At 41.9% G+C, this 135,057-nt stretch overlaps 18 protein-coding genes and 1 non-coding gene across 25 annotated transcripts in view; 13 read left to right on the plus strand and 6 right to left on the minus strand.

Annotated features, from left to right (window-relative positions):
* LOC139629518 (zinc finger protein 721-like) overlaps window positions 1-4,538 on the plus strand; it is a 9,740-nt gene extending 5,202 nt beyond the window's left edge. The window contains exons 8-14 of the mRNA XM_071492181.1: window positions 231-270; window positions 585-787; window positions 917-1,009; window positions 1,816-1,911; window positions 2,089-2,199; window positions 2,291-2,420; window positions 2,521-4,538. Coding sequence (XP_071348282.1) covers window positions 231-270; window positions 585-787; window positions 917-1,009; window positions 1,816-1,911; window positions 2,089-2,199; window positions 2,291-2,420; window positions 2,521-4,397 — 2,550 coding nt within the window. The 3' untranslated portion in view covers window positions 4,398-4,538. The remainder of the gene's footprint in view (window positions 1-230; window positions 271-584; window positions 788-916; window positions 1,010-1,815; window positions 1,912-2,088; window positions 2,200-2,290; window positions 2,421-2,520) is intronic.
* A 2,833-nt stretch (window positions 4,539-7,371) lies between these two features.
* Window positions 7,372-33,369, plus strand: col6a1 (collagen, type VI, alpha 1). The gene is made up of 35 exons (XM_071490848.1): window positions 7,372-7,670; window positions 8,405-8,534; window positions 9,111-9,311; window positions 9,412-9,571; window positions 11,263-11,376; window positions 11,501-11,521; window positions 12,396-12,416; window positions 12,519-12,563; window positions 12,678-12,731; window positions 12,860-12,904; window positions 13,542-13,568; window positions 13,671-13,697; window positions 13,816-13,860; window positions 13,967-14,020; window positions 14,572-14,634; window positions 14,718-14,780; window positions 14,866-14,919; window positions 15,014-15,049; window positions 15,143-15,205; window positions 15,477-15,539; window positions 18,271-18,333; window positions 19,302-19,364; window positions 19,510-19,560; window positions 19,649-19,684; window positions 19,870-19,932; window positions 25,980-26,045; window positions 27,970-28,005; window positions 28,359-28,395; window positions 28,607-28,615; window positions 28,702-28,835; window positions 29,179-29,285; window positions 30,282-30,468; window positions 30,569-30,740; window positions 30,884-30,913; window positions 31,071-33,369. Exons 1-35 carry the CDS (start codon window positions 7,586-7,588, stop codon window positions 31,673-31,675), a joined length of 3,030 nt encoding a protein of 1,009 aa, XP_071346949.1. The 5' UTR covers window positions 7,372-7,585; the 3' UTR covers window positions 31,676-33,369.
* A 5,632-nt stretch (window positions 33,370-39,001) lies between these two features.
* On the plus strand, window positions 39,002-53,011 carry col6a2 (collagen, type VI, alpha 2). 2 transcript variants are annotated; one of them, XM_071491238.1, is made up of 32 exons: window positions 39,002-39,200; window positions 41,030-41,121; window positions 41,285-41,385; window positions 41,527-41,670; window positions 43,150-43,512; window positions 43,599-43,619; window positions 43,718-43,783; window positions 43,880-43,978; window positions 44,093-44,119; window positions 44,284-44,310; window positions 44,423-44,467; window positions 44,627-44,680; window positions 44,767-44,829; window positions 44,920-44,982; window positions 45,075-45,128; window positions 45,215-45,250; window positions 45,343-45,405; window positions 45,552-45,614; window positions 45,733-45,795; window positions 45,868-45,930; window positions 46,031-46,081; window positions 46,167-46,265; window positions 46,355-46,417; window positions 46,585-46,620; window positions 46,722-46,767; window positions 46,858-47,010; window positions 47,144-47,238; window positions 48,272-48,453; window positions 48,564-48,742; window positions 48,847-48,885; window positions 50,970-51,304; window positions 51,962-53,011. In XM_071491238.1, exons 2-32 carry the CDS (start codon window positions 41,046-41,048, stop codon window positions 52,226-52,228), a joined length of 3,036 nt encoding a protein of 1,011 aa, XP_071347339.1. In that variant the 5' UTR covers window positions 39,002-39,200; window positions 41,030-41,045; the 3' UTR covers window positions 52,229-53,011. The 2 variants fall into 2 exon arrangements, with proteins under 2 accessions (XP_071347339.1, XP_071347340.1); XM_071491239.1 differs by lacking the exons at window positions 50,970-51,304; window positions 51,962-53,011 and adding an exon at window positions 49,542-50,772 and having other exon boundaries at window positions 39,005-39,200.
* Window positions 53,012-53,774: 763 nt separating this feature from the next.
* On the plus strand, window positions 53,775-58,094 carry LOC139629526 (D-serine dehydratase). Its single transcript, XM_071492192.1, has 10 exons — window positions 53,775-53,906; window positions 54,778-54,933; window positions 55,036-55,165; window positions 55,520-55,670; window positions 55,752-55,932; window positions 56,761-56,879; window positions 56,996-57,122; window positions 57,327-57,389; window positions 57,470-57,575; window positions 57,670-58,094. Exons 2-10 carry the CDS (start codon window positions 54,788-54,790, stop codon window positions 57,757-57,759), a joined length of 1,113 nt encoding a protein of 370 aa, XP_071348293.1. The 5' UTR covers window positions 53,775-53,906; window positions 54,778-54,787; the 3' UTR covers window positions 57,760-58,094.
* Window positions 58,095-58,920: 826 nt separating this feature from the next.
* Window positions 58,921-64,022, plus strand: orc2 (origin recognition complex, subunit 2). The gene is made up of 16 exons (XM_071490731.1): window positions 58,921-59,064; window positions 59,708-59,779; window positions 59,880-60,038; window positions 60,649-60,735; window positions 60,875-60,964; window positions 61,056-61,087; window positions 61,194-61,251; window positions 61,342-61,658; window positions 61,751-61,860; window positions 61,968-62,100; window positions 62,207-62,303; window positions 62,373-62,519; window positions 62,606-62,777; window positions 63,282-63,343; window positions 63,452-63,570; window positions 63,662-64,022. Exons 1-16 carry the CDS (start codon window positions 58,971-58,973, stop codon window positions 63,743-63,745), a joined length of 1,833 nt encoding a protein of 610 aa, XP_071346832.1. The 5' UTR covers window positions 58,921-58,970; the 3' UTR covers window positions 63,746-64,022.
* Window positions 64,020-66,223, minus strand: cfap410 (cilia and flagella associated protein 410). The gene is made up of 7 exons (XM_071490734.1): window positions 65,996-66,223; window positions 65,838-65,856; window positions 65,659-65,705; window positions 65,318-65,547; window positions 64,820-64,970; window positions 64,595-64,694; window positions 64,020-64,500 (listed from the first exon to the last, which is right to left on the minus strand). Exons 1-7 carry the CDS (start codon window positions 66,070-66,072, stop codon window positions 64,336-64,338), a joined length of 789 nt encoding a protein of 262 aa, XP_071346835.1. The 5' UTR covers window positions 66,073-66,223; the 3' UTR covers window positions 64,020-64,335.
* Window positions 66,224-66,364: 141 nt separating this feature from the next.
* On the plus strand, window positions 66,365-68,812 carry rpl37a (ribosomal protein L37a). Its single transcript, XM_071490736.1, has 4 exons — window positions 66,365-66,504; window positions 67,247-67,375; window positions 67,596-67,678; window positions 68,649-68,812. The coding sequence occupies exons 1-4, from the start codon at window positions 66,502-66,504 to the stop codon at window positions 68,710-68,712; spliced, it is 279 nt and encodes a 92-aa protein (XP_071346837.1). The 5' UTR covers window positions 66,365-66,501; the 3' UTR covers window positions 68,713-68,812.
* A 1,248-nt stretch (window positions 68,813-70,060) lies between these two features.
* Window positions 70,061-74,452, plus strand: pecr (peroxisomal trans-2-enoyl-CoA reductase). The gene is made up of 8 exons (XM_071490733.1): window positions 70,061-70,273; window positions 71,131-71,264; window positions 71,372-71,537; window positions 71,616-71,697; window positions 71,791-71,887; window positions 71,978-72,088; window positions 73,460-73,571; window positions 73,664-74,452. The coding sequence occupies exons 1-8, from the start codon at window positions 70,162-70,164 to the stop codon at window positions 73,744-73,746; spliced, it is 897 nt and encodes a 298-aa protein (XP_071346834.1). The 5' UTR covers window positions 70,061-70,161; the 3' UTR covers window positions 73,747-74,452.
* Window positions 74,453-74,625: 173 nt separating this feature from the next.
* ndufb3 (NADH:ubiquinone oxidoreductase subunit B3) lies at window positions 74,626-77,460 on the plus strand. Its single transcript, XM_071490737.1, has 3 exons — window positions 74,626-74,773; window positions 77,003-77,131; window positions 77,222-77,460. Exons 2-3 carry the CDS (start codon window positions 77,004-77,006, stop codon window positions 77,370-77,372), a joined length of 279 nt encoding a protein of 92 aa, XP_071346838.1. The 5' UTR covers window positions 74,626-74,773; window position 77,003; the 3' UTR covers window positions 77,373-77,460.
* On the minus strand, window positions 77,416-81,632 carry LOC139628732 (UDP-glucuronosyltransferase 1A1-like). The gene is made up of 9 exons (XM_071490732.1): window positions 80,906-81,632; window positions 79,852-79,915; window positions 79,622-79,770; window positions 79,132-79,259; window positions 78,788-78,881; window positions 78,504-78,629; window positions 78,317-78,404; window positions 78,010-78,229; window positions 77,416-77,897 (listed from the first exon to the last, which is right to left on the minus strand). The coding sequence occupies exons 1-9, from the start codon at window positions 81,443-81,445 to the stop codon at window positions 77,627-77,629; spliced, it is 1,680 nt and encodes a 559-aa protein (XP_071346833.1). The 5' UTR covers window positions 81,446-81,632; the 3' UTR covers window positions 77,416-77,626.
* Window positions 81,633-83,634: 2,002 nt separating this feature from the next.
* LOC139629267 (uncharacterized) lies at window positions 83,635-87,640 on the plus strand. 3 transcript variants are annotated; one of them, XM_071491797.1, is made up of 6 exons: window positions 83,635-83,755; window positions 84,487-84,567; window positions 84,699-85,180; window positions 86,219-86,294; window positions 86,386-86,514; window positions 86,611-87,640. In XM_071491797.1, exons 3-6 carry the CDS (start codon window positions 84,733-84,735, stop codon window positions 87,017-87,019), a joined length of 1,062 nt encoding a protein of 353 aa, XP_071347898.1. In that variant the 5' UTR covers window positions 83,635-83,755; window positions 84,487-84,567; window positions 84,699-84,732; the 3' UTR covers window positions 87,020-87,640. The 3 variants fall into 3 exon arrangements, with proteins under 3 accessions (XP_071347898.1, XP_071347897.1, XP_071347899.1); XM_071491796.1 differs by having other exon boundaries at window positions 83,740-83,887; XM_071491798.1 differs by lacking the exon at window positions 83,635-83,755 and adding an exon at window positions 83,772-84,403.
* A 2,527-nt stretch (window positions 87,641-90,167) lies between these two features.
* Window positions 90,168-91,969, plus strand: LOC139629268 (C-X-C chemokine receptor type 4-like). The gene is made up of 4 exons (XM_071491800.1): window positions 90,168-90,315; window positions 90,430-90,641; window positions 90,750-91,033; window positions 91,141-91,969. Exons 1-4 carry the CDS (start codon window positions 90,301-90,303, stop codon window positions 91,734-91,736), a joined length of 1,107 nt encoding a protein of 368 aa, XP_071347901.1. The 5' UTR covers window positions 90,168-90,300; the 3' UTR covers window positions 91,737-91,969.
* Window positions 91,970-97,412: 5,443 nt separating this feature from the next.
* mcm6 (minichromosome maintenance complex component 6) lies at window positions 97,413-103,066 on the plus strand. Its single transcript, XM_071492618.1, has 18 exons — window positions 97,413-97,622; window positions 97,816-97,962; window positions 98,163-98,273; window positions 98,450-98,537; window positions 98,698-98,859; window positions 98,956-99,121; window positions 99,239-99,387; window positions 99,479-99,629; window positions 99,718-99,859; window positions 100,138-100,279; window positions 100,359-100,466; window positions 100,684-100,839; window positions 101,015-101,143; window positions 101,232-101,396; window positions 101,684-101,807; window positions 101,955-102,158; window positions 102,272-102,411; window positions 102,524-103,066. The coding sequence occupies exons 1-18, from the start codon at window positions 97,525-97,527 to the stop codon at window positions 102,629-102,631; spliced, it is 2,490 nt and encodes an 829-aa protein (XP_071348719.1). The 5' UTR covers window positions 97,413-97,524; the 3' UTR covers window positions 102,632-103,066.
* A 41-nt stretch (window positions 103,067-103,107) lies between these two features.
* LOC139629789 (uncharacterized) lies at window positions 103,108-105,505 on the plus strand. Its single transcript, XM_071492628.1, has 3 exons — window positions 103,108-103,221; window positions 103,463-103,709; window positions 105,027-105,505. Exons 1-3 carry the CDS (start codon window positions 103,179-103,181, stop codon window positions 105,196-105,198), a joined length of 462 nt encoding a protein of 153 aa, XP_071348729.1. The 5' UTR covers window positions 103,108-103,178; the 3' UTR covers window positions 105,199-105,505.
* A 57-nt stretch (window positions 105,506-105,562) lies between these two features.
* Window positions 105,563-117,835, minus strand: tmbim1a (transmembrane BAX inhibitor motif containing 1a). Its single transcript, XM_071492626.1, has 12 exons — window positions 117,519-117,835; window positions 113,518-113,835; window positions 112,715-112,782; window positions 112,366-112,430; window positions 112,225-112,278; window positions 112,069-112,119; window positions 109,214-109,253; window positions 108,592-108,629; window positions 108,413-108,500; window positions 108,072-108,167; window positions 107,938-107,991; window positions 105,563-107,809 (listed from the first exon to the last, which is right to left on the minus strand). The coding sequence occupies exons 2-12, from the start codon at window positions 113,828-113,830 to the stop codon at window positions 107,660-107,662; spliced, it is 1,017 nt and encodes a 338-aa protein (XP_071348727.1). The 5' UTR covers window positions 113,831-113,835; window positions 117,519-117,835; the 3' UTR covers window positions 105,563-107,659.
* A 1,335-nt stretch (window positions 117,836-119,170) lies between these two features.
* Window positions 119,171-125,747, minus strand: casp8 (caspase 8, apoptosis-related cysteine peptidase). 2 transcript variants are annotated; one of them, XM_071492620.1, is made up of 12 exons: window positions 125,571-125,747; window positions 124,719-124,870; window positions 124,217-124,389; window positions 123,993-124,098; window positions 123,362-123,491; window positions 123,190-123,245; window positions 123,034-123,106; window positions 122,781-122,845; window positions 122,568-122,682; window positions 122,250-122,377; window positions 120,648-121,042; window positions 119,171-119,908 (listed from the first exon to the last, which is right to left on the minus strand). In XM_071492620.1, exons 2-12 carry the CDS (start codon window positions 124,824-124,826, stop codon window positions 119,773-119,775), a joined length of 1,485 nt encoding a protein of 494 aa, XP_071348721.1. In that variant the 5' UTR covers window positions 124,827-124,870; window positions 125,571-125,747; the 3' UTR covers window positions 119,171-119,772. The 2 variants fall into 2 exon arrangements, with proteins under 2 accessions (XP_071348721.1, XP_071348720.1); XM_071492619.1 differs by having other exon boundaries at window positions 124,719-124,867; window positions 125,571-125,744.
* Window positions 125,748-125,830: 83 nt separating this feature from the next.
* catip (ciliogenesis associated TTC17 interacting protein) lies at window positions 125,831-129,681 on the minus strand. 2 transcript variants are annotated; one of them, XM_071492624.1, is made up of 9 exons: window positions 129,389-129,681; window positions 128,963-129,148; window positions 128,791-128,846; window positions 128,565-128,651; window positions 128,029-128,196; window positions 127,809-127,933; window positions 126,809-126,885; window positions 126,658-126,725; window positions 125,831-126,532 (listed from the first exon to the last, which is right to left on the minus strand). In XM_071492624.1, the coding sequence occupies exons 1-9, from the start codon at window positions 129,504-129,506 to the stop codon at window positions 126,344-126,346; spliced, it is 1,074 nt and encodes a 357-aa protein (XP_071348725.1). In that variant the 5' UTR covers window positions 129,507-129,681; the 3' UTR covers window positions 125,831-126,343. The 2 variants fall into 2 exon arrangements, with proteins under 2 accessions (XP_071348725.1, XP_071348724.1); XM_071492623.1 differs by having other exon boundaries at window positions 126,201-126,532; window positions 128,963-129,166; window positions 129,389-129,639.
* Window positions 129,682-129,989: 308 nt separating this feature from the next.
* LOC139629785 (caspase-8-like) lies at window positions 129,990-133,068 on the minus strand. 2 transcript variants are annotated; one of them, XM_071492621.1, is made up of 6 exons: window positions 132,936-133,068; window positions 132,047-132,387; window positions 131,858-131,892; window positions 131,466-131,571; window positions 130,821-131,367; window positions 129,990-130,678 (listed from the first exon to the last, which is right to left on the minus strand). In XM_071492621.1, exons 2-6 carry the CDS (start codon window positions 132,378-132,380, stop codon window positions 130,552-130,554), a joined length of 1,149 nt encoding a protein of 382 aa, XP_071348722.1. In that variant the 5' UTR covers window positions 132,381-132,387; window positions 132,936-133,068; the 3' UTR covers window positions 129,990-130,551. The 2 variants fall into 2 exon arrangements, with proteins under 2 accessions (XP_071348722.1, XP_071348723.1); XM_071492622.1 differs by lacking the exon at window positions 132,936-133,068 and adding an exon at window positions 132,719-132,851 and having other exon boundaries at window positions 130,419-130,678.
* Window positions 133,069-133,352: 284 nt separating this feature from the next.
* trnae-cuc (transfer RNA glutamic acid (anticodon CUC)) lies at window positions 133,353-133,424 on the plus strand. The gene has a single exon. It is a non-coding gene; the product is annotated as a tRNA-Glu (tRNA).
* Window positions 133,425-135,057: the final 1,633 nt, after the last annotated feature.

Genomic DNA, 135,057 nt, shown 5'->3' on the forward strand with positions numbered 1-135,057 from the left:
TAGAAATAGATTCTCTACGGTCGAAGTGGTTTTTAAAATTTATCAAACGCAACACAGCTGCTGGGTCTTTTTTTAACTGACAGCAGCTTGATTTGAAATAGACTAGCGTTATGCTAACAGTTAGCTGTTTGCTAACGTCCACGTCCCAGCGGTAACCTAGCTACTCGCTATGCCTCCTGCGCCTTTCGCAGTGTGCATCAGACTAACAACACTGAATGTGTTTGTCTAAGCATCTGAGGAAGGTCCCAGCGATTCTAGTCCAGTACATGAGTGTGTATTGTGGGAAGCCTAGTGCTCCAGATAACGAACATAGACTGCTGTATTTCACACTGTAGCTAGTGCATCATTGGAGTGGACTGCGTACCAGAGTAAAGTGAACAGACAGTGCTGACTTCCGTGGCTGGACTGGCTGCACAGAGAGACGCTGTATTGAAAATTAAAGGCACTTCTGGTCTCCCTGGAGTCTTTTCCACTATCTCCTTAAAATATAATTGAACCCCGGGACTATATAACAGCAGTTACAGTGCACACTGTTCCAATATGGCTTTTACTTTTGTTTGACCCAATCTAAACTCTCTTTGAAGAATTCAGTGTCCCCCTGTCCTCTCTGGCACTCCTGGTCCCACCACTACGACTGATGTCAGCGGTGATGTGGGAAGTGGTACGGCAGCGGAACATAAAGCACTATGGGAAATTGGAGGAGTTTGTGTCCATGGTAACAGATGCAGTTCCTGAACTGATGAGTAAAAGAGAGGGGAGGCTGCTCTCACTGGGCCTCAGAGCAAGGGTAAGTAATTGGAAATATTTTTTGTGTATAAAAACTATTTTGTATCTAAATGAGACTTAAAACACCCAGTGTTAGAAAATATTGTTGTGGAAACAGTGGTACTAAAAATAATAAATACATTTTCTACAGACAACTCTTGAACTGTTGCGCTCTGAACATCCTGAAGATCTCAAGGCTGTTGAGACCCATCTTAACCGAATCCAATCTTCTTGCATTGAGGAGGTGAGTGATAAATGTTTTTATATTATCTTTTTTTTTTTTTTTGACAAACAGAAAGTGACATAGATAACATTGTGATCACAAAACAGAGGAAGACCAGTGTTTCCCACAGACCAGGTAGCAATATGTGGCGTTCCACTGACACACGGCATATGCGCGCTTGTCTGTGTGTGTGTGTGCGTGTGTGCATGTGTCTGTGTGTGTGTGTGCGTGTGTCCGTGTCCGAGAATGACAGAAAGAGCGCTATGCGGAGATGAATGAATGGAACGATATTACGTTGAGAGCATAGACCAGAGGGAAAACAACAACAACGGAAAAGAAAAAAAACCAGAATCATTCTGTGGCGGTTGGTCTATGTATGGGAAACACTGAAGACATTAGTGGTGTGTGATAAATGCTGTTAATGATCGGTTGAAGAACTGAAATGATTCATTGACAATCAATAACTTGATTAGCAGAAAACTATTTTGGTAATAAAGAAATTGTTTGAATACATGTTTTTGCAAAATTGCCAATATATTATCAGGATAAACTAATCAGATTTTAGGATATTTAGCCTATTTATTTATTTATTATTGCTTTTTTTTGTCTGAAGTGACAGTAAGTTGGATTTCAATTACATTTTCAAAACAAACAATATGAAGACATCACCTCAGGCTCTGGGGAATTGTTCTGTGCATTTTATAACATTGAAAAAAAACCCACTTATTTGATTAAGAAAATAATCACCAAATTTATCAATAATAGAACATGAAGGTTAGCTACAGTCCTACCTGGTCCTAAATTCTCACTGGTGTCTTGTTTTCCAGACAAATGATCCTGTAATTGAAGCACCAGAGGCAAACTTTATGAAGCTGGTACAAGGCCTCATTGAGGATACTGATGGCAGAGAACATTTCCTCAAGGTAAGACTGATATTAAACAGAATTTATATGGTGTAGTGAAACATTCAATTTGCTAAATTTCAAATCTTAGAAGTCAGTGTTTTTTGTATTTTACACATCAAATTTGTGAAAAAAAGTAATGTAGATATTTCCTATCTGGTCATAAGGAGTCAAGCTGTCTTTTCTTTCATCTGACAGAATGTGTTTCCTGTGGAGTATGGTCCTGACTTTGACACAGCACTGGAGACTTTAGTTTGTGAATTCTTCACAAGACTTGAGGAGCTGCTGCCAATACCAGATTTCAAACAGGTAGAGAAAGGTTTGCTAAGCAAGGAGAAAACTGTCAAAAAGTAAGAGCACTTTGAACCTGAAATCTTTTTATCTTTTTTCTCTGATATAGACAGCTTCTTGGATCAGTGCTGCCCCCTCTGTCCTAGAGGAGTACATGCAGTGTGTCTCAAACGGAGAAGACCTTAAATTTCTTCTCCAAAGCAAACAGTGCCATGGGAAACTGGCAAAAAGTAGTGTTGGTACGTGCACAATTTACATTTAGTATAAACTAATCAACCAATAGAGTATCAGCTGAAGAAGTGAGAGACTGTTAATTTTCTTTTCATATTTTCCACACAGCTCCATTTCAGTCAGACGATCTTCTCATTCCCTCTTTGTCTCTCCCGCCATCGCTGGAAGTGGCCATCGCTTCCCACCCGAGTGCTTGTGATGATGAAAATAATGACGTTCCTCAGATTGTTATGTTCGATGAGGAACTGTCCACAAATCCTTCCACCTCAGCTGACTTTCCTGAATCACCCAAAAGGACTGACATCTCGTCATCTCCACGGAGGAGGCAGCAGTCAGGATTGCATAAATGCCCCGAGTGCGACAAATGCTTCAAGCATCACTCTGTCCTCATCGAGCACCAGAGAGTTCACACTGGGCTGCAGCCGTACAACTGCTCTGAGTGTGGGAGGGCTTTCAGAACAGCCACTCTGCTCGCCGGTCACAGGCTGCGCAAATGCAAAAATGCTGCATATCTGTGTATTAAATGTGGGAACAGTTTTCCAACCTCACTGGACAAATTCAGACACCACTGCCCAAAACGTGGCCGTAATTACGACTGTGGGCACTGTGGAAAGAGTTTTCAAAAGTCAAGCAGCTTGAAGGAACACCTGCTAACTCATGTTCAAAGCCGCCTTTTCAAATGCAGCCACTGTGGGGTTGGTTTTTCAGGAATTGGTGACCTGAAGTATCATCAGCAGGTGGATCATGATAAGCCGTACCAGTGTAAGCAATGTGGAAAGAGCTTTATCTCCTCCAAGTGTCTGACCAAACATCAACAACGGCATCAAGAGGTTGGTGAAATGGAGACAGCCAAATTAATGAGTGGAGGTAAACACAGAAAAAGTGGCTCGGCTCATCGGTCATCTTCATCATCTATCTCGTCCAGGAAGAGCTCTATCAAAGCAGTCTACCCTCGTGGACGAGTCACCCACAACTGTCCGCTGTGCGGAAGGAGCTTTAAATATCGCTTTGAATTTCTCGAACATCAGAGGTTCCACACTGCAGTGAAGCCTTACAAGTGCTCTCAGTGCGGCAAAGCCTTCCGCACAGAGGCTCACCTCTCCGGGCACAGGAAGAGAAAGTGTAAAAATGCTGCCCACATTTGCACCAAGTGTGGGTGTCAGTTCAGGTCTCTACATGAACGCGTCAGACACCAGTGTGTGCAGCTGCTGACAAAATACGAGTGTTCTCATTGTGGAAAGACCTTCAAGATGGCCCACCTGCTCAGAAACCATCAGATGAGTGAACATCAGCTTCCCTACAGCCCCAACCATCGCTTCAGGTGCAGATACTGCGACGAGACTTTCCCTGGGATCAGTGAACTGAAGTACCATCAGAGAGTTGACCATGAGAAACCCTATCAGTGCCAGGAATGTGGCAAGTGTTTCTTGTCTGAAAAATGCCTAGCCAATCACGAGCTGCGCCACAATGACGACAGACCCGAGAGCTGCCTGGTCTGCGGCCGCGGCTTCAGAAACCGCTACGACTTGAAGCAGCACATGCGCACTCACACAGGAGAGCGACCGTACCAGTGCACTCACTGTTCACAGTGTTTCTCCACAGCAGGAGGACTGAGGAGCCACACCAGGGTTCACACGGGCGAGAAGCCGCACGTTTGCCCAGATTGTGGGAAGGCTTTCTCCCAGATGGGCGCAATGCGTACCCACAGGCTCACCCACACAGGAGAAAGGCCGTTCAAGTGCACGGTGTGCGGCAAAGGCTTTACAATGGCACACAAGGTAACAGTTCACATGCGCGTTCATACTGGAGAGCGGCCATACGTGTGCTCTCAGTGTGGAAAAGCCTTCTCAGATGGAAGTGTGCTGAAGCAGCACATGTTGAACCACTCAGGAGTGAGACCATACCACTGCCAGATCTGTCCCAAGACCTACACCTGTCTGAACCACCTGAGGCGGCACCTGAAAAGCCACTCTAACTTGAACTGAGTCAGACGTGAAGGCAAACAAGAGCAGAATCTAATCACATTTCACAGATATACTAAACACTGCCTTTCACAGAGTGGCTGCTACTAAAATTGCAATGTACTAACTCAACCAAGCAATACATGAAGGAATATAGTATGATTCTGTATGGTCACTGCTAAAAATGGGGTAAAAGGTTTCATTTACTCTTCATTGTAAAATAAATGTAATCATGGCATCCATTTTTCAAGGACTATGACAACCAGCACAAAGAAATGACTCTTCTCTCTCATTCCTCACCAGGTTATTCCTTCAGTGTTTTTTTTTTTTCTTACATCAGTTTCTCATGCATGAATACATGTGGATGTGAAATATCACTTGGTTGAGATGCTGTGTGTTCAGAACAGAAGCTGTAATATTGGTGAAAACATATTTTTGGAAAGGCTTTAAAAGTAACAGAGGTGAAGATTTTTGATTTTTGAAAGACAAATGCATTGAGTGCAAAGTTAAAATGATGACACCTGACATCACTTTATTCCTGTAGGCCTTTTATATCCCCACTGTGGTTTGCAAGGTTTGTGAATTTCAGATTAAATGACCTTGTTACACCTTGTGCATGTTGGTTGACTTTATTTAATTAAGAAAAACACTGCAATAAAGAATATTTATCCTTCTGGGGAAAAAAGTGTGGACAGAATTGGAAGTTATACTTGCTCTCAGAACGGCAGGTTTCACTAGATGGCAGTAGGTGACCATGAACTGTTCCTCCCTTGATCCTCTTGCATTATCAGGCCATGTTGGCCTTTTATGACTGTTAGATTTGAAAGTAATAGGATCTCTGAAGTGAAGCTTCATATACTACATTACTGGTTTTGTTTGTTTTTGAAGGAAGTAATCAGGTGCAGCAGACTGGAGCATAATAGAGAAAAAAAGAAACAATTCAAAAGATCTTAAGGGACTCTAGAGATTGATGAGGGAAGAGGAAGTTAATCAGGTCCATTTCCTGCCATTAACTGGTTACTGGAATCTTGATTAGGCTGCAATTTTCCTAATGTTTTGACCAGTGCCTCTCAGTATCTGAAGTGGTGTAAACCATGACAAGGAGCATTCCTCACTTAAAAAACTGTTTGGATGGGGCCTCTGTTGCCCAGTTTACTGTACAGTGCAGTTAGATCTGGACCAGCAGTGTTACCAGAACCTTTTATGTTAACGTGGACCTCGAGCCAATAAAGTCTTGAGTCGTACCATAGCAAGACACATTGCGATTAATCTCTTCCATCTGTGCTGTGCTGGCTTTAATGTTTTCCCTGGAAAAGAGAAGCTGTCTTTTTTTTTTCAGCCTTCATTTCTCCCTTGTTTCATGCTTGTGTTTCATCTCATCCGTGGTCTCCTATGCAAAATAACTTCGAATCAGATTCTCTGAAACAAACCCACATCTTTGCCATTCGCAGCCCCAAAGTACAGCCTCAAAGATGGATGTGGTGGCGTGTTAAATGTTGCAAGATGCAAAAAATAAAATAAAACAATAAACCACAAATTGTAATGATCTTCAGACCAGAGACACTGGCTGTACTCAGCAGTATTCCTTCCTTCTCTCTGACTCAGAAGTGCTGCTAATCTTCTCCAATCCTGCGGAAACTCGTGCTGTGTCCTGTCTGCCAACAGGCTGTGCCCAGGACATTATGCAGAACCTCTCTGCTTTAGGAAGTATGTTACTGCATTTATCTGCTTGTAATGGAGCTTTATCTCTGCCTGTTTAGGACATGCCCTGTCTTTGTTTTCTCAGGCTGAGCGATAATGACCTCTCATGATCTAAATCCCACCCGCCAGCTTCACGACTTAAAAAAAAAAAAAGGTGCACAACAGATTCTTTCATTTGAACCAAATTGTTTTCACAGTAAAATTGTTACTATGAAAATTGAAAACACTCCCAAATGCTTTGCTAATGAATTCCTCGAGACTTTTATGGAGTAACATATTTCTGATGAAGGCATCACAATACATGCATCCCAATTCTATACACTCATACAGCTGCCAGCAATCCAACAGATTTACTGTGAGAGTTTGCTAATAAACACAGATCATTACCAGATGTCCCCCCCCACCCCCCTCCCACCCCCTCATCACTCCGTCTTTCCTTTCCTCCCCTTCTCCACTCAAATTTTTCTCCATGCAACAGTGATCTCAGTGGAAAGTCTGAGTCCAGGCCTTTCCCCTGCAGTCCCACACACATATGCATGTCCACAGCAACCTTGGAGCATCCACCCCCATCAACACTTTGCCAAATGAGCACTCCATGCCTACACCTCCCTGCCTCCTTCCATGGAAGCGTCACACTGAACCCCCCAAAACTTTCCAAAGCCCCCTCCAAGATTTGCACACAAAGAGGCAGTAGGTGGCACTGTGTCTCTTCCTGCTTCTGAGGAAAAAGAACCCCCCCCCCCCCCGTCCCTCACCACCTCTGGCTTTTATGTTCAGGTCAGGTCTGGACGCAGCAGTGAGCCAGATGCATTCAAATTCCGCCCACCCCCGACTTCCACAGAAAGGAGAGAAAAAATACAAAAATCCTCCCAATATGTGCGTCAGCTGCTTTTGATTAAGCTTGATGAAATTACCCCAGTGTGCATCTATTCAGGGTTTCATGTCCTGATTTTTCCACATGACATATGTGGGAAGGAGGAGTGAATTTATAAGAAAGCAAGGATTTCTGATGATACATGTTCTTAAACGTTACAACATAGTGAAAATCAGTTTCCACTTGCACTTGCTTTGGTGCAAAAACAAAACAAAACACAAGACACAAAACGCGTGTGCATGTTGGAGCCTTCAGTACAGTCAGCCGGCTGCGTGTCCGTGTCCCTGTGGACCCCTTTTAAGGAAGCAGACTTATCTCGCAAACTGTGTAAACTTTTAGTCCGTGCGCGCTCCGGTCTAATTTCCCTCGTCACCATCCCAGAGAAAGCGAGTGAACTCCTCCTCCTCCTCCTTCTCCTCTTCCTCCTCTTCCTCCTCCCTCCGTGCGCTCTGGTCCTCCTCTGCGCGCTCTGGGGTTCGTCTCGGAAAACTGCGGCGGGGCGCTGGATCTCCAAAAGTTCGCCGAATTGGTTTAGAGGTATCGGGCTTGGGGGGCCGGAGAGGTTCGGTGTTTGTTCGTGTGGGGACTGGGGTGCAGTATTTTTTTGAGTTTTTAGGGGTTTTTTTGCAGTTTAATCATGGAGACTGTCAGAAGTCTCCTTGCGCTGCTCTGCGTTGTCCTGACCGGAGCACAGGCGCAGGTCCAAAGACACAGGTTTGCGGGTAAGTTCGCTAAAAAGAATATGTCGCATTTTCTTTAAGAAAATGTTCTAGTTTCTGGTTTTTATAGCATTGCGTTGCATGTAAAGTGTTCTTTCTGTGCTTGAATGTACTGGTGTGATGTTGGCTGCAAGAGCTAGTCCAGATGTTCATTGTCTTTGGGTTGCATACTTCTGAAGGTTGACTCGCCTTACAAATCAGCAGCAGAGACACAAGAGCAGCTGGGAGTAAGACCAGAGGATGATGGTAGCCTAGCCCATCTCGAGTAGGCCCTTGTTTGGTCTCACAGTACTGGGCCTTAATAGTAGATTTAGGGTGTAATGCAAAGGAGGATCTGCTGTGGATGCCAGAATGATGAATGTGGAAAAGAACCAAAGCAGGTGATGATGTTGAAGGCGTGTCTACCTGCCAAGGTGACCTGTAAGAGTTATAGTATAACTTTAGTTTATATGCAGACAGTGAGTGCATGGGCTCAGACAGACAAAGTCCTGCACCTGTCATAAATCTACCTGTGTAAAGATGGATTAGGCGGCAACCCCATGACATCCAGTGTGATGCAGGGGGCTCCATGCAGCATCATGTTGGCCTGCAGGCCTCCAGCTCTGCAGCAGTGATCCCCCTGCTGATGTCACTTCAATTGATGGATGGATTTGAATGCATTTTGGATTTCCTGGTTCTTGAGGATGTGGATGATACATTTGCTGACGGCCATCTTTGTTTGTTTCCTGTGTGAGCAGAGTGTCCTGTTGATCTTTACTTCGTACTGGATACATCTGAGAGTGTCGCCCTCAGACAGAAACCTCCCAACTTTTATATTGACCAGATCAAAGAATTCACCAAGCGCTTCATAGATGAACTTAGGGACATGTAAGACACACACACACACACACACACACATACATACACAGGTATCTAAAATGATGGAAGAAGTATTAGGAAGTTTAAAATTCTTTACATCCAAAAGTAGCATTAGCACATTGGCTCAATACATTACATTTCATGACATCCATTATAAAGGTCCTGAATTCAAAATATTATGTAAAGATTGACTTTACACCTCCAGTGCTATAGCTTCTCATGTTTCTGCAGTGATGTTCAGGTGTACTCCAGGACACTGTGACATCACTGTTGGGTGTGGCTACAGGTGCAGCACAGCAAACCTCTGACCACACCCATCACTGATGCTGGCTGTGGGTATTTCAACCAGCAATGCCAGTCAAACATTATTTTCCTGCATGGTGTAAAGTTAAGTAAAACTACAGAGGTATTATCAGCAAGATGTTAAAGTATCAAAGGTACAAGTACTCCTCATGCTGCAGACTGTACAGTATTTGAGTAAAAGTACTTAGTTACATTCCACCATTGTCAATCTGCACCATGTTGCATAGTAATGTTGAGTTGCTGAGATGATTGTTACTCTACTGATCACCTCTATGTACCAAGGCGCCACCAATGTGACCGCATCCTGACGTGGAACTCAGGAGCGCTGCACTACAGTGACGAAGTCATCATTGTGCGAGAGCTGAGCGACATGAGCACTGACCGCCAGGCCCTGAAGGACGACATCGATACCATCAAATACATCGGCAAGGGCACATACACTGACTGTGCCATCAAAAGTGGCCTTGCTGAGCTGCTCATTGGGTAATGACAACACATACACACATAGAGTATACACTTTAGCAGACCAAGTGAGCAATGACTTTATTTCCAAGTGTGTGTTTGTGCGTCTGCCTGCATGCAGGGGGTCCCACTACCATGAGAACAAGTACATCGTGGTTGTAACTGATGGTCATCCCATTACTGGTTACAAAGAGCCATGTGGAGGAGTGCAGGAAGCTGCTAATGAAGCCAAGCAACATGGAGTCAAAGTGTTTGCTGTCGCCATCTCACCTGACCAGGAGGTACATTAACATAACCGTACCTTAACCACCACAACTAAATGCATAATTACCCCAAAATTAAAAGATTAAATGTTTCATAATATGAGTAATGGGGTCCTTCAATTTTATGTTAAAATAGTTTGGATTATTTTCCACACAGATTTCTGCATTTCTTTCTTTCTGTGTTCAGCTGAGTAAAGCTGATGTGCCATACATTTAAATCAGAATTTAAATAACAGTTAATGGGTTGTTTGGCCTCTGCCAATCAAATCCAATCAAACCACACCCACACAGTCCTGATGAAGTTGCTTACCTGTGTTGGTGTATGAAACTCTATTTTATCCATGGCTGCTGACACATGAAACCAAGGTGTTAGGGCCTTTTAAGATGTCCTTATTGTCTGTACAATGAAAAAGTGACTGGTCTCTGTCCATACTGGCAACTCAAATGTAAAACATGGGGGACAAAATCCACCGTTTTAGGCTTAAGCTTAAAGGATATGTTTCACTGACTCTAGTGGAAATGACATGAAGTAAAATTAAGTAAAGTAATTTAAAGTGAAGCAGCATCAAGTAAAGTGAAATCAAGAGAAGTACAGTGAAGTGAAGTGAATGAAGTGAAGTCTAGTGAAGTGAAGTACAGTTAAGTGAAGTGAAGTGAAGTGAAGTGAATGAAGTGAAGTCTAGTGAAGTGAAGTACAGTTAAGTGAAGTCCAGTGAATTGAAGTAAAGTACGGGTAAGTGAAGTGAATGAAGTGAAGTGAAGTACAGTGAAGTGAATTGAAATACAGTGAAGTGAAGTTAAGTGAAGTGAATGAAGGGAAGTGAATAAAGTGAAGTAAAGTACAGTTAAGTGAAGTGAATGAAGTGAAGTGAAGTGAAGTGAAGTGAAGTGAAGTACAGTGAAGTGAAGTTAAGAGAAGTGAATGAAGTGAAGTACAGTTAAGTGAAGTGAATGAAGGGAAGTGAATAAAGTGAAGTAAAGTACAGCGAAGTGAAGTAAAGTACAGCGAAGTGAAGTGAAGTACGGTGAAGTGAATAAAGTGAAGTAAAGTACAGCGAAGTGAAGTAAAGTACAGCGAAGTGAAGTGAAGTACGGTGAAGTGAAGTACAGTGAAGTGGAGCTATATATCTATTCTTACTCTCAAGGTCTAAAACTCAACGTAGTCCTCAGGCAAATAGAGCAGTGTGTGTATCAGTGAGTGTGTACAGATACACACAGATGTATAGACAAATCCACTGACTCCAACTGCATCATGTTCATTCTGGATCTTAATGGACAAAGTTGTGTTTAAAGCGCAGACTGTAAACAGTTACACAGTTTATGCAGTATCTACATTTCCAAATGTTATTGAGAGACAACATTTTGCAGACCATACAGTGTATAAAACATTTATTGTCAGATGTTTATGTTTGATTTCTACCAAGAGCCAAGATTCATTCTTCACACTGTCTGAACTCTGTGGCCTGATGCCTGGAGTCAGACAAAAAAGGACAGGTGACCTAAATTTCAGAGAGATGTGAAGAAGGCTAATAGATTCATTTACTGAGTAATGGAGTTAACAAGGATATTGTGGGAAATTAGGGCCACATTAACTGAAGCTAAGTAGAATAAAGCTTTTAGAGACACATGCTGTTGCTTACTAGAGACCGTAATGTAGGTGCAACTTTCATGCCTGGGGGTGAGGATGTTTGTAATTTGTGTCTCTCCAGGACACCAGGCTGTCACTCATTGCCACAGACCAGACCTACAGACAGAACTTTACAGCCGCAGACGACTCCAGGTCCACGAAGATCGGGACCATTCGAACCATCATTGATATGATCGTATGTATCCTGTTTTCTTCTCTCCTCTCCTCTCCTCTTCTCTCCTCTCCTCTTCTTGTGACTCTATAAACAGAATTGAAATTTGGATTTTAAATTAACCTGTGTTTTCTTTCCTTCCTTTCAGACAAACGAGACAAAGGATGTGGTATGTTTTTTTCATATATGTTTTTAAGGAAATCTTTTTTGCATTTGTTAGCTTACTACAATAAATTTAAAGTAGAAAGTCTACAGCTATTGTGTGCACATTAGTTTATCACAGGCTTGGATTTCCTCTCATTTAGAGCTTAGCAACATGGCAAAAAAATGTCAACAATAACTTTAAGCTTTTTGGCAGTTTGTATCTTGATAGTTATGATTCTGCCTGATTTGTTTTGACTGAAGGACTATTGATTATTGATAGTGATTATTCAATTCTTTAGCTGAAACCTCCCAACAGTAGAATTGTGATGGAGGTTAAATTAATAAATTAATTAAAATAATAGAGCTGTGTTGTATCCTGGATAAATGTAAAAGCTTAGAAATGTTTTCAAATCAGATTTCTGTTTATTACTTTGTGGCTACTAGAGCTGTTTATCGCTTGCTGCTGGCTCAGTCTTGTAACTGGCCATCTGTGCTGCCATGTAAACTCTGCTAAACTCAAACTCAGGAAACATGGTGGAGTCACACAGGAGCACCACAGGAAGCTCAAATGAGCACATAAAAAGCAAATTAAGATTGCTGTGATATTCAGGATTCTGGCTACTTTTCTATCTCTGACAAAATCACTGCAGTTATATGTTAAACATTTGACCTGTTGTCCAGCCCTGCTGTCCTCTGACAGTTAGATATGGTGATGTTAAGTTCACACCAGACTCCAGTGAACATTATTATTTAAGTATTTCACTTTGAGATCAGAACAGAAATCACAGGGTCATGCCATGTCTCCTACTCTTCGATAATCAGTAAGGTCATATACAGTGACATAAAGATATTTTTCCTGCTTTAAGGTGTTCATAATTTTTCTATTCTTTTTTTTCTAGTGTTGCTCTTTCGACTGCAATGTAAGTATGCCGTTTCTTACATCCCCAACAATTCACCTGCTGTCTGGATTTCATGTTTTGAGCAAGTGTTTCATTGGTTGTGTTTTGTTGTTTTGCTTGCAGGCTCCAGGAGGGCCCAAAGGACCAGAAGGAGACCTTGGCGGAAAGGTGTGACTATAATACGAATGCATCCTCTGTCAGAAACCCATTGCAGCCAGTGCATTCAGTTTCACTGGGAAACAAATAATCTAATGAACTTGTGTTTGTTATTCCTGTCTACAGGGAGAAACAGGTAGACCAGGAATGCCCGGAGAGAAAGGAGATATTGGTGACGTGGTAGGTGTTCCACAATCATCCTCATCCACAAGGGACATACACACACACGCATGCAAAAAGACACAACAATCCTTGTATCTAACATGGAGCACAACCTAATAATAATGAATTCTTTTGCTGTGTTACAGGGTAACATTGGAGATCCTGGTCCCGTTGGTTACAGTGGAATGAAGGTAGAGTGAACTTCTACCTCTAACAAGTGTCTATGTTTTTTACTCTAGAGAATAGATTTCCTAGTTTCCAATCACTGGATGCTACAGAGATTTAGCAGTATCAACAATGATGATGCATACAAAAGCTGTGAGTAATGGATGATACAACACGGTAGCATTGTGCCAGTGGCATTTAATGGAGCTACCTAACCAAGCCAAGTGAATGGGTTTACAGTGTGTTTCAGTGACGTGTAATGAGTTACATCTTATTGGCACACGTGTACGGACATTTTTTTCCAGTGTTTTGCATATTGTTCATATCGTAGTCTTAAGATCAAAGTAAGATTCTCCATATTGTTTGTTTCAACATTAGCAGTTGCCATTTCTATATGATGGCTTCCTTGTTACCAGCCAAGTATTTAAAACAGATTTTTATCCTGTGCCACAAACTTGAAATAATAATGTATGCCCCTATCCAATTTTTTGGTTCACATAAATATTTATGACCTAGAAACAAAGTGGTGTAAAACTGACAAGGACACTGTCTAGTCCCTCTGACTGTATTTACAGTCGGTCATGTCAGACTTTACTCACCTTATGACGACCACCCTACTGCATATCCTGATGATAATAATGATGTGTGTATTTCTGTTTCCAGGGAGACCGTGGTGGAAGAGGAGAAAAGGTATGAAAAGATCACACAAATACAAATTGTATACTTTTAAATGGACTCAGTACAGGTTGTTTATAATTCATGACTGACTGATGTTGTCCTTGTTTCCTGCAGGGTGAAAGAGGACACAAAGGCTACAAGGTGAGCTCTTCCTGATGCTCTCTTACCTGTGGTCGCTTTGAAATCGAATGGTTCGTTTCCTGCTCTGCCACATTTATTCTCATTTATTCTAACGTCTGTATCTGATTTTCCTTCTCAGGGAGACAAAGGTCAAAGGGGAAATGATGGAATTGATGGACGCAAGGTGAGTTACAGACCCCAACATCCAATCAGTGCAGTTCTGGTTATCTGGCTGTCTTCATTTTACTGAGGTTTATGGTCCTACATGTTTCTGTGGTTTTCCTCATTAGGGTGAAGCTGGTTTCCCTGGTCTTCCTGGCTGTAAAGGATCTCCTGGATCAGATGTGAGTTGTATGTCTAGTTGTATGTGTAGAATAATCCCACTGTTATGGTCTTCAGACCACATGAATCACAACCAAGTGCAAACCAGTCATTAGATGTTAACACACAATGACAGTGACATCAGGTTTAAGGACTGCGGATGCACAGTCATTCAGACATGCAGGTATCAGGACACACTCTCTGTATCTTTCTATTTTTGCATCTTGATTTCTCTCTCGAACACAGTAACACACTCACACAAACCACTTCCGTATCTGCCCAAGGTTCAGCTTCATTGTTTACAGATTAGCCCTTTGCATGTTTAGGAATGTTGCTGTCAGTGCGGCCCTGACCGGTATCACACCCTGCGTCTGGAGCCCTGGAGGCAGGCTGACTGAGGCCATTAGCTCTTTAATCACCGATTCGTTTACATTCTCTGCTGTCAGATTGTTTGAATGAACAAACACACATGCGCACATGAGCATACATGCACAGCGGCCTTCTAGATTGAGTCTTGTGGCTTCAGCTGCTTTTGATCATGTACTGAAACTGTCTCTGTGCTTTATGTTTCCAGGGGCTGCAGGGAGAGCCCGGACCAAAGGGAGACCCTGGTCCTTATGGACAGAAAGGAGTTAAAGTAAGATTTTGGAAATACTTGTGCTGTCAAAGATTGTCAGATGGTCTTTTTGTGGTGTGTGAATAGACATTTTGTATCTTCAGGGAGATCCTGGAAGAGACGGTGAAACAGGAAGGCCTGGAAACTATGGACCTCTGGGACCTCAGGTAAATCAATGCAAAGAGAGACACAGGAGGATGACAAACGACAGAGCAAGAAATATGACTCATATAAATATCTGTGTCACGACAGGGTGATCGGGGCCCTCGTGGTGCTGATGGCGACAAAGGAGAGCGTGGTGACGATGTAAGTAACAATTCTGCTGGACGATATTAAAGTTATCAACTTTGTGACCTTTAATGGCCCATCTAATATCCCGCTATGTGTGTGTGTGTTTCAGGGCCCACCTGGAGCGGATGGACCTCGCGGCGAAGGGGTAAATAAATGAGACTTATATTGACTTTAAATGACTGTGTTTACGCTTTTGAGCTCCCAAAGTATGAATTAATATCTTTACAACCTCTTGTAGGGACAAATTGGAGAGAAGGGCGAGCAAGGTTCCCGTGGAAACAGAGGTCCAAGAGGAGAACCAGTAAGTGATGATAAGGATGATGATGTGGTGGAATGAAGAATAGATCCCCAGTCCCTCAGGGGCTGTCTGATTTCAGCTTCTCCTCCTAAGAAGTTCATGGGAAATGCAGTTTGGCCCTTCTATTGAGTCAACTGTGACCACACTGACCTTAATGGAAGCCATACTTATTATTATAGTGTCAGTCCCGTGTACCCCAAGTGATCTAACGTTGTTTAAAACTTGGCTCTGTCTCCATTAGCTCGCCTTAAACGTTTCTTCTTTTGCTTGTCAGGGGGAGCCAGGACCCCGTGGAGAGCAGGGGAGGGAGGGCTCAGCTGGCCCCAACGGAGACCCTGTAAGACACACACACTCAAATATAAACACACACAGACTAGGAAATAGGCACAAACAGGAGCTACGTGCACTGATTGTTAGCCTGTTGTTTCAGGAGGCGGCACAGCCCCAAAAACGAACCACCCACTTTTCTCTCTGGCAGCATCCTTTTTTTTCCAGTTGCATGCTTCCTTGTGTGCGTGCACGTGTGAGCACTCACATACATATTTCATGTTGAGGGGGAGTACATTGACAGAAGCTTAAACAGAGGCAAATCTGGCTGGTGCCCCAGAGTGCTGCCCACTCCTGTATGCTCCATCTCCCCTCTCTCATTCTCAGTTTTTACTCCTCCTGGGAACATCAACACTCACTCTTTCCCCTCTGACTCAGTCCTTCTCTCCGTCTGCTTGAGCCAAAGCCTCAGTATGGTTTTCTTAATAAGGCACCAGGCAGTGTAATAATAATAATACGTTACAAGCGTTAGTTGTGGTAACCTCCGTGAAGTCAGAAGTTTCAATGGCTCTTTTGTGCTTTCGGCTGAATGACTGGTGAGGAACTGAACTGTAGAAAACATGGAATAACTGACATGTTAGGCCTACCTCATACACTCAGGAAAAACTGTAGCCTCACATGCATTTATATACTGTACATCATTTGCACTCACTAAACACTGTCAAGCTACATTTTAAGGTATTACATAGCACTTAATTCTAATACATTAGCAATATGCAAATGTTAACTTTAATCTAAGGAAGCACTGTGACCTTTGGGGAGATATTCTTTTCTTCTGCCAAACACAGAGTCAGACCAGAAGAACAATATTAAGTTGAGCTCTGTTCATCCAGGACATAGATAGTTCTGGTTGTGATTTAGCCTGCGCTCAAAGGCAGGAAACAGAGGAACATTAAGTCTCAAACAGAAGTGAAAAACATGCCTTCCTAGAGCTGCAAAAGGTTCCTGTGTACGTATCCATCAATGCATTCAAGTGCTTTGCTGTAAAGACAGGACAGAGGTGCCGCATACAGCAGCCGGGCCCAGCTGTTGCAGGGATATGGCAGCTATTCAAATGCTAACTCCTATCAACTACTGCTTTTTGTTTTCTATCACTATAAATTATGTGTTAAATGCATAGTATACAATGTCAGACACCACAGACAGAGGGAGCGTTTCTTTTTTGCACTTTTGCCAGAGCTAACTTCAACTCTTCCACTTCCGCTGTTTTTGCTTCCAGTCTTTGTGCGAGGCCAGGCTATATAACTACAAAGGGCAGATAAAGATGATATTAAGATATTATCATATTTTTATTTGGCTTAATCTAAACAAACAAGTGGTTTGTCTACAATGTTGGGCTGTTGCATTGACACGTTAAACTGTGTGACCTGAAAGAGTCTTTGCAATTTGCTAATTGGAAGCTTTAGCATGATACTAGTGGCGGTGCTGAGGATGTTGTTCAGGACATTTAAATTATATTTACCTCATCCTGACAACTTTTTTACTTAATCAGCATATGACACTTTAGCTGGTAGATTGTTATACACACATAAAAATAATTACATTTTGGAAATAATGCATTATTGGAGCACTTCAGATTGATCTATCATCAAATCTAATCAGTTAATGCTAACACTTCAGTTTAATGTAACAATGAAAGACTCAAATGCACAACTCAGAATGAGGCGAAGTTCTCCAAAAATGAAAGGGACTTTACTTGAGCAAAAGTCATACACTAAAGGCAAAGCTGGGGCTGTAACTGTTGTCACAAAGGATTTTCATTTAGAAAAGTCAACAAAATAGAATTGCGAATGGTCTGTGTTTCCATTAAGTGATGTTATGCGAATAAAGCTGGGTTTTCTCCTCTCGCGATATTGTTCCAATTAAACGTGACAACAGATTTCCAGCTCTCTGCCTCTTCGTTGGAACTGCCCATCTGAATATAGCAATCACCACAACTTGAATGTGAAAAAAAATCCTTATGTGGGTGTTTTTTTCAAAATTAACATGTTTCCATTGCTTGTTTGTAACATTGCAATTTCAAACTGTGCCTTAAGTGGGATAATAGAAATGGACCTAATGAGACACAGGCGCAGCTCATTAGGGCGGGGCAGACAGTCACAGTGGCGGGGGAACACATGAGAGCAGGAAATGAATCTGAAATGAGTTGGTGAAGTCAAAATAAAACAGGATGTGCATAAGGCATGGTAAAAACAAAACTGAAAACATAAGTTGTCAAGTTCCCAGAGCTCAGCAGTTACTTTGATTTGTACAATGTACTCAAACAAATTGAAATGATGGACAAAGATATGAAAAAAATTTAATTGAATAAACTTTTCCTTTAAAGAGCAACTTAACAGCAGATTATCATATTTTACTGATCTCCAGAAGTTTAACTTCTCACCTGGCTGCAGTGATGTAGAAGTGTACTCCAGGGTGGGTCAGTACATAGTGACATCACCTGCAGTTGTGGTGACTTCAGACCACACCCACCTGTGAGGCTAGGTGTGGTCAGAGGTGAAACTGACGTGATGCTTTTAACCAGAGAGGGAAGTGAATCACTGCTTTTCAGCCATGTGTCAAGTGACTCTTTAAGATGGAAACTTTCAGGTTAGCTTGTGGTCTTAGTCATCGAATTTTGAAAGACAGTAGAATTTGAGTGAAAAAAAGAATTTTGACATCTTTATGAGGAGAAGCGATTCATGGAGAAACCTTCAAAAATGAGCCAAATGTAGGTAATTAACAGTGTTGTTGTTTTCCAGGGTGAGCCTGGCAGGGCCGGGTCTCCTGGCTACAGAGGAGATGAAGGCCCACCTGGACCAGAGGTGAGTCCAACAGGACACACACACACACACACACACACACACAGTTAGTGATAAGCTCCTACTTAAACACACAATTGTCTTCCAAAGTCAGTCCAGATTTTAATTATTTTAGATGTAATTATTGGTCTAACATTTGTTCACTTGTTTCAAGTGGCAAAGCTGAAACTTTGAAAAAATCACTGCTTCTGTGCACCGATCAGGATTTAGCGACATTTAAATCAGAAGTTAATGACAGTGTCTTGTCACTGTTAATCAAACAGTCCTAATTAAGCAGATTAGCTAAGTGTTAGAGTATTATTCATTCATTCATTCATTATCCACACTGCTTATTCTTATAGGCCACAGGGGAGCTGAAGCCAATCCCAGCTGACCACTCTTCATAAAGAATACTTTCTTACTTATCTTATTCAGTCATGAATGTTTAATATCATAGGACAGAAATAAGCTTTCAAACCGAGGTATTGAGTTTTTTGTGTGCTAAAGGTTTGAAACTGTGTTTTCAGAGGCTTTACGATAATAAAGCCTAAAACAAAAGAGCTCCAACATGGCAATGAAACCACTGATTTAGCTTGATAATCCATATAAATGTGTAGTTTACTGCATCAGCTACAATCAAAAAACTGCTATTATCTTTACCATGTATATTACAACTGTTAACAATCATTGCTACAAGACCTTTAAAGCGTTCGAACACACATCTCATGATCTCGGTAATCGGCCAGCCAGGGCCTGTAACAGATTACTGACTGTTGCGTAAGCAGTTAAAAGTCAGTCTGCTGCATGAAGACTGTAATTTAGAGTTTTTATTCACACTCGTACACATGTATGCACACACACACACACACACACACACACACACACACAAACACACACACACACACACATAAAGTGTCTTGACAACATCCAAGCAAACACATGTCATGTTATATTCATCTGTTTCTCATGTAATCATTCCTTTTGTCTACCAGGGACCCAAGGGACCCAGAGGAATCAAAGGAGCTCCAGGAGACAGAGGCCAGATGGGGGAGAGGGTGAGTATGGGAGACAGAGAGGGGGACACAGGGGGAGAGACAGATGTGCGCCATCCATCATAAACCCTGCCATGAGGTTTGAATATGTGTGTACGTGTGTGTGTGTGTGTGTGAGTTTTCAAGTGTCTCTCTTTCTTCATTTCAGGGAGAGGATGGTGTCCAAGGAAATGGCACTATAGGCTGTCACGGTTTCCAGGTATGTGGTCACATCTGTACGTCGTGTGTGTGTAACATAATTCACTACCTTTGAATGTTTAGATTCTGAACATTTACATCTCTTTTAGGGTTATCCTGGGCCCCGTGGAGACCCTGGTGAGCCGGTAGGTCATCTTTCAAACTTCCTTGAACTTGAGAATCAGGCCGTTGCTGTACTTTTATTAGCAATCAGTTATATGGGCCTAGTTAGTTCTTTACATTTCACATAAATGTTAACATCAGCACTGAATGTAAGTATCCCTGTTTGAAATTCACTAAAATCTCCTAACATTTGCTTTGTGACCTTCAGGGAGGCAAGGGAACCCCTGGACCCAAAGGAGATGACGGAGAGCCCGGAGACCCAGGCCCTGATGTGAGTCTGCCTTTGACTTGTCTCCTTTTTGGAGTTGCTCTTCACTCTTGATCTCATTTTATCGTTCCTCAATCCCTCCTTGGCAGAGAGTGCTGACAGGATGTGAATCACATGTCTCACTTTGTCAGCACATTTACATATTTCTTTTTTATTGGTTTAACACTTATAGTAATACATAACAAAATGTTCCTTCTTTTAATTTCTGTCTTTCATTTTGTTTTTCTGTGTTAGCCCCTTATACACTTCATCGCTCTTTTTTTTTAACTCTTTTTATACTCTGTCCTTCTTGCTCTCTCTCCTTCTGCTCTGCAGCTGGGAATGCTTTCTTAAGTAAGTGTGTGTGTGTGTGTGTGTGTGTGTGTGTGTGTGTGTGTGTTGCTAGGGAAGATGGCTGTGATGTGATGCAGCTGTGTATATGTCGTTGTTAAGGATACCAGGAAATGAGCAGAAACGATGAAGGGACTACATTACTCTTTTGGGGGTGTGTGTGTGTGTGTGTGTGTGTGTGTGTGTGTGTGTGTGAGTGTGAGTGTGAGTGTGGACTGTACATGTACGTGATCATCCATGTCCATATAGTATGCCAGTTTTAACACTTTAACTCCCGGCTCAACTTGGTCATGTTTACATTAAAATCACTGCATTTCCAAGGTTCATGTTTCATGGCATAAACATTTCCGCACATGTTTGAGCTTCTCTCTCATCTGTGCATCAGAGCACCATGACCTCTTTTCTTCAAGAGGAGTCACACTTTGTAAGCTTTGGATTTACAGCGTCAGATCAGTTTACCGCTCATCAGGACGTGGTGGTACTGAAGCACAGCACAGGATTAGATGCAGAAGTATAATTCACTCAGTCGCCCCAATTTTTACTCTTTCCAATCATTGCTTGTCCTTGACAGCAGCAAACAGGAAACATTTTATAACCTCTATAACTGATTCTATAGCTGTGTAGATGAGTGGCTTCATTACAAGGGGCCATATCATTGACTGAAAACAGGACAAGTCTGTTTAGAAGACACAGGGTCACATCTTACACCTGAAGCAAAGCACAACGCAGGTGTCTTTGCCATTTTTACACCAACACAGTTGTCATTTTTCCTTCCCAGCATCCATGTTCATTAATAGCAAATACACTTGTGCCCACCTGAGCGCCTATGGGCGTGTTGGTCTTAAAACGAGGTGTGGTCAGGCGCATTGTTGAAGCATTGCTGTCTTGAGACTATGGAAAGCTTTTGCGCGACTGACCAACTACAACCCTATCTCAAGTCAGTGGTGGAGTGTTTCACTGTAATTTCTTAATGCACATTGCCATGAGAGTAACGTGTGTCTACATAGGTGGATGCACAGAGCACATACACTCTGCCTGTTACACGCAGTGTTCCCCATTCAGCAAAGACCAAATTTATCTCACTACACTTCATAAGAGTCATGACGATTGCTTCACTGTGTGCAGCGCATTGTTTCGCTCAGCCCTTTCTTGCCCCTCAGGGCGCTCAGAGCTGCTGTGTGTATGCACCGCGACTGGGCTCACTGATCAGTCCCAATATGTAAATGACAACAAATAGAGTCTGATTCTGTGTGAAACACTGCACCATTATAATCTGCAATCTGACAAGGTGCACTTGGCTTCTAAAGGGAATGGGAGATGGCGCTCAGATTTATTGCATGTTACACTCAAAACGCTCCCATGATTAATTAAGAGCACATGCATGTTTTCATTCATGTATCTGTCCACGTGCTTTAGACCGTGCGCTCGAGACTGTTTAAATAGAGCCCACAGTTGTGGAATCATCACATCTTCTTGATTTCAAACTTGTAAAAGCTACCTGTTTGTTACTCTGCTGACTTTTTTTAAGACTACAAACTTGTGGTGAGATTTGGAAAGTGATTAGCAGGAATGTGAAGTAAATGGACCAAAACATATCAAAGAAATCACATGGTCATAGACAAAGCCAGAGCCAGTGCTATGCTAAGCTAACTGTATTTAACACACAGATGGGGAATGGTATCAATCTTCTCATCTAACTCGCAAAAAAATAAACAAGCAAATAGCCTAAAATGTCATTAGTCTTTCCTCTGCTGCTGTTTCACTGGTCAGTGACTGCGTTCTTTACACAGATACATAACAAGATGCCATATTTAATGTATCTCAGTGGAAAAACTGAATCCATTGTATTCCACTTATCCCTAGAGGCCTTCATTCATCTCTTTGTTCCTTGTTATGTCTTTTTCTCAGAACAGTCACTTGTTTGTCTCCACAAGTTTTACTCTCAGCCGTTCACAGTTTTGGACAGGACAGTGGAATCTGTTTGACCTGAAATCATGAGACATGAAACTGAATTATAACATTTTCAGAGAATCTAAGGCCACTGGGTTCATTGTGATTTTTGAACAACTGGATCTGTAAATTGTTTAAATATTTTCACACTGTATGGACACGTACTTTGTTGCCTGGCCTTTCTCTGGCCAGAGGGGACAGGAGGGGATACACATGGGTGTGTCAGAGAAGATAAAGGTGGAAACGTTTGACTTTCAGCTAACGTGCCTTGAAATGATAATATACACATGTTAGAGAAGGTACGACAATCAGTCACATGTGTCGTCAAATATGACGCCATAAACTCATGGTCACGACATGTGTTTGTGTGTATGGGTAATATAAGTTCTTTACATCAGAGTGTTTGAAGTTGAGAATGTGCAGTAATTGGAAACGTGTGTGTTTCCTTATTCAAGGCTGACAGCAACCATGTATGTGTGTGTATGTGTGTTAAAAGCCAGGTGCTGGCAGTACCGTCTCTCTCTCCCTCTCCCTCTCTCTTTCATATCTGTCCACTGGAGGTACGTGGTTGTGCAGCAGAGGTACAGATCTGCTCGTTTGAGTCGGCTTCCAACTCAGATCAAAGAGCAGAAAAGATTTATTGTGATGATTTGTGACTTTACAGTGCCAGCCTGCCCTCTTGTCCACACTACATCTTATTTCTGTCTGGCACAATGATCTGTAAATAAGTATTTACATGACTACCAATCAGACTGTGTCTGAAGCAGAGAATTAAAGGTTCAAGTTTGTCTAATAATAATCTTTAGGATTTGAGGACACTGAGTCACCTTTGTGTTTTTTGTCCATTCTTACTGAAGACAATACAGGCAGCTCTTCCAAAAATAAGCCTGTATACATGGTTCAATATTGTACATGACTGAATTCCTTCTTTAAAACAGACACTACCCTTTAATCTTCATGAGTTTATGAACCATTTCAAAAGTCATATCTGGGGCATAACATAATCTTGCATGGTATTCACCCTCAGTTTCTTTCAATTTTTCATTAATTTAAAATTCTCTGAAGCTGCCAACAGCCTTCCTCAAACCAAACCGTCCTCATTTCTTTAAAGTGTGTAACAGCATCTGTGGGAACATGCAAGTTAAAGATGAGATGATTTTCCTAAATTGACTTACAGTGTTAAGCTCTTTATTCTCCACACTTCTGCAGTCTCCCAGTGCAGCAGCTGCAGGGGCTTTAGCTGCTCTCTCTCCCTGCAGCTGCGCTGGTGTGGCAGATAGCTGGATAGAGACCCCCATATCTGGTCGCAATTAAGATTTGAAATGGATTTAGAGGCTTTTCTCAGAATGACTACATGTTGGCAATGGTTTTATAACCCCTTCTAAAATGATATACTGACATATAGTAAAATATTGATTAACATGTACAAGTAAAAGAGCAAGTAAACAAGTTCTGTTCTGTTCTGGAGATTTTTTAGACTTTAAGATCAATTAAAAGAAATAAATGAGCAAAGTAATCTGCAAAGTTACTGGTGCAGTCACCAAATTAATGTTAAGTAAAAAAAAAATAATAATAAAAAAATTCTTTTCTTTTGATACTTTTGTGCAAAGTGCATCTTTGCTAGTTTTAGATATAGACTATATACAGAAATGGACCTAGACTCTGGGTCTGAAAAGTGAAGCCAGTGCTGAGGAGCCTTAAACCTGCACTCTATGTAATGACCATCAGGGGGCGACTCCACTGGTTGCAAAAAGAAGTCTGATTGTATTGAAGTCTATGGGAAAATGACCCTACTTCTCACTTGATTTTTTTACCACAGTAAACATTTTCCTAACGAGTTTATGGTCTCAGTCGCTAGTTTCAAGTCTTCTTCAATACAACATGATGTTAATTTCTTGAATTATGGTCCCATTTAGAGGAAAATAGACAATAAAGCAGGGTATGCATTAGGGCAGGGCTACATGGTGACCTGGCTGACAATCAGGATAGAGTACAGAGCAGGTCAGACCCACCCCTCACTCATTCTTCTGGTTTCAAAAAACCAAGATGGTGAAGACCAAATTACAAACTCAAGGCTTCAAAGCAGCAGTTCACAAAGCACTGGGTGACATCTCAGTGGGTTGCCACTTGGTTTTAGACCCGCGCAGTTGATATTTTCCTGTACAGCACCGACATTGTTTAAATAGCAAAAGTAAATGCGCCCATCTGGACGCCCATGGGTGTGTTGGTTTTAAAATGAGATGTGGGCAGGAACATTGTTTATGCATATAATTGCGCAATCAACCAACAAAAGCCTATTCTGAAGTCAATGGCACAGTATTTCATTGTTATTTTAAGGGCATATCCTATCATAGTTGTAGGCTATAACTCGATATAACTGCATGGAGATGCCAACACAGTCGTCTACCACTTACCATTTTTTAAATTTATTATTCAAATTTCAACTGAGGGTGCAGAAGTACGCTTTCACATTGTGCATTAGCATATCTGTTTCCTCTGCAGTGAAGTGTTCTTTCTTATCACCTGGCTTATCTGCCGTTTTAATATCAATCTGCCACGGTGCAGGCTCACCGGGCTTTGAAAGGGAATGGAAGATGGCACCTGATTGATTTATTGCATGTTACACCAGAAACACACCCATGATTACAAACCTCTTTGAACCGTGTACCTGGTGCTGTGACCTTTTTTTCTGCTCTTTAAGTAACTAAAGTGGATTTTGACATGCCCTGAATAAACTCTCTCCATGAGCTTTTGAGCATGTGATTAGATCGTTTAAAATGTGGCCCATGGTCACTGTCACGTTCTTTCCAATAGCACTATCTCAAGGCTCCATATCAGGACCATTACTTTTCTAACTGTAGATGATATTTGCATCCCGTGTGAATTAGATATAAATATTTAAATTTTTAGTCAGATGCATTCATCCAGACGAGACTACTGTGATGTGTTATTCTCAGTGCAGCATTACAAAAGTTAAATCTATCCTAAAGTACAGCAATAAGTCTTATTAGAATATCAATATCTAAATATTTGAATACAATTAAGTTTTCACCTAAGAAGCTTCTTATTCCTGTCGTATGTCATTCCTGCTGCTTAGTACATAGAAACCTTTTGTCGATTAGCATTACCTTATTTGGCAGAACATTTCAGTCTTTATATTTGTTTATTTTCAGATAAAAAATCTTGTTCATCCACAATAAATGAGTAATCTCTAAGATTTAAATGCCATACTTCACTGGAATGAGCCATCATGACCAAATATAGGAAAAAACACTATTTTTTTCCCATTGAAGTTCATTGGATCAATCACTTCAAAACAGATACTTCCCATATTTTTAATTAATTATTGCAGTAATCAATCCATTTCTTGATATTAATTTTAACCACGAGCCATATTTAGTTTGAATGATTGAACACCCTAAACCTAAAAGTTGCATTGCACACAGAAAATGTTTAATACTGTATGTAATGTCATTGAAAAGATTTTAGTTTATGTGCAAATACACTCACATGCACATGATCTTAAAGATGAGAAGAGGAACATGCAGCTGAGACGTCCCCTGCAGTCATATGAAGGCTTCCTAGTTTGTATAACACACCTGCAGGAAACAAACTGTGACTGATGTTTACATCAGTCACACACTCATCATGGATAGGATATATCCATCCTGTCGTATCAAAAAGTGTATATGCATTGAAAAAATAAAAAGAAGAATCTATATACAGCTGTGGGCCTTTCTCTTAATCTGCATGTATTTTTTCTTTTCCAGAACAATGAACCAGGGCTTCCAGGACCTAAAGGGGCCAAAGGTCACAGAGGACCTGAGGGCAGACCGGTAAGAATACCATAGAGTCAGTGCATGTGTGTGTGTGCTTGTGCTTGTGTCGTAGGTTTATCTCCAGATGTATGCAAGTTGAGACACTGGAGGGGCCTGTTGTCCACATGCTCTCAATACCTACAGTGGGAAGTGGGCATGGTTTGAAATTATGCTGAAGCTAAAATCCTAAATTCAGCCTAGCTAAATTGAAAAATATTTTTTTATTTACATATATATAAAGCCACTGATTTCAGTCTTAACAAAGTGAGTGGGATTTCATCAAATGTCCCTGCCACAGCAGAAGAAACAGGAATCCCACACAATCATGTCATTGTTTAGGATTTGGATTAATGTTAACAATAATAATATTGCAATATTCTATATTTTTGTTATTGTTAACACATCCAATGATAAACACCATCTGTCAATAACTTCCTGCTTCCCCAACCTGTCTGTAGCACTCAGCCCCAAACCCATTTGTTACTGCAGAAGACGTAAATCTCTAAAAACAGATCACAAATATATGTTTTCACTCTTAAGAATCAGTCAGTAATTTCCTAACACACCTGGGCTCTGTAGCTTTTATTAAATGTGACTCAAACAGGAGTAAATAGTGTACTTGTTGGGAACTCTTTTCATCTGCAGATTAATACACATCCAGTGATTTCATGAGTATTGACATCACCTGAATGGTCAATAGAATAACAGTAACACAGTATCCTGTGTTTATGTTAATGAAGGAACATGTTATTCACTTCCATGTTGTGACTCACTGATGTGATTTTAATGGATTTTGGACAAAAACAGAGATTTGTGTCAAGGAGGAATCAGCTTTAACAGGCTTTGGTTTCACAGGCACTCCTCATTAGTAGGATGTTGGTTTTGATCTTTTCTTGGGGGATTTATTGAGAATAAGAAATGTAAAGAAAATCACCAAACTCACACTTACAAAACAAACCTTCAACGCTGTGTTTTTCCCTACCTGTGGGTGGAGTTCGCCACTGATCCCACAGACATCCAGTAACTGAGCTAAACTTGATTAATCTCACCACTCAACATAAAACCAAACCACATGCTAAGACATAAAAAATGGCATCCTTTAGTTTTTTTTTTTGTTTGGCTCGCTGTGAAGTAGGAAAGATAGTGTAATTTCCCATCTCTTTCACCAATTGGCAAGAAGTTTGTGGTACTGGACCATGTGAAAAAATCAACAAAGATTGGATCTATATATAAAACTGTGTATGAAGGCATGTTCTCTGGGGCAAACAATCAGTTCCCAAACTCTACCCAAGCACACTTTCCCATCTTTCTTATTCCTCTTCCACTTCCTCCTCCTCCTCCCTCCCCTCCCCTCCCCTCCCCTCCCCTCTTCTTTCTGCCTCTCTGCTGACTTGTGTCCATGCTGCATATTTCTTCATGAACAGTTTGCATCATGCGATTCTCGGGTCAGTTTCTCTTGTCTGCAATTAACAGCTGCCTGTCTCTCTCTGTCTCTCTCTCTCCCTCGTGCAGGCTACGCTGGCGTCTTTGTCACAGAAAAGAATGCTCTTAAACTGAGTTTAATGTCTGTTAAAACAAAACAGATGGTTTTTCCCGCAGCTGAGCAAAAAAACAAAGTGCTGTGGCGATGAACTTTTGGAAGATTCACATGTTGTTGCAAAAAGATAGCAGCGCACACAAATGTGTGGGTGTGGATGTGGGTTCTGTGACTGAGGGATTCTGGTTTGCAGTCAAGGGAGTAATGATTTTCCAAAGAGTCACCATTTTTTTTATTCCAGTTAAAATAAAAAGACTCTTCCAGGAGTCTCTGTCATCTTGAAGTCAGACCAGATAAACCTTTGTCTGGCCAGTTTTTAAACAGATAAACATACACATCTATCAGGGGGATGAATCACTCAGTCTTCCTATCTTTTTTGCTCACATTCACTCTCTTTCCATCCAGGGACCTCCTGGGCCTCCCGGACCACCAGGAACTGATGTGAGTACACAAAAATTTGAATCAGTCTATTTAATCTGAACCCTTGGCCTCATTTTAACCCCGGGGCAGCACAGCAAAGCACCACAGGCTTAATTTTCTCTTCAGGCTGTGCTAGTTTTCAACCTGAAACTGATACAGTATGTTCAGTCAAAAGCCACACATCCAATTTCCTGAACAAACAACCCATAGCCGTTCATCGAAACGGTCTCCTAAGTAAAATAGGACCATTCTCACATTTTCTTTGTGTTTTCGGAGCAGCTTGAAACAGTCTAGGACCTGGTTATGTGTTATATTTAAAAGTTATGTAATGTGATTTAACAGTACTGTAACATGGACTCCGCCTCTCTCTACAGGAATGTGAAATCCTGGATATCATCATGAAGCTCTGCTGTAAGTCATACACTGAAATGAAGCCACACTACCGCACTCTAAGTTAAACACTTTGCCCTTTTTGACTCAGAGCCTGATTAGCCAAACATGCAATCAAAGCCTGAAGAATGTGAGGGCTGCACAGGTTATGTTGTGTTTCGACTTTTTTCTGCACAGCCAATTAACTTTGATTTGTGTTTTTTTTCTCCATCCTTTTCTAATCACTTGGCAGCCTGTTGTGGTAAGTTTGTCCCCAATCTTAAACACAGTCATCATCATGATTGTTGGCCAGTGTGATTTAGTTTATATGTATTTGTGTGTCCTCAGAGTGTAAGTGCGCCCCTCTGGACCTGGCGTTCATTGTGGACAGCTCAGAGAGTATCGGCTCCACAAACTTTGCTCTTGCCAAAGACTTTATCATCACAGTCATAGACAGACTGATCAAAGACCAGCAAGTGAAGGTAACGTCCTTCTCTGAATTTATCCTGTGTCTTGGCATTTGACTGAGCTGTATGTGTGTTCATTCAAACGAATACCAGCAATGTTGTGAAAACTGTTTTTCAGAGATGTTAGGAACTCCCTGCCTTGAGAACAGACCTCAAAATAGAAAGTGTGAATGAAATATATTCTCTCTGGTTTTGCAGCTTGCTCATATGTCTCTCCAGTGACTCTCCTCTTCCACTTTGGATATAATTAGTCAGGATGGGTGGGACGCACAAATGTTGACAGAAGAAAACACATGCTTTTAGACACAACACACACAGACCAAAACACGCAGTCACCATGCAATGCTTTTCTTTCCAGTTTGCAGGTAATGAGTCCAGAGTGAGTGTAGTCCAGTACAGTGGAGCGCAAGCCCAAGAAGTTGTCCAACTGGGCATCAACACTGACAGTCTCACTGAATTTAAACAGTGAGTTCACATGCATGCGATCACAATCCCTCCTGCCTTAATGCTTTTTCTGTGGCTCCTTCTTTAAATGTTTTGTCTAATGATTCATAATGATTCAGTTTCACCACTGCTGCTGCGGTTTGAGTTTAGTGTTTCAGCAGGAAACTACACACACTTTGCCTCAACTTTGCATAGCGGCAGACAGTATTTGGACTCAGTTCAGAACTTGCCCCTCCCTCAGCAAAAGTCAGGAAGGAAGACGATACAGTTGGCTTATCTCTATCAGTTAATTACTTAATTACACATTTATTTACTTTATTTATAAATAGAGAATTAAACATTTTAAATAAAAAAGATAGTCTGTTGTCTGTCTTGCCAGAAGTGACATGAGATCATCACCTATATGATAACCACAGAGCTGGAGCCAGTTAGCTTAGCTTAGCATAAAGACTGGAAGCAGGGGCAGCTAACTTGGCTCTCCTTAAAGTTCAAAAGTAGACTATACGCCAACTAAAACTTCTAAAAAATATATATATATTAAGTTGTTGTTTCTAATTTGTTTAATCCATACAAACAAAAGGGGGCTTTTAGGTGTGTTACCTTGAAGGTGAGCTGTTTCCCCATTTGGTACACAAGGCTAATCACCTTCCAGCCTTAGCTCCATATGTAGTGCAATGCATGGACATGGGGATGGTATTCATTCTCTTGGAAAGTAAGCAGATATCATCCTAACATGTTGAACAATTGCTTTAAAGAGCTTTTCACTTTTATTTCATTCAATCTAAGTGAAGCCACGTAATTTTGAAAACACAGCTACTCTGCAAACTTAATTGTGTAGCAGACCTGTGTAATGTTATATTATGTACAATAGAAATTATTTCACTCCTCTTACTTCATTATTGACAAGGAAGCAAACAAGTCTATTGTGTATGTCTGAGTGATTTCTTAAACATCATGACTTTTCTTTAGAAGCCATGTATTTTTTGTGTCATCAAATCTCAATGTGTCTGTGCACAGGTTAGTGAGAGACCTGAACTGGCTGGCTGAGGCCACATACACAGGCGAGGCCCTTGATTTTGCTCTGAACAACACAATCAAGATGATGAGGAAAGAGAACCGAGTCGTTCTCGTTCTCACCGATGGCCGCTCTGATATCTCCAGGGACAAGGTTCCCCTCAACGTACTCTGTGGTCAAGACATCAGGGTGAGTTTAATGCACCTGTACAGATAATGTAAATGTAAATAAATGTTTGCGCCACACCTGAAGTAGCAGCTAACCTAAGAACCTGTTTCCTCATCTCCAGGTGGGTGGTTTAGGAGTGAAGGACTACTCAGGCCGTCAGCCCAACCGGGAGCAGCTTGGAGATGTGGTGTGTAAGAGTGACCCCAAACCAGGCTTTTCATTCGTCCTGGAGAACTTTGCTGAGCTGCTTGATGACACCTTCCTGCAGAACCTCACATCCAGAATCTGTCAAGGTGAACACACACACTCACACACACACACACACACACATAGGCTACCTGCACACAAACACACATCCTTGTGCAGTTTTCATCAACTGAATATTTTGTACCAACACCAAATGAACTGACTGAACCCCTGTTGTTTTCTCTTCCAGATAAGAGATGCCCTGACTACAAATGTCCCAGTAAGTATGTTTTACAAGTTATGTAAATTGAAAATGTATAAATATTTTTTTTATCTGTGTTGCACCTTGCTACATCTCTACTCTGACATTTACAGAACCACTGGAAACAGCTACTGATCTGATGTATTGTGCCTGTGTGTGTGTGCGTGTGTTGCAGTCACTTTCACTGAAAGTGCTGATATCTTGATCATGATGGACAGCTCGGCCAGTGTGGGCCAGAAGAACTTCGAGACAAGCAAGACCTTTGTCCGCCGCCTGGCCGACCGTTTCCTGACTGCAAAGAGGAACGGGGGTGCTTCTGTCAGAGTGGGTGTGGCTCAGTACAGCCGAGAAGCCCGCATGGAGCAGCCGCTGACCACCAATTTGACCCTGCTGTCTTATCAAGTTGAAGAGGCAGCCTTCCAAAATGACGGTACCAACGTGTTACAGGCCATGGAATTTGCCGTCAGGAATTTACGTGGCCGTGGAGACACATCAGGAGGCAACAAGAAGCTGGTGCTGTTCTCTGACGGTAGGTCTCAGGCCGTCACCAAGCCCGTGCTGGAGAAACGTGTGCGCGAGGTGGCAGACGCAGGGGTGGACCTCTTTGTCATCGCCGTTGGCAACCAGGTCAATGAGGCGCACCTGCACACGCTGGTGAGCAGGGGGCGGCAAGACGACATCACCTACGCCCAGCGCCACCTGTTCCGCGTCCCAGACTACCCCTCTCTGCTCCGCGGGGTCTTCTCCCAGACCGTCTCCCGCAGGGTGTCCATGCGCTAAGTGCAGGGCCACAAACAACAGGACCAACACGCTTTAGATTTTTAGTCCCATTATGAATATTCAGTCTCACTCATTTACCGTACACTGTGTTTGAGTACTTTTTTTTTTTAAAAAAAGAAATGACAAGTGATTGTGTGGCAAACAAATGGAAGTGTCGTCTTTTTTTTTCTACATTTAATTTACCAGGCAAGAGATTAAGAACAATTTGATGACATTTTTAATTTTTTTTAATTGTTTCTATAAACAAAAGAAAATTTAATGAAATGTCCATGGAACATTTTTACCCTGAGCTGAACTTCCAAGGTAGACCATGTCAGGCTGTGTACAAATCCACCTTCTATACTCTTGGATCTTTAGCCCATAAACCAAATGATGGTACCATTTTAGATATTTAGAGGTTGTAGCGACAATAAACAATTGGAAGGAATTGCTGGGAGGCAAAGCTCAGGGTGAAAATGTCCCATTTCAAAAGGAGGCAGTTCAGTCCTGGAGTGCCATCAGAAATGGCAACATGTAAACTTATTTCTAAGTTTCAGTTGCACTGGGCTGATTCCTACTCAGGTATTCTGCATTCCTGTATCACTATCAGCTTTGCCTTATCTCAAATAACTGGTGCGAGTTAAAATGGCTCATTGAGGCTATACTCTTGTCTCTCCAAGACTGCAGCTCCTGCCATTTGAAGGTTTGCGTTTCCATTGTGGAGTTATTTTATGTAGCTCTTACCACTCTTTCAAGTGGTGCCGGATGTACAGTATCACAATTTTACGTAATAAGAACACAAGTGAACCAACCAGAGCTGTGAACTGAAACTTACAGATACAAATTCTTTGGCAAGTGCTTGCTGTACATAAACGACTGTTAACCTGGAAGGCGGGCTCATGATTGGCCAGTCAGCTTTAGTTTATAAATTTTGCTTTATTAAGCATTTGGAAAAAAATAATCTGAAAAGTCATACCATGTTCCCACCCTGGTGAAAACTTACACCCGTCATCACTTGAAAGCTCTGTTAGGTCACCAAACAGGAAACAGGAAGTGACATCAAGCAGACAAAACCCATCAGCATTTCAACCTGGTACGAATGAGGACACTTCAGCTGGACACAACATGTGTGAGTCTGTCTGAGTGTGGACATATGTGTATGTGTGTGTGTGTGTGTATGTGTGAGCACCTCTGTGTGTACATGCCTTACATGTATATGTGTAATGGTGAGGTCATTTTTTACATGTAGCTTTGGGCAATTGTTGTTCAGGGGTCATTGGTTCAAATGACAGAAACCTGTTCTTTATTGTCTGTGCAGCACAGAGGCCTCTGCCAAACACACACACACACAGACACACACAAACACCTTGGTACTTCATCAGTGAGGTAGGAAAACATCTGTCATGGTTGAAGGCTGGAAAAGAAACTTAATGGGACTCATGCTGCAAGCCCCTCACACCCATACACACACACACACACACACACACACAGAAAACGCACACACACCTTTTAGATCCCCTCATCTGTAAATTCCAGTCCTTCAGTTTCGTTGTTATCAGTGGCCCAGAGTCACTGTACAGTTGTTATTATCTGTGGTGCTATTAGTCTCAGTGTATCAGCCTCTAGCCATGATGTTAAAGAAGATATTTTTACCTGAGGACACACAACCTCAGGACTGTTGTAAGAGCTCCTCCAATAAAGGTTGCTACACCAAACTGTCTCAGCTCACTTTTGTTCACCCTCACACACATTTAACACACACACAGAGACAGACAGACTGACAGATGGACTTGAAATCTGTGTTTTATGGCTCACTTTGCATTTTACTGTGTACATGCATAAATATGGTTCCTTCTTTGACAGAGGTTCGACTCTCTATGAAATTTAAACACAGGATGTTTAGCCATGATTCGCATCTGAGAGTTATAATATGAAATTTTTCCACATTAAAATGTCTAAAAATCACTCGACCTTTGTTATATATTTTTTAATTATGCTCTTACATTATCCCAAATGTTTCCAGCAATTCTCAAACTAGAGAAATAGTGATTTTAATCATGGTAATGGTCCGTTTCATTTGGACGCTTTTCAATTATGCTATGTTGACTTTTATCCTGTTTTAATCCACATGCATCTGAATGCACTTTTTACAATATATTTTAATCAGATGAAGGATCTTAATCATCTTTTTAAACATCTGGATCAGAAGTTATCAGAGAAAACAGCCAGGCAGCAAATGGCAGCTCAAGTCCATCCACTCTAAGATGCCCTGTGTCCACCAAAGCGTGTCAGTGAATCACTGATTTTTAAAGAGATACTGCTTTATTTGTTGTTTATTTTAATCCCCTGGTCCGTTTATTGTGGAGAGGAGGACACCTCTGCTGATCAGCTGCTGGTAGAGAGATGAGGAATGACATGCAGTAAAGAGTCCCGACCTGGATTTTCCTGCTTGGTGGATTAGCGGCTACGTGGCGTGTGTCCTAATCACACGGGTATTGGATCACCCTGCTATCAGATTTGATCCCCTGGTCCATTTGTTAGGGACAGGATGACTTCTCTGTGGATAATTCAGTTGCCTGTAAAAACATCCTGAATGTCTGGTTCAGAAATTAACAAAGAAACCAAGGTGAGGAGTCTCGAAACACTTACTTTAAATTAACTTTAAACTTTTAATGGTTATAATCAATGGGTCTGTTTATTGTGGAGAGGAGGAAACCTTTGTAGATAATTCAGCTTCATTGTCAGTCCTGAACAACTGACACTGAAGAAATCCAAACCAAGAGATTCTTAGGGCAAACAGTCAATATTTTGGCACTATTAAACAGTACCACAGTGATGAGTCCTAAAAGTCACTAATTGGGATTACAGAGGTTGTTGGGGGACATTAAACATCATCACGCTGAATACAAAAATTGATTCACGAGTCCACTTTGACAGCTTTGTTGTGTTACTCACGCTTTTGTAAACTATATAATTTTGTAAAAAATAAAAGGCCTTTGTAAAAGAGGTAAGAGCTAAATCAAACTACAATTTGGAGGTTTAGTAGTAGTGACGTTGAAGTCATGTGACCCTGGTGTAGTTTTTATAGCTGGAAATTGAGTTTAGGCTTCAACTACAAGTTTAGACTGTGTCATGTATTTATGGATGAACAATGGGCCTAATATCAGCTAGTTTCTAACTTTTGCCCTCAGTTTCAGTTTAGCTAATTAATATTAACTAGCTGATGAAACACTCTTTCACCTCCGACACTGATTTGGTGTTTAATTACCAAATGAAATGTCGTATATTATCTGACTTTGGCAAAAACGACAATATAGGATTAGTTGTAGAGATATGTTTTGACAAAAATATGCAGTAGTGTTTATTATTTCATCTTATTAGTGTGTGTGTGTGTGTGTGTGTGTGTGTGTGTGTGTGTGTGGCTGTGGTAGTTTAGTTTTTTTTACTTTTTTGATATCAGCTTTTAAAATAGACACCCATTTCTTTTCACTCAGGAATTCGGGAGTTTTACCTGGTTGGGTAATTACACAGTATTAAAATACACTTGTGATGAAGGCTAAGTGATTGTATTAGCAGTAGAGGAAAGTAATTACGTACATTTACACAAGGTATTGTACTTACAATATTGAGGTACTTCTACATTATTTCCATTTTATGCTATTTATACTTCCACTCAGCTACATTAATATTATACTTTCTACTCTGCTCCATTTATTTGTCAGCTTTAGTGAAACCAGAGAGATACTGTAATGACTGTAACACTTCAGTTCACTGATGCACACGCCTGCACTGTGCTGGGTTCCCTTTCGCCCTGGAGAAAAAGTTGCCCCACCTGATTGTCATCACTGATTATCATTCGCACTCTGTTTACATTACCCTCTCTTTCAGTTTGTCCCACATGCTTTAGATAATATGGTAAAGTGGGGGTTTGTTTACAGCCTGTTGTACACTGTCAACCATCTGACTGCTCATTTTCAGTGATGTCATAATGTCCTCTGATCTCAGCAATTAACCTACTGAGTGAAATCTTACTATATAAAGTTGCACAATATTTTTAAAAGTAAGATCCTGGCTGTAAAGAAACACAGGATTTCCTTTCTAAACACGGATTCTGGGACTAACGTGGATGCAGCAGTGAAAGTGTAGTAGCCAGATTCCTGTCAACACAAATCTAACCCACTGTGTAAGCAAGTATCTGCCTGCTGAGGGGTGCCCTTGAGCAACACACTCCAGCAGCTCCAGGGCTGCTGTGCTGCCCCTGAGCATGACCTTTGACCTCCCAGTTGAAGATGAATAAGACAAGAAGAATTCCTTCCTCAGGGGTCAGCTGTGTATCTCTACAAACATCTTTCTATTGCATTTTACTCTTCTCTACAGATGTGCTGAAAATTACATACACGGTTCTTGGACATGCAAATGTTAAATTCTCTTCCTCTCTATGACTCAACGAGAGACAGATGTTTTATATTAAATCCTCACACTCAGACTGCGGCAGAATTTCAGTGGAACTGTCTCAGTTTGAGTTGCTTTCCTGCTTTTTTTCCCGTCGCGCAGATTTTGAGCCACTGTTTTGATCTTGGCTCTGTGCATATGTGTGTGTGTGTCTGTGTCTGTGCGTGTGGGTTTGTGTGTGTGCACATACATGTGCTGTATGCGTCTGCACTGTTTGATACATCTCTTCCTGTGTCAAAGTCAAAAAAACTGAACTTATCAGAGCACTCCACTGAGCCCATGCATGTGTGTTTGTTAGTTTGTGCATGTGTGTATGTGTGCATGGGTGTGCCCACTTGCATGGTGATGCATATTCCTGTGCATGAGTTACAGCATGTGTGCGTTTATACCTGTGTGATTTGTGCGTATGTGGCTATGTGTTTGTGTCTGTGTAAGGTCGACTGTTCCCCAGAAATTTACTTTGGCTCCTCTGTCGTTTTGCTGAGATTCAATTTCCTCCTTCCTCCTGTTTTCTGGAGCCACAGCGATTCGACCTCTCACTTCAATCTTATTCTCAAACCTCAGCACAACATTTCCACTGAATTTCACTGGTAGTGACATAAGTTTCACACATGGACTTGACCGTATGTGTGCATGAGGTGTGCACAACCTTGTGTGTGTGTGTGTGTGTGTGTGTGTGTGTGTGTGTGTGTGTGTGTGTGTATGTCAATAATGCACTAGGGTAACAACTCCCAGCTGCCTTGTCTGAACAGAGAGCACATCTGGAAAAAAGGAGGGAAAAAGATTCCAAAAAGAAGCAAAGGAAAAGGGGAGTAGATGTTAGCTTATCATAAGTTTGGTGTAATATCCTGTTTATTTGTTCTTAAATATAGAATTTGTGATTCTGGTGCTGCACTGGAGAACATCTGGAAGAAGTGAATCACTTGCATACATAGACAGACAGTCATGGAGATTAGGACGCCCTTGTAAATTACCTTTACAGCTGTCACTTTGTGTATCTTTGCACACTGCAGGCTGCAGGAGCATGTATCTGCTGTTTGACAATGCTGATATGTGCATTCACACTGCATACTCATGCTCGATTTTCTTTTACGTTTCTATTGACACCCAGCCTGTGTCTTTGCGGTACATACTGACGCGTTGCATATGAAGCAAACTGAATCGTTCTTTGTGCGTTTTCTGTGGAACACACAGTAAAGTCGCAGGGATGTTGGCAGAGTCGAGCTGTTTATGATTCTGGAACTGATTATACAGAAATCCCCCCAGAGTGAAACACTCTTTTAGTTCATGTGAAAGAAATAAAGAAAAAAAAAATGAAAGAGTGAGAGAGTGTGTGAGTGGAAGAGGCAGAGGCTGGTTCACTCTTACTTGGGAGGGAGGTCATTCCTATTGTATGAGTCACAGTTTTAAGAGAGACCAGAACCCCCCCGCCTCCGCCTCCGCCCCCGCCCACCTCCACATCTCTCCATCACATGCACACACATACACAGAGACATATTGCTCCACTCCTCTCCTCTTCTCTTTTTAAGGAAAAACTTTTCTTTGGCCAAGACAGAGAGAAGAGCCTCACAGTGCTAACTCTGGTCAGCAGCTGGCTTCCTCCTCCTCTTTTCTTTCTCATCCCTTCTCTTACTCAGTTCCCTTGGCAAAATGCTGACTGCTGTCTCACCTCCAACCACCTCTAGACTGCTTGTAACCCACTACACTGTCAGATAAAGTTAAATTAAAAAGCAGAGGGAGCAACTAGCTTGTGCAAATCCAATAAATGTCTATAAATGTCAAAACAATGTCTGTTGACTGTAAAGGTCATTCAGGCTTCTAAATTCAGTGGGAAACTTTCATCTAAATGCACCTGTTTCTTAAAGATAGGACTTCCAAATAGCTCTCTGGTCAAATTCTGGTCATTCACATCATCTTTCGCACTGATTTAACACAATTGACCTCTTCATCTTCTTCTCCAGTCTGCCTATCGTGTAACAGATGTGGACTTGGATGTAAAGCCTGCTCCTGACATCGCCTCCTGTGCTCTGGACTGGACAACACATTAGTGGCAGTGTCACTGGTAATGCACTGGCAGCTCTGCACGCCACATCAGAAAATTCAAGAGAAATTGGACTCTCTGATACGCTCAACCAGTGGTGCTGCAGGCGCCACACCATCACCAAAAATGACAAGAAGTAAAATATGCTTCACATTCATAGTGTAAATATATGTGCAGATGTGTGCATACATGGTCTCCTGCAAGAGGGAGACCTCCCACCATGTCCACAAAGTCATACAAATAGGCAAACAGGCAGCTGAAGCACCTACATGCATATAAACATGTTGAGCAGACTCATGGCCAGTCTGTCAGTGTTTACACCGAGAATAAACTCCTCTCACTAGGCTTGCTAATTGCAACCAGACCACCAGACACAAGTTAGGGCCTTTTGTGTGTGTGTGTGTGTGTGTATGTGTGTGTATGTGTGTGTGTTTGTATTTATGGGTAATGGGGGTTAAGTCTGCTCTTTATCCTGTTCTATTTCACTCTGACTCACCACATGTTTGAGAATAACTGTAAAACCTCTCAAATGCTCTATCTCAGGGACATGAAAGCTCAGCGTGTCCCCGGGTCGTGCCATATGTTCAGCAGAGGGCCACATCCATACAACTGTGATATCTCCTGATGCCAAACGGACATTGGTGGAGTTTAAGGCGTCTTCGAGGGGGGATCAGTTCAAAACTCCAGCTGTGCTTTGGCATCCTCCTCTGCTGGTCTGTGGCATTAACACTGAGACACTATGCCATGGTTACACGCGCACGCGCATACACGGGTTCCCGCGGAGCCACGGCGCCTCCACGCGGTGAGCAGTGGGCACTGGGGTGCGCCGTGCGCACACGGGAGGTGGGATCAGAGCTGGTGCTGGGGCTGGACCGGGACGGGAGAGCGAACGGACGGCTCTTCTGCGTGAACTAAACGCACATCCAGGGCTTTATTCCCCATTTTCTCCTCCCGCAACCCCTTTTCTTTCTCGGCTTTCCCGCCTGCTGAGATGAGATAATCAACGGAGGATCAACTGCCCACGAAGATTTGAAGTTATCGGAAAGAGTTTCGGTATGTAGCACTTTTACGCACAACGATGTGCCATACTCTGTTCTCTCCCTCTCTCCTTGTGTATCTCTGCCCGTCTTCCCCTCTGTCTCTGCGTCTCTTTGCATGTCTTAAAACTCCCATCACTGAAATGATGGTGTTTTCTCTGCCAAACCAAACTGCTGCGCCAACAAACTTTGGATGCGAAAACCCTTGAAATCCACAAACTGGTTGCTTATGAGAAAAGCCTAAGGGCGGCACGGCGCTCTTTAGTCGTGTTGGTATCTCTGCATACTTTTGCATGATATTTACCGGTGCAGTGATGAAAAGCTAAGCGGACTCCTGCTCAGTCTCCTGGCCTGGACAGTGGGAGAGGAGTGGGAACATCTGCAGGAGCGACTCCTCCGCAGAGCGTAGCTGTCTGTCCGCTAGAGGGAGCCACAGCCAGGGCAGCGGTTTGCTGTAATGAGCTCCAGTTGGCATATGAACCAGTGATGAGCACTTGGCTGGGTTTGGTTCTCAGGAATAGATGCAGAGTTAACCCTAGACACCAGGCCAACAGGCTTTGCTGTCACGTTGTCTGTGGTGTCAGACTGATGTGAGGTCAGTCAGCTGCCCTCCAGAGGTCTGTCCTTCCCTCAGAACCAGTACAGCCCCAGATCCTCAGATGGCCCATATTCAATGTGTTGTCAGTTGGTTTCTGGTCATTTTTCTAATCACTTATTTGTTGTGGAATATGCACAACTCAAATGATAAATGTTCAAAGGCAAAGCATGCATGATTACCTGACGGGTCAAAATTTACTTGGAGCATATACATTTTCAATATAAATTTGTGTCAAACCAAATGACAAACATGGGCCAGTGCACCGGGGCCCCGTTATGGGTTAGTCCAGCCCTGACAGCCTGTGAACCTGGGCTTACTGTGAAAGAGAGGAAATCCTCTGGGGGGCAGCAGACTGGGGCCTTGTGAAAGCTTGTGGTTTAAATCCAAAACGCGAGGCTAACTGTATTAAGTCAGCTGCCTGCTCTCAGCTGCCAAATACAACCAGACTCTGTTCATTTTATGTCATCACCTAAAGTAATATTTGTATCATTTTTCCATGGCTTGAAAGGATGAGGTGCTATATTTTTTTTTAGCCTCACTGACTGAACATCCATAGGTTGTGGCTGCAGCTTGTTCAGAGCTGTATCCTGGTTTCCCCTTGACTCGTGATGGCTTCAAACCCATTACCTAACTGTGGCAGCCATTTTGTTCCCATGGTAACAGTCAGTCGTCATGTGTTCTTCCATGTCCCCTTAACTGAGACCAGGTGCAGAATCTAGATAAAGAAATGAGTTATTCTGGGAACCACTTTGGCGATCAGCTAATGCTACATGCTAACAATATTATCGCAGGTGAAATGATTCCACACATCAGACTGTAAGTTGATTCAAAGTGCTTTACAGAGCCATGTAAATGCATTAGAAATAGAACACTGGAAACAATAAAGACAATTTTGAATAAACAAAATAGAAATATTTGAATAAGATATTTTAAAAGAAACACTGCAGCGACAAAAGGCATTAAAAACAGCAAATGATGTGATTTAATGGTAAGCTGCAGCAAATGTAATGTTTTAAGCCCTGATTTAAATGAGCTGACAGCTGTAAAAGGCAGTTACAATGTTGCTTATTTCAAAACACATTTTCTTTGTTTAGCCTTTAAGATTTTCATATGAATGTCCTTCTCTTGACTGTCTTTCCTTTACTTTTTTTGGTTGGTATTTTCTTTACTTCTATCCAATTAATTTTGAGAGAGAAAAAGAAACAGATTGTTGTTTGAGACATGTGTCCTGTTCCTTTCTGTGTCAGAGAGGAGAGCAGGAAGATGCTGGGGTTAGAGGTCATCGCGCTCGGTCTTCTTTTTGGAGCCCTGACTCACGGCCAGCCGACGGACTGCGCCAGTGAGTGACATGAATCTGACCTGTGGTTACTTCACAGCCACAGTAACATGTCATGTTGATGTGTTAACACAGCTTCAGTGACATAACATAGAACATTTTTTCTTGCTGATTTAAATCCATTCCCATTGAATTTTCTTTGTGTGTGTGTGTCTGCTCCCTCCAGAGAAGAATGAATGTCCCATAGACCTGTACTTCACCATAGACACATCTGAGACCATTGCCCTGCAGGAGCCGCCCCCCGGGTCGCTGGTGGAAAGCATCAAGGTTCCTCGTTTATCTGCAGTTTTATTACCTAAACCTCAACCCAAGATCGCCCGGTTTACAGTGTCGTCATTTCTAAATAATAGCTGACCAAATTGTCTGTATGTGCAGCACTGTATAATGTGTTGTGTCCTGTTGTTGTAGAGATTCACTGAGGAGTTTGTACAGCGTTTAGAAGATGTTGAATTCAGAGGCGCTGTGCGGCTCAACTGGAACATCGGTGGACTGCACTTCTCCCAGAGACAGGTGGAGTTCAGTCGCATCGGAGCCAAGAGTGAGTTCATCAAGGTGAGTGACACACACACACACACACACACACACACATTAGTTCAGTTTTTATTTATGTGTTTTATTTGCCTAACCAAGTGATTAAGTACTGAATTAGAAATTGGAAATTGTGCACAAAACACTGGTTAATTCTGCATGAGGCACCATCATGTGTTGGCAGCCCAAAATGGAGGGAGCATAGTTAGAGTAGAGAGTATAGAGTTTAATATGGAGAAAAAAGGGCAAATATGTGGAGAATTGCTGCACTTACAGATCGAGAATATGGTTATTTTGTTTTTTGTTTTGTTTTTTTGCCACATACCTATTAACAAAGGTGACAACCAGGGCTGGGCACAACTGCTTGAAGGCCCCGGGGCGAAAACCTGCTGTCAGCCCCCACTTCTTAGAAGTTATTTTTTTGGCCATTTTATGCCTTTATCAGAAAGGACAGTGTAGAGTGAAATGGGACATAAAGAAGGAGAATGACATGCAGCAAAGAATCCAGCTGGCCGGGAGTCAAACCAGGGATTCGCCTGCTTTAGAGCATTTGCGCCCATGTGGTATGCACCCTAACCATTCCACCATCAGGTTGCCCCACAACTTAGACATTTAAAACTAGTGAAAGAAATAAAGAAGCTTTTCGTACAGTGTGTACTGCAAAGTAAAAAGTGCTGGTAACTGTGAGCTGAACATATAGTACTTATGGCCTAGTGGTTTAAGGTGTTCACTAAGTAACTGCAGGTTCCTGGTTTGATTCCATTGAAGGACCTTAGTTGTCTCTGGTGTTTTGTCTAACTGCACTGTCCAATAAAGGCAAAATGCTTTTATCAATATTATAATGACTTAACACCCCTGACCAGATACATTAATGCCTTAGAATAAGATTTTTCAACATTTTGGTCATGACCCTTTTTCAAGCCAGAAACTTAGATGAGGAGATCAGTACCACTGTCATTCAGCAACTGGTTGACTTAGCACTGGAGACTGGAGACAGAGAGACATAGCTATCTCACTAATTAACATGTTATAGCTCATTTGTTTAATCCATACAAAAAACAAAGTATTAAAATGACAGTTGAGCATTTTACAGGGGATTTTGTGCCGATTTTGGCTGGGAGCAGTGACTTCCTGATGACTTCACATGTTGCTTACCTGGCAACTGCTCCCTGCCAAGAAAGAGTCCAGCACATTAACCCAACAGTAAAAATGCAAATTGTTGTTTTTACACTTGAGATTTGTGTACAGATGAAATATTTGTGAGCTTTAGAGGCAGATTCTGTTTCCTTTAAGCACAGCCAGGTTTGCTGTCTCCAGTCTTTAGGCAACACTTAACTAACCTGCTGCTGACTATATTCATAGAGAGAGACATGAGAGTGGCAGAAGTCCTCTCCTCTAACTCCTCATCCATAAAACGAATTAGCATATTCACCATACAGTAAAATATGGGGAAAATATGGTCACCCAGTCTTGATGACAACTCACGTGTGTCAATGTTTCCAGGGTGTCAGAGGAATTCGCTACCTGGGTAAAGGCACCTACATCGACTGTGCCCTCACCAACATGACCCAGAAAATGCTGAGCTCGCCTTCATACCCCGCGTCCCGCCGATTTGCTGTGGTCATCACCGACGGCCATGTGACAGGAAACCCGTGTGGGGGCATCAAGGTGGCAGCAGAGAGAGCTCGTGATGAGGGCATCCGGATATTTGTTGTGGCATCATCGAAGACCGTTGATGAGACAGGTCTGAGGGAGATCGCCAACTCTCCAGCGACGGTCTACAGGAGGGACTTCATGGCTGTGGATCTGAGCCAGGGCAGAGCCATCTTACATACAGAGACCATTGACCGCATCATTAAGACAATGGTAACACACAGGCACACACACAGGCGTACACATATAAATGTTAGAAATTATCTTATGTTCACACCTTGTCTCTTTTGTCTTCACAGCAACATTTAGCGTATGAAGAGGTAAGACAGCAGACACCATAAATACTCAGAAACGTGAACGTTTCAGCCTCAGACTCTATCATCACTCACTGTTTCTCTTCATTTCTTATATAACATAGTGCTACAAGGTGTCCTGTCTGGAGACACCAGGACCCCCTGGTCCAAAAGGCCACAGAGGACAAAAAGTGAGTTTCACATCCATACACACAAGCTGACAGTATTTATACACCAGTCACTCTCATCATCACTGACATTTTCTTCTTTTAACTCAATGACTGCAGGGAGCTAAAGGTGACAACGGCGATCCAGGTCAGAAAGGAGAAAGAGGTCGCCCAGGAGACCCCGGTATTGAGGGTCCCATCGGTCAGCCTGGTATCAAAGTAAGGCGCCATACTTTCACCTACCCGCCATTCAGTACAGCACACAAAAAATTTATTTTGTTTGTGATCACATTGTGATAAATGATTTTTCTTTTCCTTTTTTCCTCTCTATAGGGAGAACCAGGTCTTAAAGGCGAAAAGGTGAGTCATCTGTTTGCATTTATTTGGATGAACATCATCAATTGTCTTAGAAACTGAGATTTTGAATAAGGCACTGGGTTTTTAGATGAATGTTAATAAAATCTGGTCGAATGATGTTGACATATGAATCTTTTAATGACTATTGATCTTCTGTCTGCCCACAGGGAGAGATTGGAGCTCAGGGGAAGAAGGTAGGACATTTTTCTATTTCTAATGTACTATCAAGCCCAATCAGTCAATTATCTCTAATCCTGGAATGTGATTGGTCTTTCTCCTCTAATGGTCTCCTCTCTTTGTTGGTAGGGTGTGGCTGGCATCCCAGGACGCAACGGGACTGATGGACAGAAGGTGGGTACTGCAGAAGACCAGCTTTTGTTGTATAGTTTAGAGAACAAAATCCCAACAACTGATTCTATTCTGAAAATTTCAAATAGCGTCTGATGTCTGATTTTGAAGTGAAGCTCTAATTTTCATTTTTGCGATTTTGTTCCTATTCTTTAATTGTAGGGTAAAATTGGACGGATCGGCGCTCCTGGCTGCAAAGGAGACCCAGGCGACAGAGTATGACACAATTTATGATTGTTGGTGTGTTATATATGATTGTTGGTGCGTTATGGCACATTTATGGTGTCTGTGATGGTTTGCAGGGTCCTGATGGTCACCCCGGAGATGTTGGTGAACGTGGTCCTTTTGGAACCGATGGAGAGAAGGTAGACAATAGTCTTGTCTCCATTTCAAACACAAACCATCATCCATCTGAATTTCGGTTAAATTATCTGTGTTTGTGTCCCATTTTTCAGGGAGATCCTGGACGCCCTGGTAGACCTGGTCCCCCTGGATTATCTGGAGAGCCTGGACCAAAGGTAAACCAGTCCCTTTGAGACAGAATAGAAGGCCAGAGGTCATGTTATACAGTCATAGTGTAATAAACTAACGTCTGATATTTCTTCTGCAGGGAGAGAGGGGAAGTCCTGGATCACCTGGCTTACCTGGCCCAAAGGGAAACCCAGTAAGACTTGATTCATCACCACAGGCATAAATACATTCAAACACATACATGCATCAAGTAACTCACCTGTGTGTTGTGTTTCTTAGGGAACTCCCGGACTTCCAGGACCCAGAGGAGAGCCAGTAAGAACATCAGATTCACCCATGACCCCTTCCTCTGTCTGCCTCTGTCTTTGTGTTGCCTGATGGTTTTCTAAATGATTGTTCTGTTCTAGGGGAGAAGAGGGGACTATGGACCAAAGGGCGCTCAAGGGCCAGATGGAACTAAGGGAGAAAAGGTGCGATTTCATGTACACAATTGCACAAGTGTGAAACATTGCACATTTTTTGCATTGGCTCAAATGATCTCTCTTCAGGTTTGTTTCATTGAGACGCATTATTCCACCACTAGAAGGCTCACTGATGATGGCGCTTTGTATTTCAGGGTGAAATGGGGCCAGAAGGCTTGAGAGGACTTGCGGGTGAATCAGGAAACAAAGGTACAAAGGTAAGAATAACTGTAATATTATCTCTATAACCTGTATATATTAATTCGGAAATCACACAGTCTTGAGTTTCACTCCCATCCACTCCACCTTGTTGTTAACACTCTCTCTTCTGAACAGGGAGACAATGGTCTGCCAGGCCCCAGAGGACCACCAGGGGCACCAGGAGAGACTGGGAGAAATGTAGGTCAAAAATAACATTTGGGTATCGGATCAACAAGTGCTTCATCTAGCTTAACACTGTTTGTAATGTAGGGTACCAGAGGTGACCCTGGTGATGCTGGGCCAAGAGGAGACCCCGGACAGGCTGGACCCAAGGTGAGTATCTGTGTGTATTCACGGTAGCATTGTCCCTGGACTGTTTTCATCTTTGTAGCTGCAGTTCCTTGTCTTGACTGTTTATTTCGTCTCCATTTAGGGAGACCCTGGAAGACCTGGCTTTAGCTACCCTGGACCAAGAGGACCATCGGTAACGTATACATGCACCTCGTCTCCTTATATTTGCTAGTAAGTGATACACTTGGCTGACAAAACTTTCCTCCTCTCTTTGGCAGGGTGACAGAGGAGAGAAGGGTAACCGTGGACCTCGTGGCAGCAGGGGAGACTGTGGTCAAAAAGGCGAGCCTGGGGATAAAGGAACTCCAGGAGAACCAGTGAGTAACTCCTCATAGTTGGATCTATGTATGCTATCACTTGAGGGAAAGTTTGTGTGTATAGTTTATGATTTCTTTGCTTTCAAAAGGGTGAGCCAGGGTCTCAGGGTGAACCTGGCCTAAGAGGACCAAGAGGAGAGTTTGGACGTGAAGTAAGTACACGCACTCACCATAGTGCAGCAAGTTACATCCAGCCAGAAAAAGCCACCCTAGCTGATATGTTTACTTGTATACCCATCAGCATTATCTGCTAGCCTTCCCAAAGCAGACAGACGCTGAGAGACTGTGATGTGATTTTGTGCTTTCTCTTCCTCTACAGGGAGATCCAGGCCCTGAGGGAGATCCCGGCCTCACTGTAAGAACATCTCATCTAACCACTGTTTTATCACTACCACATCAACAGAATCACACAGAAGATGCGATGGATATACTTATGTGTTTTGTGTTTTCCTACAGGAATGTGACGTCATGAACTACATCAGGGAGACGTGTGGCTGCTGTGGTGAGTTTACCCAGCATTGCTTTGCCATTGGTGATCCGTACACACGCTGATAGGCTGTCAGATCATTACAGTCTGTGTTTTTGTCCACAGACTGTGAGAAACGTTGCGGAGCCCTGGACATTGTGTTTGTGATTGACAGCTCAGAGTCAGTGGGTCTCACCAACTTCACCCTGGAGAAGAACTTTGTCATCAACACCATCAACAGACTGGGATCCCTTGCCAAAGACCCCCAATCAGAGACAGGTGGGCATGCAAATATAATCTTGCAATATTCCCTTGCTTCTTACATGACATGAGAATTATTATGTGTGATCAGAATTATTTCAAAATGGCCGAAAGTTTAAATATGTGTAAACATGGTGGCTCGTGTTCCCAGGCACAAGAGTGGGAGTTGTTCAGTACAGTCACAGTGGAACTTTCCAGGCCATCCGGCTCGATGACCCCAAGATCGACTCCCTGTCTGCCTTCAAGGTGTCTCACACAGTCAGACACAAAAACACACAAACAGCTTTGAAGTTTGTTTTTAGGTCGTTGCACAGCTGGCCTTTTGTCTCTTTTGTCCAGATGTTGCATAATTAATCAGATCACATCTGCTTGATGTGTGCAGCCAGCATGTCTGAAGTCTTCCAGGGAAGACACCACAATCACATGTGTGTACATGTCTCACGATATGGATTTCTGACATTTACAAAAACATATAACCCAGGATGCACAAATGGTAGACCTGTCCTAAAGGATAACCGTGGTGATCTTTTTATTATTATCAGTATTTAATTTTACTACCATTTATTGTCAAAGCCTGATAAAGCTCATTCCTCTGTGCCATAGAGCTCCGTATTGACCCAGACCGTTACTTCTTTTCAATGAACATGGAAACTGCAGTTTATTTAGAGTCAGTCCCACATAAACTGTCCTGCTGCTGTACATCAAAACTACACTTCCCAAATATTGTGATTAAGTACTTTTTTGAAAATTAAACTAATTAATCATAAGAATAATGCCACACTTATGCATTATATGTTTGTAAAAACTGACTTCAGTTCACTCTTTAGTGTAGTTCAAATATCTGTTTAATCTAATATCTAGTTATGTGACCCTGCTAACAATATATTTTGAGCAGATTTGCTCGTATTTATTGACCTGACTTGTCAAAACTGGAGTATCTACCTGAAAGAGCATGTATGCATCCTGTTAATATAGCCTGTTAGGTTAAAATGCTAACCATGCATTAGTATCTTTATGAATGCCAACAACTAATACACCTCCTGCCAGATATAGAATAGAAACATATCTTTTCATAGAGTCAACAACAAATGGATGGATCCCAAATACTCTTTTAGGGAAAGTTACTGTTAGCTGTTGATTTCTAGATCGCTACTTAATTTGGTAAATGTTAGGGCCTCCTCTGTCCTTACATTAATTGCCATCCTCTCTGTCCACCCTCAGTACTCACATCACAGCTGCAGATACACATCGCTCACATGCTGCCTTGTCCACTATTCAGGATTCAGTGAAGCGTTTGGAGTGGATCGCTGGAGGAACGTGGACTCCATCTGCGCTGAAGTACGCCTACGACAACCTGATCAGGGACAGCCGCAGAGCCAAGGCCAACGTCACTGTAGTTGTCATCACTGATGGACGCTTCGACCCTAGAGATGACGACTCGCTGCTCACCTACCTCTGCAGGTGCCTGATGCTGGGACTGTATATTTTGGGATTTATGAATTAGCATTTGTGGAGAGGATAAAAGTTTTACCTGGTTGCTTGTATTTGTGTGTACTGGTGCATGTGAGCAGTGATCCCAGTGTCGATGTGAGTGCCATTGGTATCGGAGACATGTTCGACCAGATTGAGGAGAATGAGAGTCTGAAGAGCATCGCCTGTCAGAGGGACGGCAGGGTGCTGGGCATGAGGCGCTTTGCAGATCTTGTGGCCGAGGAGTTCATCGACAAGATAGAGACCGTGCTCTGCCCAGGTACCCTCTTTACAGAAACATACATTACGTTCAGGTTAGTTGTGAGAAGTTGTTTTGGTTTTTGACCCTATTCTCTGACTTCCTGTCTCTATCTTTGGTTTCAGATCCTGTCATCATATGCCCTGATCTCCCGTGTAAAACAGGTAAGATTTTGAGACATTATGCGTCAAATAAGCTTTTGCTTTGCCTTGTGTCCTCTTCAAAGTGTATACACGTTGTATCAACATTTAGGCCTGGATAACCAGCATTGAAAAGGCGTCAGTATCTTTTAAACAAAGTGCTTGTTGGATTGTCAATCAGTGTGAACATGCTCACTTCACGTGGCACTTGGCCAGGTATGTGGAGGTGAGAAAGTGTGCATGTTTTCTCTCTCAAGCTGTTTTTACACACACAACTACCTACATCACTTTTTCATGGGCACAACCAAGTGTAACACAATGAATGAGGAAAGGCTGTCTGAAAGTGTGTGCTGTTATCCCCTTCTGTATGATTCATCACGTCTCATCCCTCTCTATGATGGCCAAGATAATATGTGTCCATATGTTTGAAGCATACTGACGCTTTTAATCTATGTTAACCATTAGCTGCATCGTGGCTTCAGCTGAGGTCAATATGTCTGTTGTGTAATTAGTCCTCTTTTGCTATGGAACAATTCATTTATGTGGCTATAAAAGCAACAGACAAGACCAAACCTGCCTTTTTGTGCAACTCCGCGTACGTCCGGCATCTTAGTTGGCTGTGTTGTTGCGTCGTGTCTGTGGGACCCCGCCCACAATGTTATTCCGCCCACTTGTTACAGGAGGGGGCGTCACTGTGGGGCAAGCCCCTCCCCCCTGGAAGCCACTGGCCGAGGAAGGCAGCCCCACACTGGTCCCCACCTCTTTGGAGGGTGTGGCCAGCCTGCTGAACGGCCTGAGCGAGCAGCAGTACGGGGTTGGCGTGGCAACCATGGCATACACAGCCCAGAGAGCCAAACTCGCCCAGGGAGCGGACAGACAGCAGTGGACCCAGCTGTTCATCGACTCCTTCAAATATGTCTATGGAGACATTATGGGAGACCCAGAGAAAGCCATAGGACTCTGCTAATGCTAATATACTAACTATGCTACCTCGCCAATATGGATGCAATGACTAATAAGCTTAGTGCTGGACATAGAATAGATTTTATTAAGACTGTGGGCATTTGTTTTAACTCTTTGGGTGCAATATACACCTGGGCTGAATCGCATGATATGAAGCTGGCTCTGTCATAACATTTCAGAGCAGCCTTATGTATAGTTGTTCTATATGATGGGCCAAAAGTCAAAATGTGGATTCATGATGTTCCCTCACCTCATTGAGTTAACATATGTAAGTGGCGCTGTCTCTCAGAAAAGTACGTTTGTTATAAATATGATACATATCATTTCTTCCACCTTAGTGGAGGAACATTTTCCATTCACATGGAAAGCGGATGTCATCCATTTGTTGGAGGCAGATTCCTCTGTAGAGCCATTCATGTTGCTCCTGTATAGTGTACAGTGGCTCTTTCATGAAGCCTCATTTCCACTGTGAATCATGAGCTCGCTGAATCACTCTTTTTTTTTTTTTTTTTGCTGTTTTGCACATATCCATGGTTACGACCGTTACTTTTGTCTGTGAATGACTCATGTTGATGGAAAAGCTATTATATGTGGAAAATATCTGGTGTTATACATGTCACAATGTACAGTACATGAGTCAGAGGTTGGTGTATGTGGATGTTTGGTTAATTGACTTGGCACTGACAATGAAGGAACTATTGTATGTTATGCCCTTGATTGGTGCATGTTTTTTTTCCTTTTTTTTTTTTTCTTTTGCATGTGGCTTGGCTTGTAAAGTAGGATGACAAGAGGAAAATGACCACGGAGCGGCTTTAACCAAATGTTATGGTATCATTTTAGCTCCATGACTGCAACTTGCTGATGTGAACTATGTTGTTTTGTAAAAAAAAATGGAATGTATTCTTGTTTTTGTAATGTTGTCGCAAGATAATAAAATGGTAGAGCAAACTAAAAGTGCTTTCTTGAAGAGGCCACTAGTGATCTGAGAAGGTTTAGAGTAGATCTGCAACTGGCATGTGTGGAAGTACAGCATGTTACATAATATTTTGTGCTGGCTTTGACCACATCTGTGCATCTGTGTTCCAGCTGGAGCTCATCGAGCACCATGTTTGATTTAAAACCTTATGTATGTGTGTCTGTTCCAGAGCCTGCTGTGGCTAGCTGTGTTCAGCGGCCAGTGGATGTGGTGTTCATGTTGGATGGGTCCGAGAGAATGGGACTGGAGAACCACCGCAAGGCCAAAGAGTTCATCGAGAATGTGGCTCGCCGTCTCACCTTGGCCAACGGCGCATCAGACGAGAGGAATGCCCGCGTGGCTCTGCTCCAGTACGGCAGCCCTACAGAGCAGAGGGTGGAGTTCCCGCTCACACACAATCTCACCGTGATGGCTGATTCACTGGCAGGTGTGAGCTACATGGACTCCTCTTCTGCCCTGGGCAGCGCCATCATCCACGCTGTCAACAATGTGGTGTTTTTACAGGTATAACAAACACACACACGAGAGTCATTTAGCTTCGCTTTAATACTGGAAACAGGTCCAAAAGTGACAAATCCAGCCACCAGTGACTCTAAAACTCCCTAATTAAAACATAGTATCTCCTTTGTTTAAATCATACAAAAATTTAAGATAAAAAATGATGAGTTAAGGTTTTTTGGGGGACACAAGGACTCCCTAGAAACTAACAACCAAGAATTAGTCTAGCTGTTTTCAGTCTTTATGCTAAGCTAAGCTAATAGTCTGCTGGCTGTGGCTTCATATTTTAAATACATATATATGAAATTGGTTTCAGTCTTCTCACCTAACTCTCAGCAACAAATTGAATAAGCATATTTCTAAAACTGTAAAACTATTCCCTTAAGTACGGAGCAGGAGAAAATGCCCAACAACACACAACATCACACTGTATTTAATATGTTTCATCTGTACTCAGAGTGAAATCAAATGACAGTTTATGATTAGTCGTTTTTCCCTGTTTCCGTCTTTGTGCTAAGCTAATTTCCTCCTGTCTTAAGCTCCATGTTAACACACAGATATGAGTTGTAATCAACCTCTCACCTCAACTACTTAAAGACAGAGAATAAGTGTATTTCCTAAAATGTTGACCAATTCATTTAACGTTGTATGTTGTGTTTGTAGAATGTACGCCAGGCTCGTCGCAACGCTGAGGTGGCCTTTGTGTTCATCACTGATGGCATCACAGCCAGCGAGCAGCTGGATGAGGGCATAACTGCCATGAGAAGAGCAGAAGGCATTCCCACGGTGATCGCCGTGGGAACCGACACAGATGAAGAGGTGCTGCGGAAGGTGTCGCTAGGGGACATGTCAGCCATCTTTAGAGGAGCTGACTACAACATGCTCAACAAACCCGCATTCTTTGAGCGCTTTGTCCGCTGGATATGCTAGTGAGGAACTGTAATGCTCTACACCATAGAGTTAGAATCTATAGAATGAAAGAAGAACCTTCCTTCAGTGTACACGTAAACACATCATTCATCATTATGAATGATGAATCTAAGGCACTGAGACGGCTACATATCCTGTTTTTATTGGTGAAGACTAATTTACAAAAGCCAAAACAAACCACATAGCAGCAGCACACACAAAAACAAAAACATAGGCTCGTAACATCATTCGAAATTTGGTTGTTCTATTTGTTCTAAATCCATGGTCAGTGTCAGCACTTCCAACCAAAGACACTCATAAGTATCCCAGAGGAGAGGTGTATGATTATTGAATGTGTACGAAACAAATTGTATGCTTTATGTCGTTTTTTATTTTGTATTGATTTTAAGTTTTCAGAAAGAATTTCTCTCTCTCTCTCTCTCTCTCTCTCTCTCTCTCTCTCTCTCTCAGTCTCTCTTCACAAAGTCACATTATTTACATTAAAGGTGCTAAAATACAAAAAGAGGACATAGCCATCTGACTGGTACTGAAATTGTTTTATTTTTACATCATGTTATGCTGTAATTACTGGAGTTTGTTCAGGGGATAAAAAAAAAACTTGCAAACATGTCTTCTTCAGAGAAACAAATTCACACAGAAGTACCCCACATTCAGCCACACAGGAACCACACACATGCACACATGAATACACATATACTGTAATGTTTTGACAGACAAACATAAAAGAACCAAATCTGTAAACATGAAGTCCAAATAAAGCCTAATGTGGTCACCCCAACAAAACTGTGTTTTGTCTTTGCAAGATATATATGTGTTTTGATCCATATGCATTTATCATTAAATCACTGTAACCTAAATGGCAAGTATAGATAATATACACAGCACAGCATACACATTTAAAACGATTGTACTGTGATAGTTATCCCATACCTATAATATAAATAAATTGTCTTTATTTTGAACCCCTCAAATAAATTTTCACTTTGCTTCACGTTGTCCAGTGTACAAATGAGTATTTGTGCATCTGTCTCCCTCTGCTGGACAGAGACATACAAACCACCAAATCTGTGTACAGCACATCTATTATGCCATGATGGTCCACAATAAATTACACTTGGGAGGCAAATATTGTACTTTTTTTTTTTTTTTTTTTTTTTTTTTACTCTAATGCATTTATTTAACAGCTTTATTTATTAGATTCAGATCATTAATAATACATCAACTAATACATTTTCACAAATTATTTAGTAAGCACTACAAGTAGTCTGCCCTACTTTTACCAGCTGCAACATTTAAGTGATATTCTATTAATGCACTGCTAAGTATGATACAACTATATATAATACATATATAACTATATATATATATATATATAACTATATATATATGGGCTATATATATGGGCCATTTTGTAGTCAGTACTAATGTGCTTCTACTTATGTACAAAAAACTGAATGCATGTTTCTTGTTAATTGTAACTTTTCCTTCTGTAAAAGAGCTGAGCGATGCTTTACATTAGTAAATGGCCACATCTGGTGAAGAGGTTTGTCCACTCAAGGATACCGTAGGAGTAACGTGACCACTGAAAGACTGGGATGTGCTGGTGATTTTTCTTGTCGGGTGCGAGTCTCACATGTACCGAGTACTTTGAGTTTATTGGCTGTCCAGCCGAGTTCAGGTAAGGAGAGGGAAGGACGTGATATGACATTATTGAGTGGAAGTAAAACACTGTGCTTCATTATGCTTCCAAAGATAATAAACAGTAAAGGTAATAATTTATTAAATCTATGGATGCAGTTCTACTGGAAATGTCCGGGACAGGCAGTCTGTAGTGTAGTAGTCTGTAATCTTTCATAAACATGTCTGGCATTTAGTTTGGTATCATTTGAGAGCCGGGTAGGTGGGAGAAGACATATGGCTATTTCCTGGAGACATAACTTCCCGATCATAGACTGTATGAATCGATTCGTATCGAACTCGCACAAAGTAGCAGAAAAAAAAATACTCGGAACCACAACACCCCGCATAAGGATCACTGCTAAGTGATAAGTCATCTCAAATGATGTGGCTCGGTTTACTAAACACAGCGTTTAGATGTGTTGAAGTGTCATTGATTGCGAAGAAAAAATCTAAAGCATTTAAAATCAAGTCTGTTTTAACCTAAGTTTCACTAGAATATGATCGAGTAACCAACTGTTTCTATTCTGTTTCATTTTTGATACTTAATTGTTTTCTTTATCTCATTTAAAGTTAGAATTCAGTGGAAAATTGCATCTTGATGTTTAGTTTTCAAAGTCCAAAGGTCTCTGCATTACATAACCTGCAACACTACACAGAAGTGGGAAAACGAACTTATGTTTGCTGACTTGTTGGTGTGTGATTTATGTATGTGTCACACACCAGTTTATCTATGTATGTTTGTTATCATGAGAGTAGGGTCACTTCGTGTCCCCCTTAGTATGTGAGTTAAAGCCAGTCATGCACGAGAATTTAATTGCATGGGAGTTATATTGTGTGTGTGTGTGTGTGTGTGTGTGTGTTTGCTCCAGTGCTGCCAGTATGGAGGGGGAGCCGCTCTCAGCCCTGTGTACCCCTGCTCTGGTGGTGGATGTGGACAAAGTCAAGAGAAATGCCCTGAGGATGATCGAATGCTGTCAGAAGCTGGGAGTCCAGCTTCGGCCGCACATGAAGACTCACAAAACCCTGTATGAATACACACTCTCACACTCATACAATACGTCCAAACAGCTCCATCACATTCAGAGGATACTGATCAGGTCTGTCTCTGTGTTCGTCTTCATGTCTAGTGAGTGTGCTGACATAATGACGGGTGGCTCACGGAGGTGCATCGTGGTTTCCACACTTGCAGAGGCTTGTTTCTATGCCGACCACGGATTTGATGACATCCTCTATGCATACTCTGTTCCCTTTGATAAGGTTCTTTCAACTCACACTATTGTTTTGCCCCTGTTCTCTTTTATACGCAAACCCTAATGTATGAAAAATAGTATATAGCACACACTTTATATTTTAAATATGTAGAAAGGAACTGGGACGCAGCTTACCTCTTCTACTGCAGACATTACCCATCATAGCAGGAAAAGCACAGGTGGAACAAACTCATTTAATAAGCATTTATCAAAACTATGATTGATACATTTTCTGCCAATTAACCAAAAAATGATTATTATGGATATCAACAATAATTTGACATCATTTCTTATGATTATTATAATCATTAGAAATAAGTACCACTCACATTAATTTCTATCTACGTGTGTGTGGTTGTAGGTGGAGCGTTGTGCAGCCCTGTCAGAGAGGCTGGATCTCTTCCAAGTTTTACTGGATCATCCTGATGCTCTGGAGCAGCTCAAGAAGAGGCCGCTGAGAGACGGTCGGCAGTGGCACGTCTGGCTGAAACTGGACTGTGGCAATGGGAGAGGTAAACAGGCCGAGAGACCACGACACAGCTGGTCACCAGCAACTGAGCGCCTGCTGATTGTATGTTTGCTCCTTCTCGTAGCTGGCGTCCTGCACTCAGACCCTGAGGCGCTCAGATTGGCTCAGGCCATCGCTGAGACGGAGGGTGTGGAGCTGACAGGAGTGTACGCTCACTGTGGGAACACCTATAACTGCAGAGGAGTGGAGCAAATACAGACTGTGGCCCAGGAAACCACCAGCTTGACTCTGCAGTTCATGGAAAAGTAAGATGAAACAAAACTGGTACTGGTGTGTACCACTGTACACAGAGTGCAGTTATTGTTCCCTCATGACAAGCACAAGTTTCTTTTCTTAACCAAAGTCTTGTTGTCTTGTAGCTGTGATTATAAAGGAAAAGGGAGTAAAGTTAAATTTATAAGAAAGATGTTTAACTTCTTATATCTTGCTGTTCCATATTCAGCTGTAATAGATTTTATATTAACAATAATTCAAATAACTACATATAGTGTGAAAGGTGTCACTTGTCACTCCTTTCAGCACCTTTCAGCTCATTGTTTTGGTTTTCTATCCTGCAGCGTTACTGATTTGGTTCTGCCCTACCACCCTCAACTATATAATTTCCAACAGCAGCAGTTTTCAGTGAAAAAAGCTCTGATAAACCTGCTGCGTGCTGCCTGCCCAGCACCAAACAGCAGGCAGACTCAGGTAGCACCAGGTGTACACGCCGCACTGTTCATCACAACATGGAGCATTTAGCAGCTGAAGAGTTTGTTGATACCAAAAATACAGATAAATGGAGAGTGAATGTCTGGCTTCATATTCTTGGACATAAATCCAGCTACGAATTAATGTTAGTGTTGCTCCATATCTGCCATCTTTTTCCAATCAGTGTTGAGTTTACAGCTTGTTGGATTTCTTAAAGTAGTCTAAAATTCAATTCATGCAGGTTTAAGTTGTTTTACCCTATTGATAGTTATCACATTATAGGGAGTTATAATTATTACATGTGAACAAGCTTTTAGATGTATGTCTAATGAAATGCTATGTTGATATGATCATTAATTTTACTTCTCTGTGTTTGTTTCTGTCAGACTGAAGGCTGTTGGCATCACCTGTAAGTCCAGCATTGGCTCCACCCCCTCCTGTAGTCACCCAGTTAAGGACATGGCGCAGCTCAGCGAGGTGCATCCTGGAAACTACGCCTTCTATGGTGTGTGGAAGGATGTAGATGTAGTTTTACCAGGTTTCCAGTTGAGCTCAACATAATGAAACAAAAAGGAAACTTAGAGTCAGCAAACAGCAGTGGTCATTACTGGTGTGTTTTAGATGCGCAGCAGTCTGTGATTGGCTCATGCAGTCTGGAGGACGTGGCTGTGAGGGTTCTGACAAGAGTCATTGGACACTGTCCTCACAGGAACCAGTTCCTGATTGACTGTGGATGGAGTGGAATCAGGTGCCTTCATTACTGTTGTTTACTCTGTGTGTATTTTCAGATTGGACAGTTTCACTGATTAACATTACAGGCACATGAATGTAAATCAATAGTATCTGTAGCGACTGAAGAAAATACCTTTTCTACTCACCACTACATTACTGACTGTTTGTTATTATTATTATTATTATTATTATTTCACCTGCTGTTGCTCACCACTCTCAGTCTGGATGGAGCTGGAAAACTTCCCACTGGATATGCTGTGATTGAAGGACATCCAAACCTAAAGTAATGCTGTTACTCTTACCTTTAATCTCAGTACTAAACTTCAGTGTGACTGAAGTTCTGATGAGAGCTTTTCCCTCCAGGTTGTTGTCTATGACCCAGGAGCATGGGAGAGTGGAGCCCATCTCAGGACCACTGGACTACAGCAAATACCCCCTCGGCTCTCTGCTCACACTGATCCCCTACCATGTAAGTACTGTTTAATGTGGAGTTAATCTTAGTGCTTTATCTGTTGTATTGTGTCACTCTCCTCATGTCTGACCATCTCTGTTGATTTCTGTAGTCTTGTGCAACAGCAACGATGCATCCCGTGTACCATGTGCACTCTGAGGGCCGTCTGCTGGGAAAGTGGACACCCACTCGCGGATGGTGAACAGCTGTGCAACTGTTCATCCATACATAGCTTTGTTAGGAAAGCTAGATTAACTCCTGAAGAAGGACGTCTTGGAGCAACTTGTGACACCTGCAGTTAAATTCAAAGCCATCACTTCTTCTTTCCTCTGTCCCTCTGGGGCAAAAGATGCACATGAGTAGTAGAATTTAATTCCAGTTGAAAATGTAGATGTTTTCTAAAACTCCCGATTGAAAAACTGTAGTACTTTTGTAGACCTATTCCCCAAATGTCTTTGAAGTGATGTGCGAACAGAAATGTAGAGAAAGTACACACCTGTAAGCCTTCAAACATCTAAATAAATCAAAGTGTTAGGACTATGGTGTCTCCTCATTATTTCAACAGTGTCACCTTGCAGTGATTTGATATGTATCAGTTTGTGCTGTGGCAGGGACAGAAGCAACAAACGCCAGCTGACGTTGGATATTCACTCACTGAAAACTCAGGCTGCAAACAAGAAGACGAGTGTGATGCTGCAGTTGGCCAATCATCTGTTCATATGTGCCTCTTGATGGTAAAAATGAATGACGATGCAGATGTGCATCTAGTTTCTGCAGCTTCTTGGGAACGGCTTCGTTATTGCACAAACCTTGATAGAGACCATATTTCAGAAATGTGCATTTGTCTTTTCAGTGTTGATTTTTATTTTTTTGTAGAGAGTTTTTCATTGTCTATGAGGGCAGCTCAGACAGGAAACCAAACAAATGAAATTACTGTAAAAAAGACAGATGCTTTTGTGCATAGCTTGACTTGAAAGCAAAACTTGCTGGTAAATGCAAGATGAACATATTGACAATAGAATGAAAGATGAAGGGCTGATTATTATACATTGTTGTTCACTGTGATACACTTGATACACAGGACTGAGTTTGCAATCACAACCACAAACATTGTGATTTATTTTTTCAGACTGAATAAAATTAATGTTGTCCTCAATTTCCACTTATTTTTTCTTGCCAAGTATCTTGTCATAGTTCTAAAATATATACAAATGATAATAAAATAACATTTATTATTATTATTGTTATTAATGATAATATAGATAAATTTTTCAGTCACTAAAAAAAGGTCAGCGGTGAGTAGGCCCGCGGTGCGAAGAGCATTTTGGGAAATGGTGTTTTCACCGAGGGGACCGCTCTGATTGGCCACCGTGTGACCTTTCACCTGTCACGTGGTTTAAAAACTTCAGGAGGATGGCGCGGGAAGCTGTCACTGTCTCCCAGTGTGGCTCTCAGATTATGAAAGATTTGTTTACAGTTCCCCGGGCTGATACCGACATTTCATCGAGTAAGTTGCCTCAGTTCAGATACGTTTTTATCTCTGCTCCGCTTCTCTGCTGGACCTTCAGTCTAACCGCCGCTGCCTGTGCTCGCTGACCGGCCTCAGTGCGTCTCCCCTCGGCCCTGGTGTCCCACCGGCAGCTGCTAGTCTGATGCGGTTAGCATGAATGGCGGAACCTTAGTTGATTAAAAGACTTTGTCAGCAGTATAGCAAACAACTTTGAGAAATGTGTGTGTTGTGTTTGTAACAGCAGCATTGAGTTACACTGTGTGTTGTGTAGTGTCTGAAGTTCCATATGTTATGTGACTTCCTGGGTCTGGTATATTCAGTCAGGGGCCCAGGTCAAAAGGACATGGAAGATGAGTGCCTCTTTGTCTTAGGAAAATTAGGCCCATTTAGATATGGACCATATGTTTTGTCTCAGCTTTATGAAGACAACCAACCTATATAAGCGGGTAGTTAGAGCTGTTAATCAGAGGAGATTCATATTGGCTTCGACTCCTCTCTCAGGCAACCCAGGGTGCTTGATTTCATGCTGGACTTCTTTGTAATAAACCTTTTTATAAACAAGCAAGACGGTGTCAGCGGAGTTTCCTTCACCATCTTCACATCATCACTGTTAATAAACAACAGTTGTGTTTCCTTGTAGTCATGAGTGTGTTGGAGGTGAAGTTCATCGGTGATGGAGATGTGCTGGAGCACATCGTGGACAAACAGGAGGGTATGGACACCAGTCGCTCTACTTCTGCTTACATGTGTTGTTCATGAGGAGGTGTCTGACCTCTCTGTCTCACCCCCCGCCGGCCTGTGTGTGTCCTCAGGTGTGCAGAGCAGCGGCGCGTCTGTCCAGAAGATGGTCACGTTTAAGAGCCCGGCCGGACGGCGGGCCAGAGAGGATGCAGAGGGGGACGATGGGGATGAAAATGGAGTCTGTGATGAGCAGAATTATATCCAAGCTTTAGGAACAGACAACACAGAAGGTGAGTGAGACTGGTGTGCTGTTTGTAAACCCCAGTGCTGTTTGTAAACTGTGCTCATAGTCAACTAATCAAATAATCAATCAACTAATCACAGGTTGAGCTCCATCTCTCTGTGTGGTCGTAGAGCCTTTTTCAGACAAGGAATGTACATCTGTATATTTTAGAGGGATGACGATGTCTTCTTTTCATTGAGGTTGTTTTTGTTGAAGCTCATTAATAGAGGGACTTCCACCTGCAGGCACATCATGCAAAACAATACCCAGATGCCAGTTTATAAATTACACATAGCTAAAAGTAATGCAGTCTAATACAAGAGCCTTACAATAAATCTTGCTTTCATTAATGTTATAATCTTTACAGTATTGTTATTTGAAACTGTTGTTGATTCATCTTGGAGGCTGTGGGTTGTGATGCTGTTTTGTTATACTAATACTTTGTTTACACAAATGACAGTAGACTGGGTTTATGTACACTATAGTAACACATCATATTACCACAAATGCTCAGCTCCAGTTCTTCATGGTACAGTGTACAGGAGCATGGGTGGGTGTTGCTGATATAAAGGTAGTCATTGTAAGTAGTGCTGTATTTTTGTTTCTTGGTTTCACAGAGGATGAGGAGGGTATGTCCAGAGTGGCTGGATCTTCCATTTTCACTTTTCAGAAAGTTAAACGAGGCCACAGCATGGCCCAGACGGGTGAGAGCCTCCACTTGTCACACACTCTGCATCATAGATAAACAAAACTTCTTGTATCGTGTAGCGTCAACTAGATTTATTAGATGATTATTAACGCTTTGTTTTATTACACACTTTGTTTTTGTGTTTTTATACATAGCAAGTGAGTTGGCACGGACTCCTGGGAAAAGCGTGACCTTCAGCAAGACTCCAAACGTTGAACCTGCCACTCCCACCAGAACAGGCCGTAGTGAGTCCAGGACACCCTGCCTCTCTCTTTGTGCTCTCCGTTTACATACAACTAAGTCTCTCTCTCTCTCTCTCTCCCTCTCTCTATCAAGACCGCAGAGGTGAAAGCAGGACACCACAGAGGGTGAGAATAAGAGGCATTCATATTTTTTCTACCATCTTCCTCTGTGGTGATGTTAGGTAGCTCTGCAGCTGTTTTCTCAGTGTAACCTTTGCTTTTTGTATGACAGAACAAAAAGGTCCAGTTTGTCTCCACAACACCTCACAGGCTCAGGAAGAGAATGACGAGTGAGTTGAACATATTACAGTGATCGTAGCTTCTCTTACTCTTACAGTAAAGTAAGTTAACAGAGGCTTAAAGCTGTTTGCCATTTTCAGCTCCGAGCCTCCGCTCAGACAGCGACAGTGAGCTGTCGCCCTCAGACTCTGGAGAGGGGGAGGAGGAGGATGAAGATGGGATGGAGGAAGAGCAGAAAATAAAGAAGGAGGATAAGGAGAATTTGAAGACTCCAAGAACGCCCAGTAAAGGTTCATCTGCAGCTCTCTACAAGACTCCTGCCAAGAAGAGCAAACACACTCCTGAACCCCTCAACCAGCCCAGTATGGTTGAGGAGTATTTTGAGGCCCACGGCAGTTCAAAAGTCTTGACATCTGACCGCACCCTCGAGCGTTTACACACCCCTAAACTTGACAGGGTCAGTATATAACAGCCAGTATCTAAATGTGTTAAACCTGATGCTTTGCCAAGTTTCTGAGATGGAGTGTATCCTTGTTTTTGTGTTTGCAGGAGACGCTGGTGCAGCTTTTAGAGGGAAAACCTTCCTGCTACTCCAAAGAGATCCAGCAGCTCCACAGCAAACACCGAAAGCACTTTAGCAAATGGATGTTACAGTTACAGTGAGTGTGGTTTGCTCTTTTTTGTATTGAATGCTTCATTGTAGCTTTGAGGTTTTTGCATGTTGAAATTGGTGCAAGACAGAAAGTGTGTGTGTGTTTGTGTGTAGGTTGGGCTTCAGTGTGTTGGTCTACGGTCTGGGCAGTAAAAAAGCTCTGCTGGAGGACTTCCGTGTGTCTCACTTGGCTCAAGAAATCCACCTTGTGGTTAACGGATTCTTTCCCTCTATTACCCTTAAATCAGTCAGTATCCTATACGCCTGTATCAAAAATAAAAACCCCAAATTAAAGAGTGAAACCAAAGTACAAACAACACTCTTTGGTTTATTTACATACGCATTCATTGCAGATCTTAAATGCTCTGACGTGTGAGGTCCTAGAGCACCAGGGAAGTTTCCGAACGCCCTCAGACCAGATCCAGTTCATCGCTCAGACCCTCAAAGACAGTGAGTGTGTCTCTGTCATATAGTTTGTGTTGAAATTCTGTGTGTTTTACAATAAGCATGTCCACGCAGGCCCAGATCTCCATGTGTACCTGATAATCCATAATATCGACGGGCCGATGCTGCGAGGAGAGAAGACCCAGAGTGCACTGGGGCAGCTGGCATCCCTCCCCAACCTGCACTTAGTGGCTTCTTTAGACCACATCAACGCTCCACTGGGTGGGTGTGTGTGTAAGTGTGTTTACTGCAGAGTTAATTGTGTTGAAATGCATCCTCGCAGCTGAATCTCTCCTGTGTGTTCCCAGTGTGGGACCAGTTTAAGCAGAGTCAGTTTAACTGGCTGTGGTGGGAGTGTGTGACGTTCCAGCACTACGCAGAGGAGACGTCGTATGAAAACTCGCTGCTGGTGCAGCAGACTGGCGCGCTCGCTCTGTCCTCCCTCACACACGTGCTCCGCAGCTTGACGTCCAATGCAAGGTACCACGTTCATGTTGATATAGTGAGCTGTTAAATTCTCAGATTTGATTATAAACTATATATATATATATATATATATATATATATATATATATATAAAAAATTAGTTAGAAAACTATTCCTGAAAGCGTTGAGGATTTTTTTCCTGGATGGGCCCAAAACGGGGGACTGGTGACATATTTGGACCTCAACGTGCGCTATGGGGGTCTCGAGTTGCTGCTACTGAGATTCGCTCATTTGCTGGACAGCTATGCCTTCTGTTCATAAGTGTATGTTTAATGGATGCCACAGTCCCAACAGCATGGTGCCCTTATTCAATTTCCCAAAGATGGTGAAAAGAAGAAGAGGTGGATTGATTTTGTAAAGAGCCAAGATGGAAATGAAGTGAAGATCATGATCAAAAGTTGCCTCTGCATTTGGCATTTTTCAGCGGATTGTTTTTTTAAAACAGTCTGATGCTTTGCTTGAGCTCTTCTCATGTTTCTGTGCCTTTTCTGTTTGCAGAGGAATTTTCAAACTGCTGGTGAAATTTCAGCTGGAAAACAAAGACAATCCTTCATATACAGGTGCATACACACACACACATTCAATACTTCAAAATTGTGAACAGATTTTCCACTAAAATATGACTTCATTGCTATTTGATGGTGATGTTTCCCTGTCTCTGTGTGCAGGATTGTCATTCCAAGATTTCTACCAGCGTTGTCGAGAGGCGTTCTTGGTCAACTCGGATCTCACGCTGAGGACTCAGCTGACCGAGTTCAGAGACCACAAACTGATACGGACACGCAAGGTGGAGCTCTGTTTAATTTTAGACGTCTCTGCTGCAACTTTCTGCAAAATCTAGGTGTGTGGTACTAACATTTATTCCCATGATCCTCCAGGGTGCAGATGGAGTAGAGTACCTCATCGTTGCTGTGGACGCGAGCACGTTGATGGATTTCCTGGAGAATGAGGAGGGTGACTGAGAAGAGGAGGCTTTTCTGTTACATATAGTTCATGAACTGACTTTCCCAGCAGAGTGATCAGTCACTGATATAAAGGCCCGGCTGCATCTGATGGGAGACATGTGCCCAGCGTACAGTCTCTGTACAGTTTAAATGAATGGTTTAAATCTGAACTGACTACATATTTTGAGTTGTCCTAAATGCCCCTTTGTAGCACTGTGATATTCACACTCTGTGTCTGACTGTAAACATGTTTTCTTCTAACATCTGTGTAATTAAATTCAACACTGAAAGGTAATGTATTGCAATTTATTCTCTCTAATTACAGAAATAGATTTACAGTTAGCAAAACATACATTCTTTTGTTCTTACAAGGCAGGTAGGCATGCTGCAGTTAAAAAAAAAAAAAAGAAAAGAAAAAAAAGCGAAGGAAATCACTTGGTTCTCTTCCACATGTGAAAACTGGACCACAAGAAAAAGACGGGGTCAGTGAAATTACATCACATGCCATGCTTATTGGAAGCAGGTAACAGGAGAGAGGGGTGGTGGGTGGTTTCTAATCTCTAAGGATGACATTTTGGTTTGGCCCTGAGTGCATGCTGTGCAGTGTTTCATTGTGTGATGTCAGTGGTTTTCTGTGTCTGCAGTGAGTTGTTCAGTGTCTCTGAGTCCAGTGTGTAAGTCTGGAGTCTGTTCAGCGTGGCTGTGTGTACAATGCGAAGCTCCTCTTCATCCAAATCGTTCAGCAGCAGCAGAACTGCATCGAGAGTGTGCGTCTGAAAACACAATGAAGGCGATCAGTCGGTGGCTGACATGAAGAGAACATTCATTTGAGTTTCAGAGGAGCTCTGTGCAGAGATAAGATGTTACCTTTTTCATAGATGATCTGCTGTCTCTGGTTGACGGAGAGGACAGAGAGGGGAACTTGTCTCTGGAGAGGGGCTTCATCCCCAACTCTTCTCTGATTTTACTGGAAACAAAGATCAAGAGAAATTAATATTTTGTCTGAATGTGTCTATATTATTTTGACAGTTTTTTTCATCCATGGGAAGTTTTATTTCTGTGAATGTGTTTGTATATAACCACACAGCTCACTTGGTCTCCTCCATGTTGTAGTTGAGGGGGTCATTCTCTGTCTCTGCATCCGGAAGTCCGTTTGAGGAAAGCTGGTTTTGGACACTGCCTGGGGGGGTGGTGACCACTTCACCCTCCATGACAGCTAGTGCAGTCTCCTCATCTGTCACTGCTGCACACACAAAACATTATACACATACATAGGTATGAGCAGTTCAAAAGATCCAGAACAGCTACTTTGGATGAGGTGGTTTTGTCGTCAGCTGTTTCCAACTCAAACCTCCACTTTTAAGCTAATGAGGAAATTTAAACATTTACAATTTCATGACAACTGGGCAAACTATGTCCTGAAGAGGATCATGTGATATGATCAGAGGGTAAAATACAGGTGTGTTTCACTACAATAATTTCTGATCCCCTCGCAGAATGGAGCTTTATCTTAACCATCTTAAATGCAGCACAGCCATTTGAATACTTCTGTTGCAACGGGGAAGTGCTGCAAAGTCACTGCACACTCACGCAGGTTGTCCAGCCTCTGGAGACGAGGCAGACAGCGCAGCACAGTCAGGCGATACTTGCTGGACTCAGCTCCACAACAGGGGTTCTCAGCCAGCCAGAGCACCCTGAGGCTTGTCAACGACCGCAGATGAGAGAGCTCAGAGAGTGAGGGAATCATGTTCCTCCTCAGGTAGAGCTCACACAGAGACAGACAGCCAGCCAGAGGGGCGAGAGACGAGATGCGATTGACACTATGGAGAAAAAGAAAGAAGAGGCTTCGTTATTCATCCAAAACGATTCACTGCAAGTGTCACGGTGTGTCAGTGTTCACAGTGACATGGCTGTCAGTGTGTCAGACCAACCTCAGGGTCAGCACCGTGATGTTGGGCATTTGAGAGAAGATAGAAATCTGGGAAGACAGAGTATAAAAATTATAATATAGCAAATATAAAACTTAAATAAAACAATACAATTCAGAGTAACAAAGTCGATTACAGCATAAGTAATGGTCAAACACGATATTAACAGTTGTTCTACTCACATCGGTTAGGTTGCATCCCCTGTAATAACAAAATGTTCCGTTACTGCAAATACGAGATATGCAAAAAAAAAAACCAAAACAAAACCTGTGAACCTTGACCATCAGCATGCAAACTAAAAACCAACTAAACTATTGCTCTGCTAAAATGAAACACTTACCAGCAGTTTAGTTTCTTGACGCTTTCCAAGTCGGAGGCCTTGGCCTTAGCGAGGACCAGTTTCCGTGTTAGCTTCATAGTTTATCACCGAACTTAGTCGTCACGAAAGAATATCTTTAATGCACTATATCTGCACAAACAAAGGCCGCATTATGACAAGCTAAGTGGACAAACATTTCAACTCAGCAGCAAGGATGTTGTCGTCCACCACTTTAATGCGCATGCGCGTATTTACTGAGGCGTCCTTAGTTACGGGTTTCCATTTCCTTTGTCATTTTGCGTATTCTCTGAAGTGTTTCGTTCATTCCTAATAATGCTTGAAATTGGGTATAACAGAAACACGAAATATCTATATTTCACTATTTATTTTAAACGGTGTTTTATTTTTATGTATATTTATGTGCATTCCTCGAAAACTCAAAGTCCCACAATGCAGCCCGATCGACTGAGTAAATCGCGCCTGCGCGGTAAGCAATCCCTCTTTGGACCTACGTCTCCACTGAAACGATGGTGAGCAAGATTGTCCCCTTCCCAATCCGTGTCAATCTGACGTTTTCTGTGCTATAAATGATATAATCACATATTCAGAGGCTTTGCGGCATCCTCCTTTGTCACGCCAGAGTCTTTTTTGTGCTTGTTGAGTGATTGTATAAACAGCAAAAAAACGATGTTTTCATGGTCCTGTTGAGACAGAAATGGCTGCCACCATTGCTAAACTCACTTGAGTCCGAGTACCGGGTGAGCTAGTCAGACTAGCTTGTTGCCGGTCGTCAAATCCTATATTCCGTGCTCGTTTAGAGCAGTTTTTTAAAGCGAAGCGAAACTGCACGCTTCGTGTTTAAATTGAGTTCATCGTCTCCAGACCTGGTCCAGGGTTGTTGGAGTTAGCCGGGTGGCTAGCATGTTCAGCTAGTTACACCACTGGTGACAGAAGCTAATTTACCCCGTTTCCATGGGTTGTGCTGCTTTTAGGCAGGAAGTGTGTCTAACACCTAAAACCGATGTTAGATGGTGTATTACTATATACATTAAGCTGTCAAACATGGCTCCTTAAAACCCTACTGTGTCATTGTACAGGGTCTAAACCGGTTGGTTCCTGTAAGCACATATATTTTACACTTGTAACACCAGAACAATTAGAAAGATACATTTAAGATGTATCAAAGTATTATATTGATAGTGGTTACTGTTGGTATGCTTGCAGCATTAATGTTGCATATTGTGTCTTACTGTGTGTTCATGTTGTCCACAGGCCAAGCGTACCAAGAAGGTGGGGATCGTTGGTAAATATGGCACGCGTTATGGTGCATCGCTGAGGAAGATGGTTAAGAAAATTGAAATCTCCCAGCATGCAAAATACACCTGCTCTTTCTGTGGCAAGGTAAGGACAGCCATAGGGAACACTGAAAGACTGTGATGTAGTAAATTCATGGTGTTATGCAGAAAGCAGTGCACAAATCAGGAATTCGTTTAGTAGAAGGGTTTTAATGTTTGTACACAAATATAATGAAAGTTGAATGTTGCATCTGGATACATTTTAAAAGATACCCTGGTATATTGTTTTATTCATTATATATTCATATATTTATTTATATTTGCAGACCAAGATGAAGAGGAGGGCTGTTGGTATCTGGCACTGTGGGTCCTGCAGGAAGACGGTGGCTGGAGGCGCCTGGACTTACAAGTAAGTTTCCTTGTACTTAATGTAATGTTAGCATGCAGCTTCATCTGGCAACATGTAACTGAAACTGTTGCTCTTTATATAATTATATTGTCTTTGACTTTGATCAAAGGACTGCTCCACAGACAATCATATTTTTGCTACAATGCTGATGTAAAAATATGATTGTTGTACTTGTTCCATGGGATGTGTCGGGTTTGTTGCATTGTTGGACTGTAAACCGACTTTAAAAAGAACCTTATTCTCAACTTTCTGGGTTAGGATTTGTCAATATGAAGCGTAATTTCAGCAACTACATGGTTAATTTCTCCATTCAGAATATTATAATATAAAACGTATTTTACTGGATAGTTTTGGAGATACTTGAATTTTCCAGGATGACAGCCACATTCTTCTCTAGAAATTGGACGGAATCAGTGATGACATCCTGGGGAATAGTGTGTTCATCCAGACAGATGTAGAATGTATTCATGTGGATGTGCCAATGGAGGGAACTCTAAATCATCCAGTGCAATGCCTAATTGAAATAATAAAGCCATAGAGCTCACCAGACCACAATATGGAAAATGAAGATTGTACTTTCAACATTATTCCATTAAACAACCTCAGAGTGAACTATGAAGTAAGTTTTCATTGCTGTCAAATGAAGCAGTCCTGTGATTACAGACATCCAACTGCCAATATAAGGGACTGCTGCCTGGAAAGCTGTTGAGAAATCCTTAATACTCAAAGTTGCTTGACAAGTTGAGAGTCAGGACCTAAGTTGAAACCTTTGCTTACCTTAATATAAACTTTGCATAACCCAAACCCTCACATTTGAAAATTACAATAAAAAAGTAGCTTAAAAAACACACACACCTGGTTTTCTTTATTTCATTTTTCTGAAAATATGGTGGATGGCTTCTAGATGTCTAAGTTGGAGTATTTGTTTAAATGCACCATTGTAAGTAATTTTGTGTTATTTCTTTTTCAGCACAACTTCCGCTGTCACAGTCAAGTCTGCAATCAGGAGACTGAAGGAGTTGAAGGACCAGTAAACCAATGCGATGATCGCTGGTGGATTTGGGACTTTATTTTCTATAAATTAACCGACTTGGACATGGCCAACGTCCAAAAATAAAGCGGTCTGGAGCGGAATCCTTTGTTTGTGTCTTTGTACATCTAGTTTATAATGCAGCAGTAACATCAAAACATCGGTGCTGTATCTAGAAGATGCCTCAGCGACGTTGCATGAGTGAGAAATTTTCACTGGAGCTCAGGCTGCCAATAAAGTTGTACTGTCACAGGCAGCACAACTGTCCCAATACATCTGCATGTAAGAGTGGCATAACAGAAGAGAGGTTCTCCTGGTCAGTAAACACTTCAGCTGCTTTCTTGTAGCAAATTAAATGAGTGAACCACAGCTTTATGGGCAGTTAAATGTGCTGTATTTACCCTGTGGACTATGAAGGTGAAGCGTTGAGTTAGAAACCACTTAACTTCAGTGCCTTTTGCCTGTTTGAATCTCGTGCAGATAAAACAGCACTGTCAACTGGAGCAGAAGGTAAAAATACTTCCCTGAAAGGATCAACAGAGAAAAACCTGTCAACTGAAATTATTTATCATTTGATGAACACTCATGTAGATCTGGAGTACAGACCTTTCTCACAGCTGATGTTGACCTGTCACACTGGTCTAACAGCATCAGTAATGGCTGCAGTCCATGTTATCTGCCAGGTCCAGAGCTCTTGTACGTGTTTTCTCTCTGTTGAGACTTACCAACACAACTAAATGTCACTGAGCTATTGGTAATGTTATTGATTATGCCTGTGTATTTCCTGCAATGGTCAGTCAGGCTCTATTGCTGGTGCTATAAGGGGCCAGTGTTAATGCATTTTAGAGTGAATTTTGAATACGTATTATGATAGACATACTGCACTTTAAGGAGACTAGAACAAAACAGGTTAATATAATTTCGGCTCAGTCACACTTCACTCTCTCTTTAATTAAAATCCCTCTTGAACCTCAGCACAATTCTTAGCTGTAGAAATAACAAGAATACATACAGAAAGACAAATTATGGTAAAATGAAAAGACAAAAAAAAACTTGGAGACAATGTGCAAGAGTGTTAAACTAAATAAAATCCCAAAACTAAAAGTTCAGGACTGCTCCAATTGATAAAATCGATAATAAAACGTGTTTAAATGTTGTCTGACAAAAGTGGACAAAGAATGTCAATTTCATTTCTGAAGGACATTCTTTATGTGTTTCTCCCTAACATTAAATATCCATTTCAGAAGTTCAGGCAACATAATTTAATTTTAAATTTTTTTGAACACTTAATATATGATATTTATGGTACAAAGTTTGTATTGAGAGAAATGGACCTTGAAGGGAGCGGTTGACTGAAGATGGCAGCAGCGCGACACCTCAGGCCTCAGCTGCCGTAAACCCTCCAGCAGAGGGCGGGGTGTCGCACTCGTCTCAACAGGGTCAAGAAACAAGTATGGCGGCTTCCAGTGTTTTCAGACCGGGCTTGTTCAACCACAAAGTTGCAGTAATAACGGGAGGGGGCACCGGTATCGGTAAAGCTATCTCCGCAGAGCTGCTGGAGCTGGGTGAGTGATGCGCTGCGTGATCCTCAGTGAGTTTGGTCTCTTGTTCACGGAGCAGCTGGAAGAGACTGACACAACAGTCCAGTGAACTCCGACACACAGAGCAGACTTCACCTGTTCACCTCCGGCCAGTAACAGCCTGCGCACCTGTGACACTGTTTTAACACGGCGGAGGCACACAGTATCAAAATGAAGTATGTTTAGTGTGATAGAAACTAGGGCTGCACAATTAATCGAATTAATATTGAAATCGCAATTGGCGAAGCGCAATAACCAAATTGTAGGAGCTGCATTTTTTGATGAGGGTAAAATGTGACACAACATTTATAACTATTATAAATGAAGTATTGAGTTGCTACAGAGATTCCCGAGCCTTACAAGTCAAAAATCAAGTCATCATGAATTTTATATATACATTTTTTTTCAGGGAAAATGAAATGCAAAAATTGCCATTGCCACTCCCAGTATGTTACATGTGGCATTACATGTGGCATATAATTTAGCCCTAATAGAGACATTCACTGTGCATGGCAATAAAAAAAAATCCTAATCTGATCACAAAATCTGGTTCAATACTGATTTGATGACATATTTTTCCCCCTCAGATTTTAGATATTGATTTCACCCTTGAAGTTTGTCTTCGCTGAATAAACACAGATAGATCACTTTCACCTGTTGGTCTGACATGATAAAAATCCACTGGAACTCCCTGTGGTCCATATGAAAAATCACTCAGAATCATGTATAAAGAGACTATGAGGTGACTTTATTCCCAGTAATCACAGTATATAACCATATAGTAAATAGTTGTTGCTCTCACAAAGTTGCAGTTGAAGGTGAACTGACAATTTTGTCTTCAGGCTGCAGTGTGGTGATCGCCAGTAGAAAGGCAGAGAGGCTGGAGGCGGCAGCTCAGGAGATGAGACAAAAGATCCCTCCCTCGAGCCCTGCACGTGTCACACCCCTACTGTGCAACATCCGCAACGAGGACGAGGTGAACCCCCACACACACGTGCAGCCTCTGAAACTGCCTCATGTTAATGTTGCGAGTGCACGTTTGCCTGATTATATTATACACATCTTGAACTCCCTGTGCTGCAGGTGAAGGCTCTTGTGTCCTCTGTGCTGAAGCAGTACGGCCGGATAGACTTTCTGGTAAACAATGGAGGAGGTCAGTTCAGCAGCCCGGCAGAGCACATGTCCTCCAAAGGCTGGAAGGCAGTGATAGACACCAACCTGACCGGAACCTTTCACTGCTGCAAAGAGGGTGAGCTGCAGGCAGCTAGCACTGGTGAGCGTGTTTGAAGTTCTCGCTGTGACTGCGTTGCTGTCCTCTTCCACACAGTCTACACTGCATGGATGAAACAGCACGGCGGTGTTATCGTCAACATCATCGCTGACATGTGGAAGGGCTTCCCAGGCATGGCGTAAGCACCGCCTCTTCCCAGATACACACACAAATTTACAAACTTACACACTCTTTTCCCTCATGCTGAAGCACTGTCTCTTCTCCCTGACAGCCACACAGGAGCGGCCAGGGCAGCAGTGGATAACTTAACAAAGAGTCTGGCCATCGAGTGGGCACACTCAGGAGTCAGAGTCAACGCTGTGGCACCGGTACGAACAGGCCATGACTTAGTGCAGAATCAGTTTTTGAGTTCTTTGATCACATGGTAATTTGAAGCCGGTGCATTTGTCTGGTTGCAGGGTACGATCTTTTCCAAAACTGCGATGGAGAACTACAAGGAGCTTGGACCAAATCTTTTCAAGATGTCTGTTCCATTTAGCCCTGCAAAGAGGCTGGGAGTACCAGAGGAGGTGTGTAACTACTTAGTGACACCCACACAATGTGGACTTCAGCTTTGTTATGACTAAAAAGTGTAACTGAAAAATGAATCGAAATTTTTATCCAAATTGCAATATTGTGATGAGCGAGTTCAATGTCCAAATAACATACCATACATTAGGTATTGTGGTGCTAAAGAGATGAAAAATGACATCAAACATCATAAAATAACGTCATCATTTTTATTTATTTATTTTTTTTCTGTAAAAATTAAATGCAAAAAATTAACATTCCAGCTAAAACCGTGACTCTTATCACACTCACACTATCTGCCAAAATAATCACAATACAGATTTACAAGGATACAAGGAGAAATATACCACAGTAAAATATACCATAATATCCAAAATATAATATCACTGTGTACAGTATTGGATGGTATTTGTTTGGTTTAGATCTCATCTGATAGATCTCCATCACATGGAACTGCATGATAGAAAGAAGTTAAACTGTCATCTGTTAAACAGTCATCTCAGTATTTCAGAAAACATCACTCAGTAGCCACTTTATTAGGTCCACATGTACAATAATACAAGAGCCCTGCTGTAAATGAGAGGACTAAACCTCTTAGTATAATGCAGTCCAGTACAGCACCCCCACTACTAACGGCCTCACCAGTTAACATATCTGTGATAATTTATTTTAAACTCAAGGTTCACCTACTATCTTTTTTCCAGGGCTTTTGAACATATCTTGTAGCCTTAAGGAAATAGAATTTGCTGTAGCATACAGCTGAAAACTCTGAAAAAAGCAAATTGAACCTTGAGTTTACAATGATGACCCAGTACCTCCTTGAATTACATTAATGTTGGACGATTATGCTCCATTTTGTGTGCAGTTTGTGTGTTTATTAGCTATAACTGTGGTCTTTCCCTAACCTTAACCATACTGTAGCTGCCATGTGCAAATATTATGTAAAGTGAACATTTTAAAAGTATTGTCAGTGGTTGTGGTCATCTTGTAGGATTTAGCAGAATAATCCAATATCAGTGTTTTTATCAGCTGATAAGTCTGAATTAACATCTCCGGGACAGTTATAACAAAAACTGAACATTATAAGCTTCATAAAGATGTTGTTTATGGCAGCACTGTTGTGTTGGATTGTATTTGATTGAAGCGGCAACTGATTTTATATGAAAATGCAGCAAAGTAGGATACCATGAGACACACTACTGATTACAAACCCCACATTAGAATAACTGGTGTCAGACAATATAAGGAAATAGTTGTCAGGCATGACATAAGTAAGAGGAGGTGGGCAGAGAGCCAAAGATACTGAGGACATGTTGTGTGTCTGTAGTATCACAGACACCGGTGACTTTTTCTTTACTTTCTACTTTCAGATCTCATCAGCAGTGTGTTTCCTGCTCTCTCCTGCTGCCTCCTACATCTCTGGAGCCACACTGAGGGTTGATGCGGGACAGAGTCTGTACCACTCCATGTGGGAGATACCTGGTACATACACTTTCCTAATACATGCATGTATCCACACTTTGGACTTTGCTTTGTGTTGTATTCTAACATCTTGTGTGTGTGTTTGTCTCCAGACCACAGCGCATGGCCTGAGGCTCCAGAGGGGGAGAACCTGGATGCCCTGAAGGACCTGCTTAAGCCACAAAGCAAACTCTGATGCAGTTCTGTGACATAGTCAGAGCCTAGTGCACTTAACACCCAAGCCAATAAGCATCATGGATGTTGAGCTGAACAGATCCCACAAGGCATATTAATAAATCACCATGGTGACCTGGTTATTAGACAGTTGGATTTATTATGCCAATCCTGGATATAATTGTATGTAATTGATAGCAACACGTGTGTGTGGTTGGTTTCCTGGACAATGATGTATGACAAAAACTGTTGAAATGTATGAAGAGTAATTTTTTTTTTCTCCAATGCCTTTGTCAGTTGGTAAATAACAATAGAGAGCTTTTTTAACACAATTGCTACAAAATGCATTACAAAAGAGAAAGAAGGAAAAACTAAACAACAAATGTAAATAATTCTTTTTTTTTCCCACTGATTTTGTGTGTCTGATGCAGTTTCAGTCAGGAGCTTGGTTTCTGCAGGCTTTTTTTGTTCAGGGGCCTTATTGTGGCATAGATGATTCATTAAGAAGATTCAGTAATGGAGAACGGATGCCTTACACAGAGTGTCTTTGATATACAGTTATACTATGCAGTAAATCTTACTTTTATCATCTTAGTGTAACATGTTACAAAATACAAATCTTTGTATAATATCTTGAAATATGAGACATTTTTTCTTTATATTTTAATGTTTAAGGGATGGCAGAAAAGTTCTTTGTTATTAAAATGAAAATAAAACATAAAATATTTTCTCATTTGATTTTTATCTGTAGATGAAAAGTTTATTTTGAAACTGTTGATAGCAGACAAAGTATTGACATGAAGAGAATAAATTAAGGAATAAATACTCATGGATTAGTAATACATTTTTAATATTGTGTGTAATTTTAATATATATATGCTTAAAAGGGCTGTGCTGGGTTCGTTTGGTTTGCACTAAAGGAAAATGTCAGAATGAGAAAAAGGCGCTTTGGTATTTTGGCCCGAATGCTGTGCCGTAATTTTACCGTAAAACTTTGCTAACTGTCGCAAGCTTTAGTCCAGCAGCAGAGGTCACAATAAACTACTCAGGTAGGGTGTTTTTTCCTTACTAAAACTTACATTTTTATGGCATATTCTGTCGCTATTCACATTGTGTCTGAACACTCTTTACACATATGGAAATGTAAGTCAATAATGCGTAGTCGAATGAATTCTACATTTGTATTCATGAAGCGAGAGAACGTAGCTAGCTGAACTAGCTTAATGCTAGTTGAGGAAACGCTGTCTGCCTCCAACACACAGCAGTGTGAGCATTTAAACTCAGATAAGCAACATTTGATGTCATGATTTACGAAGGGATCATTTATTTTACATCGGCAAGTTACATAAATATTCAATAACAATTCCAGATAGTCGGCCATTGATAACCCTGAGCGTTTGTCAGATGTGTGACACCAAAACCTTCAGCAGAGTGAATGTCAGGTTTGTTTGTTTGTTGGGGGGGGGGGGTTATTTATTAGAAGCAATAATCATTTATATATAAGAAAATGCATATCTGTAAGTGTGCCAGGATTTGCCCACCAGTTAGTTTGGACCTACGGTGTTAACTAAACTAAAAAAGCACAAACATGTACAGTAAACATAACACATTATAACGCGGCATTTATTCAAATCTAAAATACTTTTTTTTTTTTTAATTTGTGGGTATTCTTGTTACTTATACTTATGTTATATAAAGAAAAAAGAATAAGACTTGTTTAAAATAGATTATAACTCTATGTGATCTAACAGTAGTGATTGTAATTTTATGTTATTAAGAGGTTCTCTATGAAAGTGTTTTTTTTTTTGTTTTTTTTTTTTAGCTTTTGTGTATAAACTTAAATTCAGGTATTCCTTGTTAAGCAATATTAAAGGGAAACAACTAGAATCACTACATGCACATACCGGTTTTAGACGAGAAGTCTTTCTCAGAATAGTCAGGCTTCAGACTTAAACAGTGCCAGCCCAAGATCTGAAAAAATATTTTTTTCCCCATTTACTCCTTCCTCAACTATGAAAAACAGAGATAATAGACATGGTACCTTCAGCAGCTATGCAGACTGGCCAGCACATTGACTTCTATGAGGACAGTTGCTCAGTACCTCCACCTCAAATAGTTTTTCATATATCTCTGCTTTTGCAGGGAGTATTAAATTAGATTTGGAAGTAAAGTCAAGTTGTGTCAGCATTATTATGCAATGTTTACAAAACTTGTGTTTGTGCCTCTCATATTCATCATTTTAATATGTGCAGCTTTTTCACAGATTTCACAGCTTGTGAAACAGTTGAACATTTCTTCACTGTACATTGGAAAGAATAGGTTTTAGGTTGAATTGCACAACTCTTGTGATTTACAGTATTGTATAGTGGCAATAAAATGTATGTTAACCCTTTGTTATTACCTGGTTTTCTGAATTAATTATGTATAATATAATATAAGCATATATGAAATGTGACCTGGTCATCATCTGTCAGTCACCCTGATATTATGCTCTGAGATACAGGAGTGGAGGAGATACAGTCAGTGATGTTAAGCTGTCCAGGCCCAGAGGCAGCAAAGCCCCAAATCATGATGCTCCCTCTACCTTACTTCACCTTTGGGATGATGTTTTTGTGTTGTATGTCCGTAAAACATTTTCCCAGTAGTGTTGTGAAGTATCAAGATGCTCTTTTGGATGTTTTCTTTGGAGAGCAGAGGCTTCCTTCATAGTTTCATGGACATTGTGTCTGTTCAATGGTTTGTGTATGGCTGACTCATGAACAGAGATGTTAATCAGCTCCAATTGTTCCTTTAAGCCTTTAGTTTTTACTTTAGACTTTGTTGTTTTAATCTCACTGAGTGTCTGCATTTTGCCTTTGGCATCTTGGCTGGGCACCACTTCTAGGAAGAGTAGCCACAGAACTAAATCATTTCCTTTTATAGACATTTAAGCTCTTAGAGATTACTATCAAACCCTTTTTAGCTTAATGCAGATCAGCAGTTATAGATCATAACTTGGATAAAGATCTGGTCAAATTTTAAGACAAATTTCTACATGAATGCAGGTAATTCAAAAAGCTTCACTGACTTTCTCTTTTCACTGTGTCTCCTGTATTTTCACTTTGCTTGAACTCTGACAAATATCATGGCTTATTTGTGCCTCTAATCACGACTGCATACGTGTCTCAATTTTGAAAACATAACATGAAAGGCACGAAATGAGCTGTCTACTTCTAAGCTAAGGGCTAATTAACATTAAATACCACGGGCAACACTCTCATATGTGTATCTGTTTTCAGTATGGGAGGTGACCACGGCCACAGCAAGCTGTCCATGCCAGACTGGCGGCAGTGGAAGACGGAGGGAACACCACTGGAGTTCACACAGCAGAGGCTGGCAGCCAGGGGCCTCAAGGACCCATGGGCACGGTCAGTATTTTAACTCACATGAGACATAACTGACTTCATTATGTACAGAGTTTGATTCCTGACACTTTTTTCTCTCCTGTCACTGTGCAGTAATGAGGCATGGAGATACTCAGGCGGCTTCGCTCGCGCTGTGACTCTGTCAGATGTACTGCTGAGAGGATTCAAGTGGGGCTTTGCCGCCTTTACTGTGGCTCTGGCTGTAGAGTACGCCCTGTTCCCACCAAAGAAGGGCGGCCACTAATAATCATCATTGTCCCTGAAGACCATCCCGTAATGGAATATAGTAATATTATGTATTTTCTGTTTATTAAATGTCTTTTTGATCACCAGATGGCTTCACTCATTCTTCGTACACCTTCTTACACCTTTAAATCATAAACAGTTTGACTGACTGTGGTAATGTTTGAAAGACATTGATGAGTTTTTAGTCTAAAGAGATAAAAAAAAATATAGAAAATAAAAGACATTCTTTGTTGGTGCAAATGTAGCACCATGCTAGTCCTGTTTCCTCTTCCTGCTCAGTTTCTGGAAGCATAGCTTCATGCATTTTACTGTCAGAATGCAAAAAATCAGAACTACAGTAGCTAGCAGCGCTATTACATCCAGGCAGGAGTATTGGATCCAGTTGAGGTCGACACCAGCAGATTTAAGATGTTTTGCCCCTTTGTGGCGCATCACATATTCTGTCCAGTACACCGCCAAGTCAAGCGGCTCCATTGGCCGATCTTTATGGAGAGCTGACAGCTTCTGCACATTTTCTTTATACCTGGACACACAGACGGACCAACAGTTTAAGAAAACAACACCAAAATATAATAGTGTTAAAAGTAGATCCCAAAACTGACGAGCACATTGCGAGTGACCCTCCGACCCCTCACCTGACGTCGTGTAGGACCTCATTCAGTCCCTGAAGGAGGCGTTCTGTAGTGGTGGAAAAAATATCCAGCACAACTCCTGCTCCCTTACTCGCCAGCCTCTCTGCATTGTCATACTGCTCCGCGCCTACTGGCACCATCACCATGGGAACAGCATGACACAGTCCCTCAAAGAGACCATGTGAGCCAGCATGAGTGATGAAGGCCCGAGCCCCAGGATGTGCTAACATGCAAACACACATATAGTTAGTTGAGTGGGCAGTTACTGCAAGATATCTGCTGTCATATGACTTGTGAAATAAACACAGACCTAGCAGGTCGTTCTGAGGCACCCACTTCATCGTCTTCACATTTTCTGGTAGATTGTCAGGAACCTGCCCAGTGTATCTCCATATCACCTATCAAAAGAAGCTAAGTGTCACTTATTGATGTTTTAATTGTGTTGATGATATAAAATCAAATCATATCTATACATATGTTCATATTTACTTCTTTACCTTCTGTGGAATCTGTCTGAAGGCCTCTAGGAAGATGGATGTTGTCTCCTCTGGCAGATCTGACACTATGGTGCCCAGAGTGAACACCACAAACCCATGCTCTCCTGACACCCAGGATTCCAAATCCTGCAAAAACACAAACTCATTGTAGGGGTTTGAATTCATTTCTCTTTCCATATTCATTCCTCTATGTTCCTGCATAAAAATCACTGAGGTTAAGTGATGAAAAAGTGAAATAAAATGTAGTTGCTGATACAGTTTTCCACATCAGAAGCACTTCTTACCTCAGGCAAAGGATTTCTCACATTGCAGTTGATGCCCCCAACTATTACCATATTAGGCATTAGGGGGCGTGGGAACTCCAGTGTGAAGTCAATCCTATGTTAACACAGTGTCACAACATTTAAATGAATATGAGACCAAGACTTATTTATAATGTTTCTTTCAGTAAGATTTAGTGGCATGAAAATCAGAGACAAAAGACTTTATGAAAGAAAATCTATGCAGCTGCAAATTACCTTCATATTATATTCCAAGCCTTTTAGTGTAATAGCATATGTGCATGTGGGTTGTTCTTCTGTTGTGTGCGCTTCCCCAAATATCAATGAATAACCTTTGTACATGTTACCTCAGCAGCCAGATAGCAGAGTCTGACAGCACTTCAGCTACGCCCACCTCCTCTCCCAGGAACTGATAGGCTATTTGGTCAAAGCGCCGGTACAGCAGTCGGGCGAGCAGTGGCTCCAGTGAAACCACCTGTGGGTCAGAGGTATCACAGCACAAAAAACACATGCACCACATAAGGTGTTGATTCTTGGCAAAAGAGTTTCATTTTAGTTTCATGAGTTACATTTTGATAGAAACAGCTGAAACTGAGGTTATGCATTTGAGACATGCGTTCATTGAAGCAGTCCAGCTTCAACTGGGAATCTGTTAAACTGGTCAAACCAAATGGCCCAGGCCCAGTGAGAAATATGAAATACATGGATAAGTTTGATCAACTCAAAATCTGTGGTTTTACCTAATAATGTGGACATTTGTGGACACAGTCGTTACACAATAAAAACGCATTCACCCGTCTTGCATGCACCTCCCTGTGTGTATATAAAAATGCTCACCAAAGCGTTGATGACTCTCTCCTTGAAGCTCATTTTATCTGTGTATCTGGTGAAAAAGCGAGGCACATACGAGGGCGGGGAGGGGCAGCCTGTAGACTGTATGTCCATGGAAAATGGCATACCTCTCAGCAAGTTAATAGTGGGGATACCTGAAAATGATTTAGCAATGAGATGTAAGAAAATGTGCAAATGCACAACCACGCAGATAATCTTAGTGCATCAGAACTCACCTAATTTCCGAGCTATCAATGAGCCTGTGGGCACCATGGGGTCAGTCAACATGGCATCAAAACCCTGCAGAGTGAAAGGGTGGGATGAGAGAGGGATGAATCTTCCGTAAGATCTCAGTAATTAAGAACATTCACTGTTTCCTCTCATTTATTTACTCCTCTATAGAAGGGAGGCATGTCAGCTCACGCCACCATTATCTCTCATTTTTTCATCCCAAGTCATTAGTGGAAAGTAACTGAGTACATTTAGTCAAGAACTGTACTTAAGTGCAGTTTTGAGTGTTTCCATTTGTTGCTGCTTTCCTCTTTAACTTCTTTACATTGCAGAGAATACTGTGCATCATACTCCACTACATCTGACAGCTGTAGTTACTCTGCAGATCGTTGTCAAAGATTAAACCTGTGGTTTCTAACATTTTTTATGGTTTTATTTAAGTAACTGCTTAAGGCTCATGGAGGTGAAATTTTCCAATATTACACCGAAAAAGCAAAGATTAGAGAAAAGCTAAAAGTAAAAAAAGAGTAGAAATTTGTTACAGAATTTCTCTAATGACACCTCAGATTTATCTTGTGACAGTTTAGAGGGACACCAATGGACTCATTTACCTCACTGTACATAAGGTAGTTGAAAGCATCAGTATTAACAACTTAATAATGAACACTGATGATAATATCACTCAAAGAAGCTGTTTTCCTGCAGAATAAGCACTTTAACTTTTTATACTTTAAATAGGCAACTACATGCGTACTTTTACTCAAGTATGATTTTGAATGCAGTGAAAAACTTCCACTTGCATTTGATTTGTTTTACATTTACATCAGTAAAGAACATGAATATTTCCTCTACCACTGTCCAAAAATTCAGGGTTCGTCCACAGAAATATAAGCACATACAGTACAAACACAGCAACAACCCAAAAAGTATGCATAGAAACATACACAATCCCAATAAATACCACACAAATTCAGTATAAAGTGCAAGGCTGTTGTATTAGACTGTATTCCATTTTTACACTTGATCCTGATGTTGTGTTCAGCCTGTTTTTGCACTCACCTGCTGTGCCAGATGTGAGATGAGACTGTCATTGAACAGTAGACTCTCTGCGGTGGTGTGGATGAAGCTTCTAATGCTCTGAATGTTTGAGAATCGTTTCTTTATCTTCTCCATGAATGACTGTGCTGATTTTTGCATCATGTCTTTATGTGTGGACGTCACAGAATCAATGTAAGCCTTGTCATAGGGAACAGGATAGGTCACGGTGTTGTAGTGTTTCCCCGGACCCAGCCGCATGCTGATCTCTGGTATCACCACGGTGACCCGGTGTCCACGGCGACCCAATTCTTGGACAATGGCCTTAATACCCACCCAGTGACTCCCATCCATGGGGACCACCAGCAAGTTACCCAAGAAAGAAGAAGAAGAAGAAGCAGTGCCACTGGGAAGAATGATGTCACTGGCTTCATTCTCCTCTGTCTTCATCTTCTTCTCTGGCCCAGACTGCTCTGCTGCAGACTCCCTCGTCTTATCTACGGCACCAATCACCTGCATATCCATGTTTAGCAGCAGGAACCCAAACACTGTTGCTTTCCACATTGTTCTCTTTTCCCCAATGTCTACACGTGAATCCAACACAAAGAAAAAGGTGTGAAAAAAGAAGTGAAAATTTAAACTGATCTTTACTGTTCTATTCTTCTACTCTGGGGACTCCTGTGAACCGCTCCCTCCCCTCAGGCTACTCTGTCTCGCTCTGGGTTGTTGAAATTCCTCTGTGAATTAACAGAGCTGTGTGTGTGTGTTCAAAGTCCTCACTTCAACAAGAGTGTCAATCATGGCCCTCGACAGCTCGCGTTCAGTCACTGATATGGGATTGCTTGTGATTTAGTTACTGTGTAATTTAATTTATTGCTATCTGTGTACAAAAGAAAGTGCACACACTGTGGGGGTTGAGGGTGTGAAAAGTTCAGTGGAGGAAAGTGTGTTTTTATGCACTGCAGTAGTCTAATCCTTTTATTCCCCACTTTTGGCAGAAGGGCCTATTCGGGAACTTCCATCCACATAAATTTAAAGTGACATGTCTGTGTAAAGCATGTGGTGATGAATTAATAGTAGTCCCAGTGGTCCAATTTTAGTTAATTCAAGTAATATTTAATTTGGACAATAATCCATGCAGTATATTTAGGGATAGTTCCCAACTTGATATTCTTTCTAAAATCACAAATGTACTGTACTGCTGAAGAAGCTCGCCCCTTTTCCTGCCTTTCATTATCATTCTTCCCTGTCCACACACTGAGCCCTGCCTTTTAAAATGGAAAGACAATAATCTCTAAAAGTTGCAAAAAGTTTCTTGAGATGTTATGTTCCTGAAACTTCTATAAGGAGAAAATTGCCTTTGGGTTTTCTCTGGTTTCTTCACAACTTGTGCTGTCAAGAGAAAATTCTGATTCTTCTCTTCAGAGGGAAGAATGTGATTTGAAAAACTGACCTGAATTTATCTGACTGTCTTCTCTCTAGAGTTGATCAGAGAGCAGTGAACCCATGCTTCCTTGAGGGAGTTGTTTGACCTGGAGCATGCCAAGGACTTTGATTGTGTGGATGATCCTGTTGTACAAACAATTGTCCCAACCAAATATCACAACAAGGTACAGAGTATTCTGGGCATTTGGGAGTTAGGAAAACATTCTACCACATTTCGCATCACTTCTTTTGGCCTCATCTAAGGTGTGACGTTGCAGCTCACATTAAGACATGCCATACATGTCAAGTAACAGGGAAGCTGAATCAGTCCATTAAACCCACCCCTCTTGGTTTGGTCTCTGCAGCACAGGAAACCCATTTGAACATTAACATCTAATTGTTGACATTGTTGGCCATCCAAGTATCTGTTGACTGTGATGTGCCAAGTCACGCGCTAGTCTGCAAACTATCCATTGTGTACTATCTGAGCCAAGTCTGTAGTTAAGATTTAACCCGTTTGTGCCCAGATTTTTTTCAGAGTTGTAAGGCATATAATTTTATCAGTTGAGTCCCTCTGAATCATGTTATGTATTTATTTTTTTCCATTTTGTACTTTGTTTTGAAGAAAATAGCATTTGTGTTGCCAGTAGTCACACAGCTTGTCACTAGGTCAAATGTCACCTAATAATAATAGAGAAATAATAATAATAATATAATAATAACAAAATATTAATATAGTCATATAAATAATCATAAGAAATGTATGAAAATTACCTCTTTCCAGGAAGATTTGCATCAGCCATGTCTTCAGCCGGAAGGAGCAGGAAGCAGATGATGTCATGCGATAGGAAGCACATGGAAACGATTTTTTAAAAATCAAAACCTTTGTCTAAGTTGTCTACTAGCATATAAGTGGAAAAAGTGGCATTAGTGCCTTTGAGATTTTTTATTGTGAGTCGAAAATGACAGTGATAGACTTTGGCAACAATTGTTGCCAGTGGGGCAAACAGGGTTTTTTAATTTACCTATTTGGAAAATCAAAAATCATTGACAGCAATCAAGGGTCAAACTTCTCAAATGTCGTCCCACAAGGCTTTAAGCAACTAGACACCAAGCATCTGCTTATCACAAAGCCAAAGACTTCGCACAGTCTTAGAAACGTAAGAAGTCTGTGATGCCAGCATATCGACCAGAAGAGGACAGGGACTGGGAGGAGGGTCTACCGCGGCTACTGCAGCAGCTGAAGGGCTGTGTCCGGCTCACGGATGTGATCGGACCTGGATGCCGGGTATAAAAATGGCGCCCATTCAGTTCAATACATCCACGGTCCAGCTGGTGGCGGTACCGGGCCGGCTCGTGACGTCACGCAGCAAAAGAAGAGCGCCGTGTCGCCGCGCGCGCATCTGCGGGTCCGCGAGCTCACTGGAGCGCGAGCCAGTATGTTCATGAGTAAGCGGTCGCTGTTTTCTAGCGTTTTCTAGTGTTTTCTAGCGTTTTCTAGCGTTAGGGAAATGGATGTCGAGTGAAAGGTGTTTTTAGAAACATGTCAGATGACGTAAAGTGTGAGGGAGCTGAGAGGAAGTAAGTTTTAGGGCCACAGCAGCGAAGCTTCACTGCTGGGTGACGATCAGCGCCCAGTTTGTTTTCACGGTTTAGTTTAGCCTGGCTAGCTTAGCTGGGAGGCTAAAACCAGCCAAAAGACAGGAGTATTTCACGGAGTGTGGGCAGTTAGGAGTCGAGTGGTTGGATCTTCGGACCCAGGGCCTCAGACCAACACTGGTCCATGGATTCAGGGAAACTTCTCTGCGTCATTTGTTTTAAAGCAGCTCCTCCATCATTACCTAGTACTGAGCTCCTGTAATGTGGACTCCAGTGTCATGTTTTAAAGATATCTGCTGATATTGTGTATAACTACATGATGCATACACTGTATATAAAGGGGCATTACTAATTGACACAAAGTGTAGCGTATCAAACAGAGTGGTGTTTGGTTGCTGCGGCTCAGTGAGATGCCTGCTGTGTGACCACAGACCATTTTGCCTGGTCAAGCTCAGTTGCATGTCTGCACTGAAAGCAGCCCCTGCGGTAGAGCCAGAAGTGAGAGGTTGTGTACTTTTGATCAAATAGTTAGCACCTCACAAGTGACATCAAACAGAAAAATGCTGTCTTCTAATACACAGGCCTGCAGCTCACAGCGGATCTGAGGCAGATGGCTTGGAGTTGTGCCTTCATTCATTTTCTATAAGAGTAGAATATTACAGGTATGACCCATGTGAAGCTTTTGAAAACATATGCTCCTGTAACTAAGCTATGCACCTCAATGATCACATGTCAATGTACTGCACTGTACAGGTGCTTTATGACAGATTCTTAATGTTGCTCTCTGTCACAGGTCAGTTGAGTATTGCCTGAAGTGGGAAACACCCATGTATCCCAGACGCTCCTCCAGACTACCAAAGGTCTCCAAGAAGAGCCCACTGAGAAGTCCCAGCCCCGATGAAGAAGTTATCCAGCGCAAGTTGAGGGGCAAGAGACGGAGGACAGGGCAGAGGACGACTGACACTGGCAATGGCGTAGTTAAAACAGACAAGGACAGCAACCGTGACATCATCAACATCATCAGTGATACACAGGATGCAAGACAAGTAGCTGAGGAGGTTGAAGGAGAGGTTGTAGAGATAGTTGATGAAGGAGTGGACGAGTCAGATGAAGACTGTGGCTCTATAAGCAGCAGTGTAGCTTCCGGTCCCTCTGTCTTATACCACACCATGGCCAAGAAACAGAGGCCACAGGACTTGTGCTCAGCCTGTCAGAAGCTGTACCAGCGGGTAAAGAAAATGAAAGCACCAGTCAAAAAAAAACTCTTAGACAATGGTGAGTGCACTCATTCCCTGTATATGCAAAAAGATGGTAAAGTCTGTGCATGGAAATTTGATCCTTGTCACGGCAAGTACAGAGAGAAGATAAATGTACTGATGAGACAAATAAGACTTAGAATAGTTAGTTTAAGGTTTTCGGCAGACCCAAATTACAAAAAACACATTTGCCCTTTAGTGTAGTCTATATTTAACAGGTTCTATGTGATTTATTCAAATTTGACATTGCAATGTTTGTGGTGGTCAACGCAGCCACGTAAAGCAGCATGAGCTATAAATAGTGTAACTTTTATTATTTTCATTTTGTGTGAAATGTCCCTTTAAGCAGCTGCACTAAACAATGGTTCTCAAACTTTTTCACATCAAGGACCCGTTAACTGACACAAATCAGACCACATTTGATTTGACATAAGATTATGTCCCCAGGAATCCCACCAAGGACCCTTGGTTTCCCCGCTGGCCTAAAAACTATGAAAATTTATCAAAATAGTTTCATAATGATTTAGTCTGTTCACAGTAATAGCTTACAACACTTGGGGATGACATGATTGAAATACATGTATCACACTAAAAAAATAAATTACAAAAATTTCATTTGTAGCAGTTGTATCCTCAATCAGAAAAACAGAGAAAACAAAGAGACACAGAGAAAAAGTTAATGTTTGTCATTAAAAGAAATACAAATTTAAATTCAACTTTATCATCACAGGCAAATCTAGGTTGATGACAGAAGTAAACAAGCTGCCATGACTGCAGGAGCATCTCACTTGTGAACCCACATATTAAGGCCAGTTTCTCAGTTTTTGTTAGAAAGTGTTTCTAGTTGTTTCAAACAGCCACATTGGAAGATGCAGTGCTGTCCGTCATAGAGAGGGGAAGATAACAACCTCCTTCTGTCCTGGTAGACGTACGCGGTGCACTCAGCTGTACACTCAGAGAGGAGAGTTCAACACATAAAACATCCAGCAGGTCGGTCTGTATTTGGTGCACAGATGGATCCTAACATGTCGACCTCTCTTTCTGCTTTATTCTTCAGATCCCAAGTCCCTGACATGTGACCAGTGGGTCCTGATCAAGAAGTTTAGACCCAGAAGGCTGCCTAATCCGAGAGGGTAAGACTGCCTGCATGTGTATGATCAGTGGTTTTACGGTGGAACAACAGCAGCCAAGCTAATTCACGATGCTGCCTCCCTGTTTTTTCAGGAAGCTTTTGATCCATGTGCAGTTGGTTCAAAAAAGACTTGAGCTCAAGAGAGGTGTGAAGCCAAGTGAGCAACATATGAAGGAGGGAGAATCATCAGCCTGCTCAAGGCCGCACACTTTCCTACAGAGGTAATGCTTCTGTACACGTCTCAAATTGTCTCAAAAAGTAGCAAAGCAGACTGTTGATATAAAAAACGCCTTTTCGTGCGGTGTGTGTTTGGTCAGGAACCTCAGGCGTTGCGTCAAAGTGCCAGTGAAAAAGGAGAGGAAGAACAAGAGGAGGAAGAGGACGAGGGGTGATTCTCAGGGATCTCGTGTCGCTAAGCAGCAGCGTCCCCACAGCAACAGCCGCCACCAACACATCGGTAATAGCTGTACCGATGGCAACGGTCGTCACCCAGCCAGCGGTCACAGCAGCCCCCCTGGTTTTGAGAGTTGTGCCAATCAAGAAACCAACAGTCGAGCAAACACAGATCTGACAGTAAAGTTGATTCCCTGCACAGTCGCTCTGGAAAGCATCATGCCCAGAGAGCTCCCAGCCAGGAAGCAAACGGCGAAGAAGTCGAGTGGATTCAGACACTTGCTTGCCCAGCTGCGTGGCAACAGCAGCATGATCGTCAGAGAAACACGTTAGCGAGGTGTCGCCCACCTTCTTTAAGCTCCAGCTCAACAGCTACAGTATTAAGTGTTCATGCGCTGATGTAGCTTTACTTGTGTTGCTTAGTTGGTTTGTCAGTGTTGTTTAACCTGACCTCCTTCTCTTCTGAGTACCAGTGTGTAGATAATTGTTGCCATTTACCTGGAGTCACATACCTGGAGTTTTACTAACAAAGTGCTCTTGTAGTTCCACATACTTGCACGTTATTTATTTTTTCTTAAATTTTCAAAATCACATTTATTTAAAGTTTCATACATCTGGATGACTATGAATAAATGTGTTTTTTTTAAATATTAATGCCATTTTTACTGAATTTCTATGAAAGACCCTTTTTTTTATTTCCATCACAAGTTGTACTATGTTGACATTTTCAGTAAAAATCTATAGATCGGACTTTGGCTGTGCCCCAAACTCTAAACTACACACTGATTCTGAACTGGTTTAGAGTGTGTGTGTTGTCACAGTAGAGAAGTGACAAATGAAGTATACTAAAAAACATTAAGAGGCTCGTTTATTTTAGTGTGTTGTTGTCCCACAATGCAGTGGACAAGTGGAAGTCATATTCACAAATTAAGAAAATAAATATTTGGAAAATCATCTTGCTTTTATTTTGAAGTTTAATTGGCAGTGACATTCTAAAATTGCAATAGGGCCAAAGGCCAGCGTTGCACAGAAATGGTTGCGTTGTTGATTTTTTGATTTATTTTTATTTTTTTATTTTTAATGATTACTTTTTACGAACCTATTTTGGTGTGTTGTACACCGTAGTGTGTGCTGTAACCTGTGTCCCAAATACAGACTTCACACTAAATCTTAGTGGGTTTTTTGTATGTTGCGTCTTCACACTGGAAAAGTGACTAAAACAGTCTGTATGCAGACTAAGAACATTTGATTTTTAGGTGTGCAGTTAATGGACCTCAGTTTCCCACAATGCAGTGCACGAAGGTAACGGTTGAACTGCTCACAGCTGGAAAAAAAACCCAACTTGTAACAGATGATGATGAAACAGCTCCAGGAACAAATAACTATTACATTATTGGGCATTTTTGTTAAGTTTAATTGGCTGTGGCTCAGTTTGATGCATCATTCTGTTGGAAGAAAACATTATGTTTATTTCATGCAACACAAAAACAAACAGTATAATACAAAGATTTTTATATGTTGTACCTACAGTACATTTAGTATCTACCAAAACATTACATACCAACCACATTTAGCAAATGAATATCTGCTGGTAGAAAGTTGTGGATAGAGGCTGTGCTCTGAAAATACAGTAAAGATATTAGTCGATTTAGACTTATTTAGTTTGTAGTACTGTGTACAGGTTGTGGGCAGGGTTGTAAGACCCGTTCTGTAAAAGCCCACATGGTGGCGCCACTTCTTTTCATAATCATCATAATCATATTTTTATCTGTGTTGTAGCATATTATGGTTCCATTAGTTCTCATTGCGTTTACACATGACGCCAAGAACAAAAACAAGAACATGATGCCAAAAACCCACAGAAAACACACAGCACATACACAACGTGCTGGAATACCTGTTGTGTGGCTACTGTAATAAGTCAGTACAGTCATCATCACAGTGGAACAGACCTGTGCTCCTCATTATTACCAGATATTCTCACCTGTCAGCAGGAAAAACAAAGGGTTGATTGGTCACATTAACCGTTCGGTGTCCCAGTGAGCCAGAGTGGGGGCATCTACAGAAAATGCAACAGTACAATGAATGTGATTATGTAAACCAGAAAGTTTCCTGATGTGAAATGTCAAAATGTTGGCCGAGACATCAATGGAGGCGCCTGTTTTGAGAAGTAAGTTTACAGTTATCTGGATAATTTTGCTGAGGATAAACCAGGAATACGTCTTTTTTTGTTTGTTGGTTTGGTTTTGTTTTTGTTTGTTTTGTTTTTTTTTTTTTACATCTGTCAGTGCTGCAGATTTGAGGAGTTTTACACAGCTTTGTTATTTCTGACATTTTTGTGCTGATACCAGTGAATGTGGAGGAAGGGTGGGGAAGACTAGAGAGAGATAAGGGGCTGAGGTTTTGAAGGTTTGACCGTGTTTTTGGGGGGTGGGTGGGTGTAGCTGTTTACTTTTGGGATTAGTGTATTGGGAGAGGATGGATGGGGATTTACAGTCAGAACTGCTTCTACCAAATCCAGGAAATGTGTCTGCTCACTCACTCAGCATTACACTCATGGATGTTTAATTATAACAATGAAACTTTTGATGCAGTTGTTGAAATAGAATTGAAATGAGCGGATGAAATAATTATTTTTTTACATTGGAATCACATAATTTTAATGTGTCTATCATATTTGTTTGTTGCTTCAGTCTGAAACTGTAAATGTAAATGTTTAAGCAGGAAACAATTTTTTGACACATTAGTTTGTGGAAAAACCAAAAAATAGAAAAGAATTGAAGTTTAGAATGAATTTGCAGTTTGTTTGTTTTTTCAAAATAAAATATATATAAAAATCTTTCATTCAGGACATAGAGCACAGAAATAGATTTTTTTTAAATTTGAGATTTATAGTGCATCCTTTAAATTAAAATGTAATCAATGTATTCATGTTTTTTGTTTTTTTTTTTAACCGGTCAATTTTATTAACTAATAATTAAACACTGTAGAAGTCTATAGTTCTTCCAATGGCGCAGCACAGCGTCCGACAGTGAGAGACTGCAGAGGGTTGTTGTTCATGACCACATCAGTGCTGAAACAAGACAGAGAGGTGAGGCATTGAACACACTCACAAACATACACTCATGGTTCGTTGACCGTGAAAGATCAGACGGCGTCTTGCAGCTGCAACGGAGCAGAGGAGGTCTGATAATCATCTCCTCTCCCCTCGCCTCTGTCGCCCTCTCATACACTCACTGGAATCATATATAAGACAGTGACGCAAACAGAACAAGTTTGTTCACACTCCGTTGAGAAACTCTCGCTGCTTGTCCTGATTTATCAGAGCATTACACACATTACACTTTGCATATTGTGTGATTCTTTTCTATTGCCAATAGGTCCTGATTAACACAAACCAGAGGCCAAAACAATTCAAGCAAAACGCACACACAACAGAGTATCCTGTGATAGACCCACTATCAGCACCTGACACCTCGAAAACAGGAAAAACGTTTCAGCAGGAACACAGATGTGTCTGAGTGTCGAGGGGAGGAGCTTGAACAGCTATATAACCCCTCTGGACAGAAATCTCAACTTCACTCTGCCGAGAAAGGAGAGGGACTGTCTCCATCATGTCATACTATGAGGTAAGGTTTTTAAAATCCTGTGTTCAGGAAGCAGTTTGGTCGCCTTTTCCTTCACTCAGTTGCCTTAATCATCATCATCATCATCATCATTACCATTCATCTTTTTGTCTCCAGCATATCCTCTTTGACTATGACTTAAATGACACGGGATCAGGATCTGGCTCGGGCTCTGGTGAGCTGGGTGACCTGGAGGAGCCATGTGAGGTGGAACATGTGATGACCACAGAGCTTCAGCGGGTCTTCTTACCGGTGGTCTACGCGCTCATCTTCATCCTGGGCATCACTGGAAACGGCCTGGTCGTCATCGTGCTGGGCTGCCAACGCAGGTGAGAGGACAGGTGGCCGGTGGGTGGTTGAATGCATTTCTTGGCATTTGTTGCTTTGAAAGGTTTGAAATAGTCTAATTGGACTTGTGCTCTTGTGTTTATGTTCAGGTCAAAGTGCAGCCTCACAGACCGGTACCGCCTCCACCTCTCAGCTGCTGATCTCCTCTTTGTTCTGGCGCTGCCGTTCTGGGCCGTGGACTCAGCCCTGGGTGACTGGTGCTTCGGGGCGCCCACCTGCGTCGGTGTGCACGTTATTTACACAGTCAACCTGTACGGCAGCGTGCTCATCCTGGCTTTCATCAGCCTGGACCGCTACCTGGCAGTGGTCCGGGCCACAGACACCAACACTGGTGGGCTGAGGCAGCTGCTGGCACACAGACTGGTGTATGTAGGTGAGTGTTGAACAACTGATACACCTTATCTCACTATAATCCTCCTCTCCTCTCCTCTCCTCTCCTCTTCACAGTCCCTTATGTCTTTTTGTCTCCTCCTCCCTCAGGTGCCTGGTTACCTGCTGGCCTGCTGGCAGTACCGGACTTGATATTTGCCAGAACTCAGGAGGGAGGGGAGGGGGCCACCCTGTGCCAGCGCTTCTACCCAGCAGACAATGCTCGTCTCTGGGTTGCAGTCTTCCACCTCCAGCTGGTCCTGGTGGGTCTGGTGATCCCAGGCTTGGTCCTGCTGGTGTGTTACTGCGTCATTGTCACCAGGCTGACCAGGGGCCCACTGGGAGGCCAGAGGCAGAAGCGACGAGCGGTCAGGACCACCATCGCCTTGGTGCTCTGCTTCTTCTTGTGCTGGCTGCCCTACGGAGCGGGCATCTCCGTGGACGCTCTGCTGCGCCTGGAGGTCCTGGCCCACAGCTGCAGGCTGGAGGCTGTTCTCGGTGTGTGGCTGGCGGTGGCTGAGCCCATGGCGTTCGCACACTGCTGCCTGAACCCGCTGCTCTACGCCTTTCTGGGGGCCGGGTTCAAGAGTTCGGCCCGCAGAGCCCTCACTCTGAGCCGGGCCTCCAGTCTGAAGATTTTACCACGAAGACGAGCTGGGGCCTCGACAACCACAGAGTCCGAGTCCTCAAGTTTACATTCCAGCTAGTCTTTGCTTGTGCTGTAGGTGTGTGTGTGTGTGTACTGTATGTACTGTATATATTGTATATATTGTATGTATGTGTGTGTGTTTGTGAGGAAGTTTACACTAAGTATGAGAAAGTAAGGAGCAGTCTGCTGGATCATGACTTGTCTTCTGCTTCATTGTGGGGTTTTCTCTTGTAAATAGAGCTGCTGTGGTTGTGTTATTTTATACATGTTTGTAATAAAATGTGAAAACAACCCATTTTTGTGAAAGAGGCTTTTTTTCATGAACTGTTTCTTGCTTCCTAAGTGAAACAGTGTTAATTCCTGGCTCACATGTTAACCACTGCACCACAGCCACACTCCCGCCCTCATTCTCAGATAGATATCAAATAAAATCCTACTTTCACTAATAATTTAGTCTTTAATCAACCAAGCTAATGAGTGGTATTTCAGCTTTAATCACAGAAAACACATTGAAAAGGGACAGGAAATGTGGAATCGGAAGAAAAACAATCCTGGATCAAATGAATTTGGTCTCACACATTGTTTAACTGCCAACTTTGCCAAAGTTTGCTGCAGTTGTAATTCATGTTTGATGTGCCTGGGGGCAGAGTCGGTGATTCAGACGCAGATTGTAAGGGAAAGGTGTTGAAATCAGTTGGTAGTGTTGTGTGTGCCTCTAGTCTTTACAATCATCAGTTTGTGTCCCTTTGTATTGATTCATAATCACTCAGCCGTCTGCCAGCTGAGTCCACCGAACGCACACGAACACGTTAAAAATGAAACTGCTTTTTAAAATGTGACGTGTGATAAGCATCGCACACGTTAGTGCACATGAGTCAGGGTGTGTGTGGATGTGTTTGTGTCAGTGTTTTGAGGGTGAAGGTTAGATTTACATTGATGATATAAACAGTTTGCTCCTTCTACGTGAGAGAGAAGGGAGCATGAGGGGGTCAGGAGGTCCATTTTTCCAGCACTTAAATGCACACACACACACACACACACACACACAAAGTGCTTCCCACAAACTTACTTCCACTTGGAAGTGAGAGAAACAGAAGCTGGAAGTTTACTGTGTCCCGCTTCCTGAGGCAGAGAGGAGGAGGATGAAGAGGAGAGTTGGGAGAGAGACGAAAAGGAAGAATACAGTAACTCACTGCTACAATGGAGGATTGATCTGTTTCAGTGTGACTCACTGTGAGCATCACGACAGCTTTGTTCTATCATCTGCTTATGTGGCTTTAAATACAGAAATGTTGTAGAGAAATATGTAGAACAAAAACCTACCTGTTACCTGTTCGTATGTTCGGCTCTCTCTCTCTCTTTCTCTGTCTCTCTCTTTACCACACATTCACACAGACACACAATTCTCTGCTATTCATAGTGTATTCAAAACAGGAAAGACTTCCTGCAGCTCATTTTAGGAAAAACAAGCAGCTAAAACAATCAAACACCCGAGCAGCTCTGCGCTCACCAACCCAGAGAGCTGCCACGAAGTAAATCAGTTTAACAACATTAAGGAGACACTGAAGGCCACTCACAGCTTTCATCCAGCTTCATCAATAACCAGCGGTGGTGATGTGCAAACATACGGTAGATCACAACAATATTAAAAACAGGGATATTGTAGCTTTTAAGAAGGATACAAATAACAGATCGTGATCATAAGTTTTTCAATAAAGAGTCAATGAAATAAGTGTCAATAAGTGTCTCAATAAAATGTGCTTTCGCGAACCCTATGAGCAGCTCTGTGGTTTTAAGTCAATGTCTCAACAACTATTTGATAAATTGTTATGAATTTTGGTGCAGATGCCGACATTGATGTTCCCCTAAGGAATCGGTGACCCCTTCTCACATAGCAAAATAAATTCACCCCATACTTGGACCAATTCTGGTGCACACACAGAAAATCTACTTGCTGTCAGTCAGCAGTAAAGTGTAAGCAGCTTGGGCCGAGGTCCAAGGCATATGTTGGGGCAGTTTATTTTAATTAATTTTTTCACCTAATGCCATCCTAGGGCAAAACTCTTGTTTATAGGCATACATGTAAACCCATTGCCATCAGCTGTACCTTATGTTAAGTGCTAATTAGCAAATATTAGCATGCTAAAATGCTAAACTAAGATGATGAAAATATTACACCCGCCAAATATCATGTCGGCATTTTGATTGTTAGCATATTAGCATGCCGCTTTCAGCGTTAAGCTCAAAGCAGTACTGTCCTAGAATAAAGCCTCACAGAGCTGCTAGCACGGCTATAGGCTGTTATATTAGTATGTGGACCCTGTATCAGCCCCGCGATGCATTCAGATGCATCCACACAGGATAGGAAGATAGTACTGAAGATAGTAAAACCTACAGAGCCAGTTCTGTGGCTTTTCTGTGGGAACAAAGAAAGAAATAACTCGGGATGTTAGCAAGATGAATTTTTATGCTCTTTTCAGATCATTTTCCATTAGCAAGTTTATGCAGTAAACCAGAGTTAATGATGGATTACAGGTATTTGCATGGTGACATGTTTCTTTTCTTCCTCTTACTCCAGCATTTTTTGTTTACACCCACCTTATTAGACTGTGGGCACATTTTAGGTGACATAAAAGTTTCATTTGAGGCTCCATATTCACTGTTAGTTTTCAACAGTTTGCAAAAAATACTGTCTAAAATCTATTATCTACAGCCATCAACAAACACTTTGTCCTCCCTCGTGATGCTCAGGCAAGTCTTTACAACTCAGTTTTTCCTCTTGCTTGTCTCTGTTTGTTTGTTTTTCCCTTCAGTCTGGTTTTCAGCAACTGAAACACCTGCTCGGCTGGGCTGGGGTCTGCTTACTAAGTTGCTGCTTGTCCTAGAATTGATGCCCGTGTTTAAAACACACTGTCCTGCTGTGTTCACCCACTATGGATGTGAACACCCATGAACTGCTTTAATCTCAGTAAGAGTTTGATTTCAAGTTCAATGTGCGGGAGTAAACCACAAAAACAATGAAAATGTGTCACCGTCTGAACACAAATAAACCAGGAAATGACTCTTTTTAAATCATCTCTCTGCTCTTCACGTTCATATCCTGCTGCTCTTACACCTGTTTGTTCTTGTCGTCTTGTTTTTCACCTGTTACCACAAATCTGACACCATCAAAGTTTTCGTCTCTGCACAACCCAGTCTGGTGCCTGCTGCATGGTTGTATAATACGATACAATACCACAAACTACATTTGATCTGTGCCTACCTGCTGTATTTGTGTCTGGATGTATGTATCATGACTGGTAATAGCAGGAGTAATGGTGCTACCGATTGTGGAGCGTAACAATACTTATGTTTTTAGGCAAATATTAAAAATATAAAAATCTATCCTCACCAAACATTGTGGCACTGATGCCCTTGTGGTGCGTGTGTGCGTGCGTGTGTGTGTGTATTTACCTACAGATGGTCGGGTTCCCTCGTCACACTCAGACAGGCTGAGCTTCCTGCCGTTGAACAATCGTGGGAAAACCAGAGGTCAAGACAAAAGGAGAAATAAAAAAGGAGAGAAAGACTGGGCTGCATCCAAATGGCCTGCAATAACTTCCTGCTTTGTTCCTGGTGGATTCATACAATGTGACAGGTGAAACCAATAGCCTGTCGGGGGTGTTTGTATTGACCTCAGCAGGTGGGGACGTGAGAATGATGTGGGAACAGAAATAGCAATTAATGGAATAATAGAGCAGAGATCAGCTTAGCCATGCAGATGGTCCTGGGAGTTTTTTGTGTGCAGTTTGGCCCCTTAACTATTCTGCATTGCTGTTGTTTGGTGATCCAGATTTCTTCTATACTAATGGACATGCATTTTACAAATCCTCCTATTATTGCCCTTGAGCAAGGCACTGGCCCCAGAACTGGAGTAATCTGCACTGTGGCTGCCAACTGCTCCTTAACAGCATTTCTTTCACCTCCTTCAGTAACACTTTAAATTGTTCAAAACTCATGCAGATGTGTCAGGCCTACAGAGTCACAACAAATTCTTAACTCAAGGTCTACTTACTAGGTTTCACTTGATGTATCTCATGGCCTTCATCAGAGTGTAAGATTTTCTTAGTTATTACTGGGAAAGAAAAATATTAACTGACAAATCAATACTTTATTCATAAATAAAATGTATAATAAATATGTATACTAAACAAAGACTTTGTTTTTCACAGTCAGGTCAAATAAGAGGACATAGTTTAAGATCAATAACTATTATATTGTTTATATTAATTATCATTAGTTATAGTTGATAATTTTACGTTTATTAAAACAAAAGTAACTTTGCATCTGTTTACTACTAGGTTCTTTATCGTGTATCTATTGATGTGTCACTTTTTATCAACTGATGATCTAATTGACATAGTACATAACTGAGTATCGTCTTATACAAATGAAACTGATGATTGCAGCCATTATAATGTCAAGTATATTACTGTGGTGCATTGCTCTGTCTTTGCACTGATTGCATCCTCCCCCAGTGGTCATTCACAGTCACTACACTACAGGTTTAATGGGGCTTGTCTGCGTCAGAGGACATGAGACTTTCTATTGGTTCTTAAAGTGATATGACATCCAAGTGCCATCTTTTGAACATCAACATGTGGCTGTAAATCGGTAGTTTCATCACTCATAGAACAGCTTCTGTGGTCATTTGAATTGACTTGCATTGGTGGTAGGTAATTCCAAGAGAAATCTGCAGAAATGTTTCAGATCATTCCTGCAGCACAGTCCACTTCTGTGCTTCCCATCCATGTGTTCAATGTGATATATAAACACTGTAAAAACACACAGTTTCTAACATATGCACTGTATGTTTACAGCATACTGAGCTAAAGGGAAGTGGATGACACCGCAGGAGCTATTTGACAAGTTATCTATGAATGTTTAGATTAGCAACCCCCATAACAGTTTTACAGAAGGAGGCCGTGTACACAGACCGACCAGTAAGAGTGGCTAACCACAACACTGAGACGATCCCTCACTGGCTTCCCACCCACCAACTCTACCAAAGGACCTTCAGTGGATGAGTAATTTACAGAATAAAGAAAGATAAAGCAAATACTGTAAGTCAAGAATAATTTAGAGAATATAAAATGTACAATAAATATGAAAAAAAGCATAAAAATAAATATAATTTAAAAAGAACAAGCAACAATTGTGTTGGGTTACAAATGTGCAGTGTCCACCAGTTCACAGTATCCAGTATAAACTCACGTTAATAAATATATGTTTGGTTCAGGCTTCTCTGTCCCATTAGATCAGACGTATTAACACTGTTGTTTTTGTCCAACACTGTTTGTCTTGACGTGGAGTTCACGGTGTTCACCGCCATCCAGTGGTCACAGTGGGGAACTGCAACATGACATAAATATACAACAGTTATAACTGATCATTGGTGATTACACGTTTTACAGATAACAACAGTGACATCAGTTAAAGAGCTTAATGCTGTTCGTTCAACCTGTGAAGAAACGGACTTAATAAGGCAGATCTGATCAACTTGTCTCCACCATTTTTTCTTCTCCAAAACTTTATTTAAAGTTTGAAGCAGGAAGCTTACCGCGGGAAAGAGGAGACGGTCTCAGCGTCAGTCTGCCTTTCCAACCCTTTGATTGGCTGCAAGCCGGAGAATATTTGCATCACGTCACTGATTGGTCGACAGCGGCGCGCCAAACGTCACGTGGTCTGTCTTTTCGCGGGAAAGTGCGTCTGTGTCGTCAGGGCTGCAGCGAGCTGAGGGAAGCGGCGCGGGTCTGAGTTTCGCAGAAGTTTCTGAGTCTTTGGTTGCAGTTTGACGCTTTTTCACTATGGATGTGGCCACAGCAACCGCGGAGAATGCCGGGGAGACGGTGAAGGACGAGTTGGCTGAAAAATGTCAGAAGTTGTTCCAGGCTTTCTTGGAGGAGTAAGTCAGTCAGCAGCAGGCTCCTTTGTATTGTTTCCAGTCCCAACGGGCTGTACACGAGTCGATCGCATGATACCTCTGCTTTTTGTATCGATTATCAGAAACTGTGAGGATCCGATCCTGTGTTGATCGGCTCTTGATCGCGATGTATCATTATATTTCATTTTTCCCCTCCGGATGTGTCCCTGTGCAGATTTCAGACCGGGGATGGGGAGGTGAAGTATGTCCGTGAGGCCGAGGAGCTGATCAGGCCCGAGAGGAACACCCTGCTGGTGAGCTTCACAGACCTGGAGGGCTTCAACCAGGAGCTGGCGACCACCATCCAGGAGGAGTACTACAGGTGAGTACCCACACCGGGAGCCTCAGCTCGACCTCCTACCTCACTACTGTCAGAGGAGCTCTTACTGTACTTTGGTCCAGTTGATAAAGCTGCTGCTCTGATTTAAGGTGCACTCATATGTTACACTGTAAACAAACACATGCATTGACAGCCATAGAGAGTTCACCTGTGGATTAACATGCAGCTGTCTCTGCCTGCAGAGTGTATCCCTTCCTCTGTCGGGCAGTGCGCAACTTTGCTCGGGATCATGGGAATGTTCCCCTCACCAAAGAGTTCTACGTGGCCATCGAGGATCTTCCCACCAGGCACAAGTAAGACGCAGAACAAACTCAAATCTGTCGCTGGTTTTGGTGAAAGTGATCATGCACAGTGTTTTCAATTCATCTCAGTTTGCTCTGCTGGAATATACTGTAAACTCACATACTGTCGTAGCCCCAGTAGAAGTTTATATATCTCAAACACGACTGTTTCCCGGTGTGTAATCTAGAATCCGTGAGCTGTCATCCGCGCGTATCGGCACCCTGGTGAGGATCAGTGGTCAGGTGGTGAGGACACACCCAGTACACCCTGAACTGGTAAGATAGTCTGCAGGTGCACATAAACAAGGAGTGGTAGTGGTGTGAGGTAGCAACAAACCATGCAAGTGCACAGAAACAGAATCAACACTGTGATTGTATAAATGCACTAATGTTGAGCTTGTGTCTGGTCATTATAATGACTTCTCTGTGGTTTCAGGTGAGCGGCACCTTCCTGTGCATGGACTGCCAGGCAGTGATCAAAGACGTCCCTCAGCAGTTCAAATACTCTCCCCCAACCATCTGCAGAAACCCCGTCTGCAACAACCGCTCCCGCTTCCACCTGGACACACACAAATCCAAGTTCATCGACTTCCAGAAGGTATCTATGACGACGGAGTGTATCTGTGCTTAAACAGGAAAGAGGTGTTCAGATGAAAGCATAGGCGCTGATGTTCGTGATTGACTCTGTGTTCAGGTGCGTATCCAGGAGACGCAGGCGGAGCTGCCCCGTGGTTCAATCCCCCGCTCCCTGGAGATTGTCTTGAGGGCCGAGGCTGTGGAGACGGCTCAGGCCGGAGACCGCTGTGACTTCACCGGGACCCTCATCGTTGTGCCGGACGTCTCTCAGCTCAGCACTCCTGGTACGAGTTTGACCACATGTGTTGATCCTCTGAACGACAAAAAAAGTATTTGGACAAATTGTGTTAATTGTTTATATTTTTGACACCTCCATGACTGTATGGGTGTTCTTCCTTCAGGTGTGCGAGCAGAGACCAGTACCCGTGTAGCTGGAGGACCCCAGGGCTTTGAGTCTGAGGGTTTGAGAGGACTGAAAGCTCTGGGAGTGAGAGAGCTGTCATACAGACTGGCCTTCCTGGCCTGCAACGTGGCCCCCACTAACCCACGAGTAAGAGATAAAATTAAAAAAAACCAAGAAAACAAATAAATTCCAAACAAGCCGGGTGTTCAGTTACAAATGTGAGTTTTCTTTCTTGTAGTTTGGTGGGAAGGAGCTGAGGGAGGAGGAGCAGACTGCAGAAAGCATCAAGAGCCAGATGACGGAGAAGGAGTGGGAGAAAGTGTTTGAGATGAGCCAGGACAAGAACCTGTACCACAACCTGTGCACCAGCCTCTTCCCCACCATCCACGGTCAGTGCTGCAACCTGTGCTCATCCCTCAGAGGTTATTCAAGCTGTGGATTTTCAGCTAAATGTTAACAATGGTTGGTATCCTGCAGGCAACGACGAGGTGAAGCGCGGCATCCTGCTGATGCTGTTCGGAGGCGTTCCCAAGACGACCATGGAGGGAACCTCTCTGAGAGGAGACATCAACGTCTGCATCGTTGGAGACCCGAGTACTGCCAAGAGCCAGTTCCTCAAGTACGTAACAAACACACAGATTACTCACAAGTTCACTTCTGTCAACAAAAACGCCCTCTACACTATGATAAATACAAATGAATGTGTCTTGATTTATTGTCTGTTAAATTTGTTCTGTATGAATTATTTCTATTGGTGGGTACTGTAGGTAATATTCTGTCTGCTGTTACAATTTGTTGATAATAACTATAAAAAAAAAAAAATAGAACTGAGTGTGTTTACTCTTGTGGACAGCTGTTAGTTGTAATAGTGATCTAAATCTAAATGTGTGTTTCCAGGCACGTGGAGGAGTTCAGTCCCAGAGCGGTGTACACCAGCGGGAAAGCCAGCAGCGCCGCAGGTCTGACAGCTGCCGTCGTCCGAGATGAGGAGTCCCACGAGTTTGTGATCGAGGCCGGAGCTCTGATGCTGGCCGACAACGTGAGTGTCAAAAGTTATAAAAGCCTGTTAAAGACTTTATTGTGTATTCACTTGTATTAATGGCTGTATTTGCCTTTAGGGCGTATGTTGCATTGATGAGTTTGACAAGATGGACCTCAAGGACCAGGTGGCCATCCATGAAGCCATGGAGCAGCAGACCATCAGCATCACCAAGGCCGGAGTCAAGGTAACAGACGCCGCCACACAGCTCAAGTGAAGGCTGAAATAATGCAGCTGAAAAAAACTTTACGTCTATCCAGTGCTATAACAAGGCATACATACCATATACAAATGAATTAACCTTTATAAGCTGCATCATTACAAACCAGGTGTTTCTATTACCCAGGAGGCCTTTCCCTCATCTCTGCAGTACAATAACCTGACTTTGTCTCCACCTCTTCCAGGCCACCCTCAATGCTCGCACATCCATCCTGGCGGCTGCCAACCCTGTCGGCGGGCGCTACGACCGCAGCAAGAGTCTGAAACAGAACGTCAACCTGACTGCCCCCATCATGAGCCGCTTCGACCTCTTCTTCATCCTGGTGGACGACTGCAACGAGGTATCGGGCATAGTCTTTGCAGTTATTCCCTTATTCTTTATTTTTCACTTCAGCTGTTGACATAACTTCATTATGTTTTTTTTAGGTTTGATATATCCTTGCGTCCTGTTGTGCTGTATTAATTCAGTGTCTGACCTCATCTAATACTGTATGTCCATCTGTGTTTGTATCCTAGGTGACAGACTACGCCATCGCCAGACGTATCGTGGACCTGCACTCCCGTGTGGAGGAGTCCGTGGACAGACTGTATTCTCTGGATGAGATCCGCAGATACCTGCTCTTTGCCAGGCAGTTCAAACCTAAGGTGGGTGTGTGTGTTCTCGAGTTTCTACCTGCACTCACTTTATTAATTCAGGCTTCGCTATTCACCAACCATCACTCTACGCCTGTAGATCTCCAGCGAATCTGAAGAGTTCATCGTCGAGCAGTACAAGCGTCTGCGTCAGCGTGACGGCTCTGGCGGCGTGTCCAAGTCTGCCTGGAGGATAACGGTGCGGCAGCTGGAGAGCATGATCCGCCTGTCAGAGGGCATGGCGCGTATGCACTGCTGTGATGAGGTGAGTACAACAACAACTTCCTGTTCAGACAGCACAGTAGAGCTGCAGGGACTCTGGATACAGGACCAAATGTAACGTACTACAGAATAAAGTCCTTTAAAACTGGAGAGATGACACCAGTCAGCTGCAGCATCATAATGAACCATATTTTACTTGAAATAATTAAATCTAACCACCACAACTCTTTCTGTAAAAAGTAATGTATGTAGTGACAGTGATGTAACTACTCCAAGGTGTATCACATGGTGCAGAGTGGTGACCACTGATGTTTCTCTTTGTGTCTCCAGGTGCAGCCCAAACACGTGAAGGAAGCTTTCCGTCTTCTGAACAAATCCATCATCAGGGTGGAGACGCCTGACATCAACCTGGAGCAGGAGGATGAAATGGAGGAGGAGGAGGAGCAGGAGGAAGGTACTGTCCCACAGGGAACACACCGTCCTGGAGACAAATCTACACACGTGCATAAATGCACACACAGAGACACGACATAGTTATACTAGAGCAATGATTTGCATCTGTAATGAAAACGAAGCATCTAATGTAAACTGTTATTTGCAGGAAACAACGTCCCCAACGGCGTGGATGGTGTAAATGGCCATGTGGATGGAGTTAATGGCCACGTTAATGGAATCAATGGGCACGTGAATGGTGTTAACGGCCACGCTGAGCCTGGCAGCCAGAAACCATCTCTCCGCCTGTCTTTCACCGAGTACCAACGCATCTCCAACCTGCTCGTCCTGCATCTGCGCAGGGCAGAGGAGGGTAAGATGTGTTCTCCTACCTACCGTCTGCTTCTTAATCTGCTAAAAACCACGCTGTTTTTGTTTTTGTTTGTTTTTTTTTTTTAAATCTCACGTTTTCACTGTTATCTGCAGCTGAGGAAGAGGAAGAGCTGAAGAAAAGTGCGGTGGTGAACTGGTATCTGAAGGAGATCGAGTCCGAGATCGACTCTGAGGAGGAGCTCGTCAATAAGAAGGGGCTGATAGAGAAGGTCATCCACAGGCTGGTGCACTATGTGAGTCCACCCTCTGCAAAAATACAACCACTATTTTTAAATCGGCAAAGACTAAGTTGATCCATTTCAAAGTGTGGTTGACATCACTGACGGTGTGTTTCTGTTTCCCCAGGATCACATCCTAATCGAGCTGTCTCAGGCGGGGCTGAAGGGCTCAGAGTCTGAGAGCTCAGGAGAAGGTGTTCTGGTCGTCAACCCCAACTACATCCTGGAAGATTAAACTCCGTTTTGTTTTTCTCTGCCCTCACAGCTTCCATGACTTTTGACATTAAACCTCAGCAATGAAGCTGATGTTCCAGGCGTTGAATATGAATGCTCATATGTAATGCATACATAATAGTAGCACTGGAGATGCTATTAGACTTGTTTTTTGAGTTTATCATCTCTACTGTAAAAAGATAAAAATTCTGGGGCTCTTAAGAAAAAAAGGTGTCGTCTTCGTCAAACTGACTTTTGTAAATATGCTGCTTTCTTCCAGTTGTTTGACTGAGGGAACTGCCCTGGATTGTGTTCTTGCTGTTTGTTATTGTAACTATATATTAGAGGCATACTCTGCAGCCCACCCCCGTGGTTTCAAGTTATGTCTTTTTGTAAAATGGTGAGATGTTGAGAAATGTTGGTTGAATAAATAAAATGTTTTTGACATAAACACAAATCTTCTTGGCTCTGTTCATTTCCTGGATTTGCCGCGTTAAAATTGTCACTAGGTGGCAGCAGCTTTAAGGAGAATGTCACTGCGCATGTGCGATTGAGCTTATTCAACAAACATGGCGGCGTGCTACGTGAGAGCAGTGAGGACAGCAGTGAAAGGTAAAACACAAACTCATTGACGTTACATGTCCCGTAAAAGGTGGAGTTAATAACGTTGACGTTTAAATTACCTTCAGTTGAAGCTGTGGTAAAGTCATTAGTGTAAATAATGTGACTTCGTAATGATTCTGAACTACACAGGCGAAATGTTCCTTGTGAACGAACAGCTCTCACATTAACTGGCTGCAGAGGGGAGACGGGTCGTATCACTGAACGATAAAGGGCTTTTCCCTCCCGCCAGGTCTACACCTTGTCCCCGGCCGGTGGCTCCTCAGGCAGAGCAGCAGTACCCCGGCATTGTGTCAGTGTTCCCGGTCGCTTCATGTCTCCCCCGCCGCCTCCCTGTGCAGCTCCAGGACGGAGCCTCAGAGGAGAACCAGCACAGACGACAGGAGAGCCGGGGAGGAGGAGGAGGAGGAACCTGAGGGTCCGGAGTACATCCCCAAGAAAAAGGCTAAGAACCCCATGATAAAGATTGGCTATGCCTGGTGAGTCTCCCCTCTCCTGAACACCCCCAGTGTCTTATTTAACAACTAATAAATGATTCCCAGTCAGCGAAAACACCACTTAGCAGCACCTAGTGAAACCTAGTGGCAGCATCGGTACTAGCAGTATTAGCTGTGTATTATTTATTCATGTTACACCCACATGGACATCTACAATACAGCTGTGGTGGTGAAACGTTTATCAGACAAGAACAAAACGCCCTACATAAAACTTAAATAAAAAATCATAATCATAAAAAACTGTCTACGGTCACACGCTCTATATAAAGTCTGCTACAGGAGAGGATCCCTTCATAAAACACAACTTCAATCATCAGAACTTGTGCACATTTTACTATTAAATGCAGCCATTATGAGCAATAAAACATGAAATGGACTTTGTCTTCAATCTCATATAAACCACTTGGCAAACAAGCTCTCTTCAGGAAACCATTAAACCTGCCTGTTTCTGGATGTAAACTTACTCACTCATTTTTTTTAGTTAGTGCTTCACTAATGACTGAATGACACTTATGACTCTACACTGTTGGTTTTACAAGAGACAACATGGTTGTAATTGAGTTGTTTTTTAGTTGTTGTTTTTTTTTTTTCTTTTTTTCTTTTTTTTACCAAACATTAACACCTTACTTTCCTTATGCATAAGAATCAAAAAACAATTGGCCTTGAGCGTCATGGGTTTAAACTGTGTTAGCCGGAGTCTTGCTGGTTGCTGAGGCAGCAAAAAGTTTGATGTTAAGATTAAAATGCAAATATCGTGATTGCTTCAAAACAATCATTTAATTGAAAAGAGCTTCAGTGTTGATTATTTGGAGCATAGATAAAACCCTGTCCTGAAACACAGTGTGTTGTTGTTAGTTTATCTTCTCAGTCTGTTTATCAGATAAACTGATTTGCATTTTGCATTTTTGATGTCTGCCGTGACAGCTGCTACACTGGCTGACAGAAAAACAATGCAGGTGTTTATAGTCATGCTTCAACAGTCATTTGGAAATGTCCTAACTTAAACTATTGTGGTTTAAAACAGAAGCACTGCAGTAAATCCTACCTTCATGAAATAGTTTAATCTATACTATAATTTCTACCCTTATTGATTAACTGGAAAAGACAAAATATTAGGAATACCTCTCAGTATAACGATACAAAAACAGCAACGCTAACTGCAGCCTCCAATGTGACCATGAAGTTGAATCCACACAGCTAAAACATGTTTTTATTCCCACTCAGTCTGCTTCCTCCACACAAGATGTTGACAGTTTCTGTAAACTCTGGCTAACTTGTGTATTTCTCACCTGTGTCCAGGATGATAGGCCTCCCCACAGGCATCATCAGCTTCATCCTGGCCAAGAGACAGGTGGACAAAAACCGACTGAAGCAGCTGAAGATTCGACAGAGGATGAGAGGTTCAAATGAGGGAGAATATGAAGGCAGTCGCTACCGCCGTCACACAGAGGATGTTAGCCTGGCCCGATAACGTTCATGGTAGGCTGTGATTTCTACCGTATCCTGAATGTGAGACTGAGACGGTGATCCCTGCACTACTGCCAAAGACTGATTATAGGAGATGTCAACTTTATGAGCTCAACGTTCAAACATCCAAAAGCTCTTTAAAACAGTCAGAAATCTGGGAAAGGATATGTCTGTGACTAAGCCTTCTGTCAGGACAGTTTTTTTTCTTGAATGAACATGAGAAGGAAAAAAATGGAGAATGACCACATATGTATTGGCCATGATGCTGATGTATGCTGACTTAAGAAATAAAAATGTATATTTATAAATGAGTTCTTGTATAAATGTGAATTGTTAATGATACAGCTGCAAATAAACCACATCAAAACTCAAATAAAAATCTTTTATTCGATATGAAAAAGGCAAACAGATTCTCTTCAGCATTGATATGTATATTTACAAACCCATACCAACTTACTAGCTATGCCACACAGTCAAAATGTTTTCCATATTTGTTTAGATTTAAGGCTTATGTGTAACTTTGGCTTGGGTCTATACTTACTGTGAGTAGTGGTGTGTGGAGGCCCAGCTGGGTGGGGTTGATCATGATTTTGGACAGCGTGCCAGTTTAGCTGGAACTAACAAACTTTCAGAAGTGTTCCAATAATGTAACACCATGGCATTGATAGTAATATCGTTTATGGACTGACCCACCCAGCTGGTGCGCTCAGTATCTGACTGTAACAGAAGAATATATAAACGGGTACATACAGTTTGTAACAATTCTATAAAAGCTCACTGAGTACAACCTTGTACTTCTGTAGTAAATGTAATCTCACAAACATTGTCACTGTGAAGGCACTATAGTGATGTATGTATATAATGACAACAGGGCAACACATGTATTAAAGACCATCAGCAAAGGCTTGCCATGTCAATCCCCAAAGTATTGATACTATGAACAGTAAATGTTTTATCCATACTAGTGTGTTTAGGATCAATACCAAATGTTACATCACACATCATGTAACACCAAATTGCGGGTACATCAACACTCCTCTCGAAGCAGCACTGTTAGCTTTTCAGCTGCTGTTGTGTTTCTGTGTTAGTTCAGAAAGGTCAAACGTAACATTTATTAACAATTAAACTCTATTTTACCTTTTAACATGCATGTAATTTAAGCAATAGTTAAACATTTCATTGAAATGTTCTGTCTTATGTCTGTACAGTTAGTTTGAAACTACAGTGGGCTAGCAGTCGCAGTTAGCTTAGCTTAGGATAATGACTGGAAGAGGTAGAAAGAGCGAGCCTGGTTCTCTAAAGGTAACAAACGCCATGTACCAGCCTGTAATACTCACTAGTTAACACACTGTATTTTCTTTCATTCATCTGAAAAAAAAGCCCCAAGTGTAAAAATATTAATAGCCAGTTGAGATTTAGGGAAATTACAGCTCATGGCCAAGAAAATGTCCAGCATGTGATCCCTGTAAAAGTATAATCTAATGTTTATACACCTTGTTTATTTTATGGATTAAACAAACAAGATACTGTGTTAACTAGAGGTGCTGGTAGGCTGATTTTAAAAAAATATATTTGGACAGAGCCCAGCTAACCATTTCCCCCCGTTTTCAGTCTTTATGCTAAGCTAACCGACTGCTGGCTGAGTACAGATATAAGAACGGTATCAATCGTAGCACTTCACTCAGCAAGAAAGCAAAGAAGGGCTCCTCCACAAATGTTGAACTTTCCCTTTAAGTAATTTACAGAATAGTATAAACAAATATTAATATTTGGCAAATTATTTTGTGGTAATTGAAGTATACTTGGCGGTAGCTTATAAATGATTAATTTGCATCATTAATAATGACACATTTCTGCCCCTGCATGAAATTACATTAGCTTTCAATAATAAAAATAAATATGAATAAATCAATATCAGTATGGATATCATAATCCTGGCCCTGGTACTACTTGTTATTGGATTGAAACTAAATGTTTTAGATGAAGCCATCCCTACTGTACTTCAAAGGCAACAAGAGAGGGCCATTGTGTTGGCAAATCTGACTTTGAACATTGGAGCAAAGGTTTTCACCAGTTCATGTGTAGCAGTCGTAGTATCTACATGCAGAGAAAAACACTTCAGGCATAACTGAAGTCCAGCAAGAGTGAATAAATGTCGCAGCTGGCTTTCCACGGTCCATAGATATTTATTTTGTAGTATTAATACGCTTTGCTAACCACTGGTAAGTTGCTTAATGCAGCTAAAGATAAATATAGATTTCAGAAAAAGTGCATTGTTTGTACGTAGGATTAACCTACACTATGACAAAATCTCAAATTCAGCCCTTTGATATGTTCCCTGAAGTGCACCATGATTTTTATAAATGTCATCTGAATTTGACTGAAACCAAGCAAAAGGTTTTAAAAAGCACGGAATGATTTTTGCAGCTGGGCGCCTGTCTGCACCCTGTTGAACCCTTGTAGACTTATTTGGTCGAAGCACCAATAATTTGCAGCAGGAAAATGAAGATCTGGATGATGTCGACGTAGATAGAGAGCGCCGCAAACACGTACTCCTCTGGACTGATGGAGTGCTTCCTGTTTCCTATCAGCAGCTGTGTGTGGTATGCTAGGAACTTCAAAACAGAGAGAAAAACATTTACAAAAAACTCTGGTTTGTAAGAGAGTAATACATCAAGCTTAAATGTGACTTACAAATTGTTGGAAACATTGTGTTTACAGAGCATCTCAGTAAAATACTCACCATAGTGAAGGCTATGGCCCCCAGAGCTGCATAAAGCATGTGAAGCCACAGAATCTGCAACAACAAACCGCCGTTATAATGATGAAACTGGAAGATGTGTTATAAGGAACAGTGTTTTGTTGGCTTTAACTCACATATTTGAAGGAGAGCACTATGGTTGTAATGATGCCCGTCACAAACACTACGATCCCCAGCACACAGAAGAGGCCCTGGCACTTGGTGAAGTCGACCTTTTAGAGAAACCACCAACAGCTATTTTAACACGTGACTGTACAAAACAATGCAGCTGTTTGAAGCTGATAAGCGCGCACACACACACACAGTCATATCTCCATGACTTTAGAGGACATTACACTGACTTACATTCAGTTCCTGGAGACTCACTCCAAAGTTTTATGATTCATGTTATGGGTGAGTCCCTATAATATAATACACACAACATGAGTACTACCTGGATCACACACACAGACCGTACCTTTGTCTGGAAGCAGAAGACGGTGACGGCGATGCAGACGACTGCAGTGATAGCCAGAGCGAGAAACACTGCTTTTGTGTCATAGTAACTAAAAATAAAAAGTGCAACATACAGTTAATACAGAAGGAAACTTCCTGGAAGTTTTTATACTGCCTGGACTGTGTGAGTTTATTCTTTACCTGGATATGGATCCAGTCATGTAGGACAAAGCCAGAGTCTGTGGGAATTAGACATAATTGAAGGTTTAACAGCAGCAAACTATATCACAATACAACACATGAGCTATAACTATAACACTAATTGTTCAACCAAAAATACAGTCACCATGTATTTAAGGAAAATACTAAACACTTAAACATCTATGATCACAGCTATGATCGGACTGGGCAGAAAAAGGAATAAAATAAATAAATAATGTCAATGTAATCCAGTGCTGAAAACATAATAATGTGCTTTGAACTAGAACTTTGAGCTCAACAATCGACAATCACAGAGCTGACTATCAACCGTCCACCCCTGCTGACATGGAGCCATTTTGCTCTCAGAGCTGATAAAACACAGGCACCAAAACAACATATCAAATGTATTATGCAAACAGCCTGAGCCAAGTGTGGTGACTCACTGCTTAGTTCTCATATCAAAGTCAAACTTCCAGCACTGAGACAACACTGATGGCTAATGGAAATGTTCATTAGAAGAAAAGTTACTGTACTAAAGTCTAAGAATAGATTTGAGCCAAGTCCAGGAAACAGTCAGTAGTTATGTGTCTCTACTTCCTGATTTACAAGTCATCCAACTTACAAAGATGAACAGCAGAATGACGTTCCATGGGAACTTTCTCCTACAAAGAGAGGAAAGATTATTATTGTTAAATAAAACTAACAAAATAATAACAAATAGATGTGAAAAAACTTCGTTCGTTGACTGTATGACTAAAATAACTAAATAAATAAAAAGAGGCTTTACGGAAAAAGAAAATGATAACTAACTCAAACCGTATTGTGCATTTACAAAACTACCTAAAATAAACTAAAATGATAGAGAAACTGTCTTTAGTTTTTGTCTTTGTTCATTTATTTCATACAGAAGCCTGGTATTTTGGGTGGATATGAAATCTATCTTCCAATTTTTTCGCTGTGCCAGATGGAGCAGTATCTTACCAGCTGTCTACCAGCTGTCTACCAGCTGGTGCGTATGTAGGACTACGTGTAGTAGTAAAGTGCGTATGTAGTAGTCCTACATACGCACTTTAAGTGTCAAAAACATTCACTGTATTAATAATGGCAACTACTGCATATAAAGATTTTTATTGTTCATTTATTACTATTTAACATCTGCAGTTTCGCCAACGCTGCCCCTGTCCAGTGCCGAGTTGTAGCCTGGTCACTGACCTTCACTGGTACCAAATACACACAGTCGTTACACACATGGCAACCCACAGCCATACATGTAAACACCACATGTCTAAACCATCATGTGATATGTTCATCAATCATGTTGCATGATTGATCGAAACTACACTGTCTCTCAATGATGGACCTTTTTCTCATTTTGACACCATATGGAAGTTTCTCCACATAACAGCTCATCATGGTTTAACATGGAGAAGATGAAATATTTATTTATTAATGAAATACATTGTTTTGGTGAAAGAATGAGAACATTCTGTGACATAAATAAATACAACAAAGTTATATGTTGTAGTAATAAACTGGTATGTTGTAGGCAAATACAAAGAAAATCTGTCATAAAAACTTGTTGAAATATGCTGTTATAACAAGAAAAGAATATAAATATTATTATTTTTTTGTATCATCATTATTTATTTATTTGGGTGAGGGGGGTGGGGGGTGGGGGGGGGTCCATAGTGACAATAAAAAAAAAAGAAAAAGAAATCCACTTCTTTTTCCACTACTTATGAGAGGGTTACATGGTAAATGCACTGCACTTGTTACCACTTTTCTAGTCTTATCGACCACTGAATATCAGAATACGTCAATATCCCGTACACTCAAACATTGCTCCTCCACATGGATCCACTAACCGAACTGCCATCAGGGGCATGTGAATGGCCCCTCCGACATGCTCACCGGAGGGGCCGGGGATCGAACCAGCGACCTTCTGGTCGGTGGACGACCCGCTCGACCTCCTGGGCCCAGCTTAGAACGAGAGACTTTTAATGACGTATGTGTCCTTTGTGACGTATTAGATTTCCCCCCCAGGTTACGGCTTTGATCATTTCGTATCATTTAGTATCATTTCGTATCTTTGATGACACAGAGGAGCCTCAAGTATCGTATCAGGAGAAACGAGAGTCGACAATCCCAGAGTGTGAAACAACTCTTAGACATTATGACACAGTGGCAGGAGAACATGGGGTTTGCTGATCCCTCCGTCTCCGGCTGTGAAGCTGCTGAAAACAAAGACTGCAACACCGGCCTCAGACAGTTTGTCTCCGCGCTCACGGCCAGACTGCTGACCAAGTGCCACGTCCTGGACATCTGGACGGAGAAGGATCTGGTCACCTACACCCAACACCTGGTGAACCTAACGATTCCGGGGCTCACGGTGACCGAAGGGTTCTGCCCGAATGACAAAGACGTGAAGCTGATCTGCAAGGCCGTGGTCAAAGACCTGAAGAAGAAGTACGGCGGCATGCGCAAACTGGAGACCGTGGTGTTATCAGAACATCCGGCTGTGGACGCTGCCATTGTCAAGAGTCTGCAAGATCACATCAGTGCTGGGCCTGCAGGGGGGGGGGGCTCCGTGGAGTGGGGGGAACTGTTCTGCCACGCTGCAGTATGCGCCGTCGCCCTCTTCTTGTTTATCTGCATCATGCTCTGACAGCACGCACAGGGGCTCGGTGGTGACCCTGGCCTCAGAAAATAAGGCCAGGGTCGCTTCCGATTTCTCCCCGTATAGCCGTGGGTTTTCTCCGGGTGCTCCGGTTCCTCCCACACTCTCAATTTGGACAATAAAAAAAATTAATTATATTTGTGACGTCTCAGTGAACTATTGCTTAAATTAGAGCTGTAAAGGTAGAATAATCCAGGTTCTGAAGTAAGAAAACCTCATTCAGAACCCACGAAGAGACAATAATGAGATGTGCCCTGTGTCAGGTTAACTGAAATTCAGTGTAAAATTGTTGGAGTGCCCTTTAATTGGTCAGTATGTAGACAATTAGCTAATCATTTGAGTCTTATATAAGCAAAAGCCAAATATTTCCTGTGATCTCCTTCTTACAGATGAGCATTTTCTTATTTTCTCAGATTTTTAACATTATAATAAGATGTTTCTAGTTAGGACAAAACAAGCTCCATGAATATGTCACCATAGGCTCTCGGTAAGTGTGAAGGGTATTTCTCTTAATAAATAATATTTGAAAAAAAACATTTCTGCAGATAAATTGATAATGAAAATAACAGCGATGCACTGATGCAGTATCCTGTATCGGTATTGGTGCAGATTCTGACCTGATTAAACAGATGGAGTATCAGCCATGACTCCTCCAATCCACAATAAAGACAGTTTCTTGGTTAATGTTATTTCAACGTAGTCACATGTGTTTACAAAATTCCCTACAAGGTTTCTTCTATAAAGGTTCTTTGTACAAATACTCTTTCCAAGACCTGGTAAAACTGAGCAGTCACACTCACCGGGGGCCCTTACAGCAGACCAGCACAAGGTGGGTGATGAAATACACGGCACTAAAACAATAAAATACAGAGATGACAGTATGAATATTCACAAACTTTAATATGGATTCTATGATGACGTTGATGATGATGATGTTACCACAGAGCAAGACTTACTATGATGCCCAGTAGATGGCTTGGTTTCGCTGCACAAAGGATCTGACAGGTTTGCTGTGGCAAACAGAGCTACAGTTACAGCGCGATACACACAAACACATATACAAACAGCCACACAAAAGACACGCTCCATATACTCACACAAAGGTGAATACGGCCACAATGGCTGTAGTGACGAGGAGCTGAGACGCCAAAATCAAATACACCTGAAGACACATGAAAACAAGGAGACATCACACCCTGTCGTTTGTCTGAGTTTGTGTCTTTAATATCCTCTTTATTGTGATGTATCGCACAAGAAAAATGTAAACAATTACGTGTGAAAATATAACATAACACAGATAAAAGTGAGACACAGAAATCAATAAAGTACTACTTCAATAAGTACTGTATCTTTCAGAGAAACATATGCTTTGCTCTGTGACTCCAGTGTTTGTAACAAACAAGCTGGTGCTGATCCAGTGCGGCGTGCACGGCAAGTATACTTTACCTTTCTGATGAAGGCGTGCCGGATGCTCAGGCTGTCCCAACCGCTGCCGCTCGCCGCAAACCCATCACCTGTGTCACCAGCAGGACAGACATATGAGCACAAAGAGCTACAGGAAACACGGCACCCCTCACCAGAGAAGAGGCATCAAACTGTAACCCGACATTTGTACTGAAAGGTCCAAGTCATGGTTTGACATTTAGGGAAAACTAAACGGCTTTTCTGCCGAGAGTTAGATGAGAAGGTCGATACCATTCTTGTATCTGTTGGTTTAATAGAAAGCTACGTCCAGGGGACAATTAGCTTAGCTTAGCATAAAGACTGGAAAATATCTAGTTCTTTACAAAAATTGGAGTGTGAAACTGAAACTTAGATAAACATGGTTTTATAGGGGGGATAATGTTCTGGAGTATTTCTTGACAAGAGGCAGTGATTTCCTTGATTCCAGCAGATAAACCCCCATAAAACTACAAAAAGACATCTGTGAAGTTAAAAAAAAAAAGATATGTTTTGTGGATAATGAGCTTTAGAGCTGCTTAATTATTCCTTAAAAAATCTGAGCTTATCTTTAAAGGACGGCTGGTTGGGTGTAACCTTTTTCTTTTTTTCCTTTTTTTTTTTCCAACTGATTAAATGATGCAGTGTAATTTAATAATAAGATGTCCAGACACATGACCGAATTGCATCATTCTTCCAAGTTCTGTCATAAGAAATAACAGAGTGCTGTCTTCACAATGTTTGAAAAAAAAAAAAAAAAAAAGCTAACCCCATTAGAAAACTGAAATTCTTGGCGGTCCGTGTCTTACCAGAGCTCAGGACATCTGATGGTATGGTAGGTGGGACAACAGGGGGCATGGGAGGGTGACTGGGGTAGCCTGCTCCTGGAGGCCCAGCGGGGTGAGGCTGTCCTGGGTACGGGCCAGGAGGGTAGCCCCCTGGCTGGCCTGGGTATGAATGGGCGTTTGGACCAGTGGGATAGGGGGCGGACGGCTGGCCTGGCTGGGGCCCACCATAGGAAGGGAAGCCATAAGCAGGGGGAGGTGGGTAAGCCCCCCCCTGCGGTTGGTACAGCAGACCATGAGAGTCATTATACCCTGGAGGGTAGTCTGACCTGGACATGACTCCTGTGAGGAGGGAAGCAGGAGAAAACACAGCTCACAAGCCGACAACAGAGAGTGATGAGCAGAGAACAAGCAATAAACTGCTCTCATCAATACTTTTTACATTAAGAATGGATGAAATGACTGTGAATCTGAAACCAGCAGTAGCAGTGATGAACCCACAGGTGATTATCAGCCGACTCTACGCTCCCCCCAGCTCCTCGCAGCATTTCAGTGTGTGTCAGCTCGTTTTGGTTTTACTGCCTGCAACTTAATTGTTTAGGTTCACTCTCACTGCTCTAATCCATGTTGTTTTCAGCCACAGCCGGCAGCAGTTTGCTGTGAAAAAGCTGCCCAGCAACATGCAGCGGACCGTCCCAGTTAGAGACCAGCTGTTGAATATGATGTAGCACTTGGCAGCTAGAAAGTCCCATATTTCCCTCAGGACGCAGTGGAAACCAAAAACGGGCTAAAACCAGAGTGAATATTTTACTCATAGTTGGTCAGAAACAAGGCTACGAATGGATGCTAACGTTGCTCAGTATCTGCTGGGTGTGTGTGAAGGGATCTGTTTGCTAAACTATATTGACTTTTAAGGTGATATCAGTGTTGTGTCTGAATGATAAACTGAGGTTTAATTAACAACAAACTGTGGTTCATAAATGGCAAAGGAACGACTGAGCTGATCTGTACTGTGTCCCTCAGAGAGCACTGACAAAATGTTTCACTCTTTAATAATCAAATTTAAAAGATCTTTATCCGAGTTATTTTTATGTTGAGTGCTTATGTTAAATGATAATATAATAATAACAATATAAAATGAATATCAGCTGACTCTTAATCTCATTTTTTTTTAAACTCTCACCTTGGTATTGGCCTCAAAAATCAGTCAGGCTCTGGTCTAATCACTATAGTAGGGACGAGTGATGAGAATTAAATGTCCCATGTGTAATTTGATATTACAATATCTTTACACATTGTTAATTTTTGAAATAAAAACATGAAAAATCAAGATACATAACATTAATTCTGTAAATCAAATAAAGTGGTTCTGCTCATCAATTTTAAAATCCACAACAGCCCAAAATACAAGAATAAAAGATATTAAAAGGACACAGTAGCTGCCTCTACATGCTGCTCAGTGGCGAAAAATCTCTGACACTTAAAAAATGCACAATTCTGGCTTCACTAACAACAGCACAGACTCGCTTAAGGCCTGGGTATTGAGAGTGTGTGTGTGTGTGTGTGTGTGTGTGTGTGTGTGTGTGTGTGTGTGTGCGCGTCCACATATTAATCCAACACTAAGATTTGGCTGGGTAACAATCACACCAGAGCTGACCTTATAACGTACATCTGGGGTTGTATCAGGTTAAAGTGAACATATGGTTCTGCTTAGCAATGTGGTTCACAGAAACCGCCACAGGCTCAGGAACCACCACAGGCTCAGGAACCACCACATGGACTTCTGGGGGAAATGTCTAATAATAAACCACACACCCATACACACACACCCATACACACACACATGCACACAGTCACACCGTGTAGTCACATATGACACAAAGTAACCCGTGTTCCAGCAGTGACAAGGAAAACAAATTGTGGTACTTTAACAGGAAACTTGAAGCATTTGACCAACAAAATACACCACAATCCACGTTTATAATGTGACTCATTTACTTTGTAAACATCAGATTCACACTCTGAACATTTTGCAGATGATCTCGCCAATTTCCTGCTTCTTCTTCTTTTTTTTTTTTTTTTTTTTTTTAGATACTAAACACTTGTATTATCTGTTATTTATGTTTCTGTTTGCTCCGTTATTTAGAAAACACCACTGGGACTTTTAGGGAATACACACAGTGAAGGAATTCAAGAGCTGGCTCCACCTCATGCTGCCATTACATCACATCCCAAGCACCAAGCAACAGGACAGAAAACACTGAGTGGAAAAAGTGCTTCAGCGAATCTGCAGTCAAACACAGAGGGAGACACAGATCTGATCACCTTCAGGCCGCTGACACACAGTGAGCAGATGAGAGGGATTAAGGTGGTTGTGTGTTTGAGCAGAAGGGTGTAACTGCTGCTCTAGGAAAGTCAACCACTGGAAAACGTCACACACAGGTTGGCGGAGGAGTTGTTGCAAATAAATAGGTTCAAGCTGATGTTGATTTTCCCACATCTGATTCTTCTTCTTCTTCACCATCATCATCATCATCGCCACTAACACCAAACTCATCTGCTGGTTCTGAGTCAGTGTTGTAAAGCGAAGCTCCCGTCTGATGCTGTAATACGTTCGTTTACCTCCACGCAGCACAGCACAGACCACAGTTCCTCATAGATCGTCTCTCTTTACACATCACTCTCAAAGAGGAACTGTGTCTGACCTGTGTCTGAGAAATCCACTTGTTCTTTCGTGTGAAGTCATGTGGGTGGACAAGACAACAGACGTGCCTTGCAAAAGAAGAACAGTGAGAACCGGTTTGACAAAGCTCATAATTTTCATTTTCTTTTGAGACAGTCCAAAGTTTTGTTTTGAAGCTGAGGTTGTTGTTGTTGTTGTTGTTGTCGTTGTTGTTACTACAACAATCTCCCTGTGTTTGTCCTTAGTCATCATGACGTTTCAGTCTTCTCCTTTCAAACACGTGATCCTGATGTGTTCACAGCTTTAGGCTTCGAACTGATCACCATTTTTAAACAACTGTGAAAAACAGTTACTGATCTTTATGAATATAATATCTTGGTGTTTCATCACAGCTCTACTTTTGCAAGGTTCTTCTGTCTCTCTGTCCGTCCATTGCACTACAGCTAATAGCAACGAGTCTGTTAGTTGGTTGACAGAAAATTTGGCAAATATTATGATAACTGATTCTGTCATTTTTAAAGCAAAGATGGAAAAAACATTCAAAGGTTCCAGTTCCTCATATTTGAGACAATGATGAATTTAATATCTTTGAAGTCTAAGAATGAAAGAAATTGGCAGTTGCACTCATTAATAGTTACATAAATAGTTACAGACAACTGAAAAGACAGCGTTCACAAAGTGAAACTTAAGGTTCAGACCTGCTCACAAGCAAAATAACTTTTGAACAGTGCCTTACTGAAGGACAGACATTTCAATGATATGAGGCATTGTCCCTTCATATACTACACAAGTGTGTGTGTGTGAGTGAATGAACAAAAGGGAATCTGCTCCCCACAGAATAGATTCATTCACATGTGAGGAAACGTGAATATAATCATTACTGCGGACCGGGACGCTTGAATGAAATGACGCCATCATTAATGTTATTGGTACCTGTGCTTTTCCTGACATGACAGTAGAAATGTCTGCCCTGATGAGAGCCGTGAGCTGTAACTCAGCTCTGTGCTGCAGCTGAGACACTGAACACAGACAAACAATTAGCATCGGCACAGGAAACAGAAATCAAACTAGAAGTGCGCAGTTCACGCACAGTCCAGCTCAGAGCCACTCCACCCCGTCCAGCGGGGACCAAAGCCCCGCTCACAAACAGCCTTTTCAGGTGAGCGGCGGCCTGCGGGACGAACCGCGCAGCTCCGCCGGGAGCACAGCTCAGCACTCCGGGAAATTCAAGCGACTTCACCCCGCCGGGACATGAGCTCATGAACTGTGTTTAATCTTCCCAGCTCGTTACATCGCCACGAAAACAAGAAAACGTCCTGATATAGATATTAGCTCAACTTACCAAGTAAGAAGAAACAATCCGGTCGGTTTAGTTTCCAGCGAGGGGAGATGAGACAGTAAAAACCAGACACACCCTCTCTGTTCCCAAAAAACACTCCCGAGTACCGGAGAGAGTCGGTTTAATGAGAAGCGGCTCGGCGGCCTCTGCTCTCAGGCCTGTCCGGGAGAGTGGAGCTGCGGCCGCGGCAGTCACATGTGAGGCAGAGGTGGAGAACATTTGCTGGAACAGAAGACCTGGGTGGAGCCCTGACAAATCTGACACACACACACACACACGCACGCACACACACACACACACACACACACACACACACACACACTCAACGAGACCTGACAGGCTTAGCTGACTCATTTTCAACAGGCGCTTCTCATGTTACTGAATAAAGGCGCAGTACAACTAAACTCACACACACACACACACACACACACACACACACACGTACATAAACGAAAGCACTGCGCTGACGTACAGTTTTACATGAGTGCGGCACATGTTCCGGTGCAACTGAAGGGAAATGCATTCACTTGAAAGAAAATGTATTTATTTTTGAAAATTTCTAAAAAATATGGGATCACCTCGTTTACTCAGAAAAACAGAACAAGTGTATATGTTATTCTTCCATTCAATCGTATTTATATTTCTCCATTTTAAGAGTTTAAATAAACTATGCACAAAAAGTGAGGAAACTTGTGTTTGGTAGATTATTTCTTTGTTGGAACAATGCTTCTAACATGCATTTGTGGGATGAGCAGCAGAGCTGGGTATGTGGGTTGCACCCATGAAAGATTTGCCAAATCTTCTCTGCCAATGCCAAACAGGTTTTTTTGCTGTTGACTCTTGTTTTGAGCTTCCGGTACCCCCAGGTGCTGACAGTCAGGTGCACTGGGACCTGAACCTGAACACGTGGAGGAGCGTTATGTTCAGCGATGAGTCCAGATTCTGCCTATGGCACTTGGAGGGTCAAAGTGTGGAGAAGGTGCGGGGAACTCTTTGGTGATTGCTGCACTGGAGGCAGTGTGATGGTGAGGGGCGGCATCTCCCTCACTGGAAAAACGAGGCTTGTCATCATTGGAGGCAATCTCAATGTAGAGAGATATCAAGATGAAATTCTGCAACCAGTGGCAATCCCATATCTCCACAGTCTGGGACCAAACTCTATCCTCCAAGATGACAACACTCCCCCCCACAGAGCGGGGTTTATCAGAGACTACCTCCAGAGTTTGGGAGTGGAGAGGATGGAAAGGCCTGACCTCAACCCCACTGAACACTTGAGGCATCAGCTTGGGCGTGCTGTTCGTGCCAGAGTGACCAACACTACTACGTTGGCTGACTTGTGTCAAATGCTGGTTGAAGAAAGGGATGCCCTCCCACAGCAGTGTGTGACCAGGCTGTGTATGGTTCTGTCACACGCTACTGAGGCTCCTGTTTGTTAAATGAATAAATTGCCAATATGTCTTGTTTCTTCAGACTTCAATCATCCAATCCACCAAACACCAACAAACAAGAGTCAACAGCAAAAAAAACCTGTTTGGCATTGGCAGAGAAGATTTGGCAAATCTTTCATGGGTGCAACCCACATACCCAGCTCTGCTGCTCATCCCACAAATGCATGTTCCTTACAAATATGGCACCATTTAAAAGGGAAATAAACAGGCTTTCCAACTGCATAAGATTTATTGCCAAGAAGCATTGTTACAACAAAGAAATAATCTACCAAACACAAATTTCCTTACTTTTTGTGCATAGTTTATTATTACTCCTTTCCATTGTTCTGACTCTATTCAGTAAAGATTTTACATTCAAAAAAAGCATCTAAGTCCATAGAGTATGAGACATTTCTAAAAGAACAAATTATCGTAACATTAACATTAATGTCCATATATAAATTTTCCCTTAAATGACACCATCAAATAACATAACTATTATGGCATTACACATTTATTTAGTTTAAAAGCAGTTGAGTTGTGGTATATAATATTGGCACGCCATGACAGAAAAAAACAAATCATCTCATTTTCTTTATTTTTCATTAATGACACATGACCTCTGTAACACTTTTCATAGTTTTTTTTTCCTCCAGTTTAAAGGACAATAGCGTCTCAGGGAAACTACAAAGACAGCAACATTCAAATTCATCTAATCAGTACCATACAAAGAGATAAAAAAAAACAAAAAAAACACACAGACACTCACACACAGTCAACCACAATATTGTGAGATCAAAGGCACATTTGCAGTGTTGGTCCCAGGCAGCTCACACAAAGTTGAGGACGAGCTTCTTGGTCAGAGTGTATTTGGGCTCTGGCATCTGTTTGTGTGTCAGATACTCTCCTTTGCTGACCTCCCTGTTCACACGTGTCAGGACAGTGAGTATGTCGTCCCTCTCCAGGCTGCGCAGAAAACAAAAGAAACACATTACAAATGGTAAATCTTAAGAGTTGTAGGTGTATTTTAATACATTATTATCTGTCCCAAAGTTCTGGCTAAAAAACAAAAGTACATTTGTTACTAGAGCCCCCACACTTTGGACCCTCCCTGAGGAGATCAGGCATGCTGAGTTGTCGCCCCAGTTTAAAACACTACACATAACATACTTGTATAAAGCAGCATTTAATTCTTGAGTTTAATGCTTTTATCTTTGGTTTTATTCTCTTTCATCTCTTTTATTGATTTTACTGTTTATCAAATGTATTTGTCATTCTCCCTGTTATACTTGCCTTGTTTATTAACACTTTGTCTTTTATTGCTTTGTTTTTTTTATGTATGTACAGCACTTTGTAACTCTGTTTTGAAAAGTGCTGTAGAAATAAAGTATTTATTATTATTATTATTATTATTATTATCATCATATCAGCAGCAAAGCACTGAAAGCTTAAATTTATTAACTGGCAACGCAAAACAGTGAAAAACTGGAAAAGACAGCAGGCAATGTGCACCTCCATCCTTCTTCTTACTGCATGCTGTGTAAAACAAAGTTTGTGTAGGGAATTATTTCATTAAGAGTCAGAAAGTTATCGTCCTTTATGACAGTCAGTGGTTAAACTGGGGTTCAGCTTGGTTTTAAAGAGAATCTGATCAAAACTCTGTCTGAACTCTCCATCTTTTACTTTGTGTGGAGGTGTCTCTCACCTTTGTGCTGATCTGATCAGCTGCCTGCACAGCTCCTGGATGTAGATGGAGCCTGTGGAAGTGTTTCGAAACGACTTGCACTCTGGCACGGTCGCCATGCCCAGCAGGAAGTCAGCGTCCCAAGCCACCTTCTCGCCGTTGACCCTCCCTGCATCTTCCTCCAGGCGGCTCTGTCTGACCTCCTCCTCCTCCTCTCTTGGCCTCGGGGGACACGGCACAGATCCTTCCTGGTAGCCATCCCCCTGGCACGCCTGGATGAAGAACAGTTTGGGCTTCCCGGCCAAGGTGGACGCATTCTTGCTCGTGAAGGGCTGTGTCAGTTCTCGCAGTAACACCGGCTTCTCATCGGTCCCAAAGACACATCCCTTTTCCCCATGGGAGAGCACACATACCACCTAGGATCAGAGGCAAACATGGTTACGTTTGCAGTACGGCTCAATTTAAATTAGATTTTAGATTTACTCTAGATGTTTCACTTATGTTAAATTGGGATTTGGGAGGGGGGGGGGCTTCAATCTGTGGGGTGTGGGTGGGTGCGGCAGTCGACATAAGTTTATTATTCAGGTTATTACAGTTACTGCTCTGTTATGAAAGACTGCAGTTAGATGGACACCTGGGTATGCTTTAAAATGGGGGAGCCAACTTGTAATATTGTAAATATTGTCATTTCAGTTCAGACAAAGTAAGGTTTCTGGCACAACTTCACCAGCTAAAAGGTGCATGGAGAGAGAGAAAAGAGTCAAAACTCCAGCAACACTTGCAGTAAGCAGAAGAACTTATTAGACCTGATCATCAGGGTCATCACAAAAGCTTAGTAAATACACGTAAAATGTTAGCTAACTCAGAAATGAACTTTTGGAAACTTACCACGGAGCAAAACCATTTGACTTAATGGTGCTGCTTGCGCTGTTAGAGACTGTAGCACCTGATGCATTTGATGACATGTGTGTCTGATGATGTCTGATAATTGATATCAGATACCAAAACTTGTGGTGAACACAACTTTCTCTTTGTAGTCTAGAGAATTAGACTACAAAATCCATACTAATAGGTTTACTGGGAGATTTAAAAAATACAAGTGTGATTTGAGCTCAGCTCCCGAGGACTCCAGTCCAATTTAAACCCAAGCCTATATAATACCTAATAAAATGTAGCTGGAGATACAAATGAGGTCATTTTGTATGACAGCAATTACAATTAATCACAAACTCACAGGTTCACAATATGACATTTTGGGAAATGCAGATTTACTGTACAATAAACATGAAGCTATATCCAGCAACTGGTTACCTTAGCTTAGTTTAGCATAAAGTCTGGAAAAAAGGGGGAAGAGGTAGCCTGGCTATGTATCTGCAGAAATACAGCACCTCTAGATTCACTAGTTAACATCTTATATCTTATAAGTGTAAAAAGTTTTGCAGGGGTTTATGTGTTGGACTATTTCAGGCTGCTGGCTGCAGATTCATATTTACTGTACAGATAAGAGAATGGTGTTGATCTCCTGATCTATCTCTCAATGATAAACCCAAAAGAGTATTTCCTTAAAGTGTGAATATAGCAGTCATTGATGATGCTGCTCTAATAGTTCATGCTATCACTCACCAAGGCATCATGAGTCATAAAATTCTTGGTGCCCAGCTCTCTTAGTTGTCGTCGTATGCCGTCAGCAGTCAGGTTATTGTGAATCTCCACGGTAAAGCCGAGGCGGGTGAACACTGATTTCAGGACCTCTGTATCACATAAAAGAGAGACAAACTGAAGAACACGACAGGCTTGGTTTTTATTCTACATCATATTATATGTGATGAGTATTATCTCTGTGCATCCTCAGACCTGAGTGGTGCTCGGCCTTTTAGCTAACAGATAAACAGTACATACATAAATCAGATCACATGACTGTTTAAATGCAAGAGCACATACTCGCATCCTCCTGAGTTCCCCCTCGATTGTTGAGACGTTCTGATTCTGAGAAGTCCTCGTTGTTGATGACCACACACCAACCACGAGGGTTATGATTCAAAGCGTAGTAGTCTGTCTACAGGGCAAAGGCACAACAACATATACAAATCGCAAACAGTAAGGTTCTGCTAAATGAATGGAGGAGAGGTATTTTGTGTTTGTGTGAATGGTTACCTCATTAGGAACAGAGGAGGGTTGTCTGTTTGGTTCTGCATCAGTGTAAATCCTCTCCTGTTCAGCTAAATAATAAAAACAGTGGAAAATTACATCCCTTATACACAAATAATAGCCTGAAAGTGAGGCGTTCTGGAGCTCTAGCCATTAGGGGTCATGGTTCATTGTTATTCAGTGGCTGTGTGTTTGAATGAATGGGAAGTTTGTCAGTTAGTACAAATTAATTACAAATACAGCAACAAGAGAAGCTTACCACCGGGCGTAGTCTCAGATATCGACGTGGTTAGGGTTATCGGTTGTGTTGGCTGAGAGCTGTTGGTCACCCTCTGAGGAAAGAAACAGAGTCACAGCGGTCAGTAAAGTCACTCACTGGTGGATTAACTGTTTAAAAAATTTGGTGCACACACACCGGGAAATCCATGCTGACATGAGGAGGTAATCTTGTTTGAGTCCATTGGGCTGGATCTGCAAAAAGTACAAGCGCTTGATGAATTTCACAGTAATCCAACATTTGAAAAGCGTATGTGCCACTGTGTGTGTGTTTAAGTTTGTGTGTGTGTGTGTGTGAGTGTGCCTCATACCATCCATGTAGCGCTGTACAGTCTGCGCCAGTTGTTGATCAAACTCCTTCAGTATTGTATGCAGCTCATTAAGGTTTGTGCATGACAGTAAATCAGCCTTTTCCATTTCAGCCAATAAATCCAGAACAGTCTGCAGTTAGTAGGAGAAAAAAAATTGTTGTCACATTGCAAAAATAGAAATCACCTCTGGTGCAGTAAAAGTAGCTTTCGGAGAACGTAAAAATGTCTGAACGTAAATAATCGATAAAGAGAGTCAAAAATAACCACACGAGATACAAAGTTACTAAAACTTTTTGTGGAAAAACGGCTTAAGTCATTACAGTAATAACATGTTCCGCTGATGATGTGATAAAACAAGCAAACAAGCAACTTAAATTTCATGTAAATTTAATAGCTCTTTGGAAACATATGTTACATTATGTACATATAGTGTGCACTATCACTTACAGAAAAAAAGGTGCAACATGATGCTGATTATAATGAAGAGAATTTACCTATAACTTTAATTCCCAATGTTGTGGATAAGATTTTTCACTCAAAAACAAAAAGTGACGTCGACATGTTGTCACTTCTTCTGTGGGTGCGGCAGTGATTTTCAAAGTGCTGGCAAGGCAGGTGTGTGTGTACTCACATTGCTGGCCTCTATTTGTCTTTTGCCCAATTTGTCGCTCAAAAGAAACTTCATCCTGCCAAAGTTCTCCTGAGTCATGTCCTCATATATTTGGTATAACATCACCCTGACAGAAAGAACAGAGGGATGAAGAAGAGGAAGAGAAAAGAGAGAGCTTGATGAAGATTGTAATTGTGTGATCTGGTTATCTCTTCTGATTGCTGTAAATTTCTTACTGCTTGTACCTGTATGACGACAGCATAGGACTTGCATCTGTTTCCTCTGGTCCGCTGTCCGTCTGCAGGAGGCTGAGGAGATCTGCACGACGGATAGTGTGGAGCAGCTGAGAGAGAAAGAAACTGTTCTCCAGCTGACCATTTTCTTCCAGTCTCAAGAACAGCCCTCTTGCATCCCTGATCTGTATGAGAAAAAACAAGAAACACACAAACAATGGTTTACAACCCTTTCAGACAGATGTTAACACCAGGTCTGAACAGGTCCCTTCACAGTCACCAGATCTGAACCCAGCTGAACACGTCCTACACAGCGCTCTCCACCACCATCATCAAAACATTAAATGTGGGAATATCTTTTGAGAGAATAGTGCTCATCCCTCCAGAGACTTGTAGACTCAATGTCAAAGTGCAGTGAAGCTGTTCTGTCGGCACAAGGTACCCAACACCTTACTAAGACACTTGATGTTTGTTTTTTCCTGTAATTTGTCTCCCGTCTGTATGTGGTGCTCACCCCCTCCAAGCGTTTCCTGTTGACAATACCAAGACACAAGAAGCGCAGTGCTGCAACCTCAGAGGAGTCCAGCTCCTCGTCGATGCGGGACAGCTTCAGTCTATCCATCTCAGACCCACCCCCACCAGGACAGGTCTGGGACTCAAGGCCTTCTCCAGGTCAGTGCCATCAAAGGGGGAGAAATAAGGGAGAAAGAGAAGAAAAATATTTTTGAGAAGCCAAAATAAAAGCCTTTAAAACTCCATGTCTGACACACAGGCAACTTCAAAGTGGGATATGAGAAACAGATAAATTAGCTTTGACTGACAGTGGATGAATTTTTAAAAAATATATCAACAAATATCTCAGTAGTACACAAATAGCCAGGCACTACACAACAGATTTAAAAAGTCATTATTGCACCACTGAATACCACCTCTACTATAATAATCACTACTTACTTATTAACAGAGTACTGAGTACTTTTAAAACATTTTATGGCCTGGCAACGATCATATCTTAGATTTTCCCCTCTATCAGTCTACAGGGAGTCTGCAGACCTTTCACAGGAAACTACTGGCAGTTCCCGTAACTTCGTTTAACTACAGTAAAGTCCGGTGTCTTTGAGTGTGTGTTTGTATCTATATGAAGCGGTATATTAGCATTTTAATACTCCGTTTCCCTGTTTGGTTCTTGCTATTTTATTTACACTTTTCTGAATGTGTAGTCTCAGACTGTATGTAGCACATAGATACTGGTGTGAAATCAGTAGACTGTTAACATTACACCATTAGTCACTTCATGGACAACAGGCAGTTATATAACTCCTGGAGCCACCGTCTCCTGAAGCTGAGGCAAGACGCTCAAACTTACCGCTGCTGACTCGCCTCTCACCGCCAGCTACCGTTCAAAGGTGAAACGATTCCTCTTCGCCAGTTCAGTAAAACTAAGTCTTTTTCAGGATCGAAAAACTCACAAACTAAGACCGAGTTTAAGTCCAACTTGTAGCTCTCCTGCCTATCAGTCACTTGCCTGTAGCCAGTGTTTCACTTTCAGAGGAAGCGACCGCCTCATTTTACAGAGTCCGCTTACCTTCAAAATAAAAGCCTCGTAAAAGACAACGCTGACGCAGATGGATTTAAAACACTTTATTTGTGCTGAGTAATTCATAGTTCGTTTGGCCTACATGAGTAGGCACAAGAACGGTTTCTACGACTGTGCTAGAGCTCCACTTTTACCAATTTGGAGCATTATTCATTTGGTAACAAAACATTTAGTTTTACATTTTGTGCTTTTATTTTTGAAGACAGACTGGCTTTTAACTAGTGCGCTCCAACAGCATTTCATTTTCCTCATTCAAACGAGCTTTGCCCGGACAAGTTTAACAGGGTATTGAAACAAAAACCAAACTACAAATACTGCTGAAACAAACCACTTAATTCAGATTGCTACAGTTTTTTTGGCGAGAACAGACAGAAGGTTATTGTTAATCCTTATCATATTACCCTTGATAAACACTACTCATCTGTTACTCAGAGGTAAATAAAGGTGCAACTTCTAAGTTTCAGTATAAGTTAAAGTGAAAAATAAACAGCAAGTTATGAAAGACAGTTTTGAGCTAGTTAAATGAGCCCTTGAGTGTGCTTTCAGAAAGATGAGGCTTTCAGGCTGGATTCTGGAGGACTGTGGGAGGCAAACGGGAGGAAGTACTCTCTGGCAAACTGGAAGACATCATCTGGTTTCCTCAGCAACAAGAACTGCAGGAAGTCAGATATGAGGGCACGGATCGCTGGATGCTGTCTCAGGTACGAGGCGTGGCCCGCCTTCAGCTCCTCCTGCCATGGGGAGACATACACACACATTCATATTCTGTTTAATAAAATAAGATGGGAGGAAACATGATAATGCAGGTGCAGTCAGTCTGAAAAACAGCCAGTCTCAAATATTAAGCCAGTTTCACCTTTCTGTCCAGGAAATTGGAGTGCATCTGCATGTCTTCTTCCCAAACCAGGGGGATCTTCTCGAAACCTAACATCCGTACACACACATACAAACAACATCACTGACTCTGTTTCGTTAGAGAATCAGCTTTCATGTGTGGGAATGGTTACCCTTTTCTAGCTGTGATGGCAGCTGCAGAAGCCTCATGGTGACTGGTGATCCCACCTGCACTCTGCTGGCCAAGTGCCTGATCAGAAAACATACACCGCTCAAAAAAATCATTTTTCAAAGAATATTAACAGTTTTTTTAATAAAGTGATTTAGGGCATCAAAGTTATAAATGTATGCACTTGTGATTGCACAAGAACAACTTGACTCACAAGCACAGAAATGAACTGAACATGAATCTCCTCTATCTCTCATGGTCTCTTTCTCTGTCTCTCTCTCTCTCTCTCACAGACTCAAAAGGTTTCAGTTCTGTGTGGCTCAGTATGTTATGCAGTGTCTCTGAGGGTTTATATGCCTGCCAGCTTAAGTTTAAGAAAGTTAGAATATATAATAATAACATAGATGTATAAAGATGTCAAAATCTGCATGGACACTACTGAAAGCACAGCATGGTACATGTGTAGATGAAATTGTGTGTTTGTTTGCTTTCTTGAGATGCACTGCTGATGTTTCAGTGACTGCCAATTAATTGTCAACCTGTGGGAAATACTGAACACGATAATGAATTTTCATTGTCCATGCCACATGTGTTTTTATTAATGTAACAACAGTTACGTTTGAATGATGTGGTTCCTTATTCAGTATTAAATGTGCAATATTTTTTAAGACCATGTAAGTAATTTACTCAACTCAAACTTAGCTTCCCTAACATTTCTTTGACCTTATAAAGTGACAGTTATGCGGCAAATAAAATACTTTATTTATTAGTAACTTATGGAGAATATCTCCATGAAGCTGCTGTGGCACCTCATTAAACCTGGTCTGTGGCATGTTACACAATCTGTGTGACTAATCTGCCTTTGTGGCCAGTTAATAATATACTATTCTCAATAAATTTCCTCACATCTACGGTGAACATCAATCAAAAATCTTCCCTCTCTAAATTCTCCAAAACAAAAACTGTTTTACAGATTTGAATTAAAAGAGAGTCATTGAACTTACCCATCATCCAGAAAGTAGCACTGCCAGGTAGTGGGGCTGTTCTCCACAGAGTGGGCAATCCTCTCTATCCCAAATACCCCCACGCTCTCACCCCCAACCTCCAGCTGCTTCAGACCCAGCTCGCTCTGTACACACACAGGCAGATAATCAAGAGTGCGCTCTTCAAGTAAGTCTCTCTCATTGACTGATCAAGGGGGTTCCCAGAAATGTAAATACTTACAAAGGTGGTGTGGATGATTTGTAATCCCTGGTCGAAGGAGATGAAGGTCATGTGTTCTGGCACCGTCTTCCTCAGAGCGATCAGGCGCATCAGCAGCAAGATGGAACCCTCTGTTACCAGCCCCCTTAGGACAGACGCGGGATAGGAAACTCTCTCCTTCGTCACCTCCTGCATAGACACATTCACGCACAAAAAAGAACACCTGACCGGGTTTGTTGACATCTCCAAGCAAGGATGTTTTGGATGGTAGTGTAATTCAGAACCAAATTGTAACAAGATGTTAATAAACATCTGAGTTGAACTTGTTTTGAACTGTCATCAAATATTTAAATCCCAGTTTTGTAAAATGTCAGCATCTTTGTTTAACTTCAGTTGTTGTCTCCGATTTTAATTTATTAAACCATGACAAAAACCGATGTTGCCTATTATCACCTATTTCACATAAAAATGTTCATGAGGCCCAGGGCTAACAGGATTTTATTGCTGTTTCACCAGGATTTCAGGGAGTTGACTCCCTCTGTTGTTTCTCCTCTCACCTCTCCTACAGTGGTAACTTTATCGATCACCATCTGCCCGTTGTGCTGCATCATGTAACACCTCTTGTCCAGACTGTGGCCTTCAAGCTGGAGAAGTGAGTTTACATGCAGGAAATAGAAAATAAAACGGGGAGATGTGGCATAACAATGAAAGGATTCAATGTTTTCACAGTGCAACCGCTCATGTGAGTGTGTGTGTTTGTGTGTTAAGTTTGCATTGACTCACCTTGACATACTCATGGTAATCTTCCTCCAGCACCTCCAGGTCAGTAGTCAGGTAAGCTTAAATTTTCAATCAAGACAAGGCAAAGAATACGACGATGAGGTGCACTGAAACATTTGTAAAAGAGCAAAAACATGGAGATCAACCTGCCTGCACAGTCCCTGCCTCCTGTCACCTGTCACTGTTGTTCCACAGGGGGAGCCGTCGATGGCCCCTTGGCTCTGAGCATGCAGCAGCATACAGGGCCGCTGGGCTCTGCGGGCAAACTCCACCGTCACGCTGAACCTCCCCAGGTCTCTGCCGCCCTCCGACACGGTCACCAGAGAGTCTGGAAACACACACCTCTGCAGCTCTGCAGGCTCTGACAACAGCGGGTGGACTTTAGGTCGGACAAAAGCCATTATAGGAAGTTTGTAGAAAAAAAGCTTAGAAATCTGTTTTCAGCTGATTGCTCGCACGAAATGAACGTTTTCTCTGCAGATTCGGTGTAGCTGGTGCAACTATGTGTCAAAACCAGGTGGCGCTAACTCTCAGGGGTACACAAGTTCAGCCTCACGTCGACACTCCGGACTGTGTTAGGAAGAGCTGACAGCTCACTCACCAATGCTGGACATGAATGCGACCGCTTCGTCGGAGGCTTTCAGCTCCTCTCCGCGGCTGGGTCCGTCCGTCCCCGCCACAGCGACAGCAGGAGCCTCCTCTCCCAGCGGAGCCTCCATCGCTCGCACCTTTATCTAAGGCAAAGACTCCTGGCGGTAAAATAAGTCTCCACCCAGTTGGACCAGCTTTACGAGACAGACTTTTGTTGCGACAGGCTGGTTGTTCTTATCATTTTTATGGCAAACTGTTTTTTTTTAAACAGCTCCGGAAAAGACGACAACCTACCCCGGTTGTCATGGAAACGACGCTGCAGTGCCGTAAAGACGAGCGCAGGTGCGCAGCCGAATCATGCGGCAAGCAAATTACCGTAATTACCAACGAAATGCCACAAAAATACCACACATCTACAGTGTGTGGAAGTTTCCATTTCCATCAGAAAATAGTTGGCCATGATAAAAAATAAAAATGGGAATGAATTTTAAAATTATTAATATCAAAATTATGATAAAAAGTCAAATTCATGAGTTACAGAATCAGAATTGAGATTGTAAAGCCAGTGCTGTGAGATACATTTTTGAAATTATGACACTATGAGTCAGATATGAAGAAAAAAAACTTTTATTTATTATCTGAAACATAGAGCACACAATTGTACATAAGGACAATACCCTCTTAAACATTTAAAAAGGAAGTACAGAAACAGTGATAAAATGATTTCTCACAGTCAAAATACATTTTAGTCGATAATGCCATTACTGTTATGGTGTTTTCCTGATTTACATCTTCCATATAAATGTGTTAATGTTGTATTGGTTTTATCCAAATAATAATATAAACATGAATATTGTGTCATCTGTTGTGTTGAACAATTTTTATAAACCATATCAGCCATTAATAACTCATTTGTTAGACTTGTAAATGCCACCAAGATTCAACATTTGGACTTCTGTCTGTAAAAAAGTTCTTGTGAAGTACCAGTGATCTTCATGTTATGAACGTTATTTTCTGATGCAAAGATAATAAAAAGATAAAAAAATACTAAAATTATAATAAAAGATTCAGAAATATAAAAATAGACTTAAGAAAAACCTTCATTTCATTATATACCCCTCATTATACAGTATACTATGTTTGCATGATTTTGGACATTAAGCTTCAGATGAGCTAAGGTGACAACACAAGTTTCTTCCTCAGGGTAAACCTAACTTCAGGTATCTGCTTTGCTGCACCGGCCTCTTTCTGGCTGACTTCACTGTTTACACGGTGGAGGATTGTGGTGATGTCTTCACCCCTAAAACAATATAAAACACACAAAAACATTACTATCCCAGCATGGCACAGATTACGATCAACTAAAGTGTACAGTATGCATGGCATAGTAATGATTATATCGTCACATTTACATTTTTGTTGTTGTTGCGTTTTACAGTTACCTCGGACAGCGCTCCTTTAGCTGCTGACACACAGATTGGACGAACCAGCTCCCATCTACTGTGTGTCTAAATGCTGCATGATCTTCAACGGTGGCAATAGCAACCAGAACATCAGCTTCTTCAGGGATGAATGGTGAAGGAGAATCATCAGCCTCCAGATCTTTTGATAACACTCCATGCTGTATCTGTCCTCCCTGGCAGGCCTGGATCAAGAATAGTTTAGGCTTGCCGGTGAGGGCTGACTGGTCAGTCGCCTTGAAAGTTCTAGTTATTTGTTTAATGGAGAGGGGCTCCCGATCAGTCCCTAAGACTACGTTCTGTTTTCCGTGGCTCAGAATACAGCAGACGAAGGCATCTCCATGTTTAAGATCCTGCTGAAAATCAATGAACTTGGTGCCAGACCACTCCTTAACATTGAACTCCTGCAGCTGAGTTTGGTCGCTCAGAGAAGCAAAGCCCTTCAGTGCCCGATCCATCTGGTCCTTGGTTTGGTCTTTACACATCAGCACTTTGAACCCCAGCCAGCTGAACACCTCTGCCAAACTTTCTGCAGGAAATTTAATTTTTTAAAATCAAGTTAAGCTTCAAACACTAACACACAGGACAGTGGTGTAAGACAGTGAAGCTATCTACTTTATAACATACCAGCATCTTTGTCGGTTCCTCTTCGTGTTGTGCCATCTACAAAACTGTCGTTGTTTATGATCACACAGAGGCCAACAGGCTGGCTATTCAGCTGGTACTGCTCCTCCTAAAACGTTGGAAACAATTTAACACAAACACTTTACTGAAGAAGCAACTTGCTGTCTTCACTAGCTTAAATTTTATGTGGTATTACATAATTACAAAGCAAATATTATATGTTAATACAAGCTAATAAGCATGTGTCTGGAGTCTTCGATAAAAACATGTCTTGTGATTATCTGAGGAAAACGTATAAACCCGTCTTTCGTCTGTTCATCAAATCCTAATTAATCATTCTGACTCAAGCTTAGTCACATATAGTGTGCTAATTAACGATTATATAAATATCTCACCATCTTTTGCTTCTTGCTCTCTTGTGGCAGAACATCTGAGGAAATGAAACAGAAACAGAATTACACCCCCAAATATAAAACTGACATCTTTTTTCATGAAGCCTTAAGACTTTGGCTTCATTTTAAGATGGCATTATGTCGAACGCTCGAAATAGTAATTTCTATACCAAATGATTTAAGTTAACATACCTTTGTTGTCAGCTGAACAAGCCTGGACGGGCAGGGGTAAAGGGTCATTCAGTTGTATGTTCCTCAGCGTAGGGAAAGTTGTTTCGATTTCCTCGTCAGTTTGCAGGAGGTTCAGGAAATCCTGGCAGGATTTCTCTCCTTTATTCATGATCTTATCCACAAGCTCAACGACGTGCCCCTCTACATCTTCTTTGTTGATGCTTTTCAGGTTGTTGTACTCACGTTCAGTGATCAGGCCTTTCTCCAGAACTTTGTTGAGGATTAGCCTGTAGTCTCCACACAAAGACGTATGGATGGCTGTTTTGTTGCTCCTCAGTGTGCCTTTGGCTGACATGCTGAATCTGAGACAGCAAAACAGAGAGAAATGCGATTATTCAAGGGAAGAAATGGAGAGGACGAAGCTTTTGTTAAAGTACACCAAAATAGTGAGTTTTTAGTTTATGGAGCCAAACTGTTAATGTGCTGTGCTGCAACATGATGTAGTACCATTGTAGAGCCACTATTTTAAATTACTATTACTTATTTTTTTGGTCTAATTCACACATGAGTGAGATTAAGGCCACAGATTTTTAATGGCAAACGCGTTTGTTAGCTTTACTTTGGATTCGAAATGACTCAACATGGCTTTTTGTCCATCTTAAGCGTTACTAGCAATGAGGAACTCAAGCTTACTTGTATAATCTCCTGTATATTTCCTACATCACCTACACACTGACTTTACGATAAGATAAGATCGCCTTTATTAGTCCCACAGTGGGGAAATTCACAGAATTACAAAGTCAGTATTCAGCCTAGTTAACCTAAACCTTTTTCTACGATCATGCAAAACATCTTCATTTAACTACTGTACTTCGAAACTAGCACATGGCGATAACTGAGGTGAATTTACTACCAGGAAGTCTTCCCTCCAACTGGCCCTGCAGGTTGTGACTTGAAGTCGGTTCAGGTCGCTGGCTCGAGCCGAGGGGCGTTTGGCGAGTGCGATGCGAGCCCACCACCTAGTGGAAGAGGCGGCAGTGGCTTCCTGCTGCTGCTCGGCGGTGGTGACGGCGACCGCCGACAGTACCTGATGTTGTGTTTTTCCACCATTAGCCGCAGGTGGCGGTGATGAGCCTGTTCCTCAGTAACACACCAGAGAGGAACGAAGAAGACAAGCTGGTCACTCACCATGGAGACAAGCCCCTCAGAAGTAAAGCTTCAGCCTTATGTGGAGAAGTTTCTAAGACTTAAGTAAGTGAAAAATTGAAACAGAGCATAAAGGCTTATGACATGTGAAGTAAGTTACAGCTGACATGGTGAGCAGATCTCCCTGGTGGTCTAGTGGTTAGGATTCGGCGCTCTCACCGCCGCGGCCCGGGTTCGATTCCCGGTCAGGGAACTCTTTTATGTTGGAACTGAAAGTTTACAATCCTGAGGACTACACTATTACTTATGTCTGCACTGTGTAGGGCTGGTAGCTATATCTATCACCAGAGCGGTGCTTGTGGAAAAATAAATTCAGTTATAGAATTTAATGGTAGAATAGTTTTTCATTTTGTTGCAGTTTTTCTGTTTCTAGTTATTGATTAGTTATGAGTCACCCACCTGTTTCTAAGGTAAATAGCACACAGAATGATGTAATGTGGAATGCTCTATCTAAATCTGATCTCAGCTTAAGATATGATACATTGAAATTCTTGCAGAGTGACCGGTATAGCACTGTACAATTTCCAGTTTATCTAACTATATGATCTTTTGGAGGATGTAGTTTGTGGTGCTGCTGAACTGTATTGCATTACACAGAGACATGTTTCTGTTATGTAGCCTACCTTCACTGATATAAATGTTATTGCAGGGCTATTGTATCAGACTACATTAGTTTTAACTAGGTGTTCTTAATTTATGTTATCCAATCCTTGTCTTACTCAGTTAGTCCCCAAAGGAGTGATTTGTTTCTCTTATCCTGCTTCGCAGAGGCCAAATGTTATGCTGTGCTACAGAGCAGCAACCAGAGCTGGCAGTGATCCCGTGACACTTAGCAGGAAGAGCACTTGTTGCCAGAGGGGCTTGAAGCCACACTATCAAAGAATAATCTCCTGTCATACTTTTATATTCCCTAGGTATGAAGCCATGATACAGGATGGGACTGTGACTTTCTGCTCACAAATTGTTTTGTTAACCATATCATCTAAGTGCTGTCATCAAGGCAATGCACAATTTTTCAGTAGCTCTGCACTAGCATCACCCAGCAGGTAATCCTGCCAGCCACCATTTGAGTGCCCCTTACCTTACTTTCACACATTGTTAAACCACTGAACACAAGACATATAGAACTAACACTTAACAGAGCAAGGATGCACCTATAATACCAAATTAAATTATCACCAGTATGATATAGTAAATAGTTTGCTATTTAACTCACCTGAACTGCAGACCCTCACCCAGAGTCTGACCTGGGGTCACCATCCACTTATTACTGACTTGCATTTCAAGTTAAATGACATTCTAACAGGTAAACAGATGTATGTAAATGAAAGAGGCAAAATCCAAGATTTAAAATATGCCACCAGTGCACAAATACACGAAATGTGTACCCCACACTAAAAAGAAAGTATCTAAAGTAGATTAATTTTCAACATAATATTAAAAGATAAATTCTATTTCCAAAGATGAGGCCAGGAATAAAGTTCAGGTGGGACAATAATGAGTGATTTATTTATTTATTGTTGGTTTAAGAGTGGTCAATATAAATTAGTTTAGTTAGTTAAAAAATACTGATTTGAAGATTTAATATACAAACCATTACTGATTCAATAACTTATAAAGTTACTGGCAAAAAAAAGCAATTTTACTCATGTGTGAGCCTGGGAACTCACACTTATCCAATTTTTTTTTTCTTTTTTTTTCTTTTTCTATTTTTTATACTGGAAGTTAACGGAGAAAACTTTTAACTTTGGTCAAACTTTGTGCTAGAAACATCAATCAAACTTTAAATAGGTCTAGAAACCTGGCACATTTTGGCTTTAGGTCAA

This window comes from Trachinotus anak, unplaced genomic scaffold, assembly GCF_046630095.1.
Source record: "Trachinotus anak isolate AG129_WGS33_773 ecotype Australia unplaced genomic scaffold, CSIRO_AGI_Tana_v1 ptg000012l, whole genome shotgun sequence".
Lineage (NCBI taxonomy): Eukaryota > Metazoa > Chordata > Actinopteri > Carangiformes > Carangidae > Trachinotus > Trachinotus anak.

Bases quoted from the DNA above. Each gene is read 5' to 3' on its own strand.
- col6a1 (XM_071490848.1), top strand. From the start codon at position 7,586: ATGGAGACTGTCAGAAGTCTCCTTGCGCTGCTCTGCGTTGTCCTGACC. The intron at 12,732-12,859 runs GTAGGTGTTCCA...GCTGTGTTACAG, and splicing joins AAGGAGATATTGGTGACGTG to GGTAACATTGGAGATCCTGG. The intron at 26,046-27,969 runs GTAAGAATACCA...CTTTCCATCCAG, and splicing joins GAGGACCTGAGGGCAGACCG to GGACCTCCTGGGCCTCCCGG.
- cfap410 (XM_071490734.1), bottom strand. From the start codon at position 66,072: ATGAAGCTAACACGGAAACTGGTCCTCGCTAAGGCCAAGGCCTCCGAC. The intron at 65,548-65,658 runs GTTGGTCTGACA...TTTTCTCCATAG, and splicing joins ATCACGGTGCTGACCCTGAG to TGTCAATCGCATCTCGTCTC. The intron at 64,971-65,317 runs GTGAGTGTGCAG...TTGTGTGTGCAG, and splicing joins CCAGAGGCTGGACAACCTGC to CAGTGACAGATGAGGAGACT.
- col6a2 (XM_071491238.1), top strand. From the start codon at position 41,046: ATGCTGGGGTTAGAGGTCATCGCGCTCGGTCTTCTTTTTGGAGCCCTG. The intron at 44,468-44,626 runs GTGGGTACTGCA...CTTTAATTGTAG, and splicing joins ACGGGACTGATGGACAGAAG to GGTAAAATTGGACGGATCGG. The intron at 45,615-45,732 runs GTAAGAATAACT...TCTTCTGAACAG, and splicing joins CAGGAAACAAAGGTACAAAG to GGAGACAATGGTCTGCCAGG.
- LOC139629785 (XM_071492621.1), bottom strand. From the start codon at position 132,380: ATGTCAGCCAAAGGCACACTGAGGAGCAACAAAACAGCCATCCATACG. The intron at 131,893-132,046 runs GTATGTTAACTT...TCATTTCCTCAG, and splicing joins TTGTTCAGCTGACAACAAAG to ATGTTCTGCCACAAGAGAGC. The intron at 131,368-131,465 runs GTATGTTATAAA...AATTTCCTGCAG, and splicing joins AGGAACCGACAAAGATGCTG to AAAGTTTGGCAGAGGTGTTC.
- LOC139629526 (XM_071492192.1), top strand. From the start codon at position 54,788: ATGGAGGGGGAGCCGCTCTCAGCCCTGTGTACCCCTGCTCTGGTGGTG. The intron at 56,880-56,995 runs GTGTGTGGAAGG...GGTGTGTTTTAG, and splicing joins TGGAAACTACGCCTTCTATG to ATGCGCAGCAGTCTGTGATT. The intron at 57,576-57,669 runs GTAAGTACTGTT...TGATTTCTGTAG, and splicing joins TCACACTGATCCCCTACCAT to TCTTGTGCAACAGCAACGAT.
- ndufb3 (XM_071490737.1), top strand. From the start codon at position 77,004: ATGGGAGGTGACCACGGCCACAGCAAGCTGTCCATGCCAGACTGGCGG. The intron at 77,132-77,221 runs GTCAGTATTTTA...GTCACTGTGCAG, and splicing joins CTCAAGGACCCATGGGCACG to TAATGAGGCATGGAGATACT.
- LOC139628732 (XM_071490732.1), bottom strand. From the start codon at position 81,445: ATGTGGAAAGCAACAGTGTTTGGGTTCCTGCTGCTAAACATGGATATG. The intron at 78,630-78,787 runs GTAAGAAGTGCT...GTGTTTTTGCAG, and splicing joins TGAGAAATCCTTTGCCTGAG to GATTTGGAATCCTGGGTGTC. The intron at 78,405-78,503 runs GTAAAGAAGTAA...TTCTTTTGATAG, and splicing joins TCAGACAGATTCCACAGAAG to GTGATATGGAGATACACTGG.
- rpl37a (XM_071490736.1), top strand. The intron at 67,376-67,595 runs GTAAGGACAGCC...TTATATTTGCAG, and splicing joins CCTGCTCTTTCTGTGGCAAG to ACCAAGATGAAGAGGAGGGC. The intron at 67,679-68,648 runs GTAAGTTTCCTT...TTTCTTTTTCAG, and splicing joins GGAGGCGCCTGGACTTACAA to CACAACTTCCGCTGTCACAG.
- pecr (XM_071490733.1), top strand. From the start codon at position 70,162: ATGGCGGCTTCCAGTGTTTTCAGACCGGGCTTGTTCAACCACAAAGTT. The intron at 71,698-71,790 runs GTAAGCACCGCC...TCTCCCTGACAG, and splicing joins AAGGGCTTCCCAGGCATGGC to CCACACAGGAGCGGCCAGGG. The intron at 73,572-73,663 runs GTACATACACTT...GTTTGTCTCCAG, and splicing joins CTCCATGTGGGAGATACCTG to ACCACAGCGCATGGCCTGAG.
- orc2 (XM_071490731.1), top strand. From the start codon at position 58,971: ATGGCGCGGGAAGCTGTCACTGTCTCCCAGTGTGGCTCTCAGATTATG. The intron at 59,780-59,879 runs GTATGGACACCA...GTGTGTCCTCAG, and splicing joins CATCGTGGACAAACAGGAGG to GTGTGCAGAGCAGCGGCGCG. The intron at 60,965-61,055 runs GTGAGTCCAGGA...CTCTCTATCAAG, and splicing joins TCCCACCAGAACAGGCCGTA to ACCGCAGAGGTGAAAGCAGG.
- LOC139629268 (XM_071491800.1), top strand. The intron at 90,642-90,749 runs GTGAGAGGACAG...GTTTATGTTCAG, and splicing joins GTGCTGGGCTGCCAACGCAG to GTCAAAGTGCAGCCTCACAG. The intron at 91,034-91,140 runs GTGAGTGTTGAA...CTCCTCCCTCAG, and splicing joins ACACAGACTGGTGTATGTAG to GTGCCTGGTTACCTGCTGGC.
- LOC139629789 (XM_071492628.1), top strand. From the start codon at position 103,179: ATGGCGGCGTGCTACGTGAGAGCAGTGAGGACAGCAGTGAAAG. The intron at 103,222-103,462 runs GTAAAACACAAA...CCCTCCCGCCAG, and splicing joins AGTGAGGACAGCAGTGAAAG to GTCTACACCTTGTCCCCGGC. The intron at 103,710-105,026 runs GTGAGTCTCCCC...ACCTGTGTCCAG, and splicing joins ATAAAGATTGGCTATGCCTG to GATGATAGGCCTCCCCACAG.
- tmbim1a (XM_071492626.1), bottom strand. From the start codon at position 113,830: ATGTCCAGGTCAGACTACCCTCCAGGGTATAATGACTCTCATGGTCTG. The intron at 112,431-112,714 runs GTAAAGTATACT...ATGTGTCTTCAG, and splicing joins GGCACGCCTTCATCAGAAAG to GTGTATTTGATTTTGGCGTC. The intron at 112,120-112,224 runs GTAAGTCTTGCT...TTATTGTTTTAG, and splicing joins GCCATCTACTGGGCATCATA to TGCCGTGTATTTCATCACCC.
- LOC139629267 (XM_071491796.1), top strand. From the start codon at position 83,850: ATGTCAGATGACGTAAAGTGTGAGGGAGCTGAGAGGAA. The intron at 84,568-84,698 runs GTATGACCCATG...TCTCTGTCACAG, and splicing joins ATAAGAGTAGAATATTACAG to GTCAGTTGAGTATTGCCTGA. The intron at 86,295-86,385 runs GTAAGACTGCCT...CTGTTTTTTCAG, and splicing joins AGGCTGCCTAATCCGAGAGG to GAAGCTTTTGATCCATGTGC.
- casp8 (XM_071492620.1), bottom strand. From the start codon at position 124,826: ATGGATAGACTGAAGCTGTCCCGCATCGACGAGGAGCTGGACTCCTCT. The intron at 124,099-124,216 runs GTACAAGCAGTA...TCTTTCTGTCAG, and splicing joins CCTATGCTGTCGTCATACAG to GGTGATGTTATACCAAATAT. The intron at 122,846-123,033 runs GTAAGCTTCTCT...TTTATTATTTAG, and splicing joins ATCTGAGACTACGCCCGGTG to CTGAACAGGAGAGGATTTAC.
- mcm6 (XM_071492618.1), top strand. From the start codon at position 97,525: ATGGATGTGGCCACAGCAACCGCGGAGAATGCCGGGGAGACGGTGAAG. The intron at 102,159-102,271 runs GTAAGATGTGTT...TGTTATCTGCAG, and splicing joins TCTGCGCAGGGCAGAGGAGG to CTGAGGAAGAGGAAGAGCTG. The intron at 102,412-102,523 runs GTGAGTCCACCC...CTGTTTCCCCAG, and splicing joins TCCACAGGCTGGTGCACTAT to GATCACATCCTAATCGAGCT.
- catip (XM_071492623.1), bottom strand. From the start codon at position 129,506: ATGGAGGCTCCGCTGGGAGAGGAGGCTCCTGCTGTCGCTGTGGCGGGG. The intron at 129,167-129,388 runs GTGAGTGAGCTG...TCCGACCTAAAG, and splicing joins CGCATTCATGTCCAGCATTG to TCCACCCGCTGTTGTCAGAG. The intron at 126,886-127,808 runs GTAAGTTCAATG...TTTTCTGATCAG, and splicing joins TGCTACTTTCTGGATGATGG to GCACTTGGCCAGCAGAGTGC.